Raw genomic sequence first — 112,949 nt, 5'->3', positions numbered from 1 at the left:
TATTGTATACATGCACATGTATAACAAGTATATGTCATATATATTATTGATAACAGGATAACATTTTACCTGCTACAATAGACAAATAGAACATTCATACAAGTTTCTCATCGAAGTTGCAGTGCGTAAGTTTGGTAGCATTATTTTCAAACGTTATGCCTTTTACAGAATGTGAAACAACAGCTGAGCTATTTAGTAACAAGCATGATTACTCAGCATGAGTACAAGCATGAGCATTAAAACTTAGATATGACATTGAATATGACCCTTTTAGTTATTTACTTGCTCCTATAACCACACTTTAATATATGACTACTAGTTCAGAGTACACTGTGGTAGGATTGAAAATGGTATTACTGGCACCGAGAATGCATTCAATGATTCCAGCTTAAAAGTTGTGTTTCAATTAACCAAATACAATGTGATAAAACTGACACCAGGTGTCGCAGCTGACACCGGGCATTGTCTTGACCAGGCATCACCTTTACAAGGAGTGTAACCACTTCAAACAGTTTCACTTTAGATTTTGGTTCTGGCAATTTCTAGCATTGTCAATATTGTTTCTTAATGGTATTATTGTTTATTTTAAGTGATCAGCCATAATATATTTGTGCTAAATTCTTTTATTTTTAGCTAAATCGATTTCAGGAATCAAGGCTTGCTCTTACACGCAAAATCTGTCAATTTGACAACCATAAGCTGGTTGAGCAAGCGTGTAGGCTGTTGGGTTTCACAAAACTGACACAAACTAGAAGGCATGGCGCAGCAGAAGCAGCTCGATCAGAAATAACCGAAGCACTACTTTGCAAAGCCATTTGCACCCAAAACAAAATATGATAGGTGGTTGTAGTGTAACCTTGACTGCAACTCGACCAAACAGAAAGGAAAAAATAACTCAAATATTTTACACTCTATTTCCGTATTTTAGCAGAAACTTTAGGCTATCACGGAATCGCATACTTGCTGTAATGGCTCAGCATTTTAACTCAAATATCAGAGAACGTACGACTCTCAAATATTCTCCTTACACTGATGCCTCGTGAAGAGCCTGTGCGTTCAATCTCCAAAATGTTTCAGCTGAATTTACATGACACATAGCAAAGATTCCATGAGCCAGAGTAGAACAGTAATAATGTTATTTGGTTGATTTCTAGTGTGATCTTTATCACTGTCTCTACTTCATGTCTTGCAGGTACTCAATTTAAAAAGGTATTTAAATTTTGCGAAAGTTTATTTTTAAAAAGGTATTTCTAGTGATCTTACACTTTAAGAGACAACCAAATTTAGTAAAAGACAGACATACCCCTCTACTCAGTAATCGACATACCTCTCTATTCAGTAATAGACATCCCTCTGTATTCGCTAATAGACATACATGTACCTCTCTATTCAGTAATAGACAGGTATAAACAGATATACCTCTCTATTCAGTCATAGACATACTTCTCTATTCAGTAATAGACATACCTCTCTATTTGAGCTGTACTTGTTATGCTTTTCAACTTCCGACTCGGCGCATCCGTGGAGAGTGGCGATGGGAGAATTTACAGATGTTGAGTATCTCCTGTCCGGTATGGAACCCGCAGGCCACTTATGCATGACCATATCACTCTTTAACAAAACCGGTTCACTTTGTCTTCTCTTGGTAAAAATTGGTGTGGGAGCATCGATAGAAAATCTTCTTTTGAATGTCTCCATAGCTATTAGCAGACGTCTCACTAGCTAACACCAACACGCAGCAGTTGAATTATTTACAGTTCTTACGGCTAATGCAAATCACTGAATCGTTTCTTCTATAACATCTCAAAAGGTTTATTGAAACATGAATGACTTTATTACTGCAATTCATATCAAATGTCTTACAATGTTATCTGTGACTGGCTTCAAGTACCCGCCGTCTTAGTGTGAGTCACTAAACAGACGCGAGGGTGGTCACCCATACGCTCACATCATATCAATAGCTGAATAGCCTAAATTCTCAGTAATCGCTATCTATGTTATATCATGGGAATGGCTTCAACTAAAGTGGTACATAGCTCAATTTCTTCCACCAATCACAGTCTATAGTCTTTAACTCTTTACACCCGACTGCTCTGACTCACAAGCATGTCATGAAACAGTTTATTTGCCTCTTAAATATACCAAGATGACTGGATATTCTTTATTTTCAAGCTTTTGGCAGGTCTGTAGACTTCAGTTGGCAAGCAGCCTATGATCTAGCTTCTCCAGTGAAACAAGTCTGAGGCTTTAGGTCAAGGTTATTTCAGAGTCTCACGAGTTGGCCATCAAATTATCAATTTACAATGATAAAAGAATTGTGCAAATACCTCATGATAAATACCCTTCCACAGAATCCAATTAATAATGTTTGGCGATGATATCTGAATGTCTCACAAGTGATAAGCGATGGTGACACACGCAAATGTCACACAGAGAAACAGCCTGCTAGCAATTGCAGCATGGGCACATCAAAGACTACAGCCATTGAACTATTATACAGTATCAGCAGTAAGTCTGCTGTTGTTCGAGATATATTTCATTTTTAATCAGACAGCTCGCAGTTGGGTGTTTAAGAGACTGATTCTCAGAAACCAGACCAAAATTCTGAAATGAAATATTTTGATGGCCTGGCGAAAGGCAAGGAGTATAGGGGGATGAGTTTTGGGCAAAATCAGCCAAAAAATGTGAAAACGCATAAAATTTATATGCACACGCACATAGACTGAAACGCACATGTGTTAATAATACTCACAGTTGCGCGTGCGCACGCGCGTGTGCACACACACACACCCACACATGCACAGTGACAATCTCACACATGAACAGCCAACAACCATTTATTAATGCAAATAAAAACATGACAATCGGAAACATCAGCAGTCTATACTCCTTGTACAACCGAGTCTCTGACATATCACTTTGATACCACAATGTTAAGGATACGGTTTCAGCTGTTCTGCAAAGTTTTTCATATCTTGTTCAATTTGTTCCTAAAATACAAATGCAAGAGTAAATCGGCAGACCAAGAAACATATGCTGCCCCCTCAGATAAAGGAGTGCACCATGTTTACAAATGGTTCACCGTTTTTTTGTTATATAAAAGTTCATAAGATTTGTTAACACAGCTGGTGCAGTGAGGTGAGTAATGAACTTCTTAAGAAGCAGAACCTTCTAGAATGGACAAAAGTGAGCGGTGAACTTTTGAGGAAACAGAACCTTCTAGAATAGACAAAGGTGACTGGGGAACTTCTGAACAAAACATTCTAGAACAGACTAAGGTAGGTGGTGAACTTCTGAAGAAATAGAGCCTTCTACAATATTTTAAAGGTTGACTTGCAACAAAATTCACATTACCGTTATTTGATATGAAAAGATTCACCATGTCTTACTCTGTTGTGTTGTAGATGCCAAATATGTGGAAAGGTGATTACAAGCTCTTAAAAGCTCAAAAACGAACAGAAAATCGCAGCCACACGAGACCGCCGTAGTTTGGATTCTCTTTCCAAAACGGCTCAAATGTGATGTAGATGTGAGAGATGGTTTCTGTTTACACTTTCATGCAACCTTATTCGTCGAAATATTTTCACAAATATACTTCACGCATTCAATAAAATTATGTCTATTGTTCTTACGAGTCTGTTTTATCGTCACCGTAAAGCTGTCACTTTTAGCAGTGATATCCTATAACTCACTGTAAAAATTTGTTTAATTTTTTAGCCTTAGTTTGAAGGAGTACATATCATTGTCTGATAATCATGACGAGCCTGTTGGTCATTTGCGATAATCGAAAAGTGCTGCAGAAATTATTTTCCAAGTATTGGGTCACATGATCAGATTACGACTTGCCAATTAGACCTAACCGAAACAAAACTGTAAAGTAGCGAGCATCTATATTCGATACGGGGTCTTCGGTAAAACCCGAAGTGTTTGTCATAAACTAGTGCTACGATAAGTTTTATATTGAGCTTTTTATTGGCCCTTCAATTCACGTGAGAACATCACGTGACAAGACAATAACCAAATTTCGTGGTTACGTCATCAAAATAAAGAGATTCCAATCTACGGCGGCTTTTCGTTTTTGAGCTTTTAAGAGCTTGTAATCACATTTCCACATATTTTGCGCCTACAACACAACAGAGTAAGACATGGTGAATCTTTTGATACCAAATAACTGTAATGTGAATTTTATTGCAAGTCAACCTTTAATCTTGCTAGTGAAAGTGCTAAGTGAAAGAGGAGCTATTTTTAAAAAACTCACAAAACTTCTTTATTAAAGTTACATCAAATCAGCCCTACTACGTACTTTACTTACTACATATGTGTACTTTATATCAACATTAGGAAACCAGGAGTATCTAACATACATAATGAGCATTGAGAAACAAAAGTCAACACAAGGCCATCTAGTATAGTATCAAGTATGCTAAAAGAAGCTCGAATAGTTGCTATATTCTTATTCGAAGGGCAACGAGCGGTGAATGCAGATCAATAGATAACAGCTATATCTAATGGTAAAAAACTTTAAATGTACTACGAGGAATTCTTAGGTCACTAGCCTCACACTACTCGCAGTCACAGGCATTGAAAGAAATCATTAATTGCTAGTTGCCATACATTTTAAACAAACACATTTCTCTGGTTTTTACAAACGGTGTTAAATGGCTAATGATCTTTTTCCAAAATATGTAACAAGTTGACATGTCCTAAGAACTAAGATGGGCAGCTCTTACAGTTTTTGAAGTCATGACACTGAGCTCGACGAGGTGTGACCCTGACACCTGCTCCAAGTTATGAAGGTCTGTGCTGCCAGGTAAAGTCATCTTGAATATCGTAGAAACTGTGACCTTCATTTTACCTCTTCTAAACAGGAAGCCTTTTGCCACATACTCGTAGTCAAGGCTGAAACAACGGAGTTAAGGATTCAGAGATTTGAAGCCTCAAGTAATTCCAATATCGATATGCAAATTGATCTTTATGAAATGATCTGCTTCATGTTCTTCATGTGCATTTGGAGGGAAGAATCACTACAGCTCAGACTTGTAGAATGTCATAACGTAAAGTCTTAGTGAGCACATTCTTAACCAGTAGAGTCTTAATGTACTTCTTAACCAGCCAAAACTTGACTCACTTAGCATAACATAAGTACATATAAAACAGTGATAGGCAAAATATCTAAACACAGTCATACCTCTACATACAAGTGCATCGACATATGAGAAACTCGAAAGACAAGATGTCTTTCGAGCAAGTTTCTTCCTTGAAATACGAGTAATCTTTGAGATACGAGCATATGAGCCGGTTCTCGATGGCCACTATGTGGTCAAGTATGCGAGAGGTCGCTTTTGAGAACAGCGCCGCTCGGTCTTTCTCCTCAAATCAGTTTGAAAAAAGTATTTAAAAGGTTGGCTAATAGTTCTATAGAACGCGAGGCAAAAACCGCTTAACCGGAAACAGTTACTAAAAAATACAACGATAAAATTAAAGTAAGTTTACTAAAATATTAAACCTTTGCTTCGAGTGTGTGTTTACTTGTGTTTGCTTCGAGTGTGTGTTTACTTGTGTTTGCTTCGAGTGTGTGTTTACTTGTGTTTGCTTCGAGTGGATGTTTACTTGTGTTTGCTTCGAGTGGATGTTTACTTGTGTTTGCTTCGAGTGTGTGTGTTTACTTGTGTTTGCTTCGAGTGTGTGTTTACTTGTGTTTGCTTCGAGTGTGTGTTTACTTGTGTTTGCTTCGAGTGTGTGTTTACTTGTGTTTGCTTCGAGTGGATGTTTATTTGTGTTTGCTTCGAGTGGATGTTTACTTGTGTTTGCTTCGAGTGTGTGCTTACTTGTGTTTGCTTCGAGTGTGTGTTTACTTGTGTTTGCTTCGAGTGTGTGTTTACTTGTGTTTGCTTCGAGTGGATGTTTACTTGTGTTTGCTTCGAGTGGATGTTTACTTGTGTTTGCTTCGAGTGTGTGTTTACTTGTGTTTGCTTCGAGTGGATGTTTACTTGTGTTTGCTTCGAGTGTGTGTTTACTTGTATTTGCTTCGAGTGTGTGTTTACTTGTGTTTGCTTCAAGTGGATGTTTACTTGTGTTTGCTTCGAGTGTGTGTTTACTTGTGTTTGCTTCGAGTGGATGTTTACTTGTGTTTGCTTCGAGTGGATGTTTACTTGTGTTTGCTTCGAGTGTGTGTTTACTTGTGTTTGCTTCGAGTGTGTGTTTACTTGTGTTTGCTTCGAGTGGATGTTTACTTGTGTTTGCTTCGAGTGTGTGTTTACTTGTGTTTGCTTCGAGTGTGTGTTTACTAAGCCAAATTCATTGAAATTAAATTTGAAGTTTCTATTTCCAAGGGTCAAAAATGTTTTGTGTACCAAACGCATTGCTCTCAATTCTCTCTCAGACAGCCGTTATCGACAACGTCCGCCTTGAAGGTAAAAAGTTAAAAACCATACAATAGTGTACATAGTGATGTTACATTTTATGGCAGATCATAACAACTAAAAATACATTGTAAGTACTGAATTACAACAATTAGAACACGGTTTTCCACCCTAATATCCTGTTTAGGCGGTGGTTTTATAATATGGTAATGGATTAATTTGTACTTAGTAACTTGATACAGGAAATAGTGCCTTGAGACGTGAGTAAACTGACTTACGAAACCAGTTCCAGAACGCATTAGGTAAGCTCGTATGTAGAGGTATGACTGCATAAGAGAACAGATTTCCAATAAAAGAGAAGACAATGACAAGCATTTACAACAATTTTAGCATTGCAAACCCAATTTCCAAACACACGCACAGAATGGCAGACTAACCAAATCTCTACAGTTATGCATTGACTAAAATAAAGTAATCTAAGCCAGGTTTCCACATAACCTATCTCAGAAGGTTTCTCAGTTAGTCGAGTAGACCACACACTACATAAAAACAGTGATAGCATTCCATGATAAAATATTTAATAGTATTTCATGAGGAAGTTACTGCAACTTAAAATAAAGTCCTGCCATCAGTTTTAGCAAATACATAGACATATACATAGACCTAGACGATCAAACCGCTTATAAATGAAACACCAAAAAGAGAGAGATGAAGGAAACGGTCTCGCCCAATAAGAGATACCGTCCTCTCCCTCTACCAACAGGTTTGTGTAACTACACAATAAAGCATTTACGAACGCAGTAGCTCACTTAGCTTATACAAGCTAGTAAAATTTAGTCTCAAATCATTAACCTACTTGGTTACTCAAAGGACTGCCGGTTCCAATTTCCTTTTGACTCCTTGACTCACTTTCTCAACTCAGATAGAAACTCCAAATTTATATAAAGAAACACGATTGCTAGTGAAACCTAAATCTAAGAAATTAATTGTCTGACACGACTGTACATGCATGAAAAAAGAAGACAACTCTGTATTAGCAAACAGAAACGAGTCAGAGAATGAATGAGAAGTCAGTCTGTGATGGTTTAATAATATTTTAGAGAATAAGGACAGCGAAACTATTCAGAAACTGATCTCTCTACACGTTTACTTTTGTTCAGTGAGAGCCGACAATTATTTACTGTTCCTCATAGAATTATTATCAAAGCCTACAACTAAAAATACTCATTAGTTAGCCTAAAATCCACAGCTCTCAAAGTTGAGTATTCACATAAGGTTTGCGAGTCCCTTGCTGATAAGGCGAGGAGTTATGCCCTCACGCTTGCCTGTTACTTTAGAACTTGACCAGAAATATACACGCTATCGATTAAGCCTAAGCTATGACTGTAATCACTCTCTACTGATTACGACTTGCGTATGTACGATGGACTCACCTAAACCCCATGTCTGTCAAAAACTTTGAAATATTTTTCGAAACGGCTGCTTCAATGTATGAACGGACTATAATATTATCCACCTTGTTCATGTCAGATCCGACGTAACGCAAATGCCTAAAATATTAACTGACAGTTACCCATACATAATAATGTTTATTGGAGATACAAGCACTTTCATTAAAAAATAACGTGATGAAAGCAAATTCTAACATAAGCAATTGTATAATGCAGAAAGATTCATACCATGGCATATCGGGATGATCCAAGGCTGTCCGTACATGCAAGGTAACAGAATTATCCCCATTGCCTGTCAAATGAACAAACTGTCATGATCTCTCCAGCATTAACAATAACTATAACAAGCCTAAAGAGAAGAAAACTAGCTATTGTATCAATCAGATAATATAAAAGTTGATTTGCATAGGTGAAGCGTATGCAAGCGAGTGCACAAGCAAGTGCAAACACTACGAAACCCGTTGTAATACTTACGTAAACTATAGACCATTTCATGGTCAACGAATGTCTCATCACCATTCTCAGTGTTGTCACAGAGGCCCTCAAGCCTGTGTTTAAGTGTCTCCCGCTGCTGGTTCATAACGCTGCCCTGCATGAGCCACTCTTGAAAAGGAATCACTTGCGCTGTTATAGCCGTATTCCAAAATTCACTCATCATCTTGAAGGCTGTCTAAAAATTAAATTCTAGCTAAATTGTGTTGAACAATCAAAGATCAATTTATAAACAACAAACGTTGTCTCAGCAACTTTTAAAACCCTCGAACTAAAGGTTTCCCCCTTTAATATGTTTGTGTCACATTTGCGAACCTGTTAGAAAAACCATAACTCCAATCTACTATATAAACGGCAATCGTTGTCTGTCTGTGTATCCGCCTTATAGAGTACCGTACTTTTCGGACTATTAGCCGCTACTAGGTATCTAGGGCGCATTAACGGGAATCTCCGGTTAGTACACGTCACTATACATAACCTATTCATCATTTTTACACAAAAATCATGTCATCTCTGGTTAGCGCGCCTCTTTACGGTGCCCAACGACACTGGTGTGTTTGAAACAGCAAAGTTGCTGCTGTGTTAAAACGCACCGTCCTGAGTTCTGCGGCCTATACAAAGATGCCTATACACTATACAAATGTACTAATCATTAAATAAAATAAATTAATGAATAGTAATTTACATGCGATTAATACTTACTGCCAACGTGTAACGAGAAGGTCACGCGAACGTTGGTTTTCTTGTGATCACTGGAAAAAACGCAGTTCTCACCTACTAAATTTCTACATAAAAAAGTAAGTACTTCTTATTCAATGTTGTATTGTCTATGAATTGCCACATTTCCACTACATAACCCTTTCACTTGCGTCCATGTACAAATTTAGCTATTGGCCTACTGCCAGCCATTTTGCCGATATTGCTTAATATGTATACAATATTTTTTTAATTTCAAACTCCATCTAGAACGTTTGTTTTGGTTATATATTTCATTTTGCCAACATGTTAACAAGCACTGCTATACAAAAATTCGTTGTATCTACACTTTGTGCATTGATAAAGCGATGTGAAGCTACAAAGCAAAACGATCCTCTACAATGTTCTTTATTCTTACAAAACCATTACTTTCATTGCCATCAGAGTCAGTGCTGATATTGCTATTTTAATGATCTGTGTAATCACAAAAATCTGAATCGGCTATAATGTCATCAACATAAATAGTTATTTGTTTTCTAATTCGGACGCCTTTAATGAACTTACACAAAAATGTTTGTTTTTATGTTGGAAATCCCCAAACAAAGATTAAAATATTAAACTTTAGGCTAATTTTATAGAGAAATCTTAGGACAACACTGTCACTACCATAAAAGTCCTAAAGATCGTTGGTTATGTTATTAATGAATAATAAAATTCAGTTACTAGCAATTGCTGGGAAAGTCGCAAAAATGTGTCTATGGCGGTGGACCATAGAAAACGCATAAATGAGTGTACTTCGGTGAAAGGGTTGAAAACGTTGGATTTACCACTGTTTGTGATAGTAAACATGTTCATTTCCTTCTGAGTTACTTTTGCTTTTTTTCCAACTACGAGTACTACAGAACTACAGCTACTACAGAACTTGCACGGGTACTGCTACAGCGTTTTACCTACTAAATTTCTACATCGAAAAGATTAGTACGTTTTATTTAATGTTGTATTGCCTATGAATCGCCACACCCCAACTACTTAATAACGTTGGATTTGCCACTGTTTGTGATAGTTGGACGAGTTCATTTCCTTCAGCAACTGAGTTACTAATTTTTTTCCAGCTACGAGTAGGCCTACTGTAACTTACTACTACAGAACTTGCACGAGTACTCCGAGGGTTGCGATAGGCGATGGTGAAAAGAGAGCAGCCGGTATCGACTTACTGTCACCCTGCTTTAGCCATGACCAGCTGTACGTCGCCTGCTAAAAAGTAGGCACAAGTCGAAAACTGTTTGCTCATACACCCGACAGAAAAACAAAAGATGTTGTCTATCCGCAAGTGTTGCGTTAAACTAACATTGTGTTATTGTTATGTCATGCTATGTTCTTCATGTTCTGCTATGCCACATGCAACATTTTCTAACATATTTTTCAGTATATATATATTTTTATGCATTCGTTATCCTTATTGTATCTCATAAAAAGGCTATCATGTTGGCGTTGTTTTATTATTGTAAGGTGCTAATGCTGTATCTGCCTTGACATCATACTGTCTGTGCTGTTATACATATAAATTTTATTGACACAACCTCATTACTGTTTGTATATACCATGTCAAAACACAGGTTATAGACAAAAAACTGGTGAGCTATGATTAGTGTTTTAAGCATATAGTCTCCATTTAATAAACGCTGGCGATAGCAAAATATTTTGTATAATTTTTTAGAAGATGCAAAACTTTTCAATACTGCCAGTTTGAAGAACTTCAGTTTGCCTAACAATGTCAATTTCATTATCAGTTCTCTGTACATAAATAGGACAATGCCGATTTGAGTGGTTTGAGACTGATGCATTGTAGACTAGCTGTAAAACGTATTGCAGATTTCCATTGTTCTCCCAACATTATTGACATACATGACTGCATATGTGTATGCATAGTGTTATCAGGGCAAAAAATTTCAGTAGACTGCATATTTGGAGTTGTTTTACAGTATGAAAGACAACTCTCAATAAACCTCTTAATGTACATGAATCTGTTCCTGTGGACGGGTAATGCAGCTAGCGGTTTGGGGCTGAGGCGTCATTCGGGGATGCGCGGGAGACCTTTTTCGCCCCGAGTGCAGCGAGAGTATCCAGGCACGGCTTTCGGGATGAATGAGTTGGCGAGTGCGAGGCGATTGATTGTGAAGCGATTGAGTGCTAAGCAGTTGATTGCGAGGTGATTGATTGCGAGGCGATTAGTTGCGAGTGCGAGGCGATTGGTTGCGAGTGCGAGGCGATTGATTGCGAGGCGGGTGCAGGCCAATTGATTGTGAGCGCGAAGCGATTGATTGCGAGGCGAGTGCAAGAGCGCGATTGTCAACTGCGAGGCGAGTAAAGACTGGTCAGCCAAGGCGGAGGCTCGGCGGCAGAAGTGCGCGATCGTCAAATGCAAATATAGACGGGTATGGACGGACGCCTGAATCTAGAATATTTACTAGATTTTACACGCATCTAGCTGTAAAACACATTGCAGATTTCCGTTATTCTCCATTGACATAATTGACATGTAATATGTGTATGCATATTCAGGGCAATAATTTCAGTAAACAATTTCCATAATAATACATCAGGGCAACAATTTCAGTAGACTGCATATTAGGAGTTGTTATACAGTATGAAAGACAACTCTCAATAAACCTTATGCTGCGCGTGAATCTGTTCCTGTAGGCGAGTAATGCAGCTAGTAGGATATAAAGCTGTTGCAATGAGGTTGACAAATGTTTTTAACTGGTAAATATTTTTAACAAAAATGTGGTAACTCCAAAATGGGAAAAATTGTTTCAGAAAAAAATTACTAGGATAAATTGGCAAAAATTTCATTTTTACTGTAAAAGTGCTAGATATTCATATCCTATCATGCCTATGAGGCATAATAGGATATTATTAGCCATATTAGGCATGACTCCCAATTTGGCAACAAAGAGCTACAATTAAAATTTAAGATGATTTGAAAGATGAACATGATAAAAAATGAATAACAAACCTGATTTAGCAATGCACAACACAAAATATGCAACATACCGTATATTTTATACTACAACATGTAATATTTTTCATCGGTGTATAAATCAATTAATAATTACTCCTAAATTTGCCTTAATAAACAAATCAATTACAACTGTAGTTTCAAGTATATAGATTTTTCAAGCAAACCTATTAATATTACCAAATGTGAATTCATTCTCGTTTGTCTCACAGTCCACAGTCTCAGTCCTAAAGTCTCAGTAGTCTGCTAACTATTATCAATACAGATATGTAAAAGTATATTATTGAGTGCTTCACTTGAGATATGAAAGAAAAATCATAAATTAGTAACATCGAGCTTAACCTATTGTGACAGCTATATCTTACCTAGTTGAAATTCAAAACAATTTGCTTACAAATATTCCCAAATTTTACTCCCCCTGTTGCCGTCCTTCTTATATTAAAAAAAACCCATCTCAGATTGAAACAAAAGTGCGTATCCCAAAGTACACACATATAGTGTAACAAGTAAAACGACCAGATGTTTGGTATTTTTTGATTTAAAAAACTTGCAGTTTAAATATGACACAAACTGGTACGATGGGAGATAAAAATGCAAATACGTGGCTAAATCTGATTTTTTAGTTAATGCTCGCAAAGACCGTGTTTATGTAAAATCGAAATGTTGTAAAGAACACTTATTTTAAGTAAACAAAATTGTTCTGTCAAAATGTGCCATGTACACTGCTGAGTTTTTATCTTGTCTCATTTCTGCTATCAGTTTCACATGGACAACTGATTGTTAGAACCCTTCTGGTTGCTGATTTTTATGCACTAACCTTTGAGATACGATGCAGGCATGAACATGAACAGAAAAGGAATCGTATACGGAAACCTGATAGTGTTACATTTAGTTGTATGAATGCTGTGAAATTATCAATAATAACCATGATTAAATATTTTTTCCAACTCCCATACATTAATCTATTACTCTTATTTTAGTGCAAGATAACTTTAACCATGTCTAGTGAAAAGAAAGAAGTGTTGCTGCACACAGTAAAATGAATGAATTTGCTAGCGTAGCCATTGATTTGACAAAACAGTACACCGTGAAGTAATACAAGTGATTGAAAACCTCCCACCTGATGAGTTCTTAATTGATGTGATAAATTTTGTTAGCAATAATGTTACATTTATTGCAATAGTGAGTACCTTTCTTTACAATGCTAAAGTACACAGCTAAATCTTTTTTAGTCAAATGTGTTATTAAGAGCAAAAGTTGATGCCATTTCTGACACTGATGCATACAAACATGTTTATAGAAACTTTGTTGAGAAGGCCAAACCAGATGTCTTAAAGAACTTTGTGGTAAGGTAAATAGATGTTTGGTACAAGCTTGGTACATCACCGGTTATCTATTATATCTGAGTTAAGAATGTGGCTATGATCATCTGTTCTGGCAGATCACTACTTTTAACATTCAAAATAAAGACGGAAGAAATCCCAGGTGGTACCACAACTTTGGGCATCATCCAACCAGTCTCAGTTGATGAGCCTACTGACAGCCTTATTGATGTCACCTGGATTTATACACACCCTGACAATACCAATGTCTTTTCTTTGGTGTATGACTATCGATGACACCCAGTTTAATGACCACGTCACCCAACCGGAACTATGGAACAAATAGCAGTTGAAATACTAAGACTGGAACATTTTATGACCATAGATGCCCATGAAGTATTTCACCACTTCACAATAAACAAGTAATCCTCATATTTGATAACATCCCTAACATATTTTGTCAGGTACCGATACCAGTGATATATATTAAAAAGCAATAGAGCAGTTGTTGGAAAGATTTCCATGCTATGTGATATGTTATGACAAATTCGTCTGTGGTACTACTGAACTTGAACATAATATGAACATAAACAGTGTCCTCAAAAGACGCAAAGAGATTGATCTCAAGATCTCCGCCTGTAAACACACCTATATAAGCCACAATTAATTTACATAGGGCACATGCTTTCTGAAAAGATGATATCAAGCTCACTGAGAACAGCTAACAAAGAGAAGCTTCTCTAGTTCCTTGGTATACCAGAATACCTAGCTTAGTTTCGACTACACATAAGCATGATTGCTTCTCAACTTGATCAGCTGCTCAAAGAACAAGTCAAATGGAAATAGGTAGCAGACCTTTTGGAAGCCATCAAGAAGCACAAGCAGAAGATAGCAAATACAGCTTTTCTCCAATAAGAAACATGTCACTCTACCCTGTGATGCTTCCAAGGCTGGTCAAGGATCTGCTTGTATGGTATTGGAAAAACCAGTTACATATGCCAGTCCAAAGAAGCTCATTATTCACAAATAAAATAAAACAAAAGATGCTGGAAGTCTTTTGCGCTTGCCATAAATCCAGAGACTAGATTTTGATACCGCTAAAATAACCGTTTAAACGATCATCAACCACTGATGTTTATTCTCAAAAACCTTTGTCGGTCAGAGTCTATCAATGAATCAAAAAAAGTTAAATTGCACCAAGCTTCAGAACAAGATTCGATATGCAAGTAACTGGTAGAGCTTAGCAACACTAAAAAGCCAAAACCAAAGGTGAGCTTTCACACTGACATCAAATCATATTTCTCAATTTGCAATAAAACTGGACTCAACAGGGCCCTTCTGGTAACAACGATACTAAGAGCATTGTGTCAAAGGCTCTTTGAGAAATTTGCAAATTGCTTTTAGTATTTTTGTATACTATGCATTGGTTTCATACACCTGCAGTCATACCTTGACATACGAATGCCTTAACGTAGGAGAAATTTAAAACACGAAAAAAATTTTGAGCAAGTTTCTGCCTTGATCTACAACAAACCTTTGAGATATGAGTCGGTTCTCAATGGCCATGGAATGGCCAAGTATGCAAAAGGCTGTTTTTGAGAACAGCACTTCAAAGAGCATTTTTGAGAACAGTCTTTCTTGTCGAATCAGTTTGAAAAAGTTTTAAAAGGTCGACTAAAAGTTATAAGGAAAGCGATACAAAAAGCGCGAAGCTGGAAACAGATAATAAACATTATGACGAAGACAAAACTAAACTCAAGTGTAGTAAAATATTAAAGCTCAGCTTTAAGTGTATTTAGTAAGGTAAATTTGTTTAAGTTAAATTCAAAGTTAATGTTATGTTCGTCACAAAAGTCTAGTGTACCGAACGTGTTGCTGTCAAGTTTCTCTCACACCACTATGAGCCACTGCCTCGAAGGTAAGAACTCCATACAGTACTCTATATAGTAATGTTAAATTTTATTAAATATCATAACCACTAAATAAGTATTTGTTACTTTGTGAGCGTCAGTACTGAATTACAACAATTAAAAACACGTTTTTTCAGTGTAATATCCTGTTTTTGGGTGGTTTTTTCATAGTATAGAAATGGGTTAATTTGTATTTAGTTATTTTATATAAGAAATGCTGCATTGAGATAGAAGAACACATACAAGCTCAGTCCAAGAACGCATTAAGCTTGTATGTCGAAGTATGACTGAACTGATACTAACAGCTTTGAACAAAAATTTAAAATATGTCATTGATTAGATATCCCCAATGGAAGATACCCGTGAAAATTTACCCATTGCTGAGTCAGGCTTAGGCTATCGTAGCTACTAATCTGATTAAGTGATGAAACAAGATTTACCTCATTACTATGCAATTTTTTTCAAACTAAATAGAGGTCAACTAACTTCATAATACTGTCTCCACAATTATCATTTAAAAACCACGATGTCACTAACAAGACTTGGAGCATTTGCCAAACTCATCAGTGATCTTGGACAGCAATATTCCTCTAATGAATTAGACCAGTTCACGAAATGCCTGAATGTAGAACACACCACAAACTCACCTAAACATAGCGAAGTAAAAAACAGCTTATTGAATGAGCAATGCAAGCAATCAAGGAGCTCATGGGAAAGACCTTTCAAAGTGGCTGTGTTATATACCTTGCACGTCTGAACTTCAAATAGTGTAGGCTACACACAAAAAACTGATTTGAGCTTACCAGCTCAAATCATCCTTAGCAAGAGTACCAGGATGCCCCTGCTGATGTATGGACTCTTTTTCTACATCAGAGAAGGTTAATCAACAAAGGATTTAGCATCCTATGTCTGAAAGTTGGTTAAAGCGTGGCCTATGCCGATGAACATCGTAATCACAGAGCAACCTCAAAACTGGAAAGACAATCAAAATACGAAAAAAAAGGAATACAATTAGAATGGTTAATTGATAGATAGCAGATACCACATAGTAGTTTTTATTGCTGAACTACAGAACATCCATGTACTCCAACCAGCTTCTCCAATGATATTGAGCAGCCACAGTCGGTAAATGAGTCACATTGCATCACATAACTATTGGTTTTCTAACCAAACATTAGCAGCCCAGCAAATGCCAAGCGAACAATAACAGCCATACAAAAATCTCTCCAGCTCCCTCCAACAATGAACTCGATGTTATGTAACCTCCAACCACCAATAATAACAAGATCATGCTCTGGCCATAGAATCCTACACCCATTAACCAGGCATGACAATCCTTACATGTACAACTAAAGAAATACTTTTTGTTTTAACGTGTCTGTTTAATAGTTATTCTGTTTATACCCTGCTCACTATATTTTATACATTTGTTGTGGATAGCCTAGTTGTTGTTGTAGTTTTAATTAGACTCGTTATATGCGCACATACGCAGCGGGGCTTCTTGTTCATGCCTGTTTGAAGATAACTTGTAAATATATGTTCTCTTGCAACTAATTCAATGCACCAACTTATTAATGACTTATTAAGTCATGACATGGCGTCATAGGCAGCACAAGAACCTGTGTGAATGCTCTTTCTAAGTCCACAACTCGATCTAACCAATGGTGATGAGTGGATGCCCAGCACATTTAAGATTTAGTGAAACAGCATCACTTATCATTTGGTTGGATGGTGGATTTATGGCGTTGGTCGAGTTGTGGCAATAAGGACCAGATAAGTGCTATACAGTATCTACATACTATACCTATCTACACTATCCCATGGAAAGAATAGTTGAAAGACTCGTTAAACAGTCACTGTAGCAGCAATTCTGCCAAGAAAACAACAAACTGTCATTGATTTAATATTGAATTAGTTTCATGATAGTTGGATTAATATTAGTAGTAATGTAACTGTTTGACGTGGTAGTGCAAAGCATAGGTATTTTTTATATTTTTCTTCAGTGCAACAATAGCATTTTGGGATATTTTCATGTAAATTAAGTTAAACATACTAGTACGTGATTCTGAACCTAACTAGCTATGGGGGACTCACTTAGACAACCAGGGGAATTAGATTTTTCGGACATTCAACGTTCCTGGCTAGAGTATAGGAGACGTTTTGAGCGATATAGAATTGCCCCGAGGTTAAGTGAGAAGTCTGCTCAGAGACAGGTCAACATGTTAATCTACTGCATGGGACGAGAAGCAGAGATAATCATAGCTCAGGTGGTTGTAAGGGATCTTAGAGCAGCAGTGGTAACTAATGTAGGTCTAGTCATACCGGCAGCAGATGCTGAAGATGCTGATGCCACTCTTTATGATCGAACTTTAGAAGCATTGGATGCTTATTTTACCCCGAGGGACAATCATCTGCATTATGCTGTGTTGTTCATGTCGCGATCTCAGCAGCCAGAAAAAAGCAATGAGCACTTCATCCGGAATTTACATGATTTAGTGTCAAAATGTAGTGGTTGGGGCCAACCCCACAAGGAAGATATGCTGAGAATCAGACTATTAGCTGGGATGAGGAATAAGGAGCTTAGTCATGAGCTTTAAATAAATGCTAATATAACTTTGGACTAAATCAAGCAGCATTTGAGGATGAAGGAAATCATTGCTCAAAACCAGAAAACCGAACTAGATGGTGAGAAACAAGTGTTTGCAGTCCAACAATCTAGGCAACCGGCAAATCGCAGCCAACGAGGTTCAGACAGAAAATCGCAACCTGCATCATTAATCAGAAACTGTAACTTCTCCGGTATGGATCATGTAAAAGGACGATGCCCTGCTTACAACAAGCCGTGCAACAAATGTAAAATGACAGGCCATTTTGCTAGAGTTTGCAAAAAAGACTGTAGACACCAAGCAGGTGAATCAAGTTGAGATTTCTTATATGCCTAATGACAGTTCGGATGAAGGCGAACAGTTTCATGTTAATGTAGTGCAGGGGGGAGGGTAATAGTAATAGCAATAGAGCAGGGGTAATTGATGATAATAAATGGTTGTTAGATATTGTCATTGAAGGAGAGACACTTCAGGCCAGGGTAGACACTGGGGCGGAGGTTAGCACTATGAGTAAGGAACAGTACAAAAGGTTGGGTATGAGTGTACTCACAAATACAAAAGCCAAGCTCTCAGGCTATGGTAATAGGCCGATCCCTGTTTTAGACAATGTAAAACTCGCAGTTGTAGTTTCTAGTGGTCAAACAGCCATGGTTAAGTTTTATGTAACTGACAACAACAACTGACTTTGTTAGGAATGCCTGCAATAGTTGGGCTAGAACTGTTGCAAAAGAAAATAAACCAAGTTACGGAGTCAGCAGAATTACGTGAATCAAATCAGAACTTTCTTGACAAATATCCAGATGTGTTTCAGGGTTTGGGTAGGTTTGGTTCTCCTGTCCTCTTGGAATTGAAGTCGGGAGCAGAGCCTAGGTCTCTGCCACCCAGACTTGTTCCACACAAAAAGCATAATAGGCTTAAGATTGAACTAGACAACTTGGTCAATTCTGGGGTGATCATAAAAGACACCACCCCAGCTCAGTGGCTTTCGCCACTTGTGCTTGTAAGCAAGCCTAATGGGGGTCTTAGACTCCGTCTAGATCCGCAACACCTGAATAGTCAGCTCGTTCGAGCTCAATGTGCCATTCCCACTACACCCGAGATATTCTCCCGTATTTCAGGGTCGTCATTCTACACTACGCTAGATGCCAATATGGGTTTCCACCAGATCCCACTTGATGAGGAATCTTCTAGGCTGACAAGTTTTATGACACTTTTCGGCAAATACAGATATCTGAGAATGCCTATGGGTATTTGTAATGCCCCTGAGATTTATCATCAAAGGATGTTGGATGCCATGGTAGATATGTATGGAGTAGAGGTGTATATAGACGATCTCTTGGTTCATGCCCCTACAAGACAAGAGCATGACAGGAGGTTAGAGAAAGTACTTGATAGATGCAAGCAGTGGGGTCTCCCGCTAAACCCTAACAAGGTTGTATTGGCTAAAGAGACTGCCTCCTACTTAGGCCATGAACTTTGTGAAGAAGGAGTTCGAGCTAGTCATACAAAAGTTGAAGCTGTCTAACTCATGACTGTCTCAGAGGACAAAAAAGCTGTACAGCGCTTTTCGGGTTTGTCAACTACATGGCTAAGTTTATCCCCAATCTATCAGAGCACACGTATCTGTTACGGATGGCTAGCAAAAAGAACACACAGTTTATGTGGGGTTCTGAGCAACCCCTAGCTTTTGATAAGATCAAGGAACTGATGTCAGTAGCACCCACACTGGCATATTATGACTCACTGGTTGAGGTAACATTGTCCGCTGACATTTCGTCCCACAGTATTGGCGCTGTATGTTTGCAGAACAGCAAACCAATAGAGTTTGCAGCCAAATCACTCACTCCTTGTCAGCAAAGATACAGCCAGATTGAGAAGGAGCTGTTAGCCACTTTATTTGCATGCAAAAGGTTAAAGTACTACTGTTTTGGCCAGGCTCAGATCAAGGTAGAAACTGACCACCTTCCACTTTTAGGCCTCATGAAGAAAGATATAAATTATCTTTCTCCCAGACTAGCTGCCATGAGACTGGAGTTGCTCACATATCCAGTAGAGCTGGAATTTAAGCCTGGCACCCAAATGGTGCTGGCTGACACTTTGTCACGGGCTTACCCTGAAGGCACTAATATGGTGGAGGAGTTGGAAATTAATCCTCTGATATCGGTATGTTCGGTTGTAATTAGGAGTGATCAGGTAATGGGCAAATATCAGAGGGCCACCTTTGCTGATGAGGAGCTATCTGTGGTATTGAAATATATCCAGGATGGGTGGCCAACTCATAAGAAAAGCTGTGCATGTCGAGCCAGGGCTTATTGGAATCTGAGAAATTCTCTTAGTGTCATCGATGGTGTGGTATTCTATGGCACTCGTCTAGTTATACCAGTATCATTAAGACAGGAGGTGATGAAGTCACTTCACAGTGCACATCAAGGTGTGATTAAGACTATGCAGCGAGCCACTGAGACGGTCTATTGGCCAGGTCTTAAATGTAGATTAGAGGAACACTGTCTCTCTTGTGAGTATTGTGCCAAGGAGGAGAGGAATCAGGCGAAAGAGCCACTGATTCCTTTTCCTATTTCAGACTACCCTTTTCAGGTGATAGGCACAGACTTATTTCACTTGAAAGGGGTGGACTATCTGTTGGTTGTGGACAATTTTTCAAAATGGCCTATAGTGAAACCTCTTCTTAAAAGTACCACAAGCAAAACTGTCACTCAATCTATGAAAGAAATTATGACAGATTATGGGTAGCTTGAGACCATCGTGTTGGATAATGGGCCGCAGTTTTCAGGAGAGGACTTCAAGATTTTCTGTCAAAACTACAATATAAATCACAGTACCAGCTCTCCCCTACATCCATCAGGTAATGGACAGGTGGAGAGGACGGTGGGGACGGTGAAAAACATGATGAGGAAATGTATTCAGGAGTCTGGTGACTGGCTGCAGGGACTTTTGGCCCCACTAATTGAGCTGTTGCAAGGGCGTCTCTTGCAAGATAGTCACCCAGTGCCCATACAACGATACCAGATTGCTAGTTATGATACAGCTAAGGTTCGTCAGGTGCTTGGAGATCAAAAGAGTACCGATAAGTACTATTTTGATGAACATGCTAAGGCAGAGAAATCTGTGCTGCAGCCTGGACAGCAGGTCTATGCTTATGCTGCAGCTGGAGAATGGAGATTGGGAGAGGTAGATAGAGTTGCTGGGGTTCGATCTTATTAGGTAAACTCTAGAAATCATAGGCTTAGGAGAAATCGTAAGGACTTGCGTCCTACTACTGCAGTAGTAAGCGTAAGTGATTCAATAGAGCGGTCCAGTCCAATAAATTCGGCATGCCCTATTCCAGATACCATGTCACAGAATGATGGTGCAAAGGAATACATGAGTGTCACAGATGGGTTACCACAAGTGCCTAATGTGATATCCTCACCAAAATTGCCAATACCATCACCTGAGAGCTCAATGACCACCCGGTCAGTTCGTAGGACTCAGAAGCCTAAGTGGCATGGTGACTATCATTTCTAATTCAGATTTTATCACTGGAACGTTATCCAGTCCTGGGTGTCTTTCTTTCTTTATTTAGTTTGGTTAGTAGTAGAGATTATATAGCCTAGAAATAGTTAAATTGTATGGATGGTTATTGTAATCCCTGAGAAAGGGAGATGTTGTAGTTTTAATTAGACTCGTTATATACGCACATGCGCAGCGGGGCTTCTTGTTCATGCCTGTTTGATGATAACTTGTAAATATATGTTTTCTTGCAACTAATTCAATGTACCAACTTATTAATGACTTGTTAAGTCATGACAGTTGTGGGGCTTCCATCACGTTATACCACCAATATTCTTCTACACTGAAAGGCTAAACTTCTTTAGCCCACATTCAAACCGACTCAATTTTTGCATCACGGCTCCAGTAACACCGCAGCTTCTAATTAAACTACGTTTAACTTTATAAACAAGAAAATTAGTGTTTAAAACTATTTGAAACTACATTGTGAGTGCTCCGAGTCACCTAAAGCATGATAGGAGTGACAAAAGGAGCTTTAAACTTCTGTGACAAAAGACATTAGCTATTCAAAACAGTTTATCGATGAGCAGAATACTCTTTTAGGGATATAATCGAAGTCAAATTTACTTGAATGAGTATCATTATTCGTGGTCGTTTATTTTCTGGTCTTAATAAAACAAAACTCTCTACTCAAAAATGAATTTGTGGGAAAAAAATACGAGAAATAAAAATTTAAAAATCTTTCTTTCACAACATGGCCTATTTTAACGTGTGTTACGTGTTTGTTATAATAGCTACTAACATCTGCAAAATTTACATAGAGTTAAAGTACATTACGCTCGTTCGCGTAATAACAAGACTGGCGGAGTCACATATTTTCTTTTTTAAAACTTCTAGAAAACTCATATTAAGTCTGATTGGCTAATACTAACAGTTTTAGCCAATAGTAGACAAACTTTGGAAATCGTAGCATATTTCTTATTGATCAGCCCTGAGTTTCATAAAAAGTAACTTCAACTTGCGGCGCGTGTATTTCCCTCAAAAACTTTAAATAGATTTCAGTTTTTGTTTTGCTACGCACAACTGGTCAGTTAAAATGCCATGTCTGTATTGCAGCTATTTTTTATATAAAATTTATCTCATGTTACATATCTGCAAAAGATTTAGCCTTTAATCTCATATAAAATTCAGTTTTGCAGTCCTTGAACCAAGCTGAAATCATTTGGCATTATTATTTGAAATATTATTGGTTCCGAAAGTAGAAATAGTATAGCCAGTAGGGTTAAAAAATTTTTTTTACTTGGTTTGAAGTTTGCTAAAAATCTTGCACATCATATTTACCATTTAATTTTGGCGGTAAAACAGCTTTTATTGTCTATTTATCAGTCGGGTAGAGACAGGTCTGCCATCTCTCACGCATTGGGCGTGAGACTCACGCAATCACCCCAAAGAATAAATGAAAATGCGTGAGATTTTTGCCCCAATTTTATATATACTATAATTGATACATCAATTGCCCCAAAACCAAATCTCAAGCATTGCCCCACTCTTGGGTTGGCAGGCCAGGGTAGAGACTGCAGCTATACCAGAAGTTATTGGGCACAGCATCTAGCTTTCACCATCCGCTTAGCAAGTTTTATAGTTTGCTTGTTTTCAAAAATCTATAGCTCAGGCAATCGTTTATCTCTGCTTTTGTTAATATAGGCTTATCTAAGACAAGGTATAACAGGAAGAGCTTATGAGCAAAACTCTTTAATTTCAAGTGAAGCCTCTAAAATGTTAGAGCTGTTTTATGACGGATAAAGCATGTGTTGCAATATGTTGCCATTGAGGGATTCTCGCGTACTTGTTGGTGCTCCTCCATGATCACGGATGGTATAAGGCAGGAAACTTTGATGATAGATGTTTTTTGTCATGCTAGAAAGTTATCTCATCTTACTACAGCTTCAGCGCCCATTGTTGATGTTCCCTTTTCCGAGTTATTTTATTATTCGTTTTAGACGGAATGGTGCTGCTGATTTTTATTTTGAATTATCCTGATAAATAGTGAAAGCCGATGATTTTTTTCTTTTCTCAAGAGCGACTAGACCAAAGTTTTCTCTAGCTGTAGAAACGCTCTTGTCATATTGCTTGAAGTTTTTATTAAGCGTATAACATTGTTTTAGATATCTCAATTTCATATGCTGTGGTTTCGTTATGAGGGTCCTAAACAACACCAGCATATTCCATGGTAGGTCTACAGAGGCTCGTGTATGCAAGCAGTTTACGCTGTCTCAACTTATATGATGGATCTACTGTTGTGAATCGTGGTCGGGATAAACCGTTCATGTAGTTTGAGCAATAATATACAGTCTCCTGAGGGGCTGTATATCATTGGTTAGACCAATGTCTTTTTGGGAAACGTTAAAAGTCAGTTTCAGGGAGACAGAAAAAATTGCCAATAAGTTTGCATTTGTTGAGATGCACACCTATACAATGGAATCTACCAAACTGTGATAATAGTTTGTAACCGATAGTCTATTTATATTTGTGTTGAATCAAAGGGGCTTTTCACACGAACATATTTTATAATTCAGAACTAATAGATTTTTGTTACTTTCAGTTATTTTAGTACATATCATGATTGCTACCATTAGTAGACTGCAGTTGTGTAAGTTGAAACACAAAGACAGGTTGGGCAGTTTGAATTATAGGGCAGGTGATTCTAGAATTTCATTCTCTAATTATTTTTTATGAACAAGCTCTTCGCCAAAAAATTAGTTACAAATGATGTAAACATATGAATACAATTATATCGATTTTGATGACAAAAATGATGTGTGCTAGTAGTTGCAAGTTGATGCATAACCTTTTGATTACTTTTCATGTGGTATTTTAATGAAAGCAAATGTAATGCTAGTTTCAATGATAGGCCTGTAGTCCGATGGTACAGCCTGCATTTGTGTGTTTTTCGTTAAGGTTTATAATCTTCATTAATCAACTTAACAGGGATAAGTCGATTAATAAAGATCATAAACCTTAACGAAAAACACCACCATCTGACTACCGATGTAGCTATGCGTAACAGGGATACATATAGCTTTTAAATTAGCTTATGAGCGAGATGACAACTCCTATCTTTTTTAATCAACTTTTTATTTTTGCCACTCATCTTCTCTTTTATTTTATTTAATAAATTGATGCAGAACTATTGTAGGGCATCAAACATACCACATACAAAACTTTTTTAAGTTAGTTTCCCTTTTGCTTTAATGTTATGTGTAAAACTTAGCGATATAATTAATTGGAGCTATAATGAGCACCTCAAAAAACACAGCTGCATAATGTATCTCCTACAAAAACATATTTATATCCTACAGTTTTGCAATATCACTTACTGGAAGTTTCAAGTACGAGCTTAGAGTGAAAGGCTGGAACCAACAGCAAGCCTGTCATAATCAAATGCCCTTCTCAGAAGCGTGTTTACCAATTTTGATCTGCGTCGAAATCTTATTTTGGAATAATGTCCATGCGATAAAGTGTATAACACAGCATTAATTGATATCGGATATTCATAAACCCTTACAAACTGAGACACTTCAATTCTGATTCTAGTTTCACATAAAACTCTAATTCTAGCATAGCTTTAAACTATCACAATTTGATTTAACTATATATTGACTTAACTTTTATTAACAATGTGTCAGACCACACTTGCTTATGTTTTTGAGAATATCATGTTCTGTCGTTTTTGTAAAATTTGGCTAGTAAGGGCTAAACTGTAACAACTTACTAGTCGTGATTTGCATGTTCCCATTTTGTACAGGCGTTCCCAGGACCCAATTGAGTTAGTTGGAGCCTAAACTAGGACAGAAAGAATGGCTGCTTCTGACGCCCCCAGTTTAGTAAATGCAGTTAGCAAGCTTGAGGATAAGGTGGGAATTGAGAATATTTATAGGTTCACATTTTATACTGTAATAACTGATGTCTCTGGTTGATGGGATGAACTGCGCTAGCCTCGCAGATTTTAGTCACTTGGTTGGAGATGAACCTGGAACCAGATTAGGTCACTGGTTGATGGATTATTACAAGCTTCTTGATATTTAAAAAAAATACAGTCATGCTTTTAGATACGAGTGCCCCAACATGTGAGAAACTCAAGATATGAACTGATTTTTCAGCAAGTTTCTTCCTTGAGATTTGAATGATCTTTGGGATACCAGCATACAGGCTGGTTGTTTATGGCTACTATATGACCAAGTATGCGAGAACCTGTTTTTGAGAACAGCATTGCTCAGTCTTTCTCCTAGAATCAGTTTGAAAAAAAGTTTTTAAAAGGCTGACGAAAAGTTATGGTAAATGCAAAGCTAAATGCGGTTAGTCAGAAATTGATACTAAAAAATGAGGCGACAAAATTAAAGTAAGTTTAGTGAAAGATTAAAACTTAGCTTCAAGTGGATGTTTAGTAAGCTAAATTCATTTAAGGTAAACTCAAAGTTTCTATTACATAAGGTCACAAAAGTTTGAGTACTGAACGCGTTGCTCTCAAGTCTCTCATAGACGGCCGTTATCCACAATGTCTGTCTCGAAAGTAAAAACTCCATAAGTAGTGCACATAGTGATGTTACATTTTATTGCAAATAATAGCAACTAAATAAGGTTTTGTTATTTTTTAGCACGTACTGAATTACAACAATTAACAACATATTTTTCCACCGTAATATCCTGCTTAGGTGTTTTTTATTCATATTATGCTAATGAATTAATTTGTACTTAAATATTTTATATAGGAAATAGTGCCTTGAAATGCGAGTAAATTGACATACGACCTCAGTCTCAGAACGCATTAAGCTCGTATGTCGAGGTACGACGGTAATACCATACTGCATCTGTGCTTGGAAGGAGCTGTGTAACTAGGAAAGTGTGCAATGATTGCATCGTTCAGCCAGACATTCGGCTAGACTTCTCTGAAATTCAGTGAAGTTCTATTACTTTCTGATAGATATTTTACACGATATACTTTATGTGATAAAATTAGCTGTTCTTGTAGTTTCGTGCAACGGAAACAGAGTTGAGCAACCTAGAACGGAAAATGGAGGCAGAATATGCAGTCATGTTTGATGAAACGAATGCTATAGACAACCATCTAGTAAGTCATGCCTGTTTTTGAACAACTGTGTAGTGAGCTGTCCCATATCTTTTCTCACATTAATTGTTGCAATTTTGAAATCATGAGGCAATTCAGCTTGGAGACTGTGTACTCTGACTAGGAGTCTCTGACCTATGTAATAATAACATTTTTCCATACATAATCTTGTGAACACATAGACTTGTAGCCTAGAAACCATATACAGTAGACACTCCTATAACGTATACCTCCTATAACGCAAATTCCAAATAACGTAAAAAATTTGTGTGAAGTTTTTGCTTCCTACTACGTAAAAATTCCCTATAACGTAAAGTGCTAAATCGAGCGAGTTCTCAAATTCGATTTGAACGTTAATTTATTTCATCACATTTGTGAAAGAAAACACGATGTGCGTATAGCATTATACCTATTATATATACAATTTTTGCAACAGTCTAGTTTGTCGTGCTAAATTGCCAGATGTGTTGACACAACAGAGAATAAGATAGCTGCGCATTGTTCATAAATACAAAGGCGATTGATTGGTGCAGGTGTTACAGCGTCGGTCCATCAAATCAAATGTCATGAGTTGGAGTATTGTTGAAAGTTCTTCTTTATCCTAACCTTGACCTTTAGATACAGATAGACGACGAGCAGGTATTACCGCTTTTTGTAAAATATTTTGTTGTTTTGATTTGTTGTAGATGTATAAAATGTTTGTTATTAGTTTTACTTTGCAGAGTACACTTTGCTGTATTGGGAAATAAGCAAAGCAAATCATTGTAAATGACTTTGAATATGTGCGCTCCCCATCAAGTTATTGTAGAATTACTGCTATAATTGTCTATAAAACCAGTGAGATTGATCTTTAAAAGGAGAAAGGTTGTCAATGCTAACCAATAATACTGCAGTTACGGTACAGCCCACAAATTAAAAAAGTTAGGTCAAGTTTTTTCTTTTTTTATGCCTAAAGGGGTAAGTTTGGAAAGATCTTGGAACGGATTAGGCAGTTGACATGTATTTTACTGCTTATAACGTAAAATTCTTATAATGTAAGCATTACTGGAATGAATTATTTACATTATAGGAGCGCGTACGGTACAGTCAAACATCGGTTATGGACCATAATCTGTCCGACAAACGATTTGTTCAAAATCTGCAACTATTTTTCCCCATTGTAATTAATGTAAATAATTTTAATCCATTTCAAGTCCAGAGAACAATTTTTTAAAGCATTTTTTTCCTATTTTACACTATAAACTGTGTACACATGTAATAAGAGATCAGTTAAGATGATACAGTGACTCTTTTGTAAAGTATAGATTAGACTGAGTTGGGGTATTGGTATTGTATTGGTGTATTTTTATCAACTCGTGCCTCAGTTTCATTTATTCTGAGTCTTGTGTACCGTATACAATAAATATAAAGTGTAGAAGTAGGCTGGTGTTATATTTTAATAAATAATATCATGTCTAAGATCATAAAAAACCTAAACATCTCAGGTTTTATTTTTATCAATTTACCAGTTTTTGCCCAAACATTAGTAGTGAAGGCTAACCTACGTTAAAGTTACAATCTGAAAAAAATTAATACAGTAAAATAGTATATTCTAGCAAAAATCTTGGGAAAGGAAAAAAGCACACTAGAAAGTTTTACTGCCTTCAATTTTTACTAATTGTAATGTAAAAAATTTTCTTGTTGTTTGGTCAATGACCCAAACTTTGGTCAGTATGGCATATACAACCACCACAGGACCTTTCCGACTCATGATTTAAAATTGGCACCTATTTGGCCCTTCGCGTAAAGTATTTTCCCCTCATAGAAATGCTCAAGGTTTCTCGTAACTTTGCTATTCTGTAGATAATTGTATAATCATTAAATAACAACTTGAAACATCGAAAAATAATATATAAATATAAATCTCAAAGTCTGTGTGTATGTAGTGAAGTTTGTCCAGCTGTAGCTAATAAAATATTGCAATGAAGAATCCGTATTGCAGACGATTTGATCTCGACACCTCCCGCTGGTCAGGCAAATGCCTTACCGATTTAGCTACATGAGATTGATGGATTCCATGGGTGATATATGTTGCTATTTGGTTGAAAATACGCTACTGCCCTCTGGTATGGCGCAACGTAATTTTATGCTTGTTCATGTGAGAGCAAATAGTTAGCTCTTATTAGTAAGCGTGCTCAAATTAGCCATTGGCAATGTGCCAGGCTAATGGCAAGTGGCAGCCAACTCCATTACTTCTCATTGTTTGGAAGCTGATTTTTAATACCCATGCAACGCCAAGCATCTCGCTAGTAAAATATACAAAATAACTTATTTAAACTTTATGTAGTTCTGTTCGCGTCTTACTAAGGTATAATAACAATGAAAAATGTTTTGTTGGTACTTTAGTAATTTAGCGTTTTCCCACGACCAAACACAAGCGAAGTGAGTGTTTAGGAGCTTTATGATAAGTGCATATGTGCACACAACTCCCGAAAATTATCCATCATTGGCCATACCCAAACCTTTGTACCGAAATCCCATCAATAAATTTAACCATTTTTCTGCGGAGTCGTTCAAGTATAATAATGATAAAAAACATATAAACCTATTTAAATATGTTACCAAGTCTTTGAAAAGTGTCGACAGTATCCCAAAACTTACCCATCTGATCGGATTATACATAATTAGAAAGGTTAATTGGGTCTAAAATCGCCATTAAAACCTGACAAGCCGTTTTAATCAAAATTAAGACCGGCCAATAAAACGCCCATAAAGCCGTGCGACAGATAGTAGAACCATAAAGCCAGCGCATTTCACGAGAAAAATGTGCACATTTCACCAGTCTATGGCTGAAATTACCGCTGGAATATCGTTTGTTGCTCTCTCTCTCTATATGTTACAACGGTAAAATATTGAGAATAGTAACTTTAAGATCTTGAGATTAGATTTTACTGAACTATACTTTTCCCAATTATTAGGGAAACTGAAAAATTTGCGTACCTTCAGTAAAATCCAATTTCAAGATCTTAAAGTTTCTATTCATCGGCTCACACAAACCAACTCTCGATATTTTATCGTTGTAACTGGAAACAAACTTTTTCCACTATGAACTGTACTCTTCCCTCTCTCGAGTTCCAAACATTAATGACTTACTTGTTAACAACTTCGCTAGGGAGCGCATCACTCGATTAGCTATCAATTACCAAATCCTACAACGTAGAAGAGAGGAGTCTAGACTGCGCGACCTTTAACAGAACACTGCACTTATCTAACAAAACTATTTCTATTATTTTCTATATGAACTTTTTCTAAACACTTTATATGTCTCCTTTTCTATATTTCTATTATTATATATTTCTTTTGTTATTAGTTCGTATACAAAATACTTTACATATACTTATATAGGGCCTACATATAAATATATTTACAACATTATTCTATATCATATACCATTATTCCATTTCTATTATTTTATATACAACTTAACATTCCCCATATACTTTCCATTCACAAAATTCCTAACATTTTTCTATACTTAAACTTCTAAAATAGAACTTTTTCCCCTTTATATATCTATTTATATTACACTACCAAATACAACTGTAATATCAACAATTAACCAATTACTCATATACCTGGTTTCAACCCAACTTGAGCTCCAAAATAAATTGTTAGTTGCACCTTTTTTGAGTCGTGCTCCCTCAAATTTATTTTACATCATCTCGAACAACTCTCATTTACACTATACTCTGTCAATTCCTGCTGACAACTACTTTTTCAACAACCAGCAGTACCCTTTCTTTTTTCCATGATCGCTTTGGTCGTGGGCTGTATGACAGGGGAGTTTCTAGTATATATAATTTACTTTTCAAATCTTTTACATAGTTTACATAAAGTATTTATTTTACTGCCAAGTGTTATCATCTGTAACATTTGTTAAGGAGGTTATTGGACTATAAAACGAATACAATGAACTACAGTGTGTTTTTATCGGAGTGTTTGCTTGAACAGGAGAAGGTTGTAGCATACAAAGCATATTTTGAAACAAATGAATTTCTAATGAAAGTACACTAGTAATCTAGACAGTTAATTGAAATTTATTGTTTCTTTTGTTTACCTGCTGGATAGACTGACAAGATACCGAATGATTTTTCTTTGTGCCTATTTTGTTCTACATAAAATGAAAAGCTGGCCGAGTTTATAAGTTGTCTCAAATACAGTCATTGAAATGAACAGAAAAATCCAGTGCAAGTGATGCAGAGGATACAAGAGGTGAAGGCAGACTTTGCTCAGGTCAAGGAGGATGTCATAGCAATACAGAAGGAACAGGGTCAAGCTTTGCTGCAGGTCAAAGCAGAGTTTGACAAGCTTTTATCATCACTCAGTAACATGGAACATAAAGTGCTACAGTCTGGTGTAAGTCTATCACTCTTTCCCTAATCTATCCTATCACTTCTCTAATCTATCCTATCACTTCTCTAATCTATCCTATCACTTCTCTAATCTATCCTATCACTCCTCTAATCTATCCTATCACTTCTCTAATCTATCCTATCACTCCTCTAATCTATCCTATCACTTCTCTAATCTATCCTATCACTTCTCTAATCTATCCTATCACTTCTTCTCTAATCTATCCTATCACTTCTCTAATCTATCTTATCACTCCTCTAATCTATCCTATCACTTCTCTAATCTATCCTATCACTTCTCTAATCTATCCTATCACTTCTCTAATCTATCCTATCACTTCTTCTCTAATCTATCCTATCACTTCTCTAATCTATCTTATCACTCCTTCTCTAACCTTTCAGCCATTTGTCTATCCTATCTATCAGCTCTTTCTGACCCAATCCATCTGCCGGTTTTCTACCACATTTTTTTGCATATGATTTCTATGACAGTTAATAACTTGGAAGCATTGAACAGTCGAGTGTGTTGTGTAAAGCCATCAATGTTATTGGATCAGTTTGTATCTAATCATATGGTTGAGTTATTAGTGTAGTTTGTGAACTCACTCTGCTGGATATAGATTTAAGAATGCTATTAGCTGATATATTCTGCCACCATTTGTAAGCGCTCAGCATATCTGTACAATTTTAAAGGCAGCATTTTTTGAAGCTCTGTCGCCTTTGCAATGTGGCAAAAATTGTAACCTGCAAAGCAGGTGCTATCCTTTATGCTCCACTTCACATAACGGGCAACAGTTAGCCAATATGGGAGTTGTGCGTCGATGTCTCCCAACATAACTATGAATCAGCGGGTGAAGGCAACTCCACAATGATATTTCTGTTTCACACTGCTTGTCTGTATGAAAGCAATTGCAAAACATTGCATAGCTCCATGTTATCGTAATTTAAAACACTAATACAGTGCACCCTCGAGATACGATGTTAATCCGTTCCAAGGCTGGCATCGTATGGTGAAAAAAATCGTATGTCCGGTTATAGAAACCATTGTAATTATACAATGAAAAAAAGGTAAAAATCGTCCAAAATCTTTATAAAAATGCTGTACATATTGAAAATTAGTAACAAAATAGTATGTTAACTTTTGTAACTATAGTTACCTACAGTAGCTGCATTGTATTAAGTGCACCTAGTGGTTATAATCTGCAATACTGTAAAATGCAAAATTGTACCGGTAATCTGTTTACCAAATGCAGATCGTACGGTAAGAAGTTCTTACCTTCAAAATGTACGCAAAACATAAACATTGAATTCGCTTCGAATGAGGGTGGCTTGCCAAACTTACACTTTGAACTGAGTTTTAGTATGTATTTTGAACTATTTTACTGAATTTCAACTTTTTATCACAAAGTTTTATCCTTCATAAGTTTCTGTCTTCACTTTCGTTATAAAATTTAGCGTGTCTGGTTGAAACCTTTTTCAACCAGAATTCAATAAGAAAGGCCGAGCGATGCAGTTATCGAAAGCGGCCTCTCACACACCTGACCATTTAATGGCTACCGAAAAGAAAAATGAAATTTTATTTACTATACAGGACGTACATACCTTTCGAGTAACTTGACTTTAGCTGATACATATAGCAAATAAAGCAGAGAGGAGGCAAAAACGGATCAATGCTAATTATGTTGCTGTACACTTGAAGATTAATTTAATACGTAATGAAATGGAATTTTTAGCAGGCTAAAAAAAGTTGTCTAGTCCTGACCAATTTTTCTTCTGGCTTAAAAGAAGAAAAAAAACTGCTAGCTAGCTAACTCTTGTAGAAGGATCCAGAGAAGGTGCTACAGTATTTTTTCTTGTATGAAATGTGCACAAGAATCAATGTAACCGTACGTACAAAGTTTGTACGTATTTATACCGTAGAGGACAGGGCTTTAACAAGTTTCAGAAAGTAATGTGGATGCGTCAACTATCTTGAGTAGTTAGTTATATGAGTTACATACATACGATGAATTGTATTCGCGTAGGAGATAACAAGCCCACCTGCAAAGACATGGTTAAACAAGGAAATAAAACATAAAATCAGAAGGAAACAAATAAAATATGAAAAACATGCCACACAAGAGATAAAATATTATACATGCATTGTTTTAATATACCAGTCCACATCAGTAAATTAAACGCTTGAAGTATTTCTCCCGATGTGGGGTTTTCTGTATCTTCTACTTCCTCGCCCTTACTAAATGTTTGCTCATTTTGAATGCTGGTCGCGTGCATGGCCTTCTAACTCCTTCGAATCTTCAGTCGTAAGCTCCGTCTTGTGCTTGCTTTAATGGAGTTCTTGTTTTGATAATAATTGCAAATGCTGATTGGTTACGATCATATTCCTTGACAATGTTAATAATACGTGTGCCTTCTTCTTATTTACGATGTCTAACTTTGTTGACATAGAAATCATTTTTCCTTCGTTTTGTAACGTTTGTATCGGTCTCAGATTTCATAGCTAACGAATGAAATATAAATACTTGTAGTTGTATACGTATGCTGACTAAAAGTTTATAGTAAAATATATTATAACGCTACAAATGAATATTTGCTCTTGCTTGTGAATTTCACACGAAATTCTCCACGTGGAATGCTGCTATGAGAGAAGTCGATCATCGTGTCTCTTCCAAATGTTCTGAAAATGTTTTCGGCAAACTATATTTCGGTGTCTTTTTTATTTCGACGTGCGTTATGAGCACACCGACCGCCAAATTTTAACACGGGTGAAACTTTTTTTAAAATCGTATAGTGAAATAAAATTCGTATAACGAGGTGAAGACCTCACAATGTTCGACTTCGTACGGTGAAAAAATCGTATATCAGGGTAATCGTATCTCGAGGGTGCACTGTAACTTATGCCATTAAGAATGAGTTTATGAGCTTCTTGACTTTCCATAAGTCGGTGGTAAATTTTCCTTCAGTCAGCACATCTATGTCTTTTTAGAGCTTTAATTGTATTCAACATTACTGGTATGGCATGTTTCGTTGTGGCCAATCCTCATGATATATTGTTGGTACAATTGAAGTTTTTGGTCCCATAAAAGTCCTAATTTATGTGGCACAGAGTCAAGTCCGCTACATGGTTGAGTGCATTTAAGAGGCATGATGAAGGGTGTCACAGGTGCTTTGCTCTTTTAAGAGACATGATGAAGGGTGTCACAGGTACTTTGCTCTTTTACACTTCATGAAATGTTACAAGAAAACAGTCAACTGGTGATCGCTACCATAATGATGCTTGCCAAGGATCTCACTGGGCCAGAGTATGAGAGAGATTCATCTATTTTTTTTTCTATCTGCTCTAATTTTTCAATGAATATTTGTACTCTGTAAAAGCTGAGCCGAGAAGGATTACTATAACCCTTTCTCTCATCCAGTCTATCCATTCCTGGTCTATGCTTATCTTTTATGCAGCCGCTATCTTGCTAGATCATGAAATATGTGAGTAATTGTGGGAATCTATGACTACGGTGTCTGTTACCTCGAGCTCACATCTACCAGACTAGCACAAGGTACTTGTAATGCAATGGACCCAATTATAATCATCTATAGCCAGTTCATTCTTGTTGTGTAACTAGAGTGTCCTCTATTTTGCCCTATCCGCCTGCAGGCAGCGAGCACCGAGTCGGAGGAAGCGGAGATGAAATTGATGACCTTGATAGATCACATGGCTAACCAGGCCTCTAATGGTCAGCCCCCTCCTTCGGCTAATCAAACCTGTAGTGGCCACCCTTCTCCTTAGGCAACCTGAACCTTTAGTGTTCAGCTCCTTTTTGTTAACTAGATATCTCATAGCATTTATGTATATATCTTGTAATTTTACTCATTTCTAATTATTTTACTATATTTCAGCAGTCAAGTTCATTCAGAATGTTAGTATCAGGTGTTTAATCTTTTCTTACACCGGGCTGTTATTTTTATTAACTAATCAGTCCTTTTGACCAATTAAATACAGTTTTAGTAAAAATCATTTCTTGTTGCATTGCTATTGTATAACATAGGATGCTATGATCCATATCATCATTATTTGGTCTTTGCCATAGACATAGAATTGGCTGCCAGTCAGCAAATGATTAGCTCATTGACAGGATATATAACCGAGCTAGTTAGAGTCTAGAATGAACATCACTTGATTAAATATTAGAATTTTCTAGTCTTGTCATGGCCACATCTGTTTGTATGTGATCAATGCGATGCTTGCCTGCTGCCACATGAAATCTCAGCAAATGTGATTTAACATTCGTGAGAATTAATTCATGTGCTTTTTATTTACACAGGCTGTGCACACTTGCAGCAAATCAGAACAATATCTCAATTTGGTGACAAAACAAATTAAGGTTGAAATGTGGTTAATTTCAGCCTCTGATTTGCAGATTTTTAAGTTTCAAACTGGCGGAACATGCATCAATAATGCTGAAGTTTTTATCAAAAGGTATTAAAATATTATAGCTAGTGCAATAAAACTTTTGTCAATAGATTGTCAACAAAAGCCTGTTTGGACTAAAATTTCTGTTGGCTGAGCTGCTTTAAAAATCTAATGCAAAACTAATAAATCAATATTAGCAAGAATTTGTAGAAGATTTACGACCATTTTAAGTTCAATGTTTTGGTACCGATGGCCGGTAGCCTTATTCAAGGATACTGCAGTCATACATACACTGAACCTTTTTAATAGTCCCATGAAGAAAGGAAATAATGTATTTATTTCTGCAACAAACCTAGAGTTGACTTGTTTAGGTAAGACCACATGAGCCACACAAGCGGGATACACCAGTTTATGCAAACTGTACCATGACAAGGCTACACTCACAAATGCCATCTGAGCTGGGAAGTTTGCAATAGACACTCAGATGTCATTGACAGAAATGTTATGCAATGAATATATAAACTAATGATTATGCAAAACTTATTCAATGACGGTCCTTGTCTGCATTCTGCAAGATTTACATCCCTGTAGGTATAAGATTCACAAATCTGCTGTAAAAATCAAATCTATCATCAGTTCGCTAGGGTTTTCATAAGAAGGAACAAATTCAAAAATCCTTCACACGAAAACACCAATTTGTCCACGAGCTGCTTAGTGAACACACTCGCATGTAGGAGTCTGGTGAGCCGGTCAACTAGATGGTAAATATTGCACCTGCAGGAAATGGAAAGTGTCTTAGCAGGTTCTTGAGTATTGCTAGGAATTGTCATTAAATTTAATGTTTTAATAGTACATGTAGGAGTTTGTAAGTTAGATATAGGAATGACATTGGTTAAACGTATATTCATTAATATCACCAAAAGGTATGTGGTGTATAATGTACATGATGGCAAAGATATACAGTGCCCCTGTGGGGGCTGTATATCAATGATGTAGGTAAAGGTGCTTTTACTACAAAAATGTACGTAATTCGATCTGCTAACTTGTTCATCGACTCGAGTATATAGGTCGCAACGACATCAAATCTTATGCTTAGCACTCATGAAACTTAGTTTGGTATTTGCCAAACATCAAATCTTACGCTTAGCAGTCATGAAACATAATTTTTTATTTACTATCGTGCATAAATAAAGAAAATTTTATTATCAAAACTTGCATGTTTTGACTGCTATGCTAAATTGAGAAATAGTGTCAACTATGTACGCAAATGTATAAAAATAGGGCTGCCGCTCAGGAATGTAGTAGTTGCATGCTCTAAAAATAGGACAGCTCACAATCAATTTCTCATTTTAGCTTGTTAAACACATAAGTTGTCGGGAGACGTATGTTTGGGACGGTATCGACTTCTGACCATAATTGATAACTAGTAACAGCGTTAGTACAAGTGCTACCGGTGTAAGAATCTACCACTGCTGTCCTAGTCTAATCTGAATCTGTTTATTTATCAATTAACATTAGATCGCTGCCCTATGGTTGTACGCCATAAACACCTGCTATGATCAATAACCTAATTATCAATTTCTATTTTGTTCTTCTGTAGCCGTTTCAAAGCTTTTCTTGTTATGATCAAAGGTAGCCTTTTATGTAATGCATCGCTGTTAAGGCGAGAAAAGCCAATTAAGCTCTTGCGCTAAGTTCAACGACCATACGAGATGCTTCATAGATCCAAATGTCTGCTTTATGATAATTGAAAAGTCAGCTAAAGTCAGCTTCGATGAGATCTCTGACTTTCCATTTACACTCACACCGCTGATTAACCCCTGAGCTGCCTATTTCCAAGGTTAATGGCTGACATATTTTCTAAGTATTCATATTACTAACTGTTGGTAAACATATGGCATCGATTCATTATTTACACAAAAGTTTTTTAAGTAAATAAGTTTTGACTTATTGTAAATATGAGTGTTTTGTTATTTTACTGAGTAGCTTGTTTCGTTTGACTCCAATTCTTTCTTTTAATATCCTAACCTACATCCTAAAATAAAGGAAAGCATACTTTTAAAAAGTATTTAAACAAAACTATATAAAGCTTCTAATATTTTCATGCTCTGAGTTTATTTGGTTTTCTACAAAAATTATGTACTTACGGTATTCAGTGGTTTTGCAAAAACTTAGTGTTTTGTTGCTTAGCTGGGCAGAGACTTGGTGTGAAAGCTTGTGAGGTGTTAAAGAGTCTGAAAGATGGTAAATCTTACTTGAAGATTTGACTTAGATTCACAGCTGCCTAAAGCTTGTTGAAACACCTGCCACAGGTGATCTGTCCCATGTGTCACAGGCATCACTAGTGACCTGTCAGAGGTGATCTGTCAGCGGTATAACAGGTGACTTGTCAAATGTGTCACTAGTGACCTGTCAGAGGTGACCTGTCAGCGTTATTACAGGTGACCTGTCAAATGTGTCACAGGTGACCTGTCAGAGGCGACCTGTCAGCGGTATCACAGGTGACCTGTCAAATGTGTCACAGGTGACACGTCACAGGTGTCACTAGTGACCTGTGCTATTCTGTCAAACTCACGCATAGCAACATTGGGAACATCATGGCTGAATTAAATGTCAATAGATAAATAAATATACATGTAGGCCCTATATTGTTATAAAATAGGTAAGAGAGAAAAACCTTACTCATCCGAGTGAATATTTTCTTAAGGATTATAATGGTAAACTTATAAAGACCAGTATTGAGATAAAAGTGAGTATTGTGGTTCAATTCAGAGCTTGGTCGCTATGAGGGAAGTGAGGTAAGCCTGCATTTTTGTCTAAGGTGTATACCAATAACAATTTTTCATATAATCCTTCAGTTACAGTAGCTAATACATCACAAAAAATCTATCACTCTAGCATTAATATGAGGGTGAAAATACATATAATATGTAATCTGTTTTAAATGCCTGCTCTTGTTGTATTTTGTAAGAAAGTTTGACGATCTAATTCAGTACATAAGATTTACATATAATGTTTTCCTATTTCCTATGAACACCAAAAATAATGGTTTACTCTATTTATGAGTTTCTCAGAGTGACTTAAAGGTTGACTTGCAATAAAATTCATATTACAGTTATTTGGTATCAAAAGATTCACCATGTCTTACTCTGTTGTGTTGTAGGTGCCAAATATGTGGAAATGTGATTACAAGCTCTTAAAAGCTCAAAAACGAAAAGCCGCCATAAATTGGAATCTCTTTATTTCGATGACGTAGCCATGAAATTTGGTTATTGTCTTGTCACATGATGTTCTTATGTGAATTGAAAGGCCAATAAAAAGCTCAATATAAAACTTATTGTAGCACTAGTTTATGACAAACACTTCGGGTTTTACCGAAGACCCCGTATCAAATATAGATGCTCGCTACTTTACAGTTTTGTTTCGGTTTGGTCTAATTGGCAAGTCGTAATCTGATCATGTGACCCAATACTTCGCAAATAATTCCTGCAGCACTTTTCGATTATCACAAGTGACCAACAGGCTCGTCATGATTATCAGAATAATATGTACTCCTTCAAGCTAAGGCTAAAAAATTAAAGGAATTTTTACGGTAAGTTGTAAGATATCAGTGCTAAAAGTGACAGCATTACGATGACAATAAAATAGATGCGTAAGAACAATAGACATAGTTTTATTGAATGCGTGAAGTATATTTGTGAAAATATTTCGACGAATAAGGTTGCATGAAAGTGTAAACAAAAACCATCTCTCACAACTACGTCACATTTGAGCCGTTTTGGAAAGGGAATCCAAACTACGGCGGTCTCGTGTGGCTGCGATTTTCTGTTCGTTTTTTAGCTTTTAAGAGCTTGTAATCACCTTTCCACATATTTTGCACCTACAACACAACAGAGTAAGACATGGTGAACCTTTTCATATCAAATAACTGTAATGTGAATTTTGTTGCAAGTCAACTTTTAAATTATTTGTTGGCAGTCAGACATTCATTTGTTGAAATGCAAAGTCTTAGTATAATGAAATAATAAAATCATTTTATTAAATACAAACACACTAGCGGTTCTAATTAAAAGAGAGAGCACAACTCTCTTAAGTACTCTAATAACACCCAGTTAATGAGGTTCAGTAATGCTCTTGGCTTTTATCCCACATTTTTTCATTAGCAGTTTAAAGAAGTCTGCTTGTGACAATAGAGGTCACTAGCTCAAGTGTCAACTTGTCAACAGAGTTCTCGCCATTTAGGAAATCATTTAATAATTTATTCAAGAAATTAAAAGCTTTCTTGAGCTTGCACTCAGTCAGCCGTGTCACTGACATTAAGTCGGAGACCCAGTCATAGAACAGAGAAGTACATGGCAGGATACAAAATATGCAGAAGATTGAACTGATAGCTTACTCTATCTGCATCATTTCAAGCACTTTTTTTAGCAAGCATTCCATCAATTGAAATAAATTGGTTTGAATTAGTAAGATGAAATGTTGTTCCATATCCCATGTTCCTCCCTGACGGTTCTATGCCTCCTGTTCATCTGACAGATAAATGGCACACTTCTGCCATTTATCTGTCAGATGAATGTAAATCTGTCCATTTAGCTTGCAAAGAGCAAATAAATGATTGCAAAAAAGTTGGCTTGTGCTATTTCCAATGTAGCAAATATTTGTTGGCCATCTGGCAGAATTTTATGAGAGCAAATAGATATTTCAACATACATAGCAGACAAGTAAAACTACTCATAAAAATGGTGAATTGTTGACATCGTAAAGCAGGTTGTTTGATTGACAGGTGGAATGTATTTTTGTGTGACACAAAGTAGATCCAAAAGTTATATGAAATTGATTTCTAGACTGTACTGGGTTGCAGATCTTTGCAAGTTTTCACTCCGTTTTCTTCCGCAAAGATACAACACCAAAACAGCATCAGTTATGAAACTAAAACGTTTGTTGCAGTTACACGGACAAGCTTAACTGTGCACATGCTTATTTCGGCAAACACTTAGAGTCACAGAATACGTACATGGCTGTGGAGGCCTCGTGATATGATACAATTTTAAGATAGACGATAAAGAATTGAAAGCTGTATGAACCTGCAATATGGGTCAATCTTCAAGTGCTAGAGTAACATACAAAACCCGATATTGGAAAAATAAGTGTCTTGCTTCTGACATGCAATGATTAGCAACAAAATCAATACATATATGAAATTGTTTTGCTCAGATGTCAAGTGAGTATTGCTAAGCTGTTTACATCTCTGTTGTTTGCCTAAATGATGTAAGGCGTAGATTCATGTTTTATACTTGCAAGTATTTGCTTATAGTTGTTTTTCCAAACCTACTAAGTCATTTATCATATTGATAGCGTCATGATTGTCAGTCTTTGCTAGTTTCCACGAGAGCAAACAAGTTTAACTACTGAATAAAGACGATGATTTATTGTTATGATGGTGTCATACCCGGCCAGACGCCTTGTCTTCTGTGTTCATCCATATTTATTATAAGGATTTGTTTTAGATACAATACATATAGTCTATTCAATATATTGCTGGACGATATTGGTTGATATATTCAAGATATTGCTGGACGGTATCCAGATTGTGATTTTTTTCACCTTAGTAGCATTAAACTGATTTACAACTTTTTCAACCAGTAAAAGTGAGTCGTGAGTTGTCTCCTCAATACCGATGGTCGGAAGCAGCCAGTTTTTATTTAGAGTGTTTGTGGGGAGGAGTCGTAAAGAAGTGTTTGTTAGGAATAATGCACTCGCCAGTGTCACTAGTGATTTCTATTCTCGGTGCTGTCGTGATGCTGCTTGGCTTTTTATTGTGCTTGACAACGCATGAACTTAGCAAGTTCGGCTCACAAAGCATTTGTATATTTGGCAGTGGATTGGCATTAGCGATCACCATCGGTATAACGGGCGCGCTGACACAAGCAACGACACTTTCCATTCCTCTCTGATTTTTAAGCGTCTGTTTATTAGCTCCACTTAAAGAGTCTTTTATCTTTCGAAGCGGACTGCTCGGCTCGTTCCCTTCTCGGCAAGTTGTTTTTTTGTGCGAGCTAGACTTTTTCGTTGAGTGTAGTTTATGTTTCTTCAAAGTCTTCATACAGGATTGACTAGTGCAGTGTTCTGCCCATTGAAAGGCATTCATACCTCTTGCATAATCAGTGAGATCGGCATCAGCTCCTATGGAATATGAACAGCTATAAGTTACTCAAATCTATATACCAGGCTTTTGTACATTGTAAAAATAATGCCAGATGACTAGGCTGGGACAACACCCGATACCTACGTTTGTCAACCTGCTATCTCATAGTTTTGATATAGTAAACTGGTCACAGATATTTCAATGATTTTTGAATGTCTATTGTAAATGCCAATTCTGTCTAATTGGCTCTAGCCAATACTTATAGATTGAGCCAATATTTATAGACTTACAAAATTTCTTCTGACACACAAATAGTACATCTCTGATAAACAAATGAGCCTAGGACAGTTGCGCAACACAAACCATGTGTTTGGTAATGAGATGTTTTTAAATATCTCTGGCATTAGCCATAGCAAATGTGTTTTTCACAAGTTTGCTGCCAAAGAGGTGGTGAGTACAAAGTCATCAAATACTACTACTACTATAAGAAATGGCCAGGCCAATTAGACTATTGCACTGTTCTAGAATGCAAGGCTTTGTGAGGCACCAACTGATATGGAATGACCCAAGTTTTTATGAGTTTTTTATGAATATTGATCAAAATAGATTAGATGATAGGCTGAAAACAGAGTTGACGGAATGCATGACGAACCATAAGAATAACAAAAATGATTGGAGAACTACAGCCCTTCCAATAATGCAAGTTGAAACCAATTGAAAAGGTTAGTGGAGACTAGATATTATTGGAAAATTTGTGCATGAGATAGTACAATGTAAATGGAAAAATTGTACAAATTTTCTCATACAAAAATTGTGCATGAGATAGTTAAGAAGATGTCGGTAGCGGAGATCTTTGATATTATTGGAAAATTTGTACATGAGATAATTAAGTCAATAATATATTATTACAAAAGACAATGAGATGGTGTTCCAAGCCTCTCAGAAAGCAAAACATCCCTATGAGGTGTCTCACTGGATATTAAGAGAGCTGATAAAGACAGAATTAATTGCAAACTCATGTGTCAAAGAGAAGATATTAGCTGCCAAGCATATTCATAAGCTATTCGATTTGCTTAAAAGGGAAGGCATTCATAGGTCATCTCTAAGATTAAAACAATCAACCTTGACATGACAGATATGGATGGACACGGATCATTTTATAATGATAATTAGATTGGTATTTCAAATAAGCAACGGTGTTGTACTAGACCACTACTCCTCGCTCTTTCTTCCCTGTCCGACTCAGTTCTCAATCACCTTACTTTACTCTTTTCTGTTTCCTTGTTTCTTCCTTCCAACATTCATTTCTTCTAATATTTTTTATAATTCTTTTTTTCTTTACTTTTTAATCATATTGGAACGCATCAATTTCCCCCAAAATATACACAATATGACTTTCTCTATGTACTATAATTCTATATCGCTAAATCTATATTGCTTTTTATTTTTTTATGTAAATGTCTCTATTTTTAAAAAGTAAAAAGCTCGATAGAGTTAGTTGAACAGTTGATTGTTAAGACTATAAGACGAAAGAAGTTAAGGCTACGCTACTCGCCAACAAAATGCATCGCTAGCACCCAATGACACTACAAATGCATCGTACTGATAAATAGATTGATCAATGAGAATTGACCTCGGCTGTGTAAAAGTCGCGACATTTTTGTTGGATCTTCCAGTATCGTTATTGAAGTATAATCAGAATATTTATTATCTATAACGAATCATCAACAGTTTGTGACAAAGCTAACACTTGTACAGCTATTTACTCTGCTAAATTTTGTTTAAAGATAAAAAAAAAGAACGCTAAACATTAATGATTAAAACAGCCAAGTACAAAACATTTTAAATGCAAGTCTCTAAAAAAAATAATTTAATTACTGAAAGAACCATCTAAAATGTTTCATGAATAGATTTATAAGAGTGGCGTTCAAACAGTGAGATTATCTTTGGCCATACCAGTACATAATTAGTTGTTTGTATGACTGCCTATTGTCATTATCATTTGAAGGTGATTCGCGAGGATGAAACTAACTTGCGTTGGAAACCAATGACACGGAATTGAGATTGTTAGAATCAACTGTTTCAGACAATCACAGTTATGTAGGCTCTATCACTATCACACCAAAGAGTTCGCTTTAAAACGACATTTCGACAGCGCGCTGCCGGCATGCCGCTAATGCATGATGACGATAATGCAAAAGATGCATTTATCGGTGCTGATAGCCATGCTTTTAGTTCAACAGTGGGATGTGTGGACCCAAAAAATGCAAAAATTAGTGCAGCAATGAAATAAACAAACGAAGATATTTTCTACCCATTGTCAGTTAAAAGGTACAGAGGAGCCTCATTGCTACCCTAGCTACACCCACAAAAACCTCCCTACTGAGCGCTCATCTTGAAAGAACATATTTAGCCGTAAGATACGCAGAACATATTTCTCACTGATTTATCCATCAGATGTGAAAGTGAACAGACAGTTATCAGAACCACTCACCAGCAACTATGAGCAGTTCCATGCAAGAGTGATGGCCATGGATCGCTGCCTTAATGAGCGCAGTGAATCCATTGTTGTTAGCTTGGTCGATATTTGTGGAGTCGTATTTCAGAAGGGCTTCTGTAATCGGTGCATTTCCTAAGTGAATGCAATGGTAAACTTACGATAGATTAATTCAAACGCTGTAATAAAAGCCTATATAGAAAAATCTATAACTCGAGTGAAACAGTTGTTGCTCATACACACAACCATTTAGTGACCTGTCTCAGTGGATCAACTGTTATTTTTGTCTTAATAGTAAACTCATAATGCATAGATGCATATGTATCGATATTGCTTGCCTTGCAAACATCAGCTAAAGCCTGGTTCCCATATACGTCGCAAAGCACCGGTGACACCACCGCAGGCTATTGCGGTGAAATGTGTACCTACACGCCGGGTACCACCAGTAGTTGCCGGCAGTCAACGCAAGAGTTGAGCGCTGTTCAAATTTCGCGAAAAGCTGCAGGCAAAACCTTCCTGAAATGCACTGTATAGGTGAAGGTCACCATTATCGAAACGGCATGGCGAGCGAACATTTTATATGATTATGCGATTATGTGTAGTGATGCAGCTTTATATGTAAACAGAAGCCGCCGAGCCTAGCGTCGCAAGCGTTTTGCTGCGCAAGTTACCTCCGGAGTCTCGCAATCAATATGGGAACCAGGCTTAACGAAGTTTTGACAAAGTTGTGCGAATTCTATTGATGCATAACACTCTATGCAATAACACTCTATTGCTGCAAACTCAACTATCTTTTATAGCAATCTACTAACCATAATAGCTGCAGCATGCAAAGGAAAAGCCACCGAGCTTAGTACATACGTGTTAGTCCACCAGATGGTAAATAAGACACGGGATCCTTATAGAATTTGAAGTTAGGTTTTAAGAGTAAAATTTATTATTTTGGTTCATCAAAATGAGCAGATATGACCTACCTAATGAAACAGCGTATATTAAAGGAGTATTTCCATCTGCGTCAGCAATGTTAGGATTGGGTATATCTGTAGCGAGCAGCAATTCCACCATTGAGATGTCTCCATTATAGACAGCAAAGCTCAGACATGTCTGTGGTCAAATAACATCCATGCAATCACCTTTGTGAGTGCCAACCTTGCAACACGAATGGCTATTCAATAGTTCTGCTAACTAATTGACTTATGAGTCAGTGACAGCGCCTCTTGTGACACTTTTATCTGTGGCAGCACTAACCTTGGCAGGCGTAGTTGTGGCAGCATACCTGTTATGGTACCTGTGACAGTCTTATCTATGACAGCCTTATCAATGACAGTATCATCTATGACAGTCTTATCTATGACAGTCTTATCTATGACAGTCTTATCTATGACAGTCTTTTCTATGACAGTCTTATCTATGACAGTCTTTTCTATGACACTCTTATCTATGACAGTCTTTTCTATAACAGTCTTATCTATGACACTCTTATCTATGACACTCTTATCTATGACAGTCTTTTCTATGACACTCTTATCTATGACAGTCTTATCTACGACAGTCTTATCTATGAGTCTTTTCTATAACACTCTTATCTATGACACTCTTATCTATGACACTCTTATCTATGACAGTCTTATCTATGACAGTCTTATCTATGACAGTCTTATCTATGACAGTCTTTTCTATGACAGTCTTTTTTATGACAGTCTTTTCTATGACAGTCTTATCTATGACAGTCTTATTTATGACAGTCTTATCTATGACAGTCTTTTCTATGACAGTCTTATCTATGACAGTCTTATCTATGACAGTCTTATCTATGACAGCCTTTTCTATGACAGTCTTTTTTATGACAGTCTTATCTATGACAGCCTTATCTATGACAGTCTTATCTATGACAGTCTTTTTTATGACAGTCTTATCTATGGCACTCTTATCTATAACAGTCTTATCTATGACACTCTTATCTATGACAGTCTTATCTATAACACTCTTATCTATGACACTCTTATCTATGAGTCTTTTCTATGACAGTCTTATCTATGACAGCCTTTTCTATGACAGTCTTATTTATGACAGTCTTATCTATGACAGTCTGATCTATGACACTCTTATCTATGCCAGTCTTATCTATAACACTCTTATCTATGACACTCTTATCTATGAGTCTTTTCTATGACAGTCTAATCTATGACAGTCTTATCTATGACAGCCTTATCTATGACAGTCTTATCTATGACAGTCTTTTCTATGACAGTCTTATCTATGGCACTCTTATCTATAACAGTCTTATCTATGACAGCCTTATCAATGACAGTATCATCTATGACAGTCTTATCTATGACAGTCTTATCTATGACAGTCTTATCTATGACAGTCTTTTCTATGACAGTCTTATCTATGACAGTCTTTTCTATGACACTCTTATCTATGACAGTCTTTTCTATAACAGTCTTATCTATGACACTCTTATCTATGACACTCTTATCTATGACAGTCTTTTCTATGACACTCTTATCTATGACAGTCTTATCTACGACAGTCTTATCTATGAGTCTTTTCTATAACACTCTTATCTATGACACTCTTATCTATGACACTCTTATCTATGACAGTCTTATCTATGACAGTCTTATCTATGACAGTCTTATCTATGACAGTCTTTTCTATGACAGTCTTTTTTATGACAGTCTTTTCTATGACAGTCTTATCTATGACAGTCTTATTTATGACAGTCTTATCTATGACAGTCTTTTCTATGACAGTCTTATCTATGACAGTCTTATCTATGACAGTCTTATCTATGACAGTCTTATCTATGACACTCTTATCTATGACACTCTTATCTATGACACTCTTATCTATGACACTCTTTTCTATGACAGTCTTATCTATAAGACTCTTATCTATAGCAGTCTTATCTATGAGTCTTATCTATGACACTCTTATCTATGACAGTCTTATCTATAACACTCTTATCTATGACACTCTTATCTATGAGTCTTTTCTATGACAGTCTTATCTATGACAGCCTTTTCTATGACAGTCTTATTTATGACAGTCTTATCTATGACAGTCTGATCTATGACACTCTTATCTATGCCAGTCTTATCTATAACACTCTTATCTATGACACTCTTATCTATGAGTCTTTTCTATGACAGTCTAATCTATGACAGTCTTATCTATGACAGCCTTATCTATGACAGTCTTATCTATGACAGTCTTTTCTATGACAGTCTTATCTATGGCACTCTTATCTATAACAGTCTTATCTATGACACTCTTATCTATGACAGTCTTATCTATGACACTCTTATCGATGACAGTCTTATCTATGACAGCCTTATCTATGACAGTCTTATCTATGACAGCCTTATCTATGACAGTCTTATCTATGACAGCCTTATCTATGACAGTCTTATCTATGACAGTCTTTTTTATGACAGTGTTATCTATGGCACTCTTATCTATAACAGTCTTATCTATGACACTCTTATCTATGACACTCTTATCTATGAGTCTTTTCTATGACAGTCTAATCTATGACAGTCTTATCTATGACAGCCTTATCTATGACAGTCTTATCTATGACAGTCTTTTCTATGACAGTCTTATCTATGGCACTCTTATCTATAACAGTCTTATCTATGACACTCTTATCTATGACAGTCTTATCTATGACACTCTTATCGATGACAGTCTTATCTATGACAGCCTTATCTATGACAGTCTTATCTATGACAGCCTTATCTATGACAGTCTTATCTATGACAGCCTTATCTATGACAGTCTTATCTATGACAGTCTTTTTTATGACAGTCTTATCTATGGCACTCTTATCTATAACAGTCTTATCTATGACACTCTTATTTATGACAGTCTTATCTATAACACTCTTATCTATGACACTCATATCTATGAGTCTTTTCTATGACAGTCTTATCTATGACAGCCTTTTCTATGACAGTCTTATTTATGACAGTCTTATCTATGACAGTCTGATCTATGACACTCTTATCTATGCCAGTCTTATCTATAACACTCTTATCTATGACACTCTTATCTATGAGTCTTTTCTATGACAGTCTAATCTATGACAGTCTTATCTATGACAGCCTTATCTATGACAGTCTTATCTATGACAGTCTTTTCTATGACAGTCTTATCTATGGCACTCTTATCTATAACAGTCTTATCTATGACACTCTTATCTATGACAGTCTTATCTATGACACTCTTATCGATGACAGTCTTATCTATGACAGCCTTATCTATGACAGTCTTATCTATGACAGTCTTTTCTATGACAGTCTTATCTATGGCACTCTTATCTATAACAGTCTTATCTATGACACTCTTATCTATGACAGTCTTATCTATGACACTCTTATCTATGACACTCTTATCTATGACACTCTTATCTATGACACTCTTTTCTATGACAGTCTTATCTATAAGACTCTTATCTATAGCAGTCTTATCTATGAGTCTTATCTATGACACTCTTATCTATGACAGTCTTATCTACGACAGTGTTAAATGTAAGAATTTTTCTTGTGGCAGTCCGACTTGTGACAGATCTACCCGTGAAAGTTCTACTTGTGACAGTCTTATTTGTGTTCATTTTAATTGTCAGTCTTATCATGGCAACTCTACCTGTCGTATTTTAGTCTAATCTATGGCTTAAGCAGCAGCCAGGATTCAGTAGTCTTATCTATGGTACCCCTACCTACATACCTACCTACCTACCTGTATGAGCCTCCTACATTTGGCATAAGAATTATATGAAGTACATGTTGCATTAATCTTAGTAGTGATCGCCTCTACTGTTGCTACATATTTATAACTTGGTGTTTACAGACCTCTCTTATAGACAGTGTATAATAACCTACAGTGTTTGCACACCTCTCTTATAGACAGTGTATAACAACCTACAGTGTTTACACATCTCTCTTATAGACAGTGTATAACAACTTATTGTTTACGCACCTCCTCTTATAGACAGTATATAACAACTTGGTGTTTACACACCTCTCTTATAGACAGTGTTTAAAGACTTAGTGTTTACACACCTCTCTTATAGACAGTGTATAACAACTTATTGTTTACACACCTCCTCTTATAGACAGTGTATAACAACTTATTGTTTACGCACCTCCTCTTATAGACAGTGTATAACAACTTATTGTTTACGCACCTCCTCTTATAGACAGTGTATAACAACTTATTGTTTACGCACCTCCTCTTATAGACAGTGTATAACAACTTATTGTTTACGCACCTCCTCTTATAGACAGTGTATAATACCCAGCTTTTAGAAGGCTCTTCAGAGTGAATAAGTGTTTAAGAGAATGAGTTAGTGGCGCGAGAAAGATGAATGTAAGGACTTGAGTTACATAAGCAAAAGAAAAGCAGGAAGCAGTTATATTTAAACGCAGAGGATGAGGTTTTATGTATATAATTTGATATGCACACTAACACTGGGAATTGTCCTTATGCACACTAACTCTGGGAATTATCCTTAAACAATGCACCATTATCAAGCTTCCAGCTGGAACCTGAAAAAATTTTGAAGCTCTCATAACTTTTTTGGCATAACCTTATTACAATTCTTTGCTTAAAAATGCACTTACCCGGCCATTACCATCTGGAGTGTTAAGATCTTCGACGAGAGTTTGGGATGACTTTAGTATTGTAACCAAATCTTTACTATTTCCTGCTTTCACCAATCCTAATACTTGGTTGTTAGTAGTGTTGCCACCGTCCATGAGTGTCATTCTGAAAATGATAATCGACAGTGGTAAATTTGCCTATATTGGGCAGCAAAGAACAGGCCTATCAATAGTTTGTTGATATAGGGATACTGACAGTAGCTGCCAGCTGCTGCCCCAACAGCTTAGGCATAAGTTTAAATTAGTCTTCTGCTAGCTCTGTCATACAGGCTTGTGTGTGTCGCGTATAACAAAAATATTATTTGTACTATTTCTTTCTACTTTCACAGGTAAGCACAGATGGGTTTAACTTTAGTATATACTTCGCCAAGCATGCGGCGATTAGGTGAATACTTTAAGATAGACCACTTATTCAAAAATGCAAATAGCTCAAATAATGAATGGTAACTTTGTTTTGATATTGAAGATTTTGGTATACAACTAAACCAAACACGAAACAAAGGCTGATTTATAGAAGGTCTTGTAGTCACCTCTTCTCTTACACATGATGCAACAGTACTTGAAAAAAACCATAAAAAACTTTCAACTTGCCTAGTTGTCTGACACACTCACTCTCCCATGCTATGGCCATTGATGTACTGCCTTAATCAATGAATCTACCCGCATCCAGTCTTGTCTAAGGTTGTAATGCATTCACCGACTAATGTCAGTTTTCTATAGCTTTGTTAAAGCAGTGGCACCAGCTACTTGTATTATAGGCCTATGTTAATAGGCAGGTGCTGACCAACTTTGTTACTTAGCTAATAATGGTTGAATAAGAATACGCACGTTAGCACTATGTATCATTTGTGTTTTAAAAAGCAATACATTCAATTTAAAAAAAACACAACATACTTGTAAGTTACATATATGTAACAACTTAACACCTATTACAACTGTCGAAGTAGTCTAAAGAAAAGCATCATAAGAATGGCCTACCTAGTCATGGTTACTTCTGAAAGTCACCAAGATATCCTCTCCGTCTAAAACACTGCTGTGTTTTCCTTGGATGTCAGCAGAATCACAGTGAGATATGAACAGGTGTATAATCTCTGTAGAGTCGGTGCAAAACTACAGAGTATAACTTTGATATCCAAGTGTGATACGCCTACCGATGCGAAAGAGTATAGTTTAAACTAATTATCATCACCACGCTGATGCTCTGCAATCATTGGATGACTATCGGCTAATGGTATCAAGCAATGCCAAGAGAAACCATTAGGTTCTCGCCCTAATTACTATGCTAACGCAGAGCCAAGGCAAGATATTGCTAATGGCTTTTAAGCTCATTTGTTGTGTCACATTGTATTGGTTTAGGCTACTCATCTACTGACCATGTCAGAGTTGACAGGAATTTATTTTGAAAGTGCCAACTAATAGAATGCTACCTTTTATTGGAAACAGCGTTCACCTTTCTCCATACAGCCCAACTTCAATAACTTCATCACAAGTTATGTTCAGAAACCTTTTGTTAGACTTGGTGTCGCTGGTAATGCTGATATGTTTATATTGATATTTGAGGTTGTTGGTATGTCGATGTTGTTGATACGATACGCTGATGTTGTTGTTGCTGCTAATATGAATACAGTCAATGTTGTTGATGAGCTTTACCTGAAATTGAGAGCACACACATCGTTTAATCATTAAATATTTTTATCAGATTTCTAAAATTATAGGGTTTGTCATTAAAAAATTTAATTAACATTGACAGACAACACCACAATACTTCATTATCATATCAAATATCCTGCCCTTACAATTCACATATTCACCTACCTGCTCATCGTCAACACTTTCATATCCTGCACCGAATGAATATTGAATTTTGCATTGTGAAAAATTGATGGGATGATTTCAGCTGCAACTAGACCTACATATCATATCAGGACATTTACGGTGATTCTATTAGCCCACCAACCAGAGTTATCAAGACTGGCCGAAGCTAATCTGGATTTTACCAAACTCTTACTGCAGCCGCCATATATTATAGAAGTGCATTATAAAATAATTGCTTTAAAACAAGAGAAACAACCTTCTGCTCGATTTTTGTTGAGCAATGGTTAACCTTTGGTTCAATTATTTGCATGCCAGTTAGGCCATAACCTTGAGTAACCCGTGCGTGCGTAGGTGTAATAATGGTGTTTAAGCCACGCATCTTTCTAGACATCAAGGCGAGGTGTATGACAGCAGATGTTTACCTCTACTAGTAGTACAGGTACTAGCCCTACAGGTAGTAAGATAGTACAGGTAGTACTAGCCTTCCAGCTAGTACAGATACAGGGGCCAGACACAGGTACTAAACTTCCGACCATATTCAATTACTCTTATCACTGTTCTTGTCAAACAATTAATACCACAAAACACCAACTAATCAGACAACATGCTGGTTCAACGTAGCGCTACTAAAAGCTGGTGAAAGAAAGTAAAAAACATAAAATTTGAGATAGGCAGCCTTTAAAAGTGGAAGGTTGCTGACACTAAACCTATGTTTGCTTCTGTTCAAATAGATTTATTATTTTCAGACTTGCTTTGTGTGATTAGGCAATAATAATTAGGCTGCTACAACAACAACCAAAGTTTTTTACACTATGTATATTTGCTTCAAACAGCTGATTTATCATTTTATTTTACATTTTGCTTCAAACACAGTTCAGTGTGCCATTTATGTCTGGTTCAAATACTTTTGCTTTCCGATAAGTTAGGTTCACAAACACGCCTAAAGGATATTTCTCATGAAAGTTTAATCTTAGTACAGTAGGTGCTCCTACAAAGTAAATAATCCGTTCCAGGAATGTTTACATTATAAGGATTTTATGTTATGCGAACTGTAAAATACATGTAAATTGTCTAATTTGTTCCAAGATCTTTTTAAACTCACTTCTTTGGTCGTACAAAACGAAAAAACTAGTCTTAACTTTTTAATTTGTGGGCTGTACTGTAACTACAATATTATTGGTTTGCATCGACAACTCTTCTCCTTTTTCTGATAAACTTTACTGGTTTTATAGACGGTGATTGCGGTAATTTTACAATAAGTTGATTTAGGAGTGCTCATCCTGGATGTTCATTTACAACGAATTGCTTATTTTTTCTAAACAACAGTCTATTCTGCAAAGTAAATTTAATAACAAATATTTTATACGTCTACAATAAAGCAAAACAAAAAAATAAGTTTATTATACAAAGAGCGGTACTACCTAATTGTCGTTTATCTGCATCTAGCGGTCAAGGGTAAGATAAAAGATAACTTTCGAGGGTACTCCATATTGTGACATTCAGATTGGTACATTGATGCTGTAACACCTGCACCAATCGATTGTCTTCGAGTACGTATTTATGAAAAATCGCGCAGCTACTCTATTCTCTGTTTTGTCAACACATCTGACGATTTATTACGACAAACTACAATGGCATGGAAGTTGTATATATAATAGATATAACGCTATACACACGTTGCTTTTTCTCTCTTCCAAGTGTGGCAAGATAGGTCGCCTGACTTGACACTTTACGTTATATGGAAGTTTTTACGTGGTACGAAGCGCAAACTTCACATAAATTCTTTTTTATTTGGATTTTACCTTATTGGAGGTAGGCCTATATGTTATAGGAGCGTCTACTGTACTAATATCGACTCTGCCTATGACAGGAAGTGACCCAATGTCATCGAAATAAATCATTTCTCTGACTTAATAATTTTTGCTCACAATGAGATCCTAATATACATAGTGTAGATGTTGGTTGTGACTTTGGTAGCAAAAAACAGCAGCATAGATGGTGTTATTCTGTGAGTAACTACATCAAACGTAATGATAGAAGGAGCCATCTGTGTCAATGAGATCAACGTGAATAATAATTTTGTCTGATGCACACTTTACTACTTGTGTTTAAACTGCTTGTATGGTCTGTTGAGCTTTGAAAGATTAGGATATACTGAAAAAAATATTGATTACTCTTTGGTATATATAAAAGGATTTGAAACTTTTAAAACTCCAACTTGGCAAATATAATGTTCATATTAGTCCAGCAGAATGAGAAAGTTTGATAAAGTTGAAAGTTCTCCTATACATCTACTGTGTCTATTGTGTTTAGTGTGAAACAAGCTTTAGACAGCAAGTTGGGAGCTATCTGCGATCTTTACATGTAAAACACGACTCCTAGCTTTGATAGTTATCATACTTGAGTAGCTGGAAAACTGACAGAATGGAGTGCTTTCTGTGACTGTATTTATAGAGCGAATTACAACTTATTATGTATAGTATGAAAGCTTATAAATAGCTGTAGAGGGAGGGGGTGGTTAAGAGTACAGCAATTATGCTAAAACTGTCTCTTTCTCACCTCACTCTCACACCTCACTCTCCGACCTCCCTCTTACAATTGTCACTCAATCAAGGGTAAAGTATGCAGTAACGGCAGTATCTGCTGCGGCTGAGCCAATAAAAGCGGTTTGCGCTAACAAGGAATGCATATGAGTAGGTTTGCGACCAAACTTGCCTTAACTATCGTAAATCAACTTTCTACAAATAATTAACAATTTTGTCTGTTAACTTATAATGCAATTACTGTATTATTGACTTTATATATAAGCGTATACTATAGAAAGTAGACGATTTCATACCAGGAACCCATTGATTTAATAAATTGGAATCAGTGTTGTTTCGGCGAGTGAAAGCAAAAATAATTTTATTATTGACAAATTTATATGCGCGATGCATATACTTAATCTGCTTTGCAAGTTCTTTTTGTAAAAGAAGCCCGCAGTACTTTGGGCTGCCTCGCTACATATTTACAGCTGATCATCACCCTTCCTTGTAGTAGATTTGCTGTCGCTACAATAGCATAGTATCCTAAGTCATATAAACATGGAGTTATTATCACACTATGATATGCTAAACTCAGTTTTAGTCTATTCTTGGCATGAATGTTGGGATCCAAACATGCTCAAGTCCGCTTTACCAAATCACGCACTCTAATACATATATGCATGTACATGGTCTTAACTGCATACTTTAGGAATCATCCTCTCAACAGCGCAGCGTTATATCGGCAGCATACAACTCCAACCTATTAACAGTCACTAGGAGATGTTACCCTGATGTCAACCCTGAGACAGAGCGCAATTACCAGAAGATCAACAAGGACTCGCTTGCTGTTGTGTTTGGCTGTGAACGCTTTCACAACTATCTATATGGACGCTGTGTACATGCAGGGACTGATCATAAACCTCTGGTCCTTATAATGAATAAGCCTCTTTGCAAAGTGGTCCCGAGACTACAAAGATTAATACTGAGGCTTCACAAAATATCTGAGCTGACTTATGTTCCAGGGAAGTACCTTTATACTGCTGACGCGCTGTCCTGAGTTTATCTTCAAAGAGTTACTAACGATCAAGCCGACCTTGAGAATGAGATTGTTATGGTTCACAGATTGGAAGCCAATGCTGGTACAATTGACCCTATGAGGCATGCTTATGCTGAAGACGATGCGATGCTATTGTCGAGACTGCCTTAAAGGATGGATGAAACTGACCAGTGCGAAGTCAGGTTCTGATATTTCTATGACCTTGTGGAAACATAACAACTGATGTATATGAATTACGGTATATGATTTTCTCTACTTTGAAAAATGCCTGATAGTTCCCAGCTCACTAAGCAAATTGATGCTAAAATCTCTTCATGCTGGACACGAGGGCATTGAAAAAGGCCAATAGCGCATCCAAAAAGTCATTCTTTGGCCCTGGAGTATCTGCCGATATAAAGAATGAAATTATGGGCTGTACATATGTGCCAGATTTCCTAGACGCCAACAAAAAGAGCCACTAGACTAGAGACTAGAGCCACTCATGCCACACTAGGTACCCAGCTTTTCCTAGAACAAGGTTGCTATGAACATCATAAAATATAAGAGCAAAAACTATCTGGTACTTGTTCACTACTACTTTCACTTCCTAAAGCTGAGACTACCCAAGAGGTAGACTGCCGAGGATGTGGTGCTGGTGGAGTCTATACTTTCTGGCACGATGTGCCTGTATCCATTTTAGCTGACATCATGCTTTTCAGAAGTTAGATAACGCAGCAGTTTGCATTCGAATGGTCATTCACCACTGTGACTTCAAGTTCTCACTATCCAAAGTTCAATAAGATAGCTGAACGCTATGTGCAGACATTGAGAAGCTTTTTAAAAAGTGTGAAAAAGACAGGGAGAATGCATACCGCTCACTATCGAGATTTTGAGAAACACCGGTGACAAGATGTTCACTCAGTCTTGCAGAAATGTTGTTTAACAGATCAATCAGAAATGATCTGCCAATCAAGATGAGCTGCTCCAACCTGAAATTGTTCACAGCAGCTGCGTTGATGGTTGCAGAGCTTCCATCAGCTTTTTGATAGGGTCGGAGATCTACACGATTACTAGGGCAAACATTTTATTGACCCCAAAATCAGAAAAATTGTCTTTATTGTCTTGGGAAATCGACTTTATTGACTAAATTCTAAATACATAATTTTCTATTTAATTAACAAATCAAGCTGTCTAAGCATAGTTTGAAAACATAACATTAATACATGTAGCTACATATTGGATGCATGGTAAAATACTGTCAAGTAATTAGAAATGTTTTCTGGTTTGAAATTTCTGTTTTTGGCAAGAAGCTTTCCTAGCATAAAAAAGCTCCTTTATACAGATGATGACGAGGGTTGACAGTTTTGTAACAGGCTGTATAGTAACGGAGATATATCTTTCCTGCACATAGACATTATACTGACAATGTCATTTTCTTGTAGCCGCTTGGCAATATATTCTCCTATTTTACACTTGTCGTCATCAAAATTCAAGGCTTCACATCTTGGTAAGCTTGAGTGACAGTGTGTTCTGAGCTCTCCATTTTTGTGACTAGATTAGCTAGTCCTGCATATTGGAGCTGTATCTCCAACAGCTGTTGAGCTAACTCTGGATGATGAACACCCGCTTTGGCTCTTTGATCTATAATTCCACTGCCATCAAAGCTCTCCAAGATGGTGACTACTTTGCGGCAGTTTCTCTGCATAATAGTGTGCTGCATCCAACCACCTTGCCCATCTCATAACAATGGGCTCAGGAGGACTACCAATTTTTGCAAAAAGAGCTTTTCTTGTTTTATTTTTCACACGGTAGCAGTTTTAACTCTTGCAATGAATTCATCAACAGCAATGAACTGGGCTCAGACCTTCATAGCACAATTATGCAGCACATGTGCCATACAAGTGACACGAAAGAGGCGTAGATACAGGTCCTTGAGTGTTTTGCCTGCAGCCTGCATGTATCGGGCTGCATCCGATAAGAGCAAGCAAAAATTCTTCCTGTCAATACCTAGGGATAGAATAGCATCATCCACAGCAGAACATATTGATTGACCATTTGCTGAGCATTGAAGAAACTGTCACTCGAACATAAACGTAACCTGCGGTTGATTTAGAAGACCCACAAGGATATTCAAAAACTGCTTTCCTGATTCGTCAATTACCATGAATATCTCTTTTCCACGTCAACATTCATTCAGTTTTTCCGCATCTGCACTAGCTAGGTCACTGACTTTGTTTCTACACGTTGTTGCTGAAGGGAGACTGTGACCAATGTTTTTGGACAGAAAAGCACACGCTATTTCCTCAGAAAAACCTGAAACTGCTGCTGGTTAGAACTTTTGCGTTGACTGGTTTGGCTGTTCCACTTGTTTTTTGTACGTGGCAGTTTTCTGATGACTTTCCACAAAAAATCGTTTAAAAGACTTTACCACACAACTGCAAAGTTTGCAATACAGCTAATTGCCTGGTATCTTGGTGAACTCGGTAGGAAACTCTCTTATAATCTGAAGAACCTTTTCATGAGCTGATTGCTTAGCTTTTGGCATCTTTGCTAATGTTAAACTGACTGCAAACTAGTCATATGATTGGGCAGTGCATGCTATAAATAGGCGCGTTCATAAATAATGAAGGGCCATTTAGAGTTATTTGATGCCAACTACACATGCACATTTGTTTTCATTATAAAATTCTTTGAATTAATTGATGCAGTATTTTCTTGGCTTTTAGATAATATAAAATTTACTGCCTTCAAAATAGTAGTTCCGGAGCTGTGAAGTGCAACATGCGTAAATGATGGGACATCACAAATGTCCAAGGTATGACAGCCGATGAATCTCCCTAAAAAGCCTTGGAGAGAAATTGACTCAAATAGGATTTTCATTATCGGCTGTATTATCGGCTCTTGATGGAGTTGCGTTGGTATATCCAGTCGGCTATCGGCTGTGTGATAGCGGGTCGGCTTTAATAGCTTTTACGCTGGCTCTGACGGAAGTATAAGTTGAATTGGAGGTGCCGAACATAGACTCCATGGTGCCGAACATTGAACTCAAAACCCCTGGAAGGGCAGAGGTCATTTGCGAGTACGGAAATCCGGCCGACACCATTTTCAGGTAGCGTTGGAGTTAATTTCATTGTGTTCAATGTGAGGAAAAAATCTAATTTCAGATTTAACAGCTATGAAAGATCACGAATACACCGCTCAATCAAAGGAACAGACTACTGAGATTACTACTAATAATTTATGTAAGAGGAAGAAGGGTGTAGGTGCACAGGGCTATTGATATTCCATGAACTGCAAAAACTGCAAGAATGGACTTTTAAAGGAAAAGGCATGACATTTCACAAGTGAGTCACTTCTACTACTAGTTCTATTACTATTGCTTAAATCTACGACTACTACTAGTTGTGCTACTACTAGTTAGTACCGCCACTAGTTAGTTCTACTACACTAGTCACTGGGTGAGTGAGAGTCAATCAGTGTCACTACTGAGTGTATGAGTTTGACCGTATTTTGTCGGTGATTAGATAAGTTTATAAGCTAGTGAGTGAAATTTTCTTCCTTCAGAACGAAGGTTTTTTATTATTTAAATTTGGAATTTTTTTATAATAATATTTTGGAACTACAAACCATTAGCTTGTTTCTAAATATTTATATTTGAAGGAAATGTTTGTCGTGCCTATAATATTATTTGTTGTTGTACCTGGATATAGCTAGCAGTAAGGAGATAAGAGTAATAATACTATTGTTATTACTACTGTTGCTAACTAACTACTACAGTTTCATTTTAATTTTTAGATTTCCAAACAAAGCAACTGAGAACTCTCGTTATTTACAATGGTATCGCAACCGCAGAAGAGTGAATAAGCCTGATCCTTGAGCACTTATCTGCAACGAACATTTCAATGATCCATGTTTTGACAGCAGATTAAAACGTTCGACTGAAGTCATTTAAAGGTAATAGTTTTCAATGTTGAATAATACTTTACAATGATTTAATTTAAAACCATATTGTCAAGCACAGTGCTGCAAGGTTGCTCAACTTAAAGTAGATACTGTATATTTAAAAAAAATTTAGAAACCCCAAACAGCACGCAACGCAGTGACAGCTGCCACAGCAAGTGCCTATGAATATGTCTGCAGCTTAGCAGTTGTGTGATCTGTTCTCTGTGATTCTTCATCTTCGTTTCTGGGATTTAATGTCCAACGCATAAATTATGCTGTCCTTTTTGTTGTGTGTTAACTGTGTAAATGTTTTTTCATTTCCTAATTGTTGTAATAAAACTACATAATACCCCTGCAAATCATAAATTCAAAATTGATAGCAATAACTTGCAATTTAGAACACAAAAAATCTTTTTGAAACCAAAAAAATCGATTTAAATAAAGAAATCAAATAAATCAATAAAAATCGATTTTTTTGATTTAAAAAAAATCATTGATTTTTAACAACCCTGCCTACAACACAACAGAGTAAAACATGGTGAATCTTTTCAAATCAAATAATGGTAATGTGAATTTTGTTGCAAGTCAACCTTTAAGCTTTATGCCGAAGATGGGTTATGAATGACTTCCAGTGAAAATTGTCACATTTTCATTTTACATAGCGATATGGTAGCATTTTGAGCTGTTTTATTTTCGTTTATTTTATTAGTTGTATTGTTGTATATTAAGGGTACTATGTTTATGTGAATAAGACATTCATTTTTGTTGATTTTATGTGATTGTTATAATTGATGCTTTTGTTTAGGTGGTTAGAATAATAATCCTACTGTTACTCAGTTTAAGGCTACCTTTCGCAAACTTATCAGCAAATGTGGTGCAGAATCAGATGCTAGTAAGACAGGTAATGTTACTGCTCAAAACGAGATTCTCATCATACAGGCTACTCCAGAAGTTAATCAGTTTGTGGAACTCAATGATTTCAGATGTCAAATTTCTGTTATAGGTAACAGTATAGTCTATATAGCTGGCTACATTGTGCAAAAGCTAACTAAAGTGCTGTCGTGACATTGGCCGTCAGTTGCTGGTAACCACTAAGTCAAGTATCCAGTACCGACATCTCTATACTCTACTCAAGCTACAAAACAATGGAGGATTGGTGCGTCCATCAGACGATGTCATCAGGATCCTGCTAGTTGCAGATGAATACTTTTGTATTAATACCAAGCCAGATCCACTCCATTGTGTGGTGTATTTTATCAGTAGTGTAGGATCTAGTGATGTGCTATGCCTTGGGAAACACCTTACGACACGGCAGATGGCATATCCAACCACTGCGTCATTGATAAAAAAACCTTATTCAGTCGTTTTATGATCTCCGACAGCATCATTATGCTAAAATCCTACACTCAAACTGCAAGGTGCATCTTTGTGGCATACAATACTAAAGTAGTACTTTTTAAAGGCCAGTAACAATGTAATCACTGTAATATTCATCTGCAGCTATTGTTGTGCTGTTATTCCTAATCTGATTTAGTTCTAAGAAACTCTGATGCACCTTGGCTCAATATCCAGTGCTATAAAAATCTTCTTTTACACAGTTTCTGTAACGTGTATGTATAAGTTTAATCATCTGATTCCACTAATTCCTGCATTTCCTTGTTTGCATTATTTTGATTATCCTCTATTACAACTGTTTTTAATTTCCGTTTAGTTGTTGCAGTAGTTCATTCCATCTTTTACAGATACTGTATTATACATATCATACATTCATAAGCTATTATCACTTAAATCTTGAAAACAGTTTCTGTTTTGGCAGCATACCTATGTGTTGTTTTTATCGAAATACTTCATGTGCTAAGTTGTTCCATATGCATTTATGCATATGTAATATAAATTTTAATATAATGGAACAGTTGTTATTTGCCTGAATATATCATTTGCTGGATTTATGCATTTGTAATAACACAGTTTGTATGAATAACATGGTCAACAAAAATCTATTTTACATCTACTTATCATTTGATATATCCCACTCCATATGTTATAAATAGGTTTTCTTCTATCAGGGCACTCTAAACGTAGTGTAGGAGGAGTTTTCATTAACACCCAGCTAGAAAATAACTTCAACATGTACATAGGCCTACATTTCTGTCATTTTTCACCGTTTGTTTACAAACGGGACTAGCATATTCGATTAGCTCTCCAATATTAACAGCGTAAAAGTCACGTGATTGCCATTCCAGAGGTTTTAAATGGTGCCGAAGCTACTATAACCAAGCATGAGTTCCTGCTTGGCCTGGTTCGGGGGTTGCCCTGATTTTACTTCAGCTGTTGGTTCTCTCTCTGACCGGCCAATGTAAGTACCTGTATTCCTGATATGCTCTGACACTTGCTACAATACTTGATACACATGTAACCTACGATACTTATAATACAGTCTTTTAATATTTTATCTCTAACTAGGTAGTATTAGTATTATAGGAGTTGTTTTATGACTTTTTGGTTTTGTACGATCAGTGATCGGACATGCGAGTGATTGGATGCATTCAACTTTTTAGAGTTGTGATTGGATAATCGGCATTACATAAGAATAAAATATTCAACGATCTTCGTGATTTTTGTTACCTACATATATTCCCAATCAAGAATGCAGTTCGCTCTATGAATTTGCGTGCGGTCACCGGGATTGCTTGAATATTGCGAATAATCTTTACTGTGACTTGAATATTACACTAGGTGTACGCTTTGTTGCAATAATTATATATTTCCATATAGAACATTGGCTGCATATAACTGACAATATTTGGCTGTTTTATCGTTGAGTTGGCGTTCGACAAAAAATCTGCACTTTGGCTCATGGCTAATCTTTCCTGTCTCCCGCAATTGGTAGCCTGATTCGAGGTATACATAACTTGATTTTTTTTAATATAGCTTGAACCTTGACTATAAACCTATAGTCGAAACTTTTGGCAAAATAGATAAGCGTTCTTTTCATTATGACATACTTTTTGCCAATTCACATGCTGCAAGAATGTGATTCGATGTCCACAAAATTATACTTTAACATACGTTTTACAATTTACAATGAAATTGTTTTGATTATTTGAATGTTCTACTTAAATAAAATAGATATTTTTTTGTAAAATTAATTTTTTTACGTTTATCAACTTACTCTATCCCGTACCTAGTTGCTTACATTTATAGCATACCTATCCTATCCACAACTCGTATCATAGACTCATTTAAGTTACATTTAGTTTTTTCTTTTCAATTATTAGAAAGGTCGACAGAATTATATTTTCTCACGTTAACCTCAAAAAATATTGTATGCAAACAAACAACTTGATTTGTACAATGGTTGACCCATGGTAGCATTATTACATCACTATTACATCAGCTAGTTTGTGACCGTTGAGGGGTAATTGAAAAGCATTAGATATGTTTAAAATGTATTGTTTGTGTAGCTATGGATTTTATTGTTGACTCCATGGCATCGTATTTTGGCATCCGTTCTTTTGGAGTTATTGTCACTGGAGAGTAGTATAACAATGTTTACAGGGAACTGCCACTTTCAAACGCAAATCAATGATCATTAAGCATTCATTGGCACGATTTTACTCTTGCAGTTAGATGCCAAATTTTTAACCCGCTGTATTGATTGAGTGACTGTCATTCTTACAGTCACCCTGCTTTTGGACTACACAATCTCGGTCATAGGTTGCTGTTGCCACACAAGCAAGGTCTACTTTAAATTGATGCTAGCGCAAGATAGTCCTTGCTACAGCTTTCTGTCTCTTATTTTTAATTCATCATTTTAAACTCTACATGTTTATTAGTAAACAAAGGAATAGCTGTGTGTATGTTGGTTGATTGACTTGAGCTATAGTCATTACTTGAATTACTTGGATGCTCCGTTTTTATCATTCAGCTAAAAAATATATCACACATTGAAAAATTTAGTATGCTGAACTTCAACATATGAAGGTTAGGTTTCCAAGGTATTGTATATATTTTAGTCGAATGATAAAAGCGATTATGAATAATAAAAGATAAATAATAAATGGTTGTCTTCAACAGTTGACGACAATAGCCTAATCTTACAAGAGCATTTTGTATAATTCATTCCGTATCATAAAAAATGATCATGAATACTTCCAAGTATCACACATAATGTTAAAACAAATGCATTGTATAGAAATAGGACAATATGAAATCAAAACAACAAAATTAAATGTGAAAACTAAACTAATAAAGTTGTATTCAGTTAGAAAATGTTTTGCTGTTACATAAGAGAAGTGCAGGCATGGCAATGCATGCGTCCAGTGCTAGAGTGACTGATATGAATTGCCAAGGATCTTCGTCTCGCTTACACTTCCTATTGTTTAAATTGATGTAATTTACATCTTCGTTATTCTTTTAATATTGCTTTTTTAATTTTTAGTGGTTTTTTATTTTTAAATCTGTGATTTTTGGTTTCAGATGTCATATTGTTAAAATTAATTCTGTATGTTGAGACGAATATTTGCTCACATTTTACATTGTATGCCAAAAAGTTGTATGCCACAGCGGTCGATAGTCAAGGTTTGACGTTTTTATTAATTTATTTTGAGTCTTTGGTAACCGATTTTTTGATATAATCCTCAAAACAGCTATGGCTGTCCACTGCATACCCTCAATATGAAACACTGGTTAATGTCAGCTGCTCTGACTCATTATAGTGTTGCCAACTACTGAAACAATATCTATTAGAGTTGGTGATCTAATACCGTTTTATGAATGGCTAGAGAACGTAATAGTTTTTTGAACATATATTACAGCACTTAAAACATTTCTTCTCATAGTCACCAAATTTACACATGTTAGTTTTCATTTATTGGGTTAATTTGATTCAGTTTCTATTACAAGGACTGTTTATAGCAGATTCGCACAATTTGGGCCAGTGAAGTCCGCTGCAATGATTATCAAAAGTTTATTTTCTTGTGTCTGATAATAACGAAGTTTATAGTATTGCCTTCATCACTCGACGAGCAAGTGCTAAGAAATGTTAAGTTTTATTTTGTGTTGACACACTGACAAGTCAGAACAGGTTACATACGGCATAGTGTACATGTAAGGAACAACTTGGCCATGCTAGCTAGTAAACAATACACATGCCACATCATTTGAATTTGCTTTTTTATATCTGGTGAGATTTAAGTACAGGTGTGAGATGGCTCACCGGGTAGCTTAACGGGTAACTGAGGTTATTTTTTTGCACTGTCAATCAAATATTCTTGTAAAGTAAATTAAACAGTCAGGTGTATTGAATATTTATGAAAACCTTTTTATAGATGACTGCTCTTTTTAAAAATGGAATGATGAGGAGTTGGCTTCCAAGAACAGTAGGTGCAAAAAGCATTAGTACTTCTACTAGAAAATCACGTGGCGGCAGGCTTCTAATCTCACTCGGACTTCTCACCGCAGTTGGCTCTGGTGTTTATTACTCTCAAGATGCTGCAAGTCGACGCAAGATTCGAGTTACATTTCAAGGTGTCACCAGATACATCAGGTTCAAACCTATATGCTATGTTCTGAATATACTACACATTCAGAAATTGCTTTCTATATTTGTTGTGTTTAAAAATGGTCATGGGTTTCACTGATGAAATGGGGTGCTTCAATGGCACATGTAAATTATAGTGTTTTAAAGGAACTGGGTTAATATTTTTTAATTCAATATTTATGTTGTACATTGCGATACACCTAAGTTTGGTGTTAATTAATACATCAACACACAGATCCATAGTGACTGGTGCAACAGTGGCATTGGACTATAAAATATCTCTGCGAGGTATGGATGAGGACAGTGAGGGCTACCAAACATTGCTAGGGAAAGTTCACAAAAGGTCGGCAGAGAGAATATTGGACTGCTGCCTCAAGAATGGGGGCCTGTACATAAAGCTTGGCCAGAGCATTGTTATGATGAGTCATGTGATACCAAAACAGTACCTGGATATTCTCGTTGTGCTGCAAGATAAGGTGCTGCCGAGGGGACCTGGTGAGGTATGATTTGTTGGGCGTTGTAGGTATGAGTGAGCGGAGAAAATAACCAGCCAAGTTTGTTGTTAGCATTTGACTTTTTCCAATTAGCGCTATGTGAGAGTGAACGGGTTATTATGTGTTACATTACGTCAGCTTTCCATCAATTGAAATGTATAAATGGACAGTGTCAACGGTATATTTAATAAGATAAACTGCATAGATTAACAAATCTTTTTCTAAAATACAGTCAAGCACTTTAAGTCAAGGACACCTCTAACCATATAATCTTATCCGACTTACGATTTGACTTCATTAGAGGTGTTGAAATGTGTCTCTTATGTGACTTAAGTTTGTATCAGTGTGGTGGTTTAAGTGCCTGTGAAAAGTTGAAGGTTTGCTATCTGGTGATGACATGCTTTCTCAAGTTGTTCATTTTTCATCACACATTTGTTAGTATGCAAAAGTATTTCAAAATCTTACATGATTCTGGAACATGGATAGTGTACTGGAAGCTTAGCTTCTCAACCTTAGTTCCAGTGTGGCATTTATGCTTGCATTTATATGATAATATTATACACTAACAAGTGAAGAGGTAGATACCTGTATGTATTTGTCTACGTATACAGATCAAGGTCAGAAACTGCAGGATTATGACTCTGTATTTGCCTTTAAAAACTAGTTACTTCTGCATCTCCTATCCTCTCCACTTTCTTAAGTGATGGTCTGTTTATATTATCTTTAAGACAAAACATTGTGTTTACAATTAGGCTTTAACATATGATATCGGCACTAAATATCAGAAGATAACATTTCTGTATATATGAGCATATTGAAATTCTATATAGTTGGTATCAGTTGGGTAGTGAAGCATCTTGTTTGCAAAGCAGTAGATAGAATTGTGCTTCCTTGCTGTGCATAGTAATATGGAAACAAGGATAGATCTATTACTATTACCGTGATTATCTTATTATAGTGACGCAGCTGTGGTGTTTCAGGTTGAAGATGTATTTTTACAAGAGTTTGGCAAGTTGCCAAGCGAGCTCTTCAAGTCATTTGAAGAAGAACCTATTGCTGCCGCAAGTCTTGCTCAGGTTCACAAAGCTGTCACACATGAAGGGGACGAAGTGGCGGTCAAGGTTAGCAATCTTGAGCCAGTCATTTTGAAGATGACTAACTCACCGCATCGTTACTTTTTATTTTCAATTTTGGTTCGGGAATATTGGCTAGAAATAGGAATTCTTTGAATTAGTCTTTTTAATCACCCTTAACATGTGTAATATTTTATGTTTTGTATGTATTTGTTGATTTTAGGTACAATACATTGATCTGCGAGACAGGTTTTTGGGAGATATGACAACATTGAAATTTTTGGCTGATGCCTTATGCTGGCTTTATCCATTTCTTCCTCTTTCTTGGATATTAGAGGTAGATTAACGTCTTCTCTTATCGCATTGTTGCTTTATTAGTTAAAATATTTTTCCGGTAAATTAGTGAACAGTTGGTCTGGCTTGTTTGTGCATGATTTCTTATGATGTTCATTGCCAGACAAGCTAAAGACACAGCAGCGATGTTTCATTCCTGTAATCGTAGAGGTAAATGCGATCGCTAAACAACCATGGCACATCTTATAGGCTTTGTGTTGCCTGTATGCTTCTCTTTCTCTATACTGCTGGTGTTTAATCTTTTAACGATGAGACCAAAAATATTTTCATGGCCACAGTCAGTGGCCTAACCACTTTATGAAAAGTTAAATATTGTGAAATCTTATTTTTCGGGTTCAACTTTTCTTGTAAAGTAGTCATGGTTACTATTAGTTATTAACGCTCACTTAACAAACATGTTGATACATGCGTGATGAATGTTAAGGTGAGTCAATGAAGACGCAGCATATCGATGAGATTATGTTTTTCTTATGTGAGAGTGTCAATACGTGGCACAGCTCATGCTACCCTACATATGATGTCATGTTCCGATGGAAGGTGATTTTTGTATTTGTTTATACTAAATGCTTGTGCAAAAAATCCCGTTTCACATAAATATGTAGTAGCAAATGGTAGCAACATATTCAGTGCTTCAGCTCCAAGTGCTTCCTTCTCATTCTTTACTTTTATTCAAAATAAACCAAGTGACTCTTGGTTGACACAATGCTGGAGTCTAGCATCAAATTGCGACTCGATAAGCCGCTCTTCAAACTTGTTAATGGAGCCAAATTGCTTTGACAATTTTTGCATGTCAGTATCAAATGAATGTGAAACCCAGCTGTACTTGCTAGCGTCTTCATGTATATAGCTATCAAGCTATCAACTCCTTACTCAATATTAATAGGTGATACATGATGACTCCTGATCACGTTCATAAACACTTGCTCATTGTCTTCTGTGAACTGGACTGAAATTAGGCTATTCCTTTTGCTTCTACCTTTGCCTTCCAAAAAATTAACTTTTTCTTAAATGCCGTAAGCTTTTCTCAAGCACTGACCAATGTCTGATTGTGTCCTTGCATTGTGATATTCAAGCAGTTTAAATCACTAAACTATCAGCTAAGTAAGCTAATTTCAGTAACCGCCTTATATCAGAGAATTTATGTGCTAGCTGACGATTCTGCTCTGTTAAAAGTTTCTGTACTTGAACAAGTAATTCAATAAGTTTTTGAAGCGCTTTCACATGACAGCCATCTAACTTCTGAATGCTAGAGCAAATGTACATTACTTGATTCTAAGTATGAGCATATCTCCCTGAAGATCCTAAACTTGGGAGGTATACAGCATCCTTCATCACATCATTAGGTGGTATCTGATATACATTGTATGATATAATATATTATATCACGTATCAGGTACCACCTAACGATGTGATGAAGGATGCTGTATACCTCCCAAGTTGTACATACTATCTAGTATCTATAACTAGTATATACTATCTGATATGTGATGAGATGTGAAATTCTCATGGTGTCGAAGGCAGAGAACCAATATTCTTTTGATTTTGTTCTTTCATTTTTGCAATAAAAAAGCCCTTCAAAGCTCGTAACATTGCAGGTGTACCATCACAGCAAACATTGAGCACCGACTCCACATTAAACCTTTGTCTTTGAAAAGCGATCAACTATGTTGAAAATGCCATGTGTAGCGGTAGTAGTAGTAGGGGGTAGCAGTAGTAGGGGTAGTAGTAGTAGTAGGGGTAGTAGTAGTAGGGGTAGCGGTAGTAGGGGTAGCGGTAGTAGGGGTAGTAGTAGTAGGGGTAGTAGTATTAGGGGTAGTAGTAGTAGGGGTAGTAGAAGTAGGGGTAGTAGTATTAGGGGTGGTAGTAGTAGTAGGGGTAGTAGTAGTAGGGGTAGTAGTAGTAGGGGTAGCAGTAGTAAGGGTAGCAGTAGTAGGGGTGGTAGTAGTAGTAGTAGGGGTAGTAGTAGTAGCGGTGGTAGTAGTAGGGGTGGTAGTAGTAGTAGCAGCGGTAGTAGTAGTAGGGGTAGCAGTAGTAAGGGTAGCAGTAGTAGGGGTGGTAGTAGTAGTAGCGGTAGTAGTAGGGGTAGTAGTAGTAGGGGTAGTAGTAGGGGTAGCAGTAGTAGGGGTAGTAGTAGGGGTAGCAGTAGTAGGGGTAGCACTAGTAGGGTTAGTAGGGGTAGTAGTAGTAGTAGGGGTAGTAGTAGTAGGGGTAGTAGTAGCCTGTCTTGACAAGCTGTTGTTTTTGCGTAGTTGTCCCCCCGTCGAGCGGCGAGCAACAACAGCTTGTCACAAGACGTACTGCACCTGATGCATCGGCTGCACTTATAAGGAGTTATTCTCTTCCGTCTATGCGGCTTGGTTGCGATGTTATGTCGGTCGCTCCATTGGTAATCATAACGAATTTTGCGCAAAAATTTATGTAGAAAAAATAAGATTATAACGTTTAACCAGCGACCAGTCTCTGCGGTAAACTTTAGTAGAACTTGAGAACTTAGGCAACAACAGCGACTAAACATGTCGTTATTTGTGCGCTCAGTCAGTTTTATTTCTATTTTTGTATTAGTCAGTTTTATTTGCTCTAATGGATTTTATTTTAAGTTTATTTTATTCTTAAGTTCTACTAAAGTTTATCACAAAAACTGGTCTTTGGTTAAACGTTGTAATCTTGTTTTTTTTTTCTACATAAATTTTTGCGCAAAATTCGTTATGATTACCAATGGAGCGACCGACATAACATCGCAACCAAGCCGCATAAACGGAAGAGAATAACTCCTTATAAGTGCAGCCGATGCATCGGGTGCAGTACGTCTTGTGACAAGCTGTTGTTGCTCGCCGCTCGACGGGGGAACAACTACGCAAAAACAACAGCTTGTCAAAACAGGCTAGGGTAGTAGGAGTAGTAGGGGTAGTAGTGGCCAAAACAAAAATTCTTCTAATGAATCACTCATATGATGAAACTTCACATATACCATGAGTTGGAGGTCATGACTTACATCTGTAGATTCATCCAACTGCACGCTGAAGATTTTCGAAAGTCTTACAGCAGAAATAGTCTGTTCTTTGATGTCTTGTAACATGTCGAATATACACGAAGCAATAGTATCATTCAACAAAGGAATATGCTCTACATTCTTGGCAGCATCTGATCTACAGACTAGTCATACCATATCTGCTTTATTAAGTCCTCACAAATTGTATGAGGTTTCATTTGCTTCGTGACTCTCCGTGCTGCCAAAATATGATGCTAAAGTGGGGTCCTGTTTAGAGTACATTAATCTGCTGGTTGAAGTCTTGTCCAGTAGCTGGCATTCAAGTTCCTGCTCTTTTCATTCAAAAAAGCTTCGTCTTTTTTTGGTGAAGTCTGCATGTTTAGTTTGTAGATTCCTTTGAAGCTTGTCAGTGTTCAACAATTCATTGTCCACTGCAAACATTGTGGCTTTGTGATGCCAAAGAATTCCTTTTTATATTTACGCCTTGTCAGTAACTCAGCGCACAATAAGCATAACCCTACAAACAAATCATGCATGTAACCTACAACTGTGGCCTAATGTAAGCCAATAATTAGAAACAGTGACAAGCAAGTCTATGAATAGAACTCTTCATTCTGCATTACAAATATAACTGAAATAGATCTACTGCAACTACAATGTACAGTATGTATAGAATACGAAATGTATTTTATTTACAGGAAAGTCTTGGGAAAAAACCCTGCTCTCTATTGCAGCATCTTCAGCGTAAAATTATAGGAGTAACAACAACATGAGCATTTCTCATAGTGTTGATAACCATACATAATGGCTCATTTGTTCAGTAAGGCTTTTATGACCGACCGGAGGCAATACAATACTATCACCTGATATTTCTTGCAGCTGCCCTTTTTTATGAATTTTTGCCATGCCAATAACGTGGTTCAAAATTTGATTTAGCAAAAGATCTTCAAAACCCAGTTGCAATGCGATGGAGAATCAACTTTGGGTCTGGATCCAACTTTGGGTCTGGACCCAAAGGCTGTGAACTGCTACCTTAAACTAATATCTTTCATTCGATGCCTAAATACAAAGTTTTTATCCGTTTCTGTTGCCTCGTAACTGTAAAAAAAGCAATAGAATATTTGTTCAAACATTTGTTCTCTCAGCTATTACAATGTTCTTTTACAAAAGAGGTGAGAGAGTGTACATGCAAGTCATCTGCTCTTTTAGGACATGAAAGGCAGCTTGTCAAGGGAGTTGGATTTCTTGGCGGAAGGTGCGAATGCAGAGAAATGTGCTGATGATTTGGCACATTTGAAGTTTATTCATGTTCCTAAGGTCTATTGGAGTCTCACATCACTAGTGAGTCTAACACCTGTGCTTGTAATCATTGTTTTACAAATTAGTTGCTTCTCTAGGAATTTCTACTTTTACCCTTGAAATATCAAATTTTATTGGTTTTAATTTGCAGAGAGTGCTGACTACAGAATTTATAGATGGAGTTAAAATTAGCAACAAAGCGGAGCTGGCCAAGCAGGGATTACCTTTAAAAGACGTAAGTTACTCGTCCTTAAACCCCGCTGATCTTTGATTGTCAGATCGCTGACAGAAAATTGGAACAGCATTTTGCTAGTACTAATAGAAGGTAGTACTATTTTTAAAAATAAGCATAGCTCTATTGAGAATAAAGGTTTATGCTAATAATTATATAGCTATGCTCACGTTCTCTAATACAGTCATAAATGTTAGAACACTGGCAAATTGTTGGTATCTCAATTAATTCAAATACTGATAGGGCGATCCAAACTTAATTATTTTTGAACCGGCTGGTTACCTTTTAGCAAATTCTATGTTACTCAATTTATTCTGATGTTTAGCATATTTTGAACCATAGATTATAAAGCCAACAAGGAGTTATCCACTCTTGGTTTGCTCATGGGTAACTCATGGTTACTCACTCGTACTTATGACTCTTTGTTATGGTCTGAGTAAACAACTCCCTGATGAAGAGCACACGATAAGGTTTACATGTTGCTCTAATTTGTGTATACTTCGAGACACAGATAGCAGACGAGTAAAATGATTTCTGTTAGGCTAACTTGTATGAATTTTGTAAGTACAATGTGCAGGTACTAGTGCAAGTCTATGCATATGATGGATTAGTAAAAAAATTTTACTGACAAATCATTTGATTTTTTGATAAAGTGAATAAAATGAAAAATTCAATGTACATTATCTGCATTCAGATGAAACCAACTGCAGTACATTGCTAAGTGGAGTGGTCGCTAATCAAACGTCTATGTGCAGTACATTGCTAAGTGGATTGGTCGCTGATCAAATGCCTATGTGCAGTACCTTGCTAAGTGGAGTAGTCGTTGATCAAACGCCTATGTGATCAACAATTGGGTGTCCATCTGATGTCTTCGCTTATTGTTGTCTTTTACTATCATAAAAATCGCTCCATTTTAGATAGATTATAAGCTGTTTCGCTGCTTCGCTGATCAGATATTCCATTCTGGACATGTGCACGCAGATCCCCACCCTGGAAACTGTAAGTTACCTAAATAGGTGTTTGCTAAATAGGAGTATTATGAACAATAAGGAGAGGGAAATAAAAATAAGAGAGTATCTTTTGCTAGATTTGAGTTGGCTCTGTTGTTCATCTTTATCTTCAATAATCAGTTGAAGTCGCTGCGGTAAACATATCACGTTATGTTCATTCTACTCATCTCTTAGTGTATGTGAGGAAGAGCAGCGATGGTAGCGCAGAGCTTGTACTTTTGGATCACGGGCTGTATGAATACATTGACACTTCTGACCGGGTGGCTCTTGCCAACTTTTTCAAGGCCATAGTGCTCAAGGATGAGCCCGCCATGCAGTACCACGCGCAGAGGATGAATGTTAAAGGTTGGAAATCTTGCATCTTTTCTCATGTTCTAGCTAAGTACTTGAAAGAGTATTCATTTGAGAGTTATGGAAGATTGTAGCAATTTTTGGTTGATGTTATTGCTTTCTGCTGCACCTAATAGAGGTTCCACTTTGGGATAAATTGGCAGGACTGGAATTATCTCAGGTTGTTTATCGTTGTAGAATGGCATGTTCTAGCTTGCTTCCTCACACAGAAATATGTCGCCAGCAAATCAAATCCTCCTCCAGACTTCAAAAAAATCAAAAGTAAAGAAGAATGGCTAAAGCTACCAGAAGAGGATAAGAAAAAGATTCAGGAGAAGTTCAAAGCGATGAGGGGCAGGATGTCGGAGGTGATGAAGACTATGCCAAAAGCTCTCATACTCATCACACGGTCGGTGCTGTTTTAGTGTCGGTTGCGTCTGCCTGTTTCCTTGCTGCATTTTATCACAAAGCCTCCGCTAAGTCCACTCACAACTTCTATTTGCATTGTTAGCTTGCCATTTTTATCATTCTCGTTTTTTGCAGCAACCTGAACACCGTCAGATCAATAGGGCGAGACCATGGCAACTTGGTGGATAGGTACACGATCATGGCCCGCAGGTAGGTATGCATCTAAAACTAGGTGTTTTATAGTGTTCTCTCCTATAATCAGGACGAACTAGCATATCAAATGGCTGCGGCCATGGACAAGCTATAGGCATTTTGCTATGCCAGTAAGTTCTCCATTATAACAACCTGTTCAATTTAGCATGGTTTTGTATTCCAAATGTTAACCAACCTGTGTACTTGGGTCATTCAACTTTGTTGACTTTGGTTTAAATTTATGAAGTTATCTGCTGAAAATATGGTATAGGTTGTGATTTTGCAGTGATCATATGGTTAAACGTGGTATTATTGTAGCGCTGTTGAAGGAGCAGAGATCGGCAAAGTTAAAGAGACCGGATTTACTGCTCGTATCAAAACATTAAGAGAAAAAGCTCGTTTTGAATACTATTTGAAGTAAGTTCATTGGCAGATTCATTGCTGTTAGCAGCCAACTCATCTCGTTAGACTCATTAAACTCCATAGCATATAGCTTGTATCTTATTACAGCTTAATTTGTAACATATTACATGTCTTCAGTGAGTGTTGCAACTTGAGGTATAGCATATAGCATCTCCATAGTTACTAGTATAACCTAACATACAACATATGTTGACATTTATCATTCGAGAAAAACATGGCATGCCATGTTTACTATTACAACTCATTGTAAAATATATTTCTGCCTGTCAAAGACATCTATTCGATACACACACCAGCTCTGCTATCGACATGGTACTGGGAAGGGCATTCTCAGCCAACCAGAAAGCACTGGCTTATCAATCCCTTAGATTTATTTGTGCTGTTAGTTGGACACAAAATAATTTTTATACACCTTAGATAGGTTTTAGCTGTTTAGATTTTAAGCTGTTGGGCCCTTCATATTTTCAAGTGAGTGTACAGAGCTCAAAATGTTTGAGACATGGTGCAACGTAACCATAATACATCTTGTCTGTTAGTGTAACTATAAAATGGCACAGCTCCTTAATCTCTCACAACTGAATTGATATACAGATTATCTGCATGTCATTATGCTGACAAGCCAAGTGACAAGCTGGAATAAAACTGGTGATATTCCTCCTCGATCAATCCCTCTACCTTCTTCCTGCTGATCTCCTATCCTTCCACTTATCAATAGATTGGGCCCCATATTGTATTCTAATTATTGCTACCATATAGCAGCAGTTGCATGCACCCGACTGGTCTCACTAATTCAATTCTGTTGTATGTCCAGCTTGAGGTTATTCCAGAAGAAATTATTGCAAGTTGTTGTTAATCTGTTTGAGTCTTGTGCTGGATCTCTATTTCGTTTTGTCTGAATAGCTGTGAACACGCAGCATAGCTAGTATTTTCTCTTGCTGAGGAGCTGAAACTGATAAGAAATTATTTTTTAATTGCAAAGGTTGTCTGAATATTAGTGTATTCCTATATTTTAGGTGGGAGTCTGTGAAAACATGGTTGATGGCAAAGGCATTCACCATCCTGCATTGGATGGGCCGGGTACCTGACCTTGAGGAAATGCTTAACAAGAGTTCTCCCAAGTAGGTGTTTCCTGCAATTTTTCAAAATATTAGTTGAGGCCTAATTGTGCTGTTCTCAAACCTCTCTTTAGTCAGTTTAATATCAAATCAGCACGCTAATATCATCAATTCATGATAAACTGCTACTCATTGAATGTCTGGTAAACCAAAATAATCTTATTAAACAGAGATAAAGAGATGAAACAGATTTTGGCACACAATACGTTCTATAACTAAACAATATCGCGCAGAAGTGCAACATGGCTGCGCGTATGTTTGTTTCCAGAGAAAAAAAAGAATCTGAACTATCTTGTGGAGACAAACTTAAAGATATGTTCAACAAAGCTAAATCTCTATACTGCCTTTCTAGTAGAAATATACATTCCTTATTCACAGAAGGACAAAGAAAGTTCAGAAACCTTTTTATTGTTTTGTAGTAAGTAGTTGATATGTGAACTACTCTTGTGAATTCTCTCATATCCAAGAATACTGAGACGGTCAGCTATGCAATATCAATATGCTATATTGTCAATATCTGAATTGGAAATTTACATTTCTCGAAAACTAGATGACATTTGGCAAATCAGGCCGTCATATCTGGCTGCTAAATCAACCCATATAGAAGACTGTTGCATATATTGAGATGTTTTCTTGATTTAGAGACATTGAGTTCGCTGCATGAACAGACAGACACACGAGCTGATGACCTGAGCGGACACAAGGAGCAATGAGCTGTAGAATATTCATACGCCTCTTTCATATTCTCATGTGTACATTCATATTTTTGTATAAAAGTAACTGCCATACATATTTATTTTTCATCTTGTCAAGTTTTACTTGACAATGTGCAAACATTTTATATGGTGTCCGTTGACAGAATAGCAACTTGTTTTTACAGGAAACAAAGGCTATAAACCTCTGCTACAAATCTCTTGTTTTGTGATGCACTAAAGAATTTGTTCATTAATGATAAAAACAAAATACTGACATTTTTCTCCTCCAAATAATACAATTTTCCATAAAATAGGGAAAAGTTAAATCGAAAATTCTAAAACAAAGTTAAGACAATTATTGTTCATGATGTAATGGAATACAGAACTTGGTACTGAAGGGTGATCTGTACTTTATCCCGATGTGATTAAATACTCGTTTCGGGATAGAGGCATCACAGAGGTAGGTCTGGCCAGCTGACCGTGGAAGCCTCTGTGGCAACCCTATGTGCACAGACCACTTGGTGTTGATAACACATCCGTTGGATAGAGGATCTAGCAAGGAAAAATGATAATGGCTGCAGTTGGTGATGCATTTGAAGTAGTCATTACTAAAACTTACGTTAGTAAATACAAGTGATGCTAGTATTATTTTTAGAGCTGCACAACGATTATAAAAATTGATCGCGATTAATAACTGGTCTGAACCAGTTAATCTCCGATTAATCTTAGAATTAATCTAGCAAAAACCTGCATATTCAAAAACAAATAATACATCTACATATAAATTAATTATATTTTAGGCAATTGTTAGCAGTAGTACATGTTATGTACAATGTACATAAGTTACAATGTAATAATTATTATGAGTATGAAAACTGTCTATGAAAGTCTATAATTAAGTCAGCCAAGAGTTGAGGCAGCACAGCTTATTCACATTATCTGAATAAAGAGATGCCCTCTTCCTACATACAATATTACCAGCTTTAGAGAACAGCCGCTCACAGGGGACAGTAATGCCGGTAGTCAGTAGTACTAGTTGTTGTCTGCGACAGCTGGTGATGATTTCTGCGGTAGGATGAGAATTAGTTAAAATATATCTTAAAGATGATGTGCCGTGGTGGTAAGCAAATTCTTTCTGGCATATACTGTACTTCGCTTTCTTGTTTACGCTTCCAATAACTTACGGTAATGCGTTACCTAGGGTGGAAGACTTATCTGCTTTCATGTTCCAATAAAGTGTCAATCTTATATTACTAATATTCTGAAGCTGAAATATGATTGTGATTTTTTTGAAAAATTAAAATACATGTGTAATTTATTTAAGAAAGTTTTTAAAAATAAACTGTACGATACGTATTAAATAATACTGGAATCACTTTTGTTGCTAGTACCTAGAAACATGTTCAAACAACTAACAACATGGCTGCTAACAGCTAGATCGGCATGGCGCTTGTGCATTGTATTGGCCTGTATTGTATAAACAAGTTTAATGTTAGCGACTCAATGTGTTTTCACAGTTGAGTGCAAAATAACTGTGGTTTAATTTATTGGTAAGAAAGTGTTGCTTATCATAATATTTATTTGTTAGTAAATTACATGGTAGTAACTTGCTACGTTAGTATTACTAACGGATGGTACTAAACAGTACAAAGGAAATGAACCACATCAAGATCATCACCTCGGATGCATTTTAATTGAAGATTAATTGGCCCAACTCAGTTAATCGTTTATTTGTATTGATTGCGTTAATCGTTTAATTAACGCGATCATTGTGCAGCTCTAATTATTTTGTTTTGTTCATATTAAAATAGAAATATTTGTAAACAGACATACCGACAGCGAGGACGTGCGCACGACATGTATTGCACCAGTTGGTAATGCACTTGTACCATGATTCTTGAGACAAGTTCGCGCCTGGACTGTCTAAACAGTTTATTATGAGATCGATAGGCCCAGTGGGCAGTTCTGCAACATACAACTATTTGGTAAGCAAAATGCCAACAGTTGAACTTTGAAGGAAAGTTCCTATAAAATATGATAAACATACAAACTGCTTAAAACAGCCCTGACAGAGATACACTGGAGATCAAAAGAATCATCTTGCGTGTTCAAACAGCAGAAAGGAAAACTTACAACGTCATATACATCAATGTCTTGAGGTTCAGAGCTAGCTAGCAATGATTGTTCTCTAACCTGGTGTAGGTAGTGGAACATCAACTTAAAGGTTGACTTGCAACAAAATTCACATTACAGTTATTTAGTATCAAAAGGTTCACCATGTCTTACTCTGCTGTGTTGTAGGTGCAAAATATGTGGAAATGCGATTAGGCCTTACAAGCTCTTAAAAGCTCAAAAATGAACAGCTAATCACAGCCATCACAAAAACGCCGTAAACTGGAATCCCTATCTAAAACGGCTCAAATAGGACGTAGTTGAACACAATGTGCTTCTGTTTACACTTTCATGCAACCTCATTCGTCGAAATATTTTTACAAATATACTTCACGCTTTCAATAAAACCATGTCTATTGTCCTTACACGTCTATTTCATCATCTTTGTAATGCTGTCACTTTGAGTACTGATATCTAAAAACCTAGCCTAAAAACTAGTTTAATTTTTTAACCTTAGCTTGAAGGAGTGCATATCATCCTCTGATGAACATGAGAAGCCTGTTGGTCACCTGTGATAGTCGAAAAATGCTGCAAAGACATTGTGAACTTTTTGATACCAAATAACTGTAATGTGAATTTTGTTGCAAGTCAACCTTTAATAAAATTATAAAACCCTCTACGTAAAAAAAAACAATAAATGTTTATAAAAAAGATAGTCGGCTTTTAAAGATAATAGCTGAAATACATACTTCTTTGTTGCTGAAAATGATCTGAGAAAAGTTAAAATCTGCACCGTTAAAAAGATATTAAAAAATTTGTTATTAAAGGGATAAATGGCTCTTCATTGAGTTATTTTTTCTCCAAGTAGTATAAAAATGTGTAAAAGCTTTGAACTGCTGGGAAATACTACGGAATCGTGAAGTACGGCAAGTTGCAAGTTGGAGCCTGCATAACAACATACCTGTGTGTTTGCTCACTCGCTTTTTTCCAGACATATCATATAGAGCTAGTTCTTGACCAAGCGATGAACCAGGAGTGGGGGCAGGAATGAATACAATAGTTTCAACATTGTGGTTGGCCAGATGGGTCGCAATGCTCACACCATAGCGACCTTGTGTGTTCAGACCACAGAACAGCATGACAGTGGGAGTCTGATGAGTGTTGTATGGATTCAACCTGTATAACAAATGTGTAAACAATGCCATACGACTATCATAATCAGAAAAAAAGAGGATTGCAAAGCCTCAAGCCGCAAAAGGTTTTAACTTGACTCATTTGCAGAAAGAATTAGTACTCCATACAATGATCTATCTTGTTAACCGGTGACAAGATATAAGCAGTAAATAGTGAAAATCCCTTTCTGTAGTTTCATCAACTAGGAATTCATTAAAATAATGCATATTGTTAGCCAAAAAACCTGTTACTTCCACCAATCAACTGGAAGATCATATCACAGGTGTTACGCCCAACTATATCCACCCGTCTCTGTTCAGAGAGGCCATGACTAGCAGCAAAAGCAAATAGTTTCTCTCTTGTCTCCAGAGATATGCATGGAATGTCGAGACCGTCATCTGCAACAGATAAAAACAATTTAAAGGCGCAAAGACAGTTCATAGTAATGAAACAGACTGATATATACTAAAAGATACACTTAAACATTACAGCTGGAGGGCCAGAGGTATTTCCACCCCATGCAATTATCACTAACACAATATAGGATCTCCTCACCAGTAGTATAAAAAAAGCTACCATCCTGTGATGATGGTTCATCAACCAGTTTGATTTGTCGGACAGTTTTGCTTGCTTTTATAACCAGTTCATCATGTTTGAACTTGTCCCTGGCCTTCTTGGGTGTCAATCGATTACTCCGCCCATTCTCTATATCATGGAATACCTACAGAGGGAGCAAATGGAACCAGTAGTCATATCTCTTAATAGTTCATCAAAAACAGAATAGAGAATGTCATTGTCAATGACAACTCTTTTAGTAAACAGCCGATGATCAGTCAGAACTAGATTACTCATAACTTTCCGACAATCATTCCACGATGATAACCAATCACAAACTCCAAGATTCAATTAGTGTGCTTTCATTTAATCATGAGCAACAGCTAGTTGCACTTAGAAACTCAATTGGTAGTAATAATTTGATGCGGAAATTTTGTACAAGGTTTACTAATAGCTGTAGCTTTAAACAGCTTTTGCACTTCCCACTTGTAGAACATCAGTATACACTTTAGTTACAACTAGTCCAACACAAAAACATTTTATGCACATGATTTTATTTTTGCGACAGAAAATGACAGTCAACACCTTCGATAGAATTAGCCATTTTTTGCAAAGCACTGATGTGAATACCTTCAAAAATTCCTGATTCGTTTATAATGTAACTAGCTAAGCTTACAAATTCAAGCAAAAAAACTATGAGAAACTTTATTATGGCTTGATATACTGGTAGCAACACCTATTATTGCCAAAGAGAATCATTGCTTTACTGTGCTGCACAACAAAATTCACAAGAAGCTGTATGTTCTGGACTTTCAAATTTAACACCATTAGAAATGAAAAAACAGGTATAAAGTATAGGGATGGTATTATTGGCTGAAGCTATGCTTGCACTACAAAATGTATATTTGTCAATTTACAGACTACTACAACAGAAATAATGTTCTGAAAACATTTACGTTATAGAGATTTTTCAATATATACAATCAGTACAATACATGCAAATGGCTTAATCAGTTCTAAGATCGCAGAATCAGCGATCTTACTTAGATCAACTAAACCTAACTTTTTTATTTAATGACTGTACAATAACTGTATTATTGGTTTGTATTGACAAGTTTTCTCATTTCTCTTATCACTTTCACTTGGTTTAGGGTTTACAATTACGGTAATTTTAGGTTCGGGGGAGTGCACACCTTCAATGTCAACTGAAATAAAAAAATTTCACTTCTTTCTTAACAGCAAAGTCTATGGTGGAAAGAAAAAAAGTTGTTTGTCTAAAATAAAGTAAAACAGAACATATATTTGCTATCATAAGTCTATCTGTATCGGAGGTACTGTTTGTCCGTCCGCTTATCTGTAGCCAAGGCTAGAGGCTAGGATAAAATACTGATTTCAACAAGATTCCAACTCATAACATTCAGTTTGGCAGACCGACACTCGAACACCTTCACCATTCGACCGCTTTTAAGTATTTCTGAATAATTGTGCAGCTACACATTCTCTTCGCTTTATCGGTAAATCTGACGATCAATCACGACAAGCTAGACTTCTGACGATCAATCACGACAAGCTAGACTGCGAGTGTACTAGCATATAAAATAGAGATACCTCTATACGTCGTTTTCTCTCCCAAGTGCAGCAAAAGAGAAAACAATATTTGTAAGGCTAACTATGGGACTTTCGTTATTCAAATCGAATTTGAGAACTTGCGCCAACTTGATGCTGGACGCTGGAATTTCATACGTAATACGATAAAGTAGTACGTAATATGATACTTAAGTGGAATTTAGATTATAGGAGGTATACGTTATAGAAGCATCTACTATAATATCAACAGTGATAAAAGCAACCAACTCCAATTAAAAAAGCTAGAGAAAGACTCGCCTTCTGCTTATCAAACATCGCTAAGTTCTTTTCAAAGTCAAAGTCATCTTGACAAGATTCGACTGTGACACTGAAACAGTCATCAGAGAGGCCGATGTGCTGTCTCTTACTGTACTGCGGCATTTGTTCAGATCTCCTTGGAGATCTGATGCCTTCCGTAACTTCATTCATAGAACCTTCAAAAAATAAAAACAAGGCATTGCAAATACATTTTATACACAAGACAAATTGGTGTTTGGATAAAATTGCAAAGAATGCGGCAAAATCCATTAGAATAAAACTCATGCTCATACAGGAAGTCGATCGTCGCCTTAGAAGATTTCCTTTAGCGGGAAAATCATCTTCTGTAACTGTTTTAGCTCTCACGACCTTAGCAGGTTTTCTCTTGTCAGCTTTATGCCTTTGATGCGGACGATCATCATCACTCGACTCCACACGAGTATTCGACTCTGCACCATGTAAAATCGCTGTTGATTCAATAAAATATAGGGACTTGATCTGATCTGATCTACAAATTTCAATTCCACGAAATGATAAGCTCTCACCAGACTGTGGAAAGTGTCAATACATTTTCTATGACCTCCAACATAAACTGAGCCACTTACAATATGGATATTGATTTGCGCTCATATGGTTTGCCATCCTTAATTATATTCCGAAGAGTCACAGTTGATGTGTTCGAATCGATAGATTCTACTAGACCTTGAAACACACCAAGGTCGTTGCATTCAACATTAATGGCCTGTCCGATCCACTGTGACATCATTTTTCCCGAGCGCAACAAATCTGCAAAAAAATCTGGATTATTTTTTGCATCCTTTAAAAGTTTGACTTACACAGTACCACTATCTAATAATGTGAAGATTCCAGTAAAATATCAAGGCACTCAATCAAACCCCTTTTTGACTACATGTGCACACATGTGTGCACACATGTGTGCACACATGTAGCACTCTTTACTAGCAGCAAGCAGGGTGACTATAAAGCAGGCAATAGTATTAAGCATTGCAGATTCGAGGTAGACTACCTGTCACCGGTCTGTTTATTATAACTATTTTTTAGGATCCACTACTAAACTACTAATGGAAATGTACACTCAGGGCACATGCACCACTTGAAGCTAAGCTAGCTTACAAAAACTTGCAGCACAACTTGCAAACACCCATTAATAGTCTGGTATAACATATAACCATCACCCTGGTCAAAGTGGGAGATTCACATTCACATGTTGTAACTGCCATCTATCATAGTTATGGCAGGCAGACTATGTTCAACACAGAGCTACATCGTACTTTTGACCGAAGTCATAGGAAAATTCTGTCATTTGAATTATTAGGTTTTGTCAAAGTCCGCTATATCAAACTAATAATTAGATATTATTGTCAAATATCTAAAATATTATTCAGTTTGAAAAATATGATCTTGTTGACATTCAAAACAGCTGTGGTAGAAAAAATGTCATAAGAAACTCCTTGCAGATAGTTACTTGGAATTGCTGCTTCAGCTTGAAGCACTCTTCTCTATGATGCTGTCATACATTAGCATTATCACCTTGACTACGTAAAATAACTTGATCAGAAATAAAAATTAAGAAACGGTCAAGGCTGCAGGGCCAACTAACACAATTTTCATTCTTTATTGTTACAAGTATATATATTTAAAATGCATTATTATAGTTAAAAATGCATTATGTATTTATTCATTTGTTGTGCTAGTCAATTGACAGGCCTCAAAACCCATTTATTGTATAGGCATTCGTCTGGCTAAAAGAGTGAGCCAGACGAATTGTGGCAGTGCTTGTGCACTGCCACAATTCGTCTGGCTAAAAGAGTGAGCCAAACGAATTGTGGCAGTGCTTGTGGCAGTGCACAAGCACTGCCACAAGCACATGCTTGAAGGCAGTGCTTGTGAATGGTTCTCTATCAATTGGTTATACAGGTAGAATTCAACCAATAACACCTAAAAGTTAGCCCCAAGAAATGAATTTTGCTCTTAGAGAAGTTGATTGCATGATACTTGCAACATTGCATAGATGAGCTCTACTGCAAAACAGATAAATTAGTTTGGTCAAACTGTCCATCAAATTTCAATATTTAGGTTATATACAGAATGTGACAATGTATTTATGGATGTCATAGAACATATAGCAATGCTCTGATGTATTTGTTAACACAAGCATTGCTCAACTATTAAATATATTTTTAGTAAGTTATTAACTTGTTAATACAATAACTACAAAATATGTCTCTTGCAGGTTTTGGGCTTAACAGGGTCTTATAGGTACTTGGGATATCAAGTATTACGTGTTAGGTTGTGTGAACTTGGGATATCAAGTATTACGTGTTAGGCTGTGTGAATATCTTTGCATCAAAGGGATGTGTGCACATGTTACGAAGGTTGAGGTTATGATCACCTAAATAGAGAGTTTTCAAAGTTGGCATTTTTTGTGATTAATTTCGGTAGATTTTTAGTGGGCAGTTTTATAGTTTCTAGTTCCTTTATAGATACTTGTGCTGCAAATTAATTGCAAAACAAACAGGTCAGAAAAAATGTATACAATAACACATGAAAGTAACCTGAAACCTTCAAGGCCTTTCCTCGTCTTACTAACTTGGACTAACGTCATTCGTTATATCAACCAATATCATTGTTAAAAACTAAGCTTGCTCGAGACTCAGATGATAGCTCTTACCAAGACGTCTAAACTTAAATCAATAATCTGTCCAAACTCAAATTAACATGTGTAGGCAAAATATATCAATATTACTGTTAGTCTTATGCGAACACGAAAAAAATTGTTTTACACATTGCAAATAGTTCAAGAGAAAATATTGGAATATTCAAACTTAGATGCAGACCATTAAATTGTTACTCCAATATTTCACTAAAAGAATTGGTCAAATTTGGTGTATATATTACACATCTAAGACTTGATATGCAGGTAATAGAACCATAGTGTTACAGAAAACTCTTTTAACTACTAGTTAAGCAGTGAGTAAAAGAGACCTAAGGTATTTTTGTCTTTCAACTTCATGTACAATTACACAGAAGTAAGAACAAGTCAGTCAAATTTGCTGCGAAAACCGACACCAGCTGAGATCAAAGAGAATAAGCGTGGGATAATCAACAAGGGCTCATGATCTTTCAACTAAAACTAATTTATACTATCATCGTCTTGATCTATCATTTCAAGCCAGCCTAAATTAATCAACCATAAATGTCTAAAAAATGTCTAAATAATCTTCTTTTTTTACTTGAGTACTCTACCATTCATGTTCTAACTTTTTTTGTTTTGATCCAATCTGAAATGATACCTGTGTTAGTTAAACGTAATTGTATACACTGCAAAATGCAAGCAAAGCACCACCAACCCATAGTATCAACTTTATCTCACATAGTTACACAATTAGCAAATGGACTACATAAAGACTAAGCTGGTTAAGAAAAATTTATAACCTTTGAACAATGAAGGAGTTTGATTAATTGTTTTTCATTAATCATACTTTGTCTACAGTACCTTGAATAGTTTTTTAACAATGTGTATTAGCTATCAATCATTGTTGAAAACTTGAAACATTTAACTTCTTCTCAAGCATCTATTAAAAAAGAAACAACTTTGACACAAATCTTATAATATTGCTTCAATAAAACTTACATATTCTTGAATAATACGAGGGTCAGTCAATAAGTAGTTGGAATTTCATCATAACCTTCGTTCTATTTCATCTAGCAATTTAATATTTTCTAGACTTTTATGAATGAGAGTTGTCATCACATATCTAAAAATTCAACATCTTCGCAAATCAAATTTTTCATATAATTCATATTCAAAATGGCCACTAAGCTGAAAATGTGCTCACTCATAGAGCTAAAAAACTGTTACAAGATTTTTGATAGATCAAGGTGTAAAACCAAGATTCATACAGAGTAGAATGAAAGAACAGTATGGAGAAAACTGTATGTCACAAACAAGCTGCTATAGGTGTGTTGATGAATTAAAGAATGGACGAGAAGACATTAATGATAAACCAAGAAGTGGTAGACCAATGAATGTTTGAACGCTACACACAGCAGCTGAGGCGAAAAAGCTGATAAAACCTGATAGAAAACTGCTGAAACTATGGACATGTCACATGGAACTGCACGCAATATTGTCTATGAGAAGTTAGTCTTCAACAAAGTCAGTACACGTTGGGTACCCAAGCTGCTGACTGATGATCACAAAGCACAACCTGTGGCTGCCAGAGAGTGCATGAGAAGACTCAGACTGAAAGGGGATGCTTTTCTATCTAGGATTGTCACCCCAGATGAAACTTGGGTGTATCATCATGAATCAGAATCAAAAAGACAATCAATGGAGTATAAGCATACGGACTCTCTTGTAAAGAAGTTTAAGACCCAGAGAGCGACACAGAAAATAATGCTCACAGTATTCTGGGATGGAAAGCCCAGGGTCCTATAACTTTGAATTTCAGGAACCAAGGTGACACTGCTAACTCTCAAAATCACTGTGAGCTCCTGGCTGTGGTAAAGCATGACATAAGGAACAAGAGAAGAGGCCTCCAGGCAAGAGGTGTCGTGTTCCACTAGGACAATGCTCACCCACCTACTGTTGCTCGTACAGTGGCCAAAATTGAGGAGCTGTGCTGGGAGATTTAAGTACACCCTCCTTATAGTCCAGATCGGGTCCAAAGCAATTTTCATCTTTTCAGACCATTAGAGAACCACATTAGAGGCAAGCACCTGTGAGAGGCAATTGTTTCAGTTATATCATTAGTTCCAAACTGTGCTGCTATCTCATTTAAGAGTATATGTGTAATCTACATATTGATTGGTGGCAACCTGAGATCAGATCGTAACTGCGTGAATTTGTCACTATATTAACCTGCATAAGACATGCATTGTTATATGACAACTACATACTTGCTAAATTTGTCAAATAGGCTTAAATTGATATTACTGCACAATAAAAAGAAAAAATGTTGAAAAAGAACTGTTCCTCTTGATACCAATTTACAAGATTGCAGAACAAGCAAACCATGTGCACGATACATAAAAGTCAAGTGCAAAATTAATGCAAGACACAAAATTTTCTAAATTAAATTAATAAGAAAATTATTCAAGTGAACTGTTTATTTAATTCAACCAAGTAGAACCACAACAGTAAATAGAAAACATATTAATCCAAAAGGACAGTAGGCCTAATAATCAGTAGGCCTAGGCCTATGTGCTCTGCAACTGCAATTACTGTGGTTTCTTAAATTACAAAATAGATACATGATAATACAAAAAAAGCATTGAGCCACTCACTGAAAAGTAGACCTAAATTTTAATTGTGGATATAAAACCATTGATACTCTGTCTGTAATAACGGAACAACAATTTTTGAAGTTTTCGACTGATATGCTAAATAATACACCATAAAACACTTATTGCCAAAAGTAAAACTAAACAAACTACAATACATAATTACGTTGAAAGTTTTCAAAACAATTTATGAGCAATTCTTTAACCGAGAGCAAATCAGACGAATGACAGTTGAATAGGTTATAAATCATTAATTGTTCGATTTAACCAGATTTGCTTAAATAATACATACTTTCTACAACGATAATCCAACTACTTCAGATAACACAAAAACTATTATTAATGTGAACAGATAATGCCACACTGTATACTCCATCTTTAGATTACATAATACCCAAAACAATAAAATTTTAGGCAGCAACATTATTATGAAGAGTAGTATAGTTACTTTAATTTTTAAACATTGTAAGATCTTTAAACGTTTACCCATAATATTTTAGTAAAATATATAGATGCATAAACCTAATCCATTAGAATGAGGAAAATAAAAACAAACGAGAGAAATGTAACACGGAGAATAAAATGGTCGCCTCAAAAAAGCTTTTTAGGAGCAATGTAGCAAAAATTTGTAAAACTGATACGCTACAACTTAATACATGTACATAGATTTTCCGATATCGCGAACAGCGAAGTACTTATACGTATAACGTACTACTGTAGCTTATTACGACAGTATGTACTAATAAATCGCGACATTTTCCGTATAAAACGGAAACCCCATATCGCCGCCATTTTGTTATAAAGGAAAAAGAGTTGAAATGAACAGTTTAGTTTAGTGACGATAACATTATAATTGTAAACCATGTCATTTCTTCTACCACAGAATGAGTCGACTTTACGCAACAACGAGACGATTGGAAGCGAGAAACACCAAGATTTGCTTGTATTTGGCTACCAATGCAAACTCTTTCACGATGACGTAAAAGCCATAGCAATAGATAGTGGGGAGCATTTGATTCCATGGATGGGAGACTCGAGTCTTAAGATTGACAGGTCGGTGGCTAATTTGATCAGACAGATACGATGAAATTTAGGACTTTGCATTGTTGTGCATGTTTAATCATTTTAGCGTCTTATGAAACCATCATTTCTCCGAACAAGTACTCCCTAGTTGCGAACAATACGTTTATATCGTCGGGTATGAAATGGAAAGATAACGAAAGAACAGATTGCTGAGGGCTTTGACATTAATATGCCACAAATCTCTGATAGAAGAAAAGGCTGGGATTCATGGCATGGTATTGCCACACATCCACAATAATTCACCATAAGCAAGATGTTGACACGATAGTCATAACACAGATTACTCAACTAATCGTGTTGACTCTGGCAAACTATTACTGGATAGAGCTAATAAGGATGCTACTACTCTATGACTACTCACTGCTGTAAATAGCACGGAAGTGTTGAAGGACAGTTTCTGTTAAAACACAAATTTTGCCAACGTTATTGTACTGTTTGATCTCTTCGGACGCACTTTTATCTTATTAAAATGGTTGATTATACACTTAGTTTTAAAAAAGAAAAATGGAAAAGCAGTGATTGATGAACTTTGTGCTGATTTGTTGTCTTTTAGATATTTTTGCCACCTAGCATCTAGATTCTACAAATATGATATTTGGTATTAGCTATGTTTATTTTCAATGGGCTGTTTGACTTTTTTAACGATCATTTAACCTTCAAATAGTATGCCAAAGTATGGACATCTGTATAGTAGCAGAAAATTTTGGGTTTTTAGTAGTGTGGGTCACCGTTAGCGTGTTGGGTTGGGGCATTAACATAACTCTCTTACAGCCTGTCCACTCATCTACCATCTATAGTGATGAGTGCTCCACAATAGTTCACCTGTTTATAAAGATTGTTAACGCCATGCTAGGCCCTGTACCGGCGTGGCCGGTCTCTGAATGGAAAGGAGTTATCTGTCCAGGAGTTCTTCTCGCGTAAACTGGGTAAAGTAAAGAATTTTCTTCACATCAGACCATACATTGTATTATACTGTGCAGCTGTTTGGGTCTTTTAGACTTGTGAAGCTAAGAGCTGTTGACTCGGTCTTTGCATGCTTATAGAATAATTACACTGCAAGTTTATTGGTCAGCTAGTTTCACAACATAGTATTGCTTGCATAACATTGTATGACATTCTAACAGGCATTAAACTTTTAGTAATGAATGTAGCTATTATTTGCTCAGGTATGATGGCCGAGGTCATCTGTTTGACCTTCGACCTTATGATGCCGACAATCCAGAGCATCGCGGAGAGTTGACTTCGGATGAAAAGAGAATAGAGAGACTGTGTGAGGAAGAACGCTATTTAGAGTTGCATACAGACATAGCAGAACGCGCCATTCAGGAAGGTGACTGTTTTGTCTAGGTTTAAAATTGTTAACTTTGAGTAACAAAAATTGAAAAGGTTAACTTCAGGTCAGTTTGATGGGCATTTTTTCATTTGTAATGCAATTGTGGATTTTATTGAGAAAAAGATTTATTTTTAGAACTATATTTTAAAGTAAACGTTGTTGGGGTAGGTTCCAGTTGGTTCGTATCAAATAGACCTGTCTTATTTCTCAAGTTAGAAATGTTTGGATAAGACTTGAATGACTGGACGAAGAAACTGGAGGATGCAAGTTGTGACAAGCATTATGAAGTCGTTTCCTGTTAGTTATCAGCTTGTAGATTACATTCATTTCATCAGAGACCTTATCTTCCAAGATTGGCCCTTTCAACCATTTTCAATTTGTAGTTTAACTAAGTCCGGAATTAAGGTAAGACAAACTAGTTACATACCAGATTGTATTGAGTTGGTTTTAGGCTTTAGCTTTATGACAGTCTATAATACCAGATTATGTTATCATTGGAATTTTGTTCTAGTGTTAAGTAATGTGTGTAGTCAATTCGGTGTTTGGATTGCATTTTTAAAACTAAACGTTTATAGCTTGTAAACGTGTTACAGCGTTTCCAGTGTACAAACTGTCATCGGTTTTACTCTCATCTGTCTGTAAAACTATTATTGACCGCTCAGTCTACAGTTGTGCATTATATTTCTCATCAATTTTCGCAGAGGAAGAGATCAAAAGGTTGAACATGGAGTTGGCATCATCCAGCGGTTATCAGGCTGTGGCCTTTAGCTATGACCAGCCAGCTGCTTCTACGTCCACAACTGAACAGTCTCATGAAAATGGTGAGTGCATGCTTTAGTAACTGCTAAACCTGGAATGTCTATCTGCTATTTTTCATCATTTTACGAGAGCCGAGAGAGCTATTCAACTGTGGAATTGCATGCCAAATAAGTCCATAATGTTTATTTCTTTGGCACAGTCATACTTCAACTTACGAGCTTAATGCGTTTTGGGCCTGAGCTCGTATGTCAATTTACTCGCATGTTGGTGCAATTTATTTATATATACAGTAGAACAATTAAATATATATTGATTGAGTTTCCATACTCCGAGAAACACAGACAAAAACACTTAAAACAAGATATTGTAACGGAAAAAACATGTTGGTAATTGTCCTTACTTACCACATGCTTTCAAATAGCAACAAATAAAAAATAATGCAAGAAAATGTGATTAATTAAAATGTACAATTAAATATTTACATATATATAATATATGTAAATATATATTAATAGCAATATAATATTTATATATACACAATAGCAACTAACGCTAGCATTTGCCAGAGAGGGAGAGAAAAGTTATCCTTCATTACAACATATGACTTTGATAAATATGAATTCTGATGCACAGACTTGAAAGCAAACTTTTATTTTAAACTTAACATAATTAAAATTTCTTTGGCGCTCATAGTTTTAAATTTCTCTTCGCGGCTTAGCTAATTTTTTCTTTGTTTCGCTCTCACGATCAGCCGGTCATTTTAAGAAAAACCTATATAAGGACGTTTTTGCCTTTGTTGCCCTTTCAACATGTTGGCGTCGTCAAAAAGGGCGAATGCATGACCACTAGCCAACTTGTCCGAATGTCTATTTTTATAGTCTGGATAGATAGCACCGGCCTTTTCATATAGTATCGTTTCAGTTGCACTGTCGCCGGCCAATTGTTTGTCTTTTATTCAAAGTGTGAGGAGTCTCTCCATCTCGTCGTAAAGATCGTTATGCCGTTTGAAAACTAAGGTTAGTCCTTTGCAGGGTTAAATATTATCCTTCAGTTTGATAATTGTGCATATTGTGGATGTATTTCTGTCATATTGGCGAGTAAGCTCAACCACGCGTACACCTCTTTTTTTTTTTAATAATTTCACATTTAACATCAATTCTTATCATTTGCTTTTCCTTTGCATTATCCATCATTGTACCAGTTGACTTTCGGTCTACGCACAGTACTTTTAATTCACATAACTATGCACTGAAAAAACGCCCCAAAAAACACGATGCAAAAGTATAACCTGAGCAGTGGAAAAATACAGAGTGAGGCTATTCTCATAAAACACCTCTGACATACTTTGCCATTGACTCGTCTGCTCGTATCTCAAACATGACTATGTTAGTATGTTGACGTATGTTAGTGCTAAAACTTGCTTAAAAGCTGGCTAATGTCTCAAATTTCTCGTATGTTGGGGTACTCGTATGTTGGGGCAAATTATTAGGCACCCCATGGTTCAACGGTTCATTACGGTCTGGCTATACCTAATTCTAAAAGTGATTTCAGTGCTGAAATCACTTTTAGAATTATTTTGTTTGATTTCTAAGTCTACCAATTTTGTTACCCATCGGCAGATTTGGAAGAAGCAATATCGAGCAAAAGAGATAAACCAAAATTCAGTCACATTGGATATCTATTTTCGTTTGACAAGCATAGCAAGAGGGACCTTTTGGGGAAGTTTTTAGATGTGAGAAGAAGAACGATGCAAAACCCAAGTAAACGTTAAAAACGATGAAGTGACAAAGGAAATGAAAGACTATTCTCACGGTGCTTCAGCTATATGTTAATATCTATTTTTATTCTATGCCATTATGGTTCTTTTATGTCGGTGCTAAGCTGTATGACACCAAAAGTGTTAGCTCTAGAAAAAATAAGAGACAAAACGTTGATGCCAAAACGGACTAGGCCCATCCAGATTACCTCTTTGGTGAATTCTTTTTCTCTTATGACCTGCCCCAACCTGGTTTACTTGAGCGGCACATTCAACAACGGCTGAAACATGCAGCTGGGACGGAGTGAAATTAAGTCACCTACGTGAAACAGGGAGTGTGTACTTTTGAATTGGTGTCTCTTGTTGTTAGGAGGCAATGTAATATTTGGTTTGACATCGCTTATATGCGCATTGTTTTGTCTGAGTATGTCTTATCACCTAGACAGTTATGCTTGTAGAAGGGGCAGCTGCTGAGGCCAATGAGGAAGAAGAAGATTATGAATTTGTACCGCCACAGGAGCTTTGTCTTCCTAAATCAATGGAATATGTGAGTAGATAGAAATTGCCTTCTCGTGGAAAACTCAATAGAATGCATGATATGAAATGTTTTTTGATTGCAACCACTGTTTAGTTGGCAAGATTTATCTCATTGATAACAACTTAAATAATTTCATTAGGGATCTCCTAGAAGTACCACTGAGAATTGTTTGTGTTAAGATTGGCCAAAGTATGAGGTGGGTTTCTCGTAACTACCCCATTGTGTTTTGTAGCCGAGTGGTACCAAACTGAATGCTCTTATCGAGAAGACAGCCAAGTTTGTCAGTGCACATGGCGGTCAGATGGAGATTATGATCAAAACAAAACAAGCAAACAATCCTCAGTTCAAGTTCCTCAACTTTGAGCATAAGCTGAATCCCTATTATAAGCATCAGGTAGACTCTCCCTTCTACATAGTGTCCTCGGTCGTTGATACCTCCAGCGCTACAGCGTTACACTTGTATAATCATGTATTTATTGAAGGTTAGTTGGTGAGTACACTTGATTGCGTTTGTGCTACAGGTATATATGATGAAGAGTGGTCGATATAATCCTGATATACACAACAAGCCTACCAATTCTAAGTCAGGTGAGAACTTCATTTGAGAATATCTAAGTTTGGGCAGTTGGGATCAGTCCCAAAATAAGTTTTTAATTATAATTGTTATATTGTTTGTATAAAGTTTTGTTGTGACTTCTACTTCGCTGTAGCTGATGTAGCAGACAGCAGTGACGAGGATGAGGGAGATAACAGTGGTTACCTTCATCCGAGTCTCTTAGCCGCCAAAGCGACGAGTGGCCAGTCCGTAGATGCCGTGAATACTGTGCCCCAGTACACTCAGTCACAGTTGGAGAATACTACATATGGCAGGCTCCTCAAAAAGATATCTGATAATTTACCCGTTGTAACAAATAGTCCCCGGCGTACAGCAACTCCAACTTACAGGTAATGTAAATGTTGTAGCTTTCGACTGTAAATATGAGCAGTAAATCAACAACGTTTTTGAGTATTCGGCTAGTATACATTATATATAGGATATATACTGTATGTGCACTATAGTATATATTTACTATATGTATCCTTCGTTTTTTCGTGACGTCATTTTATCGTTGTCGGCCATCTTTATAGACAATTTTATTGTTAAAGGTTGACTTGCAACAAAATTCACATTACAGTTATTTGGTATCAAAATATTCACCATGTCTTACTCTGTTGTGTTGTAAATGCCAAATATGTGGAAATGTGATTACAAGCTCTTAAAAGCTCAAAAACGAAAAGCCGCCGTAGATTGGAATCTCTTTATTTCGATGACGTAACCACGAAATTTGGTTATCGTCTTGTCACGTATATTCTCACGTGAATTGAAAGGCCAATACAAAGCTCAATATAAAACTTATCGTAGTACTAGTTTATGACAAACACTTCGGGTTTTACCGAAGATCCCGTATCAAATATAGATGCTCGCTACTTTACAGTTTTGTTTCGGCATTATTCAATCGTCAAGTCGTAATCTGATCATGTGACCCAATACTTCGCAAATAATTTCTGCAGCACTTTTCGATTATCACAGGTGACCAACAGGCTCATCATGATAATCAGACAATGATATGTACTCATTCGAGGTAAGGTTAAGAAGTTTAACGATTTTTTATGGTAAGTTATAAGATATCAGTGCTAAAAGTGACAGCATTACGATGACGATAAAACAGACGCGTAAGATCAATACACATAGTTATATTGAATGCGTGAAGTATATTTGTGAAAATATTTCGACGAATAAGGTTGCAAGAAAGTGTAAACAGAAACCATCTCTCACAACTACATCACATTTGAGCCGTTTTGGAAAGGGAATCCAAACTACGGCGGTCTCGTGTGGCTGCGATTTTCTGTTCGTTTTTGAGCTATTAAGAGCTTGTAATCACCTTTCCATATATTTTGCACCTACAACACAACAGAGTAAGACATAGTGAATCTTTTTATATCAAATACCCTAGGGCACTTATGTATTCGCGGCATCTAACTTTCGCGTTTTCGCGGTGTAATCCTCTCGCGAAAATTTAATGAGCGAAACTAAACTATTATAACGAACGAGCGAAAACGCCCGAAGTTAAATAGCTTTGTTCATTGATATCCACAATAAAATCGTAATATTAGAAATGCAGGCAACTTTTGTCTGTGGTTAGGATAAATGGGAAATTTCTGGTAAACTCATTATAGCTAATACACCAACTGAGCAGCATGGCAAAGCAATATCAGTTTAGTCACCGAATTTGTAACTGATGAGGATGAAAGTCTGGTAGGTGAAGTCGTAAAATTGAAGAATAATTATTGCAGTGATGAATTTTATTATCATCCAAAAACAATATCAACCCTCATCAGGTCCAACCACATTATCTCTTTCACTGCCAATCATGTACAAATTCGTTACCGGCCTAGTGCCAGCCATTTTACCGAAATTGCCGATATTGCTTCATGATATGTATACAGTATTTTTCAAGTTTTACTTTAATTATCTGTATAATCACGAAAATCTAAACTGGCTATTATGTCACCAACAACTAATTACCTGTTTTATGACTCGCGCGGGGTAGTTAATGAACTCACAGAAAAATGTTCGTTTTTAGATTAGAAATTCTCAAACAAAAGTTTAAAATTGCTTCGTTGTTTTAGGCTGATTTTATAGAGAAATCTTCGGACAACACAGTCAATTTCATAAAACACTTAAAGACCGTGGGTTATGTGGTCAACAAATAATAAAATCAGGTTACCAGACAATTGCTGAGAAAGTCAGAAAATGTGTTTATGTCAGTGGCCCCTAGAAAACGCATAAATGCGTTTATGGCAGCGTAAGGGTTATACAGTTTTGGTTGTGAAGTTGGTTGTTACCTATCTATTTTCTTCTTCTTGGGATTCGAGTGTGAAAGTCACGGCGGGAGGGACCTAGACGTCATTGATAGTCTAAGAAACAAATGGCAGCAAGTGATCAAATTAAATTGTCGATCTCACCCACACATTTCAACCTGTGGTTTACAAATACGAACTATTCCCAAATTGAATTTTTTTCTTATTAGTGAACTGGACCTGAGAAATGTAATGTTTTTTCCACTGCATTTATTTTCACACCACTATATTTTCGCACTCATCAGTGCCGCGAAATTAAGTTGCAGCGAAATTTTACTCTGTGTGCTACTCACGAAACTAAATACTAGCGAAATATAAGTGTCCTAGGGTAACGGTAATGTGAATTTTGTTGCAAGTCAACATATAAAAACATGGAGGTTTTGCAATGAATTTTTGAAAACGGTCTTTTTGTTTGCATTTTTTTATTATAGTATCAAAACAACACCAAAAAGTACTATTAAATAAAAGAATAACGATCGTTTTCTACAAATATGGCGGCTTTTTCGTGAACGAGCGCATGTGCAAACGGCTTGATGACGTAAAAAAACAATGGATATATAATAGGCTAAATGGATGCCCGGGGAATAAAAAAGTCTGCACAAAAAAATTATCTTGGTTTAACATAGCAGTTGCTATTTTAACTTTCAAACTTCATATCATGAGAAAAGTGTTTTGTGCAGTTCAAATAAATTAAGAGGAAAATAAAACAACTGTAAAGGTGTTTAAATGTGAATGTGAAATAAATACGGAGTAATGGCTAAATAAAGTCTATTTCATTTAGTCATGACTTGCTGTTTGTTGTTATGTTTTGCTACGATTACAATGAAAAGTTATTTGGTGTACAATTATGATTTTAATTTGTCTCAGTGTTGGCATCGTACGGCGAAAATATTGTATGACGTGGTATAGAAACCCATACTAATTATCTAATGCAAACACTTCGTGGTAAAAATCATCAAAATTTTATATACGTATTGTGCATATTAAAAATTACCAACAAAACAATATGTTAACCTTGGCAACTATAGTTACCTACAGTAACTTTAGTGTATTTAGTGGTTATGATCTGCCAGAAAATGTAACAGTACAATGTGTTATCAGCAGTACGTACCGTGGGTAGTTCTTACCTTCAAGACAGACATATAGCATCAGTGTTGAATTTAACTTAAAAGAATTTAGCTTACTAAACACATGCTTAAAGGCTAAGTTTTAGTATGTATTTTACTAAACCGAACTTCAACATTGTCATAGGCTAAAATTTTATTGTTTTTGAATTCAATTTTGCTACAACTTGATAACGAATAACGCTGAACTGTGATAGTGAGCATCGTATATCTCTTTCAGGCGTTGTGGGAGAGATTTCGGCAAATAGCATATCTGCATTTTCGTCGTAATCAATACATCGATTGGCAAATTTTAATTTTAAAAGTAGTTTTTGTTGATATTGTATGGCGGAAAGGTTTGCGCTAGTATGGTGACGACAAAAGAGCATCGTGTTTCATATAGTAAGACGAAAAAAATCTTATAACACGGTCATCGTAACTCATAGTCACACTGTATCAAGTAATAATTTACCGTGTGCAGTCGCAAAACTGGTAATCAGTATATGGTAAGAGCAATGAGTGTGTTAAGAACGGCTTAGTCTTGTGGCTACGCACACTCGTTAGCAAACATGCCATTTGAATGTCGCGAGTTCCAACACGGTACAAAGGTGATTTTTCATTGCTATAGCTCGACAGACGAACGACGACAAATATGAGATTTATATAGATACACATGTATTTAGTAGCCAAATGCCCGGCGTTGCACGCAAGCAGAGACTGTCAGGCAGTTTCTGCTGCGCATCATACAGGTGATGAAACCTATTCGCGTGTTCAAAATTTCTGTAACTGTTGGAGTTTTGGTAACTCTTGTCTTGTGGTGCTGAAGATGAGTTGGTAATTTGCTAACATTGTAGGGATACTGACAGTCCTAGCATGGACATAACAGATCAAACTGGAGATTCAGGTCATCCCAGTATCGATGGCTATAATGCTACAGCAATAGGACTGGAGGATTACAGTTATGACCAGGCCTGCTACTCTCAATATTATCAGGACTCTACGGGAGTGTCTGACCTGCTTCCCTTTGCAAGGTAGTACTGCGTACCTACCTGTTATGATTGTGCAGGCAGCATAACTCTGGTTAGCTTAAATGTTGCTAGATTTATTTCATATTTCATTTAATTCTGTTGCCTATCAAGGTTATTTTACCAAAACTAATAATCTTTGCATTTCTCATCATGACTATCGCTTGCCCTACCTAGACACATTTTTACTTTTACATATTTTGGCTGGTTTCGTGCTTGCAATATTATATAAGTCAGCTTCGTTGTACTTTTTTCGCCAAAGATGTTCTATAGCAGAATTTTTTCCCTTTACACAAGTGCCGCTCATAATGCAGGGGTGATGAATGAACCTATCATTTCTTCAAAAACATTGATAAAGTATGTCAAAGTCATTGAAGCAAAGCAAAAAATCAAATTGCAATCAGATACAAAACATTCTCCTAAAACCTTAGTCAGTCTTACCCCTATCGTGAGTGAAGCAACATTTCATCGGCCATATTTTGCACTCCGATTGAGTCCGATTTAGCCCTTAGTAATTACAACTCAGCTTGTAGTTCTGATGAGTCTATCAATACTGTCAGGTACTCTCATCTTATCATTTTGTAGAGAATTTTCTACTGATCAATTTTGTTATCGGTTCATAAAAATCAAATGAACCGTTTTCAAGTTATGACCAAAATAGTGAACGTGAAAGATATTGACAATTTATTTGCCCATGAGGGGGAAACTCTAAAAAAGGTTGCTAAACTCTAAAAAGATTGCTCCTCAAAGGGTTAAACAACCTTCAAATAATGAAGTGCTAAGGTCCAGCTATTTTAGTCATGCATTCACTATCTCTGGAATGATGTGGCCATCAATCGTTCTGCAACAATGGAATTCCATTCATATACCATGTGCACCGGGAGTTTGCCAAAATTTTGATTTACAACTGCCTCATGTCTGATAGATAAGTCCGGATATAGCACTATGCTTGGTTCACTCTGGACACCTTTCAAATTTCGTTGCTATCTTTTCTATATGGAAGTTATGTTCACATATGCCCATGCGGTAGTGTGAAAGCCTTTCTCACAACCACTTAGTCCTAGGACTAGTATTTAGGCTCCACCTAAAGCGTCAGGTTGAGGGTTAAATTCATGAATTTCAAGAACATTACTATTGTTCATTTTTTAGAATGAAGTATTTTTGCTGATAATATCAACTATTTACTTTGCACAGGTAGTGGGTACCATCCTTTGGTCAAAGGAGGCTGCTTTGCATTAAGTATATTCATTCTCACCTAGAAGAGACTTGATAAAGAGGTTCTCAGCTATATTTGAATGTTAAGCTGTCAGATGTCCTCCTTTACCGACTGCATTTTGCCTTGAAATTGTCTGCACAATAAATAGTGTCGGTAGAAATTCTCAATCGCAAAATTTTATTAACACTTTGTAGAAACTATTTTAACAAGCTTGAATACCTTAAAGTTCAATTTTAATCAGCAAATATAAATTAATGCTTTCATAGAGATGCGCAAGTTGATATTGTTACTATTCACATTCATGGTACAGTACGAAAAAATTTGACCAAGCCAGACTATCCTAAACTCAGTGAGGATATCTTTTGTTAGCATAGCATGAAAATGCATTTACTTATTGCTTTTTCTCATAGGGAAAGACCAGTGTCTCCTCCTGCTGATGTGAAACCTTTAATTGAGAGACTCATAGGCTATATCAAGAAGGATGGGGAGGCATTTGAGAAACAGGTGCTGCTAAAAAATGATGAAAGGTTTTCGTTTCTGCATGCGGAGGATGCCTGGCATGACTACTACAAATGGAGGAAGGAGTGCTTGTTGGTTGGTGTCCTTTGGTCTTTTGGTTGGTCACACCAGAGCAGACCTACCCGCCTCATAGTGTAAACACTAGCGGAGATGCTTAGCTTCACTATCTGCTCTCTGTCTGAAGGTTTATGCTCTAGTTGTAGATAACATCCTATCTCTACAACTTAATGATTAACATAGGTTTTGTAATTAGATGACGGCGCTGTAAGCATAATTAATTATTCAGGTTATTAAGTAATAATATGCAGAACCTCTGCCATGAGCATGGATCATTTGAAGTAATATAAAGGACTCTGTACATAGGTGGTGAAGTGTGTTGCATATCTCCCACTGTGCCTTTTTCCCAGCCGCTGTTCCATCTTTTTACACCTGCCTCTCTCGTGTCATGAACATAAATCAGTTCGTTTCTGATTTGCTTCTCTAGCTTTGATACTCCGGACGTTTACTTTCATTAGTAGTGGCAAAAAATGATCTTTTACAGCAAGAGCAAAATAGTGGTGAAAGTGGCAAGTCAAAAGGGGTGAGCTTTAGCATCAAACAAAGGGAGTCGGAAGTTAGTGGAATCAACACAAATAGAGCAGCGTTGCCTATCGACCCAGAAAGTGATGAAGAAACAGTCAATTCAGGTGCCCAGTTTTTGTGCTAAAAGTGGATTATTATTGGCTCTGTTCCCGCCTAACTTTGTGAATGTTGGGAGAATCTGAAAGTCTACAATTGTTCAAACCTTTTGCTAACACTTGAGATTATTTCCACCATGCACCGTCATTCTAAAACACACCATTATGTTTATGCTTACCTCTATTTTATTTTTGCATACAATATTTGTGTATTTTAGAAACTACTAATAGTTTACGAACTCCCACAGTTCGAGGCATTTCCCCTTCACAATATATTCCAAATGCTCCTCTCGTGGAGACATTGCGGACTGAAGAAAAACCGCCCCCATCAGAGGAATCCCTGCAAAAAAAGATTGGTATGTTTTGCTGCACCTCTTTCCTAAGATGCCTTCGAGAATGCTAAGCAACACACAACCAATCTATTTCAATCTTTATTGTAGCTGAGCAAAAGCTGAGAGACAAGCTTGCTGCAGCTGCGAGGGAGAAGATGACACAAGTCACCCAGAACACCAAAGAAAAATCTTTGCAAGCAGAAAGAAAAAAGAAGGCTGCCATGTTTGTCAATATGTTGAGAAGCAAACAGAAGTCCGTGTCAGAGTTACCTCCTCCAATCATAGGTACAGATCATTTATTCTATGAGCATTTTGTATGGGGAATGTCCAAACCTAATACAATAGTTTTCTATGCCAGTAATTTTATTTAGTTTTTGTATAGTTTCATATGTATTAGGCATCGTCATTGCAGGTCCTGAACTTCCTCCTGGCAGGATACCATCACCAGGCACGTCTGCTATTGAATCTCGACTAGCTGAAGATCCAGATGTGGAATATGTTTCGTCTTCACGCATTCATATTAAGGGTCGGTCCCCTCCCTCGGCATACGCGGGCAAAACACACCGGTTAGTAACTGTTGTATGAACTTCAATCGCTTAACTCTGTATTCACATTTTTGGCTGTTACGTAATAACTACAGTGGTGCTCAGTTTCCAGTGGTAGTTGCTGGTTAAACAGCTTGAATAAAGTGTTCTTTGCCTTGTCTAAGTGAATCGTATATATATCATTACTATTTGTAAAAGCTTCAAATTCATTCCGCATTACCTTAGATTATTAAGATCAAATTAATATCCTTCACTGGCCTCGATAAAAAGCAAGTGGTTTAATAAATATAAATCACTTGCTTTTTATAAATAAGCCAAATCTTTATAGAAGTTACTAAAGAAAACATTCCAAAATAGCTCCAAAAAATGTTAACATATTGTCTCATCAACTTTATGGCACAAGCTGATTGCCTCCATGATTCATGTAATCTAAATCTGTAAACATCAAAGTGTGTTGTCGTTGGGTGTCTCTCCAGCTATAGCCATTAAAATCTAGCATTGAAAAATTTGTATCGCAGAAGATTTGATCTCGGAACCTCCTATTCACAAGGCGACAAGCTAACCCATTAAACTACACGGGATGCAATGGATTCATCATGCGATATGAGTCATTATGTGGGTTAAAATACGCATATCGGTCCTACGTATTTTAACCTACATAATGACTCACATCACTAAAGCTTGCTCTCCCTTGCAGCGAGAGCAAGCTTTAGTGATGTTGCGTTACGCGCAACATCAGTAAAGCTTGCTCTCGTTGCTGTTATCAGTAAGTTTAGCAATACAGATACTAGCTTACTCAAATTAGCCAATGGTAGCAACATTATCTGCCACTGTTTAGAAGCTGTTTTTAATACCCATGCAATGCCGGACATTCTGGTAGCCTACACTATAATAATAGCAGTGTCTGTCTGTCCGAAGCGACTCCGAGATTGTCAGGAATAAGATTGCCTCGCGCAAGGATCAAACTCGTGTACTCCCATTTACAGTCCAGCACTATAACCTCTACACCACTAAATTACCCTGTCGTATTTGTACGTAAACAAACGGAACAATTAGCTGCATGCGTTGAGCCAATAAAACATGTTAACACATCCTGAACATAGTTTCACTATGCAAAATATTTTTTATTTATTAGCAATGACCAGTCCTGCTGGATGATGATGGCAGCTACGATTTTTTACTAATTTTAGATCTATTGACTTTGGATGATAATTATCGAACACTAGTACTACTAATAGTAAGTTATTGTTCATATTTTATCAGTAATTATAATGCCCTAAACTGGAACAATATTGGGAAATTGTCTGACTCGGACATGCTCGCTGTCTATTCGAAAATGGCCGAAAAGTGTTTGTTACCATTCTACAACACATTTGTGGTGTTTTTTCATGGCATCAGCTAATGTAAAATTTTATGATAAATTTGGTATCAACATATTTTTTTGAACTGTGTGGTTCAAAAGTTATGATGATTTATAGGTTCCGCTGACAAATATTAGGTTTTATAAAATACATAATTATGTCCCGATAAAGAAATTAATTTGGTAGCGAAAAAGTTAATTATGCACGTACTGATCACTCATGACGATCTCTTACGGTGCATGAATTGCCGAGCGTACTAGTAGCAGTAATTATCACACGTGCTGTCATTGGGACTATTTACGTACGCAAAATCTCTCCCCAAGTCAGTTGGCCTCTATAGACATACCTCGACTTGAAATACCGGTCTAAAAAAGACAGATTCTGTATACTCATTGGCAATGTTATTTACAAAAGTAGGGTAATTAATGTACTTGCTTCTTCTACTTAGAGTTGCTACTAAAATAGGCTTTTAGCTGCTTTGAGCTGTTTCAAATGAAGTATTTAACCAGTTTGTAACATTTGATAAAGATGGCAAAAGGTTTCTACATGTACTGGTTGGTCATAATTCAGTGTTGAACTCATCGCTGTCATCAATTTGTGATTACAACGATGTAATTGCGGTTTTATGGTTGTTATTACACAGTTCAGTTTTCATAAAGTATTTTCAAAGCGGATGACAACTCCAATGATACTCGCTTTCACTCCATGGATTGCACAATTTAAAGCTAGCTAAAGTTTTTTACATTTTCAACTGCTGCGTTATATTGTACTAAATCAAGAACAAGGCAAAGTATTTCCATTTGCAGTTCACCCAAGATCACTATACCAAGAAAAAATTTGTTTATATTGGTTTGTGATTTCACTTCCCTAGCCTAAGTTTTATGAAGCATTAAATATGTTTATCTCTGTTTCAAATCCAAAATTCCTATTTGAAAGTACATTTCACACTTGCACAAAAATACATGTTATAAAACGAAACATAAATCTAGGGTTGCCTGCTGATTTTCTTCATAGTTGCTACTCCAATGACAGATTTATCTTAGCCATCTCCGATTTAGCAACAACGAGAAAGACATTTGTTCTACTTATAACACAGCTATAAAAGAATGTTTTGTGACCAAGTAGAACCAGCTTTATTGATCAGGCCATAATTATTGTTCTGAGCAATGGTATACATTATTCTTTCAAATAAAAGCTTTACTGTTCCAAACTTGCTAAATTTATATTTTTTGCCTATTAGGAGGTCAATTGTTTTGACTTGCTAAACAAAAATGTTTGTTGATTAGTACGTTTTCAAGCTATAATTCAACAAATATATATTTTCGAAGTGTATTCTATCACTGAGCCGTGGTTGGATAATGGTTCTCCCTGAAAATGATTTTTGTTCTGTTATTTAAGGCATTAAAATCTCTAAAAGTTCGCTAATAATAAGCTTTGTTGGTGTTCAGGATGCTGCAAAATCAACCAAAATGGCCAACATCAGCGCTAGATCTCCCTATGACAGATATGAATTCCATTGGTAACAAAATTCATCTTAGGAACAGAGCAGCTGCGATCCTCTAGATGGCTCTATAAAACATGAAATATAAACAAATCGTTTGAACGCATGCCAGCAAATTAATAAATCATTCTGCAAATAAATTACTCTTAGTTAAAATTTAGTCGCTTGCCAATAATCATTCTCACAGGCTTGTAGCGGACTGCTGCTGTCACCCCTCATTTAAACTCGAATGCGACTCGCTTTTGACAACTAACTCCTAATGTAACCAGAATTTACTGAGCTGAGCTTGTCTTGCAGAAGAGATCGCGCGTCTAACAGAAGTGAATCACGAGAACACAGGCACCGGAGAGACAAAAACAGTCATCATCGTAAGAGACGGACTCCCTCTCCTCCCTTAAAGAAACAGAAATCGTCTGCGAGTAGAGAACCTAGTGGAGGTCTTCCGCCACCCCACAAGTATGTTTGTTTCTGTTTACAAAGACAATTTTAGAATGCTCAACGTTTTATCAATAGCGATTGTGCTATTTACGAAGTGTTTGCGTTTGCCTTTTTTAAATGCCACCACAAGACTCAATATCTACTAAATTGCAAATGAAATATAACAAGTTACGAGTTGATAGATGATTGTAATGATCGTGCCTTAACACTTGTATCTATACCATTAACCTTACTTAACGCAATTGGCTGCAGTGTTTACTCAATATTAGACACACCGTAAAACCGCTAATTGAACGCCATTGTGCTCTATTTTTCAACTTTTCCTCTATAGTGGCGGTCAATTGGAGGTGGCGTTCAAATAGAGGCTGGTGTTGTATTTTTCAAACGGCTCATCAGAATTTTGGGATGATGAATTTAGCCCTTTTACGGGTGAAGCTAATGTCGCTTATATTTTGCCCTTTCTTTCCTGTGGAGCGATATTAAACCTTTTAGATGCAATAAATCTGCTAACATAACTCCAACTTGTCAAAGATATTTTAATAAATATGCATTGAGAAACCGAGAAATATCTCTATTAGTTGATATCTATTGCTTGCAATTAACCTGCAATGATATTATAGACTATGCCCTGCTTTGCAATTTGTTGGAGCTTTCAGTTTTTATTTCATTCTAAATTTGGAGACGTTCTTATTTTATATCTTTATTTAACAATGTTGCATTAAAGCTCATTGCACTCATTGATATGTTTACTACGGTTTGCAGCCAGAACTGGATTTTTATGTATGTGCAATAGAAGAGGAGTTACGAGCGTCGATCAATTATAAGCCGTGTTAAGATAATTGCAAGGATGCGATTAAATAATATGCTATAAATCTGCATATTTATAAGTTAGCTAATGATAATCTATTAAATGCTACAAATATATATCTTCATGAACAAGTGGCATAAATGAACCATCCTTGTATCACATGTAGAAACAAAAATTAACGTTTTTAAAACAAAAATATTTGCATCCTTTGCTCGGATAGCTGCGTTCTGATTCTTGCCTTCGGTAGAACGAACCTTTTTGGTTGTCCAATCAATACCTTCCACAATATCTTCTGACCTCAGCTTTTATTCTGCACTGATGAACTAGTCGATATGAGCATCCAAACAATTTTCTGGCACAGCAATACTTTTACTCGTCGCATTTAGCACAACTGCAACGCATAAAAGTTTTGTTTGCTAAATGTAACCTTTGTACCATCGTAAATGTAAACCATGTTTTCTATACATGTACTTCGAATTATCAAGACCGCATTAAACAAGGAACTATTATTAGCCTGAGGCAATTATTAATTATTTCTATGGTGCAGCTTTCGAAGTTTTAACGAAAATAAAACGAGAAGCTTTAGAATTTGACACTTAGAGAATTAATTGTTATTGATGTAAACGATTCATTGTTAATACGATTTTGTGGAAACTTCAACTGAACAATTGATATTATAGGCTCATAAAAATAAAATAATGTCAACGTGGTGGTCAAATGGAGGTGGCGTTCAATTAGAGAGTGGCGCTCTATTTTTTAACCCTTCTCTCAGGGTGGCGGTCAATTGGAGCTGGCGTTCAAATAGATATTTTCGGTATAGTTGTAGCATTTGATAGATTATTCTTATATAATTAATAATTTGCAGATTTATAGCATATTGTTTGATAGCATCATTGCAGTAATCTGAACTCGGTTTAGTGGATTGACGCTTGTAACTGCTTTTTTATTGCACATAAAAAGCCAGTTTTGATTGCAAATTGTGGAAAAAATATCATTGAATGCAATAAGCTTTTATGCAACCTTGTTAAATATAGTTATAAAATTTCTCCAATTTGGTATGTATGACGTTCCAGCTATAGCTATTAAAATCTTGGAATACAGATTCTATATCGTAGAAGATTTGATCTCAGACCCTCCGGTTCGTCAGTGCAGTCATGTCAGTCACTCATTAGGCGACATATGTCTCCATATGGGAGCAAATACGGTATCGCTAACCGTCAAGACGCAAAGTGATGGCGTAGCGTCAAGAGAAGCAGTAGCTCTTATTAGTGAGCTTAATAAAATTATCCATTGGTAATGTGCCAGGCTAATAGCAAGTGGCAGGCAACTCTCATTACCTCTCATTGTTTATAAGCTGACTTTTAATACCCCGGCAACGTCGGGTAGTACAGTTAGTATAGCTATAAAATGAGAACATGCCTTCACATTTATAATGAAATAAAAAACTTTAAAGCTCCAACAAAATGCAACGCAGGCTATGTGATCATCGTAGGTTAATTGCAAGCAATAGGTGGCAACTGGTAGAGGCATGTATCAACTTTTCCCTGCATATTCATTCAGAGCTACAAAAATTTGGAGATAAGTTTGTAGATTTCCTGCATCCAAAAGGCTTAATGTCGCTCTGCCCGAAGAAGAGTGCAAAATGTAGGCGACATTCATTTCACCCGTGAAAGAGTTAAATTAATCTTCCCGAAATTCTGATGAAATATTTAAAAAATACAACGCCACCCTTAATTTCATCATCACCTCTAATAAAGCGTGACTATAGGATAAGGGTTGAAAAATGGAGAGCCAAAGCGTTCTAATAAAGGTTTTACGGTAGTCATTCTATCTAATTCTTCACGTAGTATTGCTAAGGAATTTGAGTCTATTGAGTGCTGCTATGTATTAATACTAGTTATATTATACCACTATTGTAATTAGTAGTATGATATCACGATTGTAATAGTAATATTATATCACTATTGTAATACTAATATTATATCATTATTTTAATAACTCGAATATCAGCAAAGATGATGTCAGTTTTTCACACTTATTGAATTATTGTAAAAACCGTTCATACAAGCTCTCATAATTTTAGCTGCATGAAAATATGAAAACACTTCAATGTATTATTTTTTGCTAGATATGCATGCATATATAAACAAATGCTGATATTTTGTTTAGTTTTAGGTTTTCTCGCATTAACATATTGACTATATGGCAGTTAGTTTTGAAATATGAAATGGCATATAGCTGACATATATAGCTGACTATATATATCTGTAAATTGCTTAATATCGGTTTAGTGTTTGGCTTTCTGTTGTATCCACAGATGTAACCATGCCTCTTATTAACTTGTTTAACATTGCAAATTTATTATTAATTATGTGATTTACCGTAAGCATGTCACAATTAATAAGAATGGCAAATGAATGTCATTTAGAGTACGTATTTTACAGTGGTTTGAGCACTGTTCAGACAGGGTTTGTTGGACCAAAGAAAGGCTTATTTATGTTAATATGTGCCTAGCGTGTGTTCGCCATTTTAACTTCTCTCTAACTCCTTTAAGTAGGTTTCAGATTGTAGGAGAGCTTCTTACTCTGAAATGTGGGTAAAAAATAATATGATCAGTAGAATTTTTGATAAGCATTTACAATAAAATAATAAAGTTTGAGTTATTCTTTTTCGTTTAGAATTATCTTTACAAATATGAGAGTTTTCACATCTTTGTTATAATGACTTTACCTAGTCTGTCCACTCGATGCTTTGATAGCTATCGCCACTTTTATTTTTGTTAGTGAATTTAGAATTCAAAAGTTTGTTGAAGTTGTTTAAGCAAAGCCGTTACAAAAAACTCTTATGTTGTCTATTGTTTTTACATTTAAAAACCTTAGTGTATTGTCACGTTCTAATATTGTTATGAGCTGCCAAGCAAAGAGCAATGCAATTTTTTTGTATTTCACTGGCAACCAGAAATAAGATTAGCTGAGTACCTTGGCCTGCCCATTGTCTAACTGTAAAACGCTGTCTAAAAATTTAAACACTGCCATAACAAATTTTAAAAAGTGCATAAAAGGCAAAAGCGCAAAATGTTTTTTACCGATTGTGTAGACAAAGCTTTCGTGCCAAAATTTTAATAAATTCAGGAAAGCCGACCCCAAAAACTTCTCTGCGTGTAAGTGGTACTGTTCATGAATATGTTAGGATGTTACAGCATGGCTTTATTGCTGTTTGTTGTACACGCTATTCATCCGCGCAAAGTAACAAATGCATTCTTAATCAATTTTTTTAGAAAATGATTCAGTGATCTAGTTACCATTTTTTCCACATACAACGAGTAAACCTTAGAGATATAATGATTTCTGTGAAACCTGCTTCATAAACGCGCAAATCTACAAAATTAATTAGTGGCAAGAAGGGTAATGATCTTCCATCATTGATTTTATACATGTCATATACTCGTGTTATATGATGCACTGCGGACCTTTTGCATGTTGATTTATGGCTGCAGATATTGCTGCATAGCAGTTTTTCTCTAACTTTCACTTGTGTCTCTAATTTATACACACAATACCACACCATTGTTAGCTATCGATTTTTGTCATAGATTTTTCGTTGGCTGTTGTTTGTGCATGATATAATTTGCTATGCTATCTGAATCACACTTAGCTATTCATATTATAGTAGAGGCATAGAGCCATAACTCTTGGGGATAAGTTTAATCTTGGACCATTTTTTAAAGCTTTGATAAAACAACTTGACCTCAAGATATAGCATCCTTGTTATGGTAATATTGCTATGTCTACCTACCTGCAAAGTTTACATACACATTCATTGTTGTTATGTCTAAATGAGCTGTTCTAATAAAATAGAAACATTTCGCAAGAGTAGTTATCGCACGAGCTCGTCATGTAGTACTATTTGTTGACAAATCTATAGAATAGTACAATAGCATGCATTTTTAGAAATTTGCTACCAGCTTGTTCTATTGTAGACGATTTCAAGGTGGTTGTCCTTTTATCGGTTTCTGCTAGCGCCTTAGTATTTTAATTTAACCTGATGTTAGAATTAGGTCATCATAACCTTATGGCAGATTCTTATTGTAATGCACTGCTGTAGATCGAGTAGGCCTAACAAACAGACTGACTCGTGTACAACTAGTAATACCCTTCGGTCGACTTCTCCAGCATCTGCTCCTTCAGCATCGCTTCCTAAGAAAGACGATAATGTGAGTGTTCCATTGTCTTTCTTTCCACCAGCGAATGCCATTGGCCGTTTTCACATAATTTAGTTGGTTATGTGCCTATTTGTGTGTTACAGGACTTCATGTTGAAAGTTCGGAAGATGTTAAGAGAAAGCAGAAAGACAGCGTATAAAGAGGATATATTTGGCAGCTAGCCATCTTATGTAGACGCTGTCAAACATTTTTATAATATTATGATCAGTGCAGAGTAGTCTTGTATGCAAGTAAATATTTGTACAGTTCTTCTGTAAATAAACATATACAGAAACTTTTTTAAATCACTTGAGTATTATTTTTGATTTAGTTAAATGAATTGCTTGTCCTCTCAGTTTAGAGTGAGCATGATCTCTCCATCAAAATAGATTCCTTTGAGAATGCTAGGTACGATTCTTAATTTGGGCGGTTATCATTGTTAACTATGAGGAGGATATCCGGTATGCTGAACATAGAGGCCGGTCAAACCCTTTGTGTGCTCACATGCAGTCTCTTACTTGCTTTGGAATCTATTTGCATCATATTAGCAACTTCAAGTCAACCAGTAAGACTTTCAGATTTGCACAACTGCGCATTTTCATTGAAAACCTTGAACAGTGTATGCGAACAGAGTTGTATACTCAATGGTGCGACTCTGTGAATTGCTTTACTATTTAAAGAATTCATTCAAAGATGTCCTTTTATGGAGAATGTGGCCCGTTTTACAAATATCACAAAATGAGGTCTATAAATTATCTACTAGGACGAGCTGATGCAAACACAGTCAATGGAGTGCTGCGATTCCATAGCTTTGTCTTGTCGTGAGGACTGCCTGAATTTTGCAGAAAATTTTTTATTGTTTATATGTTACGGTCTTGCTCGAGCATTTTACAATCTAAAGATCAATCTACATGATGAAGATTACCATAGTCAACTAATTCACACGAGGATCTTCTGTAACATTCTCTTAGACTTTGCATCTAAATCGCTATAGTTTTGCTTTTGAAACATTTCATGAGTTGAAAAATGCTCTATCAATGCCGTTCTATATTCATATATTACCATCACAGGTTTGGTTTGTAAGTGTGACCTGGTTGGGGTGATAACTAATGCAATTCAACCGTTAAGAAATAGGACATCCCTAGTTCTATAGCTTATCCAAGTTTTCAAGTTATTAGATTGTACAAAACAAGGTTTAAGTTTGAAACAAAGGTACTAGCACAATGTATTCCTAATATGCTTGGCATGATTGTAATTTTGTGACGGAACAATGGTTTAACCAAGCTCGATGCCCAAGCATTGTCTTAGAACTACATATTACAGCATTGTCGTCTCAAACGGGAATTGCTGTGAACAAAATCAGTATATAAAAGGTTTGGAGTTATCTGGATATCAACCAAATTACAAGGCTCATTTCAGCGTCGAAATGTTAATCACTGTTTATTAATTAATTTCTCCATGGCAAGATGCCTTCATAATGTTTGCGACTCTAAGTGTTATTATTACATGTAATTGGGTGTAACAAAATCATGAAGTCACCAAGCACAGTCTAAATGTACTATATCATGTAAATTTCACAGTTTTCTAGTGGCTATCAAAAATAGCTTTCTTTTGGGAAGTTTGGGGTAAATGAAAATATTATGACAACCAGAAACCAATTATCTTCCTTTCAAATGTAGTTCTCACTGTGGTCTCTGCGACAGCACCACCTTCGAACTTTTTCACATATACAAAGGGCACTGTTATGACAGTCACAAACTCAGCCATGCCTTCTGATGCTCAAACAGAATAAACAGGCTCTAGATCAATTTAGTTCAAACTCATTGTTATGCAACCATCAAAATGAATAGTGATCCTGCATGCGTGTGAAAGTAGGATGGCAAGTTGCACTGTATTAGCGAAAGAACTGCAGCATACCGGCCAAAGGATGGATGTAAGTTTTAAATCACTGATATCAATGTGATGTGTCACCAGTTTCATATGCATGCTTTTTATATAGATTCACTGATTATGGATGTGTTTATAGGCTCAAAAGTCTTTCATATTTTTCTTCATATGGATATTATCAACAGTGACAATGCTGTGTTTCCTTCACGCAACACTGTTACATTTGGTTTGATAAAATATTTTATTCACAAATAATCCAGCATCAAACTGTTTTGCTGTGTGCAATGTACTATCAAAGGTTTTCCATATGTCAAACAAGATTTTGTATTTTTGCTTTTATTTATGTTAGTCAGAAGAGTATTCTCCAGCAAACACTTAACTACACAGTGAGCAGTCTGGTGATAATAAGATCCCAATTCATCATATGTAAATGATGCATTTAGAGACTTGGCCTATGCACAGAGTTATGACTAGATACAAAAGATACCTGCAGAGACACCACTTCATGAAAGAAAAATTATTTCTGATGTCAATGCAAAGCAGATTCTGAGTCAAAGGCGAATGCAGAACAATTGTGTTATAGGTACTCTATTAAGAAGGAAGAGAAAGAAATCTTTCAAACACGCTGTTGAGCGTGTCTACCATCATGAATGGTCACTGACGGACAGTGACATTGGTCGCCACTGCTGACTGAGTCCTTTTCTTTGATCCACAATGTTAGTGTAGATTAAACTCTGATATAAACGCAGTTAAAATGAAAGATTAATAACAGCCGGTAAATAATCGTGAACCAACGCAGATACTATCTAATACATTCAAATTATGCTAAGCTTATCTAGCTAGACACAACTGAACTATCAAGATTCCAAACCTTGTTTTTTGTTAGGCTTATCAAATTTGTTTAGTTGCTAGGCAACATTTATGAAACAGCATTATTGTGATTTAATTGTTGGTTCTAAAACAAATATACAGTGAATGGAGTAAAATCCATTTTCGTTTTAGAGTTTAGTTGTTCATGGGTCACATATTTAACATTACCTAGTTAAAATTGACTCTTTATGAATAGCCCACCATGCCTCGTACAGGCAGCAGGTACAGGCAGCAGCTGTCAAAGAGCTTGACCACGAGATGTCTCATTAGCCTCTGAAAGAGCCATGACGACTAGCCAAAGAGCACGCTATGAGATACCTTGTATTGGAGATTAGGACAGCATGGTTGTAAGGAGATATGGTAGATAGGTGAGGTGTTGTGGAAGTGTGTAGATACAGCGGCTGCATATTTGCCTAGTTTTATTATCATGTCAGCATTATCAGCTGAAAAAGCGCAGCCTTTGAATGAATGTAACTACTGGTTACTCAAATATTTTATGAGTAAACATCACTGGATATAATGATGTTTTTCTGCTCTGTGCTTGCCAATGTAAAATTGTAATACATTCTCTTTTGTATGAAAGAAGCATCACCGTGATTGGCTCAGTCCCTAATCAATACTATCCTAATATCCCCTGCTATTGGCAACATTTTAAAGATGAAATTATTATTTTCAGAATTCAATCAACTGACGTACTCAAGCCTAAATGAGCTTGCAAATTAGTTTTACTTTAAGAGTTGGGTTGACACAAGCGTCAGACTGCTTGTAGACTGCTGGCACAAAAACGGCGCAGCTGTCTGCTGCTCATTGTAAGTATAGACACAATCCACTTAGGACTTACCCGACTGTTTATTGCCGCTATATCTGACCAATGCTAGCATACCATCTACGGCGGCGAAAGACTCTTTTCTTCAAAATATATAATGTGGGAAGGGCTAACCGACTGTTATTGACATTTCAAGTGTTTGTAAAAATAGAAAAACAGGTTTTTACCATGAATGTACGAGCTGTCACGCATGTAGCTTGATACTAAGCCAGGTGTTTGCTTTCTTTCTGAACGGCTCTATCGGCTAATATCATTAAGGCCATGAGTAAATGAATAAAACGAAGTGAAAAGTTTGCTGTAATTAAGGTGGAAGTTTATTGGCTGTAGAGCTGATGTAATTGTTATACCTATCTATTGACTGTTTGCTCTAGGCTTGAGAGGAGTGTAAGTCAAGCACTACTAGGACTATGGGCTGTGCCTCTAGCGTCCACCGCGTAGCTGCAGGCACTGTTGATCGCGATGATGCAAGGCTCTGCAGTTCCTGCCAAACTGCCGGACTTGGGCTAGAGTCTGGCAGCCTCATAGTTCGGAACACTCCGGTAAGTGTACATTTATTTCACTGACTTTTTTCAGCTAACCAAACATTTCCGAGTGTAAACTTTTGGCTCGGACAGAGACTCGGCTAAGTGAGCTGGTTCTCAAAATATAACTTTTTGAAGTCATCGCTTCTTTTGTTTAAAAAATTGAGTGTTTCTATTAGTAATATTTCATAAAAGTTACATATAAATCTAGACAAAAAAGGGCGCATTGCGTAAAGACAAACACTAAATATATGCGGTGAAGAGATCACCCATTCACAAACCAACAAGGCTAGTATTTCTAGATAACCAACACGGTTGTGCTTAACATCGCAACTTCTATAATGATGCCAGCATTAATCATGCTCTCTTTCCTGTTTTCCCTTTATTTACTTCTCATTGCTTTTTGAGATATCAGTGATAAAAGTCTATCAAACTACAATGCCTAATCGGTAAAAATTTTGTGCATAGCCATGTTGTAATCTTGAAAGTATTGAAAGGTTGATTCCTTTCGTACTCATTCATATGACAATCATTGTAAAACTTACCAGCAGTTTAGTTCAATCGATGCTCTGTTGAACAGAACGTTTGAGTGATCTAATTCCCCTACTTTACCTGCATTAAACACAAATGTGTAAATACTAAAG

At 36.5% G+C, this 112,949-nt stretch overlaps 6 protein-coding genes and 1 long non-coding RNA gene across 14 annotated transcripts; 4 read left to right on the top strand and 3 right to left on the bottom strand.

The window, feature by feature from the left end:
• Positions 1–1,710: 1,710 nt before the first annotated feature.
• LOC137389779 (mediator of RNA polymerase II transcription subunit 18-like) lies at positions 1,711–22,207 on the bottom strand. 2 transcript variants are annotated; one of them, XM_068075877.1, is made up of 7 exons: positions 22,171–22,207; positions 8,288–8,483; positions 8,042–8,105; positions 7,796–7,912; positions 4,731–4,899; positions 2,944–2,990; positions 1,711–2,239 (listed from the first exon to the last, which is right to left on the bottom strand). In XM_068075877.1, the coding sequence occupies exons 2-7, from the start codon at positions 8,469–8,471 to the stop codon at positions 2,194–2,196; spliced, it is 627 nt and encodes a 208-aa protein (XP_067931978.1). In that variant the 5' UTR covers positions 8,472–8,483; positions 22,171–22,207; the 3' UTR covers positions 1,711–2,193. The 2 variants fall into 2 exon arrangements, with proteins under 2 accessions (XP_067931978.1, XP_067931977.1); XM_068075876.1 differs by lacking the exon at positions 22,171–22,207 and having other exon boundaries at positions 8,288–8,497.
• A 1,325-nt stretch (positions 22,208–23,532) lies between these two features.
• LOC137391680 (uncharacterized) lies at positions 23,533–34,980 on the top strand. Its single transcript, XM_068078204.1, has 5 exons — positions 23,533–23,598; positions 25,174–25,282; positions 26,398–26,496; positions 30,709–30,888; positions 34,534–34,980. The coding sequence occupies exons 2-5, from the start codon at positions 25,226–25,228 to the stop codon at positions 34,663–34,665; spliced, it is 468 nt and encodes a 155-aa protein (XP_067934305.1). The 5' UTR covers positions 23,533–23,598; positions 25,174–25,225; the 3' UTR covers positions 34,666–34,980.
• Positions 34,981–39,980: 5,000 nt separating this feature from the next.
• On the bottom strand, positions 39,981–50,746 carry LOC137391197 (putative ankyrin repeat protein RBE_0317). Of its 2 annotated transcripts, none has more exons than XM_068077586.1 (5): positions 50,579–50,746; positions 49,562–49,706; positions 44,906–45,035; positions 43,929–44,066; positions 39,981–41,472 (listed from the first exon to the last, which is right to left on the bottom strand). In XM_068077586.1, the coding sequence occupies exons 1-5, from the start codon at positions 50,584–50,586 to the stop codon at positions 40,988–40,990; spliced, it is 906 nt and encodes a 301-aa protein (XP_067933687.1). In that variant the 5' UTR covers positions 50,587–50,746; the 3' UTR covers positions 39,981–40,987. The 2 variants fall into 2 exon arrangements, with proteins under 2 accessions (XP_067933687.1, XP_067933688.1); XM_068077587.1 differs by having other exon boundaries at positions 43,929–44,048.
• A 7,415-nt stretch (positions 50,747–58,161) lies between these two features.
• LOC137391618 (uncharacterized) lies at positions 58,162–60,851 on the top strand. Its single transcript, XR_010978138.1, has 3 exons — positions 58,162–58,320; positions 58,772–58,930; positions 59,922–60,851. It is a non-coding gene; the product is annotated as an uncharacterized lncRNA (long non-coding RNA).
• An 845-nt stretch (positions 60,852–61,696) lies between these two features.
• On the top strand, positions 61,697–75,162 carry LOC137391350 (uncharacterized aarF domain-containing protein kinase 5-like). The gene is made up of 14 exons (XM_068077797.1): positions 61,697–61,819; positions 64,249–64,466; positions 64,696–64,960; positions 65,935–66,075; positions 66,251–66,364; positions 70,580–70,711; positions 70,821–70,904; positions 71,819–71,900; positions 72,086–72,256; positions 72,440–72,650; positions 72,785–72,859; positions 73,160–73,258; positions 74,278–74,382; positions 75,022–75,162. The coding sequence occupies exons 2-14, from the start codon at positions 64,249–64,251 to the stop codon at positions 75,041–75,043; spliced, it is 1,719 nt and encodes a 572-aa protein (XP_067933898.1). The 5' UTR covers positions 61,697–61,819; the 3' UTR covers positions 75,044–75,162.
• LOC137391351 (enhancer of mRNA-decapping protein 3-like) lies at positions 75,157–86,616 on the bottom strand. 2 transcript variants are annotated; one of them, XM_068077798.1, is made up of 9 exons: positions 86,592–86,616; positions 81,404–81,584; positions 81,092–81,306; positions 80,799–80,974; positions 78,915–79,080; positions 78,604–78,757; positions 78,148–78,362; positions 76,908–77,039; positions 75,157–75,626 (listed from the first exon to the last, which is right to left on the bottom strand). In XM_068077798.1, the coding sequence occupies exons 1-9, from the start codon at positions 86,593–86,595 to the stop codon at positions 75,430–75,432; spliced, it is 1,440 nt and encodes a 479-aa protein (XP_067933899.1). In that variant the 5' UTR covers positions 86,596–86,616; the 3' UTR covers positions 75,157–75,429. The 2 variants fall into 2 exon arrangements, with proteins under 2 accessions (XP_067933899.1, XP_067933901.1); XM_068077800.1 differs by lacking the exon at positions 86,592–86,616 and adding an exon at positions 85,405–85,510.
• Positions 86,617–86,902: 286 nt separating this feature from the next.
• Positions 86,903–108,506, top strand: LOC137391071 (splicing factor, suppressor of white-apricot homolog). Of its 5 annotated transcripts, none has more exons than XM_068077419.1 (16): positions 86,903–87,158; positions 88,355–88,518; positions 89,223–89,342; positions 91,504–91,583; positions 91,807–91,968; positions 92,096–92,162; positions 92,294–92,519; positions 96,433–96,609; positions 98,230–98,413; positions 98,880–99,024; positions 99,234–99,371; positions 99,456–99,632; positions 99,760–99,913; positions 103,052–103,210; positions 108,105–108,213; positions 108,306–108,506. In XM_068077419.1, exons 1-16 carry the CDS (start codon positions 86,968–86,970, stop codon positions 108,381–108,383), a joined length of 2,331 nt encoding a protein of 776 aa, XP_067933520.1. In that variant the 5' UTR covers positions 86,903–86,967; the 3' UTR covers positions 108,384–108,506. The 5 variants fall into 5 exon arrangements, with proteins under 5 accessions (XP_067933520.1, XP_067933519.1, XP_067933518.1 ...); XM_068077418.1 differs by having other exon boundaries at positions 91,495–91,583; positions 92,285–92,519; XM_068077417.1 differs by having other exon boundaries at positions 91,483–91,583; positions 92,285–92,519.
• Positions 108,507–112,949: the final 4,443 nt, after the last annotated feature.

This window comes from Watersipora subatra, chromosome 3 (genome assembly GCF_963576615.1).
Source record: "Watersipora subatra chromosome 3, tzWatSuba1.1, whole genome shotgun sequence".
In the NCBI taxonomy this organism is placed as follows: Eukaryota; Metazoa; Bryozoa; class Gymnolaemata; order Cheilostomatida; family Watersiporidae; genus Watersipora; species Watersipora subatra.
This window is presented reverse-complemented; position numbering and strand designations above follow the sequence as displayed.

Excerpts from the sequence above, each read along its gene's own strand:
- LOC137391071 (XM_068077417.1), top strand. The coding sequence starts at position 86,968 with ATGTCATTTCTTCTACCACAGAATGAGTCGACTTTACGCAACAACGAG. Across the intron at positions 99,914-103,051 it reads TACGCGGGCAAAACACACCG|AAGAGATCGCGCGTCTAACA; the intron begins GTTAGTAACTGT and ends CTTGTCTTGCAG. Across the intron at positions 103,211-108,104 it reads GGTCTTCCGCCACCCCACAA|ATCGAGTAGGCCTAACAAAC; the intron begins GTATGTTTGTTT and ends GCACTGCTGTAG.
- LOC137391680 (XM_068078204.1), top strand. The coding sequence starts at position 25,226 with ATGGCTGCTTCTGACGCCCCCAGTTTAGTAAATGCAGTTAGCAAGCTT. Across the intron at positions 26,497-30,708 it reads ATGCTATAGACAACCATCTA|AAAAATCCAGTGCAAGTGAT; the intron begins GTAAGTCATGCC and ends TGAAATGAACAG. Across the intron at positions 30,889-34,533 it reads ATAAAGTGCTACAGTCTGGT|GCAGCGAGCACCGAGTCGGA; the intron begins GTAAGTCTATCA and ends ATCCGCCTGCAG.
- LOC137391351 (XM_068077798.1), bottom strand. Across the intron at positions 81,307-81,403 it reads CGCAAATCAATATCCATATT|ATCAGATCAGATCAAGTCCC; the intron begins GTAAGTGGCTCA and ends TGAAATTTGTAG. Across the intron at positions 75,627-76,907 it reads TGCGCACGTCCTCGCTGTCG|ATCCTCTATCCAACGGATGT; the intron begins GTATGTCTGTTT and ends TTTCCTTGCTAG.
- LOC137389779 (XM_068075877.1), bottom strand. The coding sequence starts at position 8,471 with ATGATGAGTGAATTTTGGAATACGGCTATAACAGCGCAAGTGATTCCT. Across the intron at positions 4,900-7,795 it reads TTGACAGACATGGGGTTTAG|CCTTGACTACGAGTATGTGG; the intron begins GTGAGTCCATCG and ends CCGTTGTTTCAG. Across the intron at positions 2,991-4,730 it reads GTGTCATGACTTCAAAAACT|GAACAAATTGAACAAGATAT; the intron begins GTAAGAGCTGCC and ends TTTGTATTTTAG.
- LOC137391197 (XM_068077586.1), bottom strand. Across the intron at positions 45,036-49,561 it reads CTCCAGATGGTAATGGCCGG|ACATGTCTGAGCTTTGCTGT; the intron begins GTAAGTGCATTT and ends ATTTGACCACAG. Across the intron at positions 41,473-43,928 it reads GGAACTGCTCATAGTTGCTG|GAGCTGATGCCGATCTCACT; the intron begins GTGAGTGGTTCT and ends CATATTCCATAG.
- LOC137391350 (XM_068077797.1), top strand. The coding sequence starts at position 64,249 with ATGACTGCTCTTTTTAAAAATGGAATGATGAGGAGTTGGCTTCCAAGA. Across the intron at positions 70,905-71,818 it reads AGGGATTACCTTTAAAAGAC|ATAGATTATAAGCTGTTTCG; the intron begins GTAAGTTACTCG and ends GCTCCATTTTAG. Across the intron at positions 74,383-75,021 it reads CTTAACAAGAGTTCTCCCAA|AGACATTGAGTTCGCTGCAT; the intron begins GTAGGTGTTTCC and ends TTCTTGATTTAG.